We start from the raw sequence: 144,179 nt of genomic DNA, 5'->3' as shown, positions 1-144,179 counted from the left end.
CTGTGCTTTATATACATCAGCAGGCCATGTGTTCCACTGCAGATGGGTTTGCTTTATCCTCGGTCCACATATCAGAAAACAGCTGCCAGTGTTCTTAGAATTTTGAGGTTAGAGTGACGTGATATGAGGAGGATCTTATATTCCAAGAATCAAGAAAGGGAACTTGCTTTCCCATCACTCTTTCTGTTATCCGATATCAAGGAAGGCATCATTTGGCCCATCTTGAGCGAAGGTCCTATATCATCTTGGATGGGAATTCAAAAAGTCTACCATATAGAACCATGGAAATGGGTAGGGGTCAGGGTAAGGGTAAGATCAGCAGTTCTCAAAAAAGATGGAGTGGTAATGCATAAACAAACCAATAGAGATCTACAGCAGTGACTAAATTGTGTAAGACATTGTCCTGGCAGTCAAGGACTACACAGACCAGAGGAAGATACAGGAATACACAAACTTCACATAATGGGATGTGTGTGATCATCACAGTTTGCACAAAGTGCTGGGGGGACTCAGAGTGACCCCCCCACCCCCCACCCCCAGCAGCAGACCTCAGTGAGGCTACAATGTAAGGTAGGCAGGGGGAGAAGCCGGGGACGAAGTGGAACAGAAAGGGTAAGAAACAGATTGGGACAAATCTTCAACAGCAAGCTACGGTGCTTCTTTTGCAATAGGGGACTAGCCCATAGATCCGCCTTGTGTTTTGGAAAGATCACTCCAGTGGTTAAGCAGAGGGCTGACAGTTGTGAGGCAGGGCAAGACTCAGTCCAATGGCACATGTAGGAAGCTGCCACCACAGTCCAGAGGAGAGCCCAACAGTGGGCCAAAGTACGGGGATGGAGACGAGAAAGGACTGAGACACCTTCACAGTGGGATTTCAGGAGGCAGAGGAGAGCAGAGCTGATTAAGGACGGGGGGAAATAAACATAAGCGGTCCCAGGTGGTGATCGTGGAGAGACTCTGGGAGCCTGGCTCCCAAACAGGGACATCCTTCTGACTGGCAAGGAATTAAATCTAAGCTAATTTTTGGTGACTTTCACTCTTTTCCAGGGGTATGCTAGTAAGTGTTTAACTACTGGCTCAGGGAGAGGTCGGATGAGAGGAGCGGGAAGCCCTAATGTGTAGAGCTTACCAATATCTGTGCTGTGAATACTCCTACCGTCGCCAATTTGAAACTACTAACACAAACTCACTAAATGCAGATTTGGGAAACCAGCCAGTCAGTAAAAGCTGGCTCCAGCACACCTCTGGCTTTTTATTCTTCGTGATCCTCTAAAACTGTCGTGTCCCATTCAAGGGAGAAGTAGGTCTCTAGATCACAGCTTCTCCAGCTGGACTTTGAGGGACGTCTCCTGCCCAAATTTCTTCTGGCCTTCTCAGCAACTGAGCATCCAACCACAACACAAAGGAGAGGAGAAAACATGGAAGGATTTGCAAAGGCTTGGCCAAGTACCGACAAGAGCAGCAGGTCAGTGAGTGAACAGTGACTGCAGTGGATAAAGTGAGAGCCAGTGCAGTTCAGCAAGATGGCTAATGACTATGGACTCAGAAGGCAGACCACCTGGGTTTCAATCCAGTTCCACCACTTAGTAGCTGTGTGACTTTGGCCCAGTTCTTTGACCTCTCTGTGCCACTAATTGTGATCATTCTTCAAGTCATCAAGTGCCTGAGTGAGATAAGGTACAAAAGTGCTTGTCCCATAATCAGCACCAGATAATGTACCTGATGATGATGATGAAAACTCCTTCTCACTCATCTAAACTTTATATGCTGCTAGTGAAGTTACGACCAGAAAAATAATGGCTTTCATTCCTTTATTGACTTTGATAAAGAATTAAATGAGATACGGTCAACATTATGTTGGATGCTAAGTCCCATGAAATCTAAGAGTCTGGGGGTTAGTCTCACTCATCCCTATTTCTAGAGCATAGCATAGGGCCTGGCCCACAGAGGAAGCTCAGTGAAAACTTTTACTAACTGGATAGAGTCCTAAGTGCCATGAGGTATACCAGAATGAACAAGATATTCAACTGACCTTAAAGGAGCTTATACTTCTAGAGCACATTTTTCCAAGATGTCAATGACATTTGTGTATGCCACAAGACGGAAGTTTTCCTAAAAGTTCTCAATGAGACAATCAATAACCAGCACATTTATCTCCAAAAAGCAAAAGCAAACTCCTCTCCAAAAACTTAAACAGCAGCTAATGTTTTCTCTACTTTCATAAAAAATAATCAAATGTCAGCCTTGTGAATATTTATGATCTGAAGCAGACAGTTTGTATTTGAACGTCAATTGTTTAAAGACTATTCAAGTGCTTTTTGACAGAAATCTTATATCCTACACATTCCCTGTACACAATACTTAGAAAACATGCCTTTATAATGTTTTCCAGGATAAGGTCAGAAAGGCACCTAAATGTGATTATTTGAGCCCATCCAGAGCTTCATTTATTCTGGCCAGTGCATTTGTAAAGGTTAGAAGCAGAGACGTTTCACTGGCAGGAGGCCACCGTGACTCTTCTCATTTATAATTAAATATTATTTGGGTCATAGTGTTTCCGCTTCTCAGATAAGTTCCTGGTAGAACACAACAAGGAAATGAGAGAAAGGGCAAAGGAGTCATCTCAGCTATAATGTTTGTCATGAGTATAGTTGTTCCAGCAAGGTGGTGGGGGCGTATGCGTCAGTGAAATTGACGGTCTTCTGTTAGTAACTACTTAGGACTTTAAACAAGTCATCTGGGCTTCGGTTTCCTCAATACTAAGAAAAAAATGATGAGAAGGATTATGTCAGTATTAAACATTGTTAATGTACTATTAATGACTCATTTTAAAAATGAAACTATTTCTGAACTTCTGATGTGCCTCCCAGCTCAAAAACACAGTGGGCCTGTGAATTTGATAGTGGGAATATAAGAATCACAGGGAAAATGCACATATTTCACTCAACTACTCAAGCATAAGCCCAGAACTGTCTCTGAGTCTCAAGCATCTCATCACACCAACACTCTGCCCAGAGCAAAAATGTCTGGGCATAATTTAAATTTTAGTTTTTGTCCATTTTTTTCCTACTCCTCTAAAAAAGCAAGAGAAAACTTTCTAAAATATATTACCTACTTCCCTGGCTGCTTATACTGGAAATAATGAGCTCAATTAGATGATTTTGGGGGATTCAGGTGTCGCAGTCTTAAACAGCCATGATTGTTCAAAACTGTGCTTGTTTGTAGCACCTGGTAGTGCTAGGCATTGTTCATGCACTGGGGATACAAAGCGACCAAGAGGGACAGAATCCCGTTCTAATGGAATTTACATTTTGATGGGAAGTAGAGAAAGACAACCCCAATTAAAATAAATGAACAAGATGATGGAGGCAATTATAACAGCCATGCAGAAAGACAACGGTGTGATGGGATGAGAGGAGTAGGGTGGGCAATTGGAGGCAGGGGTGGGGGGAGCAGGACAAATGTTTTAGATCAGGAGTCCAGGGGTGGCCTCTCCATAAGGGGACACTTGAGATGAGACCTAGACAAAAGAAGGAGGCTGCTTTGCAAAGGTCACACAGAGCTTTCCAGGCAGAGGCCACAGCAAGTAGCAATACTGGAAACAGCAGGAAGTTTGGGGCATTTGAGGGATGGGAATGAGACGCCCGTGGATGGCTTCAGAGAATCACAAGAGAGGCCACATAAGGACTTGGTGTTAGTCTAAGGTCACCAGGAAGTCACTAGTGGGTTATTTGAGGTGGCTGCTCTGGTTTAATTTTGGGTCCCCTGAAAGCAACACTATGATTTACATTTCAGATACATCACTCCGGTTGCAGGGTGAATGGCTGCAGGAGGCAGGAGAGGAAGCAGGGGGACCCATTAGGAGGCCCACGGGCACCCAGCAGAGAGGAGGTGGGGGTCAGGACCGGGGTGGTCACACTGGATGGGGAGAAGGGTGAGGATTCCAGATACCTTTTGGAGGAATGAGATTTCTGATGGGTTGTATCATGTCCCTCAGAAAGATACATCTAAATGCTAACCCACAATACCTGTGAATATGATCTTACCTGGAAACAGGGTCTTTGCATATGTAACCAAGTAAAGATGGGGTCATACTGGATCAAGGTGAGTCCTAAATCCAATGACTGGTGTCATCATAAGGAGAGAGAGATATGAGGACACAGAGACGCACAGGGAAGAAGATTGGCATGATGCAGCTGCAAGCTAAGGGAAGCCGGGGGTTGCCGCTGCCACCAGGAGTTAGAAGAGGCAAGGAAGGATCCTCCCGAGAGCCCGCGCGGAGCATGTCCTGCTAACACCCTGACTTCAGACCTCTGGCTTCCAGAACTATGAAAGAATAAATTCCTATTGTTTTAAGCCACCCAGTTTGTTCCAGCAGCCCTCGGACACTAACCCAAGGGTACTTCAAAAAGTTCATGGAGAGATTTATATGATCTTTCAATTCTATTTTTCCATGAACTCTTTGCAATACCCTCACACAAGGTTGTAAGAGAGAATGGCAGGGAGTTTTATAGAGCTCATTATATAAAAGGAGCCTCTATCTTAATGATGGAATGAGCTTTCTAAGGAGGTGGCCATAAATCACCTACTCATCGGCAGATACCCATCAAACTGTTGGGAGTGCTGACAATGCAAATGGAAATTCTTGACTGTGGGGGCACTGACTGCATCACCACACAAGGATTGCATGTGGCCACACCCTCACGCCCTGGCCCCCTTCACCTCCTCTCTGCTCCCTGCCACTGGCCAACGCCACCCTAACAAAGTTCTGCCACTGGAAACAGTGCTAGGAAATCTGTCCTGGACAATGACTGGCAAAACTTTGAAAACATTTTTCTTTTGAGTCAAAAGATCACTAGACACAGTTAAGGAGCAAACTACAAATCAGTGCTTTAAGATAAGCTGACCGCTGTGGCAAGCTCTTCATGGACTTGTTAAACAAACCCGAAGTTTTAGAAGTTTGCCTGGTAGAATTTTTGGAGAGCCACCAACATGAAGTCTTCTCACCGGCGCCTGCTTCTCCTCGTCTCGGACTGTGGGAGCTGTTCATGTGCATCTCTGCTCAGCCAGCGGTAAACATCTTGAGGGCAGGAATCTTATCTAGTTTAAATCTATTTTCCTTTAAGCCCAGTACATTCATTTTCTCAATAAATATTTATGAAAAGCACTCTGCTAAGCCCTGGGCATCCTTAATAGATATTTTCTGAACTGAATTGAATACATGATATTCCCTAGTGGAAATAAAATAATGTAAAACACAGGTAGGAAGGGAGAGAAGCAGGAAGGGAGGGATGGACTTGCTCATATGTTAAAAAATGAGAAAGAAAAAAATAGTAAGAAAAGCTTCTGGGAAAGACTGTACGGTCTCCATGCCTGAAGACCAAGGCGAAAGTAGATAATTGAGAAGTGCACCCCGCAAGATGCACTGGGGAAGCCCGGGGACCTCAAAGTCCCATCCAAGTCTAGGGGATGCAGAGGGAGAAAGGACAGACAGGCAAGGTGCCCAAGAACACAGAACAGAGACAGACTTGAGCTGAGACAAACTCGGGGGCCAGACTGCCATGTGCTAACTGTGACCTCCTCCTGTCCTTCACAGCACCCTGTCCTTTCCCTACTGAACACTTACCCCACTCCAGAATTGTGTGGCTTTTTGTTGTTTATTATCTGTCTGCTCTACTGGAGCACAGGCTCCATGCTTCATGACTATTTGCCCACTGCAGTTCACCCAGTGCTGTATGAGGCACGTGCAGGCAGTCAATACATATTGTTGAATGAATGAATATATGAATTATTTTAAATTACTTCATCTCCCTAAGCCTCAGTTTTCTCATCAGTAAAATAGGAATTATAGTTGTATTTACTTCCCAGGGCTGATAGAAGGATCAAAGGAGATAAAGTATTTCAAATGCTTTACTCATAAGAGATGTCTAGTCGATGATGTCTACTAGGTTACAACTAATATCGTTGACATAATGTTATCATTGACATTATTATGGACATAAAAGCTCATATTTTACTTCAAATATTCAAAGAAAAGAAAAGTTAGAGCACAGTTTAAAAGGTAAACTGCATGTTGGAGACATTTGGAAAAATGATTAATAAAAAGAGAGGCCTGTTGAATTAAAACAAAGGCACAGAGACGTAAATTGGATAAGGGCGGACTTCCCCTCGGGGCAAAAAGAGACTAGGGGTGCTAACCAGGTGTCAGCAGGAAGAGGTGACTAAGACAACATTTCCCATGGAAGCACTTTCCCATGGACTTTCTTTGACAGCATCTCCAAAGAAAGGGACAATGTAAAACAGCAGTGGCTACACTTTGTCATGGAAACCGAGACAGACTCTCCCTGCCAGCCTCAAGTGGGGCTTGTTCCTTAATACTTGAAAGAAAATAAAAATATCAAAATCCTTTTCAGAACCACGCAGTTTGTCATCTAAATGTTGTATTCTCATTATTTCTCAAGCACATGTTTTGTTTTTACTTTTTAGTCAGATTTTAACGTAGAACTATTCAATGGTTCCATCAAGGCTTAAGAGGAAGTTGTTCAGTCTACAGTTCACAGCATCACAGTAACCTACGCCCAGATCCTGGTCACAACTCACACTCCCCAGCTGCTTACTTATTTCTTGTCAAACTGTTTGAACTGTGGCTTGAGCCTGATAACTTTTGATCTAGCAAATCACCTGGAGGGACCCTAGTTTAACACGCTCTTTGAAACAAACCAGATTTCACCACGAGGTTGAGATGTAGGACCTCTAAATGGTTTCCTTACCACAGACTTTTCCAAAGTTTGTCTTCTGGCTCCAGAAACATCTGAGACATCACTCTGTGACTGACGGAGGTAAAAATCGTTCTTGTCTTACCTCTTTGGTCCAGGGGCCAACAAATTTCCTGTCAATAAATAACCAGGTCGTAAATGTTTTAGGCTTTGTGAGCCATAAGATCTCTGTTACAAGTACTCAGCTTTGCCACTGTCACACAAAAGTAGCCACAGACAATATGTAAATCAATATGCATGGCTGTGTTCCAATAAAACTTTATTGACAAAAGAGGCAGCTGCTGGATTTATCCCAAAGGCCACAGTTTACCAACCCCTGCTTTAGTTCATCTGTTTTCCCCCAGATTGAGATAGCCAGAAAATCAATGGATTTTTTTGAATCCTGAGAACTAAAAGAAAACCCATTTTAACGGTAAAGAAGACAATTAGCTCCCTTACCACCAAATAAAGTACAATTATCCAAAATATTGCCCCACAATTTGTAGTTCTTACTGTTTTGCTGTTTATTTTGATCAGTTCTTCTCCATACTGATTGCACGGAAGCACGAAATAGACAGCCGAAGCCCTTTTTCAAATGCCTGTCTTACACAGAACCCTGACATATAAGAGAATTTGAAAAGTGGAGAAGGGTTCTCCAGGTGATCTACATCCTCATGGGTTTGGATAAATTCTTGAGTATTTGGAGATGCCCTGAAGCACCCCTACAGAGCCCAGGGGTCTCACAGGCCCAGTTTAACAAACATTGGTAAATGGTACTGAGAATGGGGCTCAGCGTTGAGAGACCTGAGCTCTAGACAGGGCTATGTCCAGTTTCTTTGGAAACTGCAAAGAGGAGAGTCAGGCAGAGCCGCAGAGATGCAGAAGGTAATTTGGCCCCAACATGCCAGTTCCTGGTTTGGTCCCCTCCCTGCAGATAGATACCCAGCTGGCCCTCTATAGTCTGTGTCCAGTTTTCTTCCAATAAATATCATTTTGCTTTTTGCTTAATTTGGGGTTTTTTCTGTTCTTTAAAACTCAACAATCCTTAAACAAATTAGCAGCAGAATTGGGTTTAATGGCATTTTAATCCTGTTGAGTTTATACTGAAAGAGACATCAAATGGGCCAAGTGAATCCTTATATATTTTCCTACAACTGTTTACAGCTTCAATTTCATCTCTGGAATTAAAAATGAATCAGAGAACATTCAGTGCAAAGTTTAGCTAGTGATTCAAAGTCAGAGTAGTGTGATTCATGAGACAAGATTAAAATAATTAATGCTATATCCAAGCTAAATAAAGATTAAAGGTGTAGAGATAAGTGAGTCTATGTAAAAATTGTGAACAACTGAATGATGAGGTTTGGGGATGGTAGTGAGGTACCTTAGAAAAGACGAGGGCAGCAGGGCTCAGAAAAATGTCCTGAATATTCCTAATTTCATTAGAAAGTAGAATTATCTCTTTCCAGGTATTTGCAGAACTATCTGCAGAATTAATTGTGCGTTTTCTGAGGTTGACCTAAATAAACAGGTACAAGTTGTGTTTTAGAGCATTAGTTATCAGTAGCTGGCAAGGAGCAATGTCAGAGCTGCCCTTCTGGGACTCGGGGCTCCACTGAAGCCTCTGCTGTGACCTGACATGGCTCTGCCTTCACATGGCACACTTCGGGGAACATGCCTTGCACACCAAGGACAGCAGTGCAAAGCTAAGTTGAGAAACCGTGTGGTAAGCAATTCATCCCTAGTGCCTGCTTGTAGCCCTCCAGACAGAGAAGGGCCTAGATACCTCCCCCGCTTGGATTCAAGAACAAAAGACAAAAATGGCTAGGAGAAAAGAGCTCAAATGTTCTCATAACAAAAACTGAGAAATTTTTGTGGTGATGAATTTGCTAACTACCCTGATTTGATCATTACTCATTGTGTACATGTATTAAAATATAACTCTGTACTCCATAAATATGTACAATCAATACATTTCAATTTAAAACTAAATTTAAAAAAAAAAAGAACAAAAGACAGTGTAGCATAGGGCGGTGGAAATGGAATTGACGGGGACTTGGGGGTCTGAGATCTGGACTCAGCTCTGCTAGTTAGTGGCTATGGGGCCAGGTAGATCATTTTGACTTTCAGTTTTCTCACTGATGACATAGGACTAGACCAGGAGTCAGAAAACTAGGGCCCACAGGATAAATCCAGCTGCCACCTGTTTTGTTGTTTGTTTGTTTTGTTTTTATTTATTATTAGCATATTCGTTGTTACAGATTGTGATATTTCTTTATGCCCTTCACCCAACCTATCACTTCCCAAAGCCCTTCCGTCCCTCCCCGCATCTCTAGTATTCTTAGGTTTGTTTATCCTTCCGAAAGTTCAACTTATTGTTGTGGTCTTTTCTCTCTTTCTTTCCTTCATTCCTTCCTTCTTCCCTCTTTTCCTTCCCCCCTCCCTCCCTGCCTCCCTCCCTGCCTCCCTCCCTGCCTCCCTCCCTAGCAGCCAGTTATGAGTGAGAACATGAGGTATTTCTGTCTCTTTGTCTGGCTCACTTCACTTAACATAGTTTTCTCCAGACTCACCCATGTTGCTGCAAATGGCAGAATTTCCTTCTTTTTTATGGCTCAGTAGTATTCCATCGTGGATACGTACCACATTTTCTTTATCCAGTCACCTGTATGCCACCTTTTCTTGTAATTAAAGTTTCACTGGAACACAGCACACCCATTTATTTACATACTGTCTAAAGCTGCTTTTGTGCTTCAACAGCAAAGATGAGTAGTTGCAATAGTCAGTACATCCTGCGAACCCTAAAATAATTACTGTCTATGTACAGAAAAAGGTGACCAACCCCAATAATAAATGCTTTCTGTGACATCTCCTAAGTTCTCTGACTCATCCCCACACTGCTACACGCGAGAGAAAGACCCACTGTTCTCATTCAGGACGAGCATTTGCAGACAATGGACTTGAGCTGAACCCTCAGAGACTTCTCATGGAAGTGATCAGTCAACCAGGGAAAAGACAGAGTTAAGTTCATGGTCTCTGATGAGTCCGAGGGGAGAATGAACCTGTCTTTCCTTCCATAACACACAGCCTTTCCTTCCATAACACACAGCCTTTCCAGTTTTACCTGACAAGGTTCTCTTTTTCTCAAATATCAGAAACCTCAGCCCCTGGTCCCTGCATTTCTACACAGACTCAAAACTGAAACCAAATTATAAACAATTTCTCTCACTGCTTTGCTGGGTAATAGATTTGGCAAATCCTGCACGTATAGGATGATTTCAATTCCAGCCACTCAGAGACTGGAGATTTCTATTTTCTTCCCATCTAACACAATTTGTAAAGCACAGCCAACCGTGGGAAGGGTAGCCAATTTCCATTAAACTTTGCCAATTGTTTAAGAAGATTCCTTCTGTTAGAACTATACATATACACAGGATGTTAGGGGACACTTTTCCACAGAGAAACCTAATTCCTGCAAGAAGAAAAACAGCAGCCACCACGGCCACCACCACCCTTCCCAGGCGCTGACAGTCTCCACTAGCTGGTACTTTTCTGATACGGGTCATTTGTCATTTTGACAGGAAGACTGGAAAGGAATTGAATGACCATTTTAATGCATGTGACAGAAAGCACACTCTTACCAAAAATAAGTGTGTGCAATTATGAAGCTGTTAAAAAAAAATTCTTAACCTCTAAAATCTTCCATCTCTTCATGAAACAGGCCCCATTTGGATATTTAACAAAATTACAAAGACACTTCTGATTCTACTGCCCACAGTTCCCTGGTGGCTTCTCCTTCCCTCAACTGTCTTCAGCTAGCAGGTGCACTTAGTAACCTTCAGTGGAAAGCAGACCTCTCTCCCCCCAGGGTCTACGTGAGTATATCCATTCCGGGAGAGGCTCTGAGTGCACCTATCTGGGTCCAGTGCCCATCCTTCACCTCTCAGTCTTTGCATGAGGAAAAGGATCCCTAATGGGCCCTCCTGGGTCCCACACCCATTCTTATGGCAGTGGTAGGGATATGGGATTCTGATTGACACCACTCTAGGATTATAAGCAGTAGAACAAGGTCCCTGAGGAACAAGAAAGACCCTTGAAGTGACCAAAACTGTAACTACCATGATCTATTGTGCCAGCCTTCAAACGTGGTGTTTCCAAGGGCCTCAGCAGCAATGGGAAGGAGTGTTAATATTCCAGTTAAAAAAAAGAAAAGGAATCAATTCAATTCACCAGACTAGCATCAAAAGGATGCCACACAAGCCACACAAGTGATAACAGTTATGTGTCAATGTTGTCAAGTAGCAAACAAAATATTTGTTGTTTTGTGTCAGTCAAACTTGTATTTTCAGTTCCCACACTAAATGTAGATTTGGGAGTTTCTTTTTTACTATGTTGGCTGGTTTGTCCAGGTTCTCCATTCTTCCTCCTCCTTTCTCCTGCCACCTGGATTACCTGCTTCTCTCCTCATAATAAAGACAGGTATCCAGTAGGTAAAAGTATTCAAATGCTTAAGAAATAACAGGTCATTTTTGCTGAATTTAAGCTTCTGGAAAAGTAACTCTTTTTGTTGATGATCAACATTCACTTTGTAAAGGGCTTGTGTGTAAGGGGGTTTATATTTCTCTGGGGGTCTCTTTCTGGTGCTATCAGTAAAGATCTTGGAGGACGGTCTGCCAATCACTCTGAAACCTAGAGGAAGTCAAGGTGAAAGCATGACCTTGGCCTCTGCCTCCCACCCTCAGAGGAAGCCAGCGCACAGCCGCGGGCTGCTAACTCCCCTGTTCTCCACCATACTAAGTCCTCATCAGAGAGACAGCATTTTTAGGACTAGACCTGCTCCCCCAGAGCAATGAATGCCCAGAGGTTTCTGATAGCCTTTCTCTGACACAAACTTGTTAATATTCTCTGATCTGCGTTCCTTGAACAAGCGTTCGCCATACCAAGTTTAAAGGGATTCCATTTAAGCCCAAATCCTTCAAAGTGTGAATGGTCCATTTCCTCAAGACTGATTTTACTTGAGTGTGCCTTGTGCTTTTTTATTTCCTATTTTACTTTATTATCCTAAATATATTATTTTAGCATTAAGCACACCAGTAACTTGGGGAAACACAATGTTCAAATGTAAAGATCCCAGCTGGATTTAGACTTTGTGGTTTGGAAGAAAAAAATTTCTCATTCCAAAGTGACTCGAAAACTCAAAAGCTTTGTGATAAGCACATGTGGAGATTTGCTTTCTAATATCCTAAAATATTCTCTGCTATTCACAAAGTTTCTAAATGCACATGAATAAAACATTGTGATTTCTCATGGGAATTATGCTCAAATGTTGTCCAAACAAGAACAGCCATTTGGAAGTCCTTGAGGTTATGTAAGTCCACCGATGCCCCAGCCATCAGACTCTGCAGGGCCTTTTGGGAATCTTCTGATGAGTCCCACAGTCTCCAATTCTGATGGTGTTTTGTACCAAATATTTGGGAGGCCCTAGGGGAAATGCAGTCTTTGCCTTAATCTAGCCTTCAATTTGTGTTTTCAGAGGCACACAAAATGCTACAAATTCATAACATATTACTTTGCATGGTGTTTTCATTGTGCAAGCACAGACCTTTGCATTTTATTTTAGGAAACTTTCCTTTCTTAGATTTCAGAGTTTCTCAGATTCATGCCTTCTCCAAGTCCTTATTGCCTCACGTTAATGACTTTGCAGGAGTCGCCCTGTCTCTGTCCTCCTTCCTCAGTCCTTCCACCAAGCACTGCTAGTGTTACCTCTGGACACTCCTGACTGATCACCATTCTCCTGGTTTGATGGATCTGCATTGCCCGAAGAATAACATTCAAACTTTACAGGTTGGAACTTACACTTTTGGCCAAGATGGAGTAACAGAAGGATTTACCCTCCCACTTACACCAACCAAAAATGGAAAGAATACAGGAAAGAATGGTTTTCAAACACTGAACATTAGGCAATGAAGAACAGTGGTCTCTGAGAGACAGGAAACACAAAGGATGTGCCTTACAATTGCTTCAGTGTACTGCCTTAAGAGAATTTTCAGGCTATAGCACAGTTTGGGGATACTGGAGAGAGCCTGACAAACTCCCTGGATTGAGGAAAGAGACCAAAGCAGCTAGAGTTCATAGGACGGAGGACCAGAGAGAAAAGAGCTTCACAGAGAGAGAACTCTGGAGATTTTCAGAGTGTTCCCTTCATGTATTCAGCTGAATATCAGCCAGCCCATGTGTGTGCAGAAACTTCCTGAGGATGGGGAAAGAACCACTTGAGAGGATTAGAGGTAACAGTACCTAGTGCACACACAGGAATGAGAATACGTCTGTTCCTCTTAGTCATTCAAGATTCATGGACATTGAAATAGTACACAGAAGGGCTTACCTTAGTAACGAGAAAGAAATAACCCTAGACTGAGCATAACTCTGGTCTCACCTAAAAATATCTCAAAAGTAAGACCCCAAAGTACCAAACTGTTTCCAAGTAACCTAATTTGATCACAGGACAAAGCTCAATAAAATTTATAGAAATACAAAAAAAAAAAAATCTTGCATCCAACAAGATAAATTTTAAAATGTCTGGCATATGGTGAAAAATTACCAGGCATGCAAAGAAGCAGAAAAATGTAACCCCTAATGAAGAGAAAAAGTAATCAATCAAAACTGACCCACAACTAACGTAGATGTTAGAATTAGTGACAAAGACATTGAAATAGTTGCTACAACAGTAATCCAGATGTTCAAATGTTACATAGAGATATGGAAGATATAAAAAATATCAAATTCAACTTCTAGAGATGAAAACTATATTGTCTGAGATGAAAAAATACACTCCATGGGATTAATAGCAGATGAGACATTGCAGGGAAAAAAAAAGAAAACTTGAAAATATCATAGTAAAAACTATTTTAAATGAAACAGAGAGAACAGAAAATTTAAAAAATTAACAGAGCATCAGTGAACTATGGAAAAAGTTCAAGTGACCTAATATATGTGTAATTGGAGATCACAAAAGAGAGGACAGAGAAGGGGAGACAGAAAAAGTATTTGCACCAGAGGCCACGTGGGGGAGGAGAAGTAGTGGACTAATGGGTACAAAACTATGCTATCTACCCTAAGTGAATCATTTTGCAATATATGCATGTATTAAAACAATACACTGTACTCCATAAAAATAAATATAAATAAAAAATATTTTAAAAAATAAAAAGTATTTGAAGAAATAATGGCTAAAATTTTCCAAATTTCATGAAGACTATAATCTACAGATCCAAGAATCTCAACAAAACCCAAGCACAAAAAACATGGAGAAAACTACACCAAAGTACATCATAATCAAATTGCTCAAAACCAGTGATAAAGATAAAAATCTTAAAAACTGCCAGAGGAAAAAAGATAAAAATTACAGAAGATCTCTCATAGGAAACAATGCAATCATATAGACAGTAGAGCAATATCATTAAAGTACTAAAAGAAAAAAGAAAGATATTTCAAAAAATATCTTTTAAAAGCAAAATTGAAATGCTTTTTAAGATATACAAAAGTAGAAAGAATATAACACCAGCAAAGTCACACTACAAGAAACATTACAGGAAGTCCCGCAGAAAGAAGAGAAATTATACCAGTTGGAAATATGGATCCACACAAAAAAATGAAGAACACCAGAAATGGTTACTTCCTGGGTATATATAGAAAATTTTTTTCTTATTGTTTAAATTTCTCTAAAAGATAAAAGATAGCAAAATGATCAATTTAAACCAAATAATATGAATAATTACATTAAATGTAAAGAGCCTAAATACTCCAATCAAAAGGTACATATTATCAGACTGGATTAAAAAAAAAAAAAAAAACAAGACCCGACTGTCTGCTATGTGCAAGAAACATGCTTTAAATATTCAGATGCCAAAAGGTTAAAAGCAAAAGGATAGGAAAAGTTATACAATGCTAACACTAATCTAAATAAAGCTGAAGTGGCATTATTAACATCCAAGTAAATTTTAGAGCAAAATGTATTACCAGAGATAAAGTCATTTCATAATGATAAAAGGCTCAATTCATCAAGAGGATATAACAATCTTTTTTTTTTTTTTTTTTAATTTTATTTTGTCGATATACATTGTAGCTGATTAATGCTCCCCATCACCAAAACCTCCCTCCCTTCTCCCTCCCCCTCTCCCCCCCAACCATGTCCTTTCTGTTTGTTTGTTGTATCAACTTCAAATAATTGTGGTTGTTATATCTTCTTCCCCCCCCCCCCGGTTTGTGTGTGCATGTGTGTATGTGTGTGTGAATTTATATATTAATTTTTAGCTCCCTCCAATAAGTGAGAACATGTGGTATTTCTCTTTCTGTGCCTGACTTGTTTCACTTAATATAATTCTCTCGAGGTCCATCCATGTTGTTGCAAATGGCAGTATTTCATTCGTTTTTATAGCTGAGTAGTATTCCATTGTGTAGATGTACCACATTTTCCGTATCCACTCATCTGATGATGGGCATTTGGGCTGGTTCCAACTCTTGACTATTGTAAAGAGTGCTGCGATGAACATTGGGGAACAGGTATACCTTCGACTTGATGATTTCCATTCCTCTGGGTACATTCCCAACAGTGGGATGGCTGGGTCATATGGCAGATCTATGTGCAATTGTTTAAGGAACCTCCATACCATTTTCCATAGAGGCTGCACCATTTTGCAGTCCCACCAACAATGTATGAGAGTTCCTTTTTCTCCGCAGCCTCGCCAGCATTTATCGTTCATAGTCTTTTGGATTTTAGCCATCCTAACTGGGGTTAGATGGTATCTCAATGTGGTTTTGATTTGCATTTCCCGGATGCTGAGTGATGTTGAGCATTTTTTCATATGTCTGTTGGCCATTTGGATATCTTCCTTAGAGAAATGCCTACTTAGCTCTTTTGCCCATTTTTTAATTGGGTTGCTTGTTTTCTTCTTGTAAAGTTGTTTGAGTTCCTTATATATTCTGGATATTAATCCTTTGTCAGATGTATATTTTGCAAATATTTTCTCCCACTCTGTTGGTTGTCTTTTAACTCTTTTAATTGTTTCTTTTGCTGTGCAGAAGCTTTTTAGTTTGATATAATCCCATTTGTTTATTTTTCCTTTGGTTGCCCGTGCTTTTGGGGTCATATTCATGAAGTCTGTGCCCAGTCCTATTTCCTGAAGTGTTTCCCCTATGTTTTCTTTAAGAAGTTTTATTGTCTCAGGGTGTATATTTAAATCCTTAATCCATTTTGAGTTGATTTTAGTATACGGTGAGAGGTATGGATCTAGTTTCATTCTCCTGCATATCGATATCCAGTTATCCCAGCACCACTTGCTGAAGAGGCAGTCCCTTCCCCAGTGAATAGGCTTGGTGCCTTTGTCAAAGATCAGATGGCAGTAAGTGTGTGGGTGGATTTCTGGATTCTCTATTCTATTCCATTGGTCAGTGTGTCTGTTTTTATGCCAGTACCATACTGTTTTGGTTATTATAGCTTTGTAGTATAGCTTAAAGTCAGGTAGTGTTATGCCTCCAGCTTTATTTTTTTTGCTGAGCATTGCTTTGGCTATTTGTGGTCTTTTATTGTTCCATATAAATGTCTGAATAGTTTTTTCCATTTCTGAGAAAAATGTCTTTGGAATTTTGATGGGGATTGCATTGAATTTGTATATCACTTTGGGTAGTATGGACATTTTCACTATGTTGATTCTTCCAATCCAAGAGCATGGAATATCTTTCCATCTTCTTGTATCCTCTCTAATTTCTCTCAGCAGTGGTTTGTAGTTCTCATTATAGAGATTTTTCACCTCCTTGGTTAACTCAATTCCTAAGTATTTTATTTTTTTGGTGGCTATTGTAAATGGGCAGGCTTTCTTGATTTCTCGTTCTGCATGTTCACTATTGGAGAAAAGAAATGCTACTGATTTTTGTGTGTTGATTTTGTATCCTGCTACTGTGCTGAAATCATTTATCAATTCCAAGAGTTTTTTTGTAGAGGTTTTAGGCTGTTCGATATATAGGATCATGTCATCTGCAAACAGGGACAGTTTGACTTCATCTTTTCCAATCTGGATGCCCTTTATTTCCTTCTCTTCTCTGATTGCTCTGGCTAGCACTTCCAACACTATGTTGAATAGGAGTGGTGAGAGTGGGCATCCTTATCTAGTGCCTGTTCTTAAAGGAAAAGCTTTCAGCTTTTCCCCATTCAGGATGATATTGGCAGTGGGTTTGTCATATATGGCTTTAATTATGTTGAGATACTTTCCCTCTATACCTAACTTATAGAGGGTCTTTGTCATGAATGAGTGCTGAACTTTATCAAATGCTTTTTCAGCATCTATAGAGATGATCATATGGTCCTTGTGTTTGAGTTTATTAATATGGTGTATCACATTTATTGATCTGCGTATGTTGAACCAACCTTGCATCCCTGGGATGAATCCCGCTTGATGGTGATGAATAATTTTTCATATGTGTTGCTGTATTCTGTTTGCTAGTATTTTAGTGAGGATTTTTGCATCTATATTCATCAAGGATATCGGCCTGTAGTTTTCTTTTTTGGTTATATCTTTACCTGGTTTTGGTATCAGGATGATGTTTGCTTCATAGAATGAGTTTGGGAGATTTGCGTCCGTTTCAATCTTTTGGAATACTTTGTAAAGAATCGGTGTCAATTCCTCTTTGAATGTTTGGTAAAATTCTGCTGTGAATCCATCTGGTCCTGGGCTTTTCTTTGTTGGGAGCCTTCTGATAACAGCTTCAATCTCCTTTATTGTTATTGGTCTGTTCAAATTTTCTGCGTCTTCACGGTTCAGTTTTGGGAGCTTGTGTGTGTCCAGAAATTTATCCATTTCCTCCAGATTTTCAAATTTGTTGGCGTATAGTTGTTTATAGTAGTCTCGAATGATTCCTTGTATTTCAGATGAATCAGTTGTAATATCGCCTTTTTCATTTCTAATTTTTGTTATTTGAGTCTTCTCTCTTCTTTTTTTTGTTAGCCATGCTAATGGTTTGTCAATTTTATTTATCTTTTCAATATAACAACCACAATTATTTGAAGTTGATACAACAAACAAACAGAAAGGACATTGTTGGGGGGGAGGGGGGGAGGGAGAAGGGAGGGAGGTTTTGGTGATGGGGAGCATTAATCAGCTACAATGTATATCAACAAAATAAAATTTAAAAAAAAAAAAAAAAAAAAAAAAAAAAAAAAACCAACTTTTTGATTCGTTGATCTTTTGAATTGTTTTTTGGTTTTCAATTTCATTCAGTTCTGCTCTGATCTTAATGATTTCTTTCCGTCTGCTAACTTTAGGATTGGATTGTTCTTGTTTTTCTAGTTCTTTAAGGTGAAGTGTTAGGTTGTTCACTTGCCATCTTTCCATTCTTCTGAAGTGAGCATTTAATGCAATAAATTTTCCCCTCAATACTGCTTTTGCAGTATCCCACAGGTTTTGGTATGATGGATCATTGTTTTCATTAGTTTCAATAAACTTTTTGATTTCCTGCTTGATTTCTTCTTGGACCCATATGTCATTAAGTAGAATGCTATTTAATTTCCATGTGTTTCTATAGTTTCCAGAGTTTCATTTGTTATTAATTTCTAGTTTTAATCCATTGTGGTCTGAGAAGATACATGGGATAATTCCAATTTTTTTGAATTTATTGAGACTTGATTTGTGACCTAATATGTGATCTATCCTGGAGAATGATCCATGTGCTGATGAGAAGAATGAATATTCTGAGGTTGTTGGGTGGAATGTTCTGTAGATATCTGCCAATTCCAATTGGTCTAGAGTCTTGTTTAGATCTTGTGTTTCTCTACTGATTCTTTGCCTAGATGATCTGTCTAATATTGACAGTGGAGTGTTCAGGTCCCCTGCTATTATGGTATTAGTGTCTATTTCCTTCTTTAGGTCTAATAGAGTTTGTTTTATAAATCTGGCTGCTCCAACATTGGGTGCGTACATATTTATGATTGTTATGTCTTCTTGATGGATCAGTCCTTTTATCATTAAGTAGTGTCCCTCATTGTCTCTTTTTATGGTTTTTAGTTTAAAGTCTATTTTGTCAGATATAAGAATAGCCACTCCAGCTCGTTTTTCTTTTCTGTTTGCAGGGCAAATCTTTTTCCATCCTTTCACTCTTAGTCTGTGTGAATCTTTATGGGTGAGGTGGGTTTCTTGTAGGCAGCATATAGTTGGGTCCTGCTTTTTGATCCAGTCAGCCAGTCTGTGTCTTTTAATTGGGGAATTTAAGCCTTTAACATTAAGAGTTGTTATTGAAAGGTGTTGATTTATTCCTAGCATTTTATTGGTTGTTTGGTTGTCTTAGGTGTCTTTTGTTCCTTGCTTTCTGATTTACTGTTTGGTTTCTTTGTTTGTTGGTTCCTTAGGTTGTAGATAGTGTTTTTGTTAGCTTGTTTTCTCTTCACGAATGCCATTTTTATTGTACTAGCGGGTTTAGATTTTTCTTAGGTTTTTATGGCAGTGGTAGTTATTTTTCAGGAACCAAACCCAGTACTCCCTTGAGGATTTCTTGTAAGGGTGGTCTTGTGGTAGTGAACTCCCGCAGTTTTTGTTTGTCTGAGAAATATACTATTTGCCCCTCATTTCGGAAGGATAGCCTTGCAGGGTTGAGTATTCTTGGCTGGCAATCTTTGTCTTTTAGTATTTTGAAAATATCATCCCATTCCTTTCTAGCTTTTAGGGTTTGTGATGAAAAGTCTGATGTTAACCTGATTGGGGCTCCCTTATAGGTGATTTGACGCTTCTCTCTTGCAGCTTTTAAGATTCTCTCTTTGTCTCTGAGTTTTGCCAATTTGACTATGACATGTCTTGGAGAAGGCCTTTTTGGGTTGAATACGTTTGGAGATCGTTGAGCTTCCTGGATCTGAAGATCTGTGATTTTTCCTATACCTGGGAAGTTTTCTGCCACTATTTTGTTTGAATATGTTTTCAATGGAATCTCCATTTTCCTCCCCTTCTGGAATACCCATGACTCGGATATTTGAGCGCTTGAGGTTGTCTGATATCTCTCTCAGATTTTCTTCCATGTCCTTGATTCTTTTTTCTTTCTTTTTGTCTGCTTGTGTTATTTCAAACAGCCCATCTTCAAGTTCAGAGGTTCTCTCTTCAACTTCGACAAGCCTGCTGGTTAAACTCTCCGTTGTGTTTTTTATTTCGCTGAATAACTTCTTCAGTTCAGCAAGTTCTGCTACATTTTTTTTCAGGACATTGATTTCCTTGTATATTTCCTCTTTCAGATCCTGTATACTTTTCCTCATTTCATCATGATGTCTAGCTGAGTTTTCTTGTATCTCATTCAGTTTCCTTAGAATTATCACTCGAAATTCCTTGTCAGTTATTTCAAGGGCTTCTTGTTCTATAGGATCTAGAGTATGAGATTTATTAACTTTTGGTGGTGTACTTTCTTGATTTTTTGTATTTCTGGTGTCTTTTTTTTGGTGTTTATTCATTGTGGCAGGGGGTTTCACAGTCCACCGGTTTAAGACTAATGACTAACTAGGATGTTGCTGTGGTTGCCAATTTGGTATGGCTCCCGCCGTGACTGCTCAGTTGGCCTCTAGTGTCTTGTGTGTGTGGTTGCCTCGGGTCTTGGGCTTCTCCGGGGATCCACCTTTCTAGTCAGCTTGTACTCTGCTGGGCTGGTGGATCACGTACCACAGGGTGTGTGATCTCTGTTGAGCTTTCACTTTCTGTACAGGACTTCTCCCCGTTCCGTGTGCTCTGGCCCAGGCTGTTAGATCGTGCAGTGGCGACCCCACCGGGTGTGTGGTTTCTGTCCAGTCTCCGCCTCCCTGGCCGCACGTCTCCCCCCTCTGTGCACACTGTGCTGGGCTGGGGCGTGTCTTCTGCACCCCTCGTCTATCAGCTGGGCCTTCAAGACCCTGCTCAGCACCGCCTCGCCCAGGAAGTCTACCAGGTTTCTGCTAGGCACAGACGACCGGTCGCTCTGGGTGCCTTTGTAGCACTGTGTAGATCTTTCTCGGGTCTTGTTCACCTTTGTATCCCCCCGGTATAAACCGAGTCTAGTGCCCGCCTGCAGCCTGCTCTCCGGCAGGTTCAAGCGGACCTGGGAACTCTCCTACCACACTATTCCCAACCAGAAATTCGTTAGGCTTTTTTCCAAACTGGTGGTCGCAGAGATGGTATCTGCCTCCCAGTAACAGGAAGTTTACCGGGGCGGAGTCCAGGGTGTGGTGGAGTGACAGTGGGCCCGCCCGTACTTCCTAGCCCTCCCAAAACTGGTCGGGACGCCCCACACCCCCAGCCCTGCCAGAGAACCTTGGAGGGAGTGGGAGAGGAGGTCGGCCCACAGGCTCCGGAAAGCCCCGCGCCAGGCCAAGCAAATGGGCTCAGTGATGGCCGAGCAGGGCGGAGCTGCCCGCACCTGGGAAAATGGAGGCAGCACCGTGGCAGTGAGTGGCCTGGTGGTGCAGGCGGGAGCCGCGTGGGCATCCACCCCCCGAACAGAGCTGTGCCAGGGATCACTCACAGTGCTGTGCCAGGTCGGGTGCTCGCTCTGTCTCTGGTTTGTTGCCTTCCGTGTTCTCGGCGCTGCCGCCTTGGGCTGTTCAGTCGCGGCGCTGCTCGGGCGCTCCCAGGAATCTTCTTTAATGCCGGCCTGAAACCTCGAATCCTGAATAGGGCAGCTGGCCGCCTTCAGTGCCACCCCAGCCTCCGGGATCCTGGCTGCATCCACAGCAGCCCTGGCGCCGTGTTCCCTGTTTCAAGACTCGCTTTTGCAGCTAAGAATCAGTTCTTTTCCTGCTCCACACTTCAAAGCTGTGGCCTGTAAATGAGGCAGCCTCTCCTGCCGGGGGCAAAGTGGCGTTGAGCCCCTACGACCGGCCAGCAGCAGCAGTCCTCCCTTAAGAGATGGCCAGAGGAAGGTCCACAAGTTTCCCGGCTGCCTGAGGCCCAGTGGCCACCTTTTCCACCTCAGCTACTCCGCGCCAGCCGCCGCAGCCGCCGCCATCTTGAAACTCCTAACAATCTTAAATATGTATGTTCCTAATAACAGATATTAAAAATACAGGAAGCAAAAACTGATAGAGCTGCAAGAAGAAATATACATGTTCACAATTATAGTTGAAGATTTTAATACACCTCTGTCAGCAATTGATTAAACAAGCAGAACATAAAATCAATACAGATAAAGAAGATCTGAACAACACCAGGGGCCAACTTGACCTGACCGGCATTTATAGAACACTCCACTTATATCAACAGCCTACACATTCTTCTCAAATGCACATGGAACATTTTCTAATATCCACAGCCATAACACAAGTCTCAAATTTAAAAGGATTTGAGCCATTCAAATTACATTCTTTAACCAGACTGGAATGAAATTAAAAATCAAAAACTGAATGATATCTGGAAAAATCCCCGATATTCACCAACCCTACAGACTGGTTTTTGACCCCTTCATGATACAGCCTCAACTGCTGTTTACAATACGGCCTCCCACTACTGTAAAAATAGCAAAAATGTATATGGCACTTACCCATGTGCTAGATTTAGTGTTCGTAATGACATATAAAGTCAGTGACCTTATTCCCATTTAATAGGTAAAGAAATTGAGTCACAGAGCAGTAAAAGGTATTGCCTGAGGTCACAAAGCTAGGGAGTGTTAGGGTTGATATTTTTACTGAGGCAGTCTGGGCCCACAGTCTGTGCTCTTAGGTACCCTCCTGACTCTCAATTCCGTGTCTGAGCACTGGCCATTTCAAAGACAGGTCACACTCCTCTCCCTTTGTGTCTTTGCTCAGGCCGTTTGCCCTTCGGGTGTGTGTTTCCCGCCTTCTCCTACTGCCATCTTCATCCAGGCATCTCTCAATACTCAGCTCAAAAGCTACCTCAATTTCATTCAGCAGGAGTTCTCTGCTCTCTGTGGGAATGAGACAATTTTCTGAATTCCTGAAACACTCTGTAATAATAGACAACTTTTTCTTTTTTCTTTTTTTTTTTTTTTTTTTTTGGCATTTTCTATAGTAAAACAAGAGAGTTAGATCCATAAGAGGAAAGGAGTCCATTAGAAGAGATGCAGAGAAGGGGCAGGCCATGGCTTTTCTGAGACAGGAGTAAAAAAGAAGGGTGACAAAGCCAACACTCCTTTCTCACTGCCTTTTCCCACCAGGTGAAGCTGCTTCTCTAGTCTCACCTGCAGTGACTCCCTGGGCAGTTGCACCTACGAAGTCCATGGCTGCACCAGGCACCATTCAGAAGCTGGTTCACTTCCAGCCTTGCTCTTTCTGGTGCTCACCTGCACAACCCAGGCTGGGACTGTCTGTTGTTCCTGGATTCTCTCTTGTCTACCTGCATTCCTGATGTTCTGCAGAGCATGACCCTGGTACCAGCCTGCTGTGGCACTCGCCATGTCACCGTCAAAGTGACCTTTTCAAAATGAAAATCTCATCACATCACTTCCTGTTTAATACCCTTTAATAGGGTAAAGACAAAAACCCTGCACTTGGCCTACAGGGCTCTGCATGGCCGGACACTACCAGCCTCAGCCCCACCTAAAGCACATTCACCACCCTCTGAAACCTAGACATGCAGGACTCTCTTTCCACCCCCACCTGCAAGTCCCTTCTCCTAGTTAATTCCTACTCTTCCTTTGGATTTCAGTTACAGCCTCTCTTCCTCAGGGAAGTCGCCTGACCTCCTCAATGAGTCAATTCCCCCAATGCTAATTTCCAAGAGCATTACATGCCTGTCCTTCCACAACCCCTGTCACGACTGCAGTGTGGCATTCACTGTGTGGTTTTTGGTTACTGTTGATCCGCTCCACTAGACCGTAAACTCCTCGGGGGCAGACACTCTATTTTTGTACCCCCGGCACCTCGCTGACAGTAGGCCCTCCTTAGGCATTCATTCAATGAGTGACTGAATGTGCCTGGTAACCCAGGTGCAAAATGAGTGGTACAGACTATTGAAAGAACATTATTTGCTGTCTCATCTTTCACTGGATGGTTTTCTCTCTCTCCCAAGAAGCCTCCCACCTGGGTCTGAGGAATTGAAGGCCTGAGGGTACATCTTCCAGGCCTAGTTCTCAGAGAGTCCCTAATGTATTTTGATCATGATTTCTTTTAACAATTGTCCATTCCTCCACAATAAATTGGTCAAATACCCCTAGCATGATGTTTGCCACTGTTCCGCTGGTGTAGTTTTACTGTGATGTTGTCATGTCTTCCTCTGCAGATAGATTTATAAAGCACATCCTCCCCAGAGCTAAAGATCTATGTACATGAAATTATACTAATGGACTGATGGAATTACTGATGAGTGACAGAGCACCATTGAACCAAAGTGGTCATTCCAAACTAATGGAAATACATTTAGGATTTGGAAAAAGCTGATGCTAGCTTGATTTATGCCTCTCCTACCTCGGAGACAATGATGGGGACTTTGATTTATTTAATTATATCACTGTCGAGACATAATAGAACTCACTGTAAGTCATGAGCCATATAGATTTCAGGTAAACCTTCTCTGCTTTCACTGACACAGTCAGACTCTGCAGCAGCTTCCCGTCCTATGATCTCTTAACCCTGATTCCTGGTTCTTGTGAGTTCATCTAGTTCCAATAGTTTCCAGAATTTGAGATTGGGTTTTAATCAGCTTCCTTCTGTTGGCATTTTTGGCTTTTTAATTTCACCTCTTTTTATCCCAAGGAATTAGATTAGGAATTGCTCATTTTTCTATAGCACCATTTGTTTACTTTACTCAATAGGAGGAAAGTAGTAGAACAGGGTAGGAGAGTGGTTTTCCAAACAGGAAGCAACAGAATTGCTTCGTGCAGTCTGACCTCCCTGCAGCCCGGTCCTCTGGTCTAATGCAGGGACCTGGGATGGGAAGAGGTAGATGCACGCCTCTCATGCTCCTCACTACTCCTAGACATGTCTTAAAGAGCCTGAAGTCCCTTAAAACTCCATCCAAAACCAAAGCTTCTGACACTGGAATGAGAAAGTCCTGGAGTCCTGCTTTATCATTGTATGGCATTAGCACTGTTTACCACAAGTCCCTGGGTCACAACCATTTCTAACATCTCAAGGCTCCTTTTTGATATTTACCGCTTTCATAGTCATCTCATTTGATCCTCAAAATACCATGAAATAAGCAGGACAGATATTATTGTTCCCACCTTAGAGCTACAGAAACCAGGGCCGTGTAACAGACATCTGCTCTTTCTGCTTGCCCAGCTTCCCTGCCCTCTTTTTGATACTGGTGTCTCCCTTTCCCTTAGGAAATGTCTCCTCCCATGTCACATTTGGTTTTGATGAGGCTGGTAATCACAGGACACTGCTGCTGTTGCTACCTCCTGTATTGTCAACACTGCCACTGCTGCCACCACCACCTCCCTAAGCTAAAAGAGTGTCATGACTAAGAAAAACCAATAAGACTTTCTCTGCCTCCCAGAAATTTGAATCAAGCAGAGAACCCCGAGGCAGAAGGCTGTTAGAACCAAGAGATAGCCCACAATGTCTGCGACTAAGATCCTTGGATGACCTGGTTGCTCAAAACCCCTTTTCTTCTAGAACATACCCAGTCTCCTACCAAATTCTTTTTTTCCTGCTTAAGTTAATCAGAGTTAGTTTCTGTGGCTTGCAACCAAAGAACCCAGCAATAGTTTGCCATTTTTCCAAGCTCTCTAGTGTTCTTTGTGCTGTGCCATGGAGTAGGGTATAAGTAATGTTAATATCTTACCCAGCACAGAGAAGATGGTAGGAATAATACATGGAATACAAAGTTTGTTTGTTATCTAGGGCAGTAATTCCTAACTAGGGGTGATATTTCCTCCCAAGGGACAGGGACAGGGACATGTGGCAATGTCTGGAGACATTTTTAATTGTCATAACTGGTGGGGGAGGGGCATGCTCTTGGTATCTAGTGGTTAGAAACCAGTGATACAGCCAAACATCCTACAATGCACAGAACAGTACCCCTACACACACACACCAAAGAATTGTTTGTGCCAAAATGTCAATGGTACCAAGGGTTAGAAACCTACAAAATGGGGTTATCTGCCACTTTATTCAGGATAACACCAGGCAGTGACCCAAAAAATAAAAATCTAAATCCAAGTTCTCAATGGGGCTTGACACTTCAAATGTTTACAACTTACAATTGCAAAGACTTCTGTGGACTGGTCATTCTCCATTCTGTAGTGACTCAGCAATCATGCGACATTGCTATCTCAGCACATGGTTTCCAGGTGGCTAAAGTGGGGGAGAGGAGAGCTGGAGGATTGCACACCAGCTTTTAAGTGCTCCAGCCCTAAAGTGACACATGTCGTTTCCACTCATGGCCTAACTGTCAGTGAACTGGGAAACATGGGATGGAAAGAGGGGACAAGCGACAGATATCAGAGAACAAATGATTCTGCCGCGCCACACATGTAGTCCTGTGCTGTATATTTCACTGGGTACGTATATCTACCTGCACCATACATTACTAAGTTACATACCTATTTACCCGAATATATGCTGTGCAGCACATTACTAAGTTATCTGCCTGAACCTAGGATTTTTTGTTTTCAATTTTTTAACCTCAGAGAAGTAATTTGCTACGGTAGCCTCTACTGCAGCCAATAATTCTTATCTCTAAGTATCATTAAGGCCTGTTTCACTTTGTCGTGACTGGACTATGAACAGGCCACAGCCAGGCTAAACTCCATTGATTCAAAGGGCATTTCCTTCTAAGAAGGACAGAGTCACGTAAATGAAATTATATCCGTACCTGACGCAGACTGTTTTTAAGCAAAATCAGTATATTTCCATTGCAGATAATTAGCTGGACTCAATTTATGCAGAAATGTCATATTTCAGCTAAGAATCTTTAATTATGCATGAATTAGAGTTCCTTAATCATTTGGGGCCATGTTTCTTAACCTTGATGCAAAGTTGCTCCAGCAGCCTCTTCCAAGTATAAATGTCCCTCCAAATTCCTTGTCCTCCAAGTTTCTAATTTAACAGAGGTATACTCATTAAGATTATTGTAATTGCAAATAGAGAATCTGATTCTGACTAACTTGAGAAACAAAGGGGAAAGGCTTCTCGAAGAATATTAAGGATCTTACTGAATCAAAGTCCAGGGTTTGGGAAAGCAAAAATAGGGGCACTCCAGGATATGCAGCAACCAAGGTTCAAGGACCTCTCAAAGTCCTTCTGAGAGCTTCAGGGTGACTCAGCTCCATCACCCTCACCTATTTATAACTCTTCATACAAGTTTACATTGTCTAGGAGTTGCTGGATTGGCCAGGCTGAGAAGGCATCTCTGCCCCTGCAAGAATCAGCTATGGGAGTGTGTTGTTCATTAAGGTGTGTGACCCTGGGCAAGTCACTTGGCCTCTTTGTGCCTCAACTTACCTGTGAAGTGGAGATGACCATAGTATCTGCACCAAGAAGAATTGTTGTGAGTAGTTCTTGAAGTTCCAGCTGGGTCTAATGTTTGGATCTATAATATGTATAATTTTGAAACTCTCCAGGTGCTTCTAATCAGTAGACTTACCGAGAACTTACAATGGACCAAATGCTATATGAAGACTTTTACCTGCATTATCTCATGTAATCCTCAAAGACATCTCAAAGGCAGGCACCTACAGTGCCTGACACCTTGCATGATGCTCTGTGACAAGTGCTCCATAAATATGAAAGAATGAATGAATGAGCTAACGAATGAATGATGACACCACTGCCAGCCATTTCAGCCAAGAATGCAGGTGGTGATCTGCACAGGTTGTGGCCCCCACCTAGACCAGTGTTCCATTGGAGACCCCAGACCCTGTGCATGCCCAGGGTCATGCTGCTTGTCAAGGGAGTGTAGCTTGCTCTTCTCACGGGGCCACCATTCTAGTTGGTGTCTCCCAAAGGAACCAATGGCTCCTCTCTTTCTAACATTTCTAAATTTTGCCCCATGTTTCAAGATTGTATTCTGTATGAAAGTACAGGACTGCCGGTTTTTCTTTGATTTCTTTCAGAGTTTCTGAGTGTTGCATGGGCTCCAACCATGATCCTGTGTGACTTTGGGCAAATTATCATCTTTCCCTGAGCCTCAGTTTTGCAATGTATGCAAAAGTGGAATAAAGATGATAACTAACTCAGAAGCTGTAGTGTGGTTATGTGAGCAAGTGCGTGAAAAAAACAGCACAATTCTTGATACATAGTAGAGTGTCAATTAATATTGGCTAAAATAATAATATTTAATAATCATTACTATTGATGATGATACCAAAGCTGGTAAAGGAAATAGATGAAAGTAAACTCATCCCAAGCAGTAACTTATTTTTAAAGTATATCTCTGTTTCCGTGATATTTTCTTTCCTGAAGATTTTCTCCCTTCCCTCTTCCATAGAACATGAATTCTGGAACCAGACTGCCTGAGTTTGAGTCCAGATACACCACTTATTAGCTGTGCAACCTTGGAGAAGTTTGTTAACTTCTCCTTACTTCAGTTTACTCATCTGTAAAAGGCAATGATATTACTACTTCTCATAGGGTTGTCATAAGGATCAAATGAACTAGTATTTGTAAAACAGAAAGGTAGCTACACACAGTAAATACTGTTTAAGTTCCTTACATGAATAAAACAGAATGCAGGGGGAATTGCTGGTCAGTTAGTATATCCAGTTAGTTGGCTTCCAGACATTATTTCTTGGTGAAAATGACAGCTAGACAATACTTATTCCATTTTATTTTGGGGCTCACTATTTGATCATTTTTCAAATTTGGATTACAGGAGACTATTACACCCATCCTATATTCATCATCCAGATCCATTCAATTTGTATGAATCAAAATATCTTTAAATGCTTTGATCATTGGGAACTACTGGGGTCCAGCTGTTGTTTCCTGGCCTCAGTACAAAATGACACCTACTTCTCACTGGCTTTGAGGCTGTGAAAGTCTTAGGGCACAGATGGCAAAAAGGCTTTGGGAGCCAGCAGAGGTACCTGGTAAACAGGCCCTTCAAGGTGAGCAACAGCTGGAGAAGGAAGTGAAATGCCCCAGAGCAAGTCACTTTACATATGAATTATTGCATTTCTGATCAAGTTTCCCTGAGGCTTACCAGAGGAGGATTTTGTAAAGCTTTCTCAATAGAATATGTTGTAGAGAAGAAAAATGTCTAACAACACTTTCACCTTCTTTGACTTTTCGTCCTTCAGGTCAGAGATCAGGAGGGCTGCTGGAGCCCCTCCCCCATTCCCCACCCCCAGACCTGAAAAGGCTTAACCAGCCAGGGAAGAGAGAACTTCACACCTCTCTCACTCTGAGCCTCTGTCTCATGGTCATTGCTAGACCTGTGTTTTCAGCCACAGCCCTGACTTTGCTTCCAGTCACTGGAAATTAAACTGTTTTCAGCTCAGCCTTCCAACCAGGAGGAACCACATTTGCTTCATTTTTTTTTTTCAAGATTTCTGAAACAATCCTCCACTCAATCTGCAACCTAGTGAAGTCAGACTTAGCTGACCAGGCTCCATTTTATCCTCTGCGTACTGATTAATCAGAATTAAGATTTTTCCCTTTCCTAATGTGTGGTAGACTCCAGCTGAATATTTGTGATTTTCTTTTCAATGTTTCACTTAATTTGTTCATTTAAATTCTCCTTAGAAAAACTATCTGTAGCAGCTTAATGTTTGATCATTTCATCTAATTCCATCAAAAGGTGACAATTTTAGCTTAAGTAAGCTGACAGAGTATAAAGCCACTACAGTCCACCCCTTGTCAACTTGGCATCCATACATACCTCTTTTAACCATACTTAACTTCCAAATAAGGATGATAGCAAAATCATGCTTCCAGCTCACATGTACAACTGAAAACACACTTCCCCCCAAAAAAGATACAGAATCCCTTTATCAATTTTTGGGTCACATTTATTCCTGTTCTAGCTGAGTCACACTCCCCTTTTGAATATCTGTAACTTAAATACTGAGATATAAAGTTAACTGCTATTAACACATCTTATGTAAGATGAGAGGGGAATGCAGAGGGGAGCAGGAAACAGCTAACACCTGTACAGAAACAGGCCAATCAAAATAAGAAAGAAATGCTTATAATTATTACAGTTTCTGCAACATATTTCTGCAACTGATCACGTGGAAACGCTGCTATAACTTTCTTCTTTTGCTGCCCATTCCATATGCCTTTGCCTCAGCAAGCACATGAGCGAGTCATGATTCCTTGCCTGGTGAAATAATCCACCCTTCAATTCTAAAGGGTCTGGGCCATTAGAAATCCTGGCTGAATTGCATCACCGTGGCTTTCCATTAACTTTTATCACAGGACAAGGGAATACTAAGAATACTAAGAGGTACTCCTCCTTATCCTCACTGCACACAAGCAACCATTGATGGGATCAATCAGCCCAGCCAATAAGAAACTCCCTTCTTTGCCAGCTGATTCACTGGTATAAGGAGCCCAATGTGGCTGGAAGCCTCAACTTCCAGTTTAATTAAACCATTACTGTGTTTCCTGGTGGAATCTGCCCCCTAGGAACTAAGATCTCTAGACCAGCAGATCCAAAGTCTCAGAGATGGGAAGCAAAATTTCACTATTGGGCACTAGGCTTAACAATGAAAAGAGCCACTTCTGTGTTCACTCTCTGATTCCCAGACCCATAATCCTTACGTGGAAAAATAGCATCATGTATTGGTGGCTGATTTAGAGCATGTGACCCTGCCCTGCAAGGTGTTTTCACCCAACTACCACTGCAACCACATCTTCAAAAAGGCAACTCAGCATCTATCAGGTCAGCTACTTTGGGGTGATGGGGATATAGTCAAACCAGTGAATTCCATGAGCTTGAATCTATTGACACACCTTATTTTCTCAGGACCAACCTTATACAAACTACCTACCTATGAAATATATGATATATATCATGGAATGCTTCTATGCACACCCAACCTTAAGGCTTAGTAGGTCAGACTCGATTCATGATAGATGGCTAAGGTCACATGGTCACTTGGTTGCCTGAGGTCAAGCACTCAGTGCTGCCCAGTAGCATGTGTAGACACTTGTAACAAAAAAACCACTTGCACCAAGTTCTTCGGTGCATTTAGAAACAACTAGCCAAAACATTACATTCTTTATTTTCACTAAAATATTCTATGGCAGCAACTACTTAGTCACGTACAAAATTGTGGGAGCAGGTGAAGAAATCTACAGAAGGATATTGACTTTGCATCTGGTGATGGGTCTGAAGTCACTACAGGGTGACAGGCATAAAAGTCAGGAAGAAAAAGCTAGACATAAAAAGGGAGAGATCAAGGACAAGACATAACATGCAAAAGCAACCTGGAACACACAAGGACACACTGGAACCCACAGCAGTCATACATTACTCATCACAATAACCTGAAGATATGGTCACTAGTGGAAGGAGCTGGTATCACTTGCTACAGAGTTGTACATGCACCTGCCCCAGAATCTGGAAAAATTGGTGGAGGAGGTCTGGTGGGAGCTGGAGGAGCTGTGGATTCATCAGCCACCCTGCACCAATAAAGTGAGCCAGAAACCAGGTAGGAAGCACCAGCTACACTCTACCCCGACCTTCAGAGCAAATGGCCACCATTTCACTTCTGCTTCTAAATCTTGTGCAGATTCCCCTGGTGGCCAACTCTGACCCAGAACCAGACATGGCAAGGAATTCTGGGAAACAGTTTCAACTATGCTGACATGATATAAAGCCATCACAAGCTCAGAAATCACTTCTCAGACTACTGGAAATCTCCGGGAACAATTTTTCAGAAATAAGTTTCTTATTCGAGGGCACTTTTTTCTTTGACACTCAAATTCATTTGACTGCAATTATTATGTTTTATTATGATGATCATTATTGTAGCTCATATTTTTGCAGATTTACTATGCGACAGATATTAGGCAACTACTTTTCATCTATAATTCGATTCTCATGGTCATCCTATGCAGTACCTGCTATTATTATCCCATTGTACGGATGAAGAACTTAAAGCTTCAGAAGAGGTTAAATATCTTCCCAAGAAGCTAAATAGGTATCTGGACAGAGTCTGTCTGACTTCAGTGCCCTTTCTTCTAACAACTAAGCTGTAATATCCTTAACTTCAAACAAGATCCAAAATTAATAATGATCTTTATTGTTCAAAATGAAAAGCACAGAATCTCTCTATAAATTGGTTTTGAAGAAGAAGGAACATGTTAAGAATATTTGTAATCATGAAAATCTAAACTTATACATCACTCATAATTTAGGGGCACCATAACTTGCTTCAAATTCCCAGATGAGTATAAGGTTTCAACACTGGTTGTTAAAAAAGCATTAAGACATAAAATAGTTTAGATTCAGGTTATATAGGACACTAGTGCAATGCTAAAGTAAATCAGATGAGCTGTTTTAAAACAAGGTAGGAGCAACGTACATCTGCACATTCTTTCACTCACTCCTTTGGCGAACATTGAAGAGCACTGAGTGGCAGGTGGCTGTGGGGTAACAGAGAGACTGAGGCTCTGCCAGGGCATCGAGCCTATTCAGGCAGATAAGCATCTAGAAAAGGAATGTGGCATTTCCCCTTCTAGAAACCAGAACACGAGGCAGACCAACGCAGAGAAAGAAAGATCAAGTGAACAGAAGTTTAGTAAAGGAAGAGAAATGGCATCTAGGTCTGATTTCCCTTCCCTTCACTTCTGCTGTTCATGGAAATCCACATCTATGGGGGTACCCAACATGATTTTAATTTAGGCCAAAGAGCCTTAAATTCTGTGGAGAAACAATGACCAGGAGAGTCAAGAGATCTAGGTTTCATTTTCCAGTTTTTCCCACGAATTCACTGGGTGATCTTAGGAAAGCTACTTCTGTTCTTCTCTAGGTTCCAATTTTGTTATCTGCAAAATGAGGGGAGGGGCTCCTGCGGTCAGCAGATTTTCTTTCTGATTCTAACAAGCTGGCATTCTATGACACTAGGCTTTTTCCTATAAAGAGGAACAGTCCTAACCTCCCACTCAGGGAGGTACATTCTTGATGGGCAAGTGCGTTGTTGGGGATGTGGCCACCGTTGTGTTCTGGCTGACCTTTATTCTGTCATGTTTTTATCCAGTGTGAGTGATGGGACGCCATTATCTGCCATTCTCCTTTAAGGCCACCAGATGGCTGAAATCACAAGTCCATCTGTGCCCCAGGACAAAACCAAAAGAAAGTGGTCCACGCTTAGAGTAAGCCCCTGACCCTGGGCCTAGAAACAAAGCAACATCCCTATCGTGGACCCCAAGATACAAGCTATGAGTGACGGGACCCTGAATACGTTAAAGAGACAGACTCCTCTTGAGGAGGAAGGTATTGTTGGCAAAGCAGTCTTTAGACCAGATCAAATTCTGCAGAGTGAATAAAATGAGAGGAAACATGATGTTTGACAACCACTTTTAGGACCGGGCTAAAAGCAAATTAGTTGAGGATAATCTGGGTAGAAGAGCATATGGCTTGAACTACACATTGCAAAAATAGTCATTCATACACGTTCTGGGGGGATAGTTTAAGATGGGAAAGCACCCAGGCTCCCTGGCTCCCATGTTAAGATTGAGGCTATGAAATCCTGATCACTAGAACAAGTGTGTTATATGCGTTATTTCATCTAATCCTCACATCAAGCTCGTGACAGCTGCTATTTCTGTCCCATTCCACAGAAGAGGAAACAGGCTTAGACAGGAGAAGAGCTTGTACAAGGTCACATGGTGAAGGGAAGAGTTAGGATTTGAATCCAGGTCTAACTCCAGCCCAGTGTCTATTTACACCAGCCCTTTTTAAGTGGTTTGGACTCTTCCTATAGGGACACAACATATCTGGATGAAAAGTTTCAACTTGGGTGTTCGTGCCATGTACACCTTGGCCTTGGCCAGGTCGAAGGGTGTGTGGACATATATTTTATACCTGTTGAACATGGATGAAGAGGTGCGCTCAGTAACACTTTATTGAATAAATGCCACATGCTGGGCTCTGTGCTAGGAACTGGAAATACAGAAATGCAAATAACATAAACAATGAGGCCGCTGCTGCCACTCACTGGAGATATGTGTGGGAACTTAAGGATGACCCAGGTGACAGCACGTTTAATTGTGCTTGGGTGGATTGCTGACATTTTCTCAGAGAAATTTCTCTTTGAAATGAACCTGAAAGCACAACAGGAGCTCACCAAGGGAGGGGAAAGAAAGGGCCAGGGCAAATGTACTTACGATAAAAGCCTCGGGAAATAAAGGTAGGTTGAGAGCGTCAGAGTCTACTTTCCCTGTTTCCAAAGAGTCTCTACAGCTGCTGCCCCTTCACTGGGCTCACATTAGGGATGCTCCAGTTCTCTTTAATAAGCAAGGCTGGCACCCAATCTGTCCTTGGCAGCGTGATTGGAATTAGCAATACTGAAGTGAGGCACCTGTGGCCTCACTGGGCCGTGAAATGAATCAAGCAGGGCCCGCAGCTCTCCTGTCATCCTGCTGAGAGTCAAAAGGCACTTGGTCCCAGAGCATGTGGGCAGTCATAATTTATTCCTTGAGAGCTGGGAAGAAAAGAGTCAGTGAGCATTTAACATTCTAACAGGAATTATATCACAGCCGCTAAATATCCAGAGCTTATGAGAAGTTTCCTCCTGCAGCTATGGCTACTCACAAAAAAAAAAAAAAGCCAAAGGAAGAATAAAGAAACTTGGAAGTGAACCAGCATAGCACTGAGGAGGTCATTACTCGAACTAGAGAGTCCTGTTGGTTCCCCCTCATCACCTGGCTTTCCTGACATTTATATAAAGCCATACGGAGATGGCTTTGGGAATCTGGAATGACGCTTAAAGATAACAAACTATTAAAAGAACATATGGAAAGAAAACTGAAATTTGTCTTTTTTAGTTCATAACTTAATAGTGCAGTGTGGATCACTGATTTTTTGTAGCAGTTTATCAAGCTGATGTAGTCTCCTGTAAAATTCTCCACCCTCTTCTCCCTTCTCTTTGTTTTCAACGTTCATAACTAATCACATCCCCAAATCATTTGCCAATTTTCCAAGGCCCTTCCTATTCTACCACACAGTTACCTTCAGGCCTTTGACACGCAACAAATTCATAATTACGATTTTCTGTTGACCTCACCTCTTAGATTGCCACTGTGCCCTTTCCTCATCTTTCATACTTAAAGTGAATTAAAAAATCAGGATGCTACCCTCTCTAAATGCTTAATGTTTTGCATGGGCATATGATACACATTTGTTGCCAGGTTGTCATTAACATTAAACCTTAGAAAGAGCTTCATTCCATCACAATCATAGCTCCCTTAGAAACACAGCAAAACAACATCAGCTTTCAAAATTTTATAAGAAATGGAAGGTGTAGACAAGAGATCTCGACCTCAGAGGGGTTCCCTTGCTCCCTGAAATCAGTTGGTGATAGAGTGACTTTTCTAAGGCACTTCTGAAAATTAAGTCAATTAAAATTTTACCTACCTTGAAGGTGATTTTGTGAGGTTGGAACATTTTCAAACGAAGTTCAGTTTCCCAAAGTACGCTCACTACAAAAGTCTAAAGAGAAAAGGCAGCACAAGCAGATGGACTTAATAGACTTGGATTAAGAGGAAAGCTCTGGGCAATGGTGAAACATAGTGTATGTGACAATTATCACTTTAAAAAGAAACTTAAATATCCAGAGACATTACCCAGAAATCCTTTCTGCATAATGTCATAGAGAAAGAAAACTGGACCACATCATTAAGAATGACATGAAGCTTTTGTGGGTTTTTTTGCTGTTGTTAGCTCACCTTTATTTCTCCTTTCCCACACTCTTGGGAGACCAATGACTTCTGTCTCTGCCCAGAATCTCCCATAAATAGCTGTCTAGGCATAACGCTTGTGGGATTGAAATGTCTGGTGACACAGCCTCACCTTGTTCCCCTTCTCATGGACCACCAAAGTATCTCCTTGCACGGCAACCAAAAATGTCTAGAGCAGCATTACCTGGCAGGTGTTCCCTGGACCAGTAGCATCACCCTCACCTAGGAGCGTGCCAGAAATGCAAATTCTTGAGCCCCACCTCAACCCACTGAATCAGGATCAGGGCCCACAACGCTGTTTTAATAAGATCTCCATGTGGTTCTTATGCACATTAAAGTTTGAGGACCACTGACTTAGATAAATCAGCAGAGAGAGAATTTCAGCAGTGGAGGAGACAAGATGAATCAGGTGATCTCCACGACCCCTTTCAACAAAGGATTCCAGTCCAAAGCACTTTTGCCCACTAACTGTAAGCCAATTATTGAAGTATGCAAAGCAAAATGAAAAAACTGGAAAATGGTCCAAAGTCTTATTGGATAATTTCCCTGAACTTTGGACAGGAGGATTTAAAATTAATAACTCAAGGTTTTTGGAAATGAACAGTATTTCTCACTTAATTCTCTGAGTCTCCAGAGAGAAGCTAATTGGGGCCCATAAATTGGAAGAAATTACTTAATGAGTTGATTAATGCTCTGAGAAAGGGGGGCCCAAAGTGGATGCATTCTGTTGATTTCTAAAAGAGGATTTAATTGAGATCAATTCCTTAACCCCACTGTAAACAAGCTAGATCAATCCATGCTGCAGCAGTCATGTCCGTGTGCAAGAAGAAGAAAATCAGGCTGCAGTCAGCAGGATTTCAGAGAAATTTCATATTTTCAAAAGACCATTTGTCACCTTCAGGAATGTGAGAGTATAGTAGGAAAAATCAAACATCAATTTCAGGAAAGAATAGATTTTCCTGTGTGTGGGAAGGGGGAACACCCAGGCCTAGACAAGCAGAGTTAAGTCAGTCATTCTCTTGGGTTGGACTGCTGCTGGCCTGCACTTCATAACCTGAGCCCTTGCTTTGCTTTCTCAGAATTTGCATAAAGGGTGGTGTGCTGGGCTGTGTGAACAGATGGGTAGGCTGGCACTGCTGACTCAGGGCCAGCAGAGTGAGGTCCTCGTTATTCAGCAGTGTGCACTTGGCATCGTAGATTACCCCGGTGGATTGCACAGGCCCGGGTCTGCACCCCACACTGCCACTCCCCTTACCCCCACCTTGGGCCACCTCCCAGACAAGAAGTCTTCGGCAGGCACCCGGTGAGAGAAGCTGCTCCTTCAGCAGGCGCCCAGTAAGAGAGGTCTGCACCTTCAGCAGGCACCCAGTAAGAGAGGTCCGCACCTTCAGTAGGCACCCAGTGAGAAAGGCTGGTGCCTTCAGCAGGTGCCCAGCAAGAGAGGCTGCACCGTCTCTCCTGCCCACTCCAATCACCATAAAGGCCCAGAACTCCCATTCCGAGTTTCTCTGCAGTCCCACCTCACCCCTCCAAACTCCAGGCCCTCTTCAAGTTAGCCATGCTTCCCCAGACTTCAACTAGTGCTCAAACTCTGAAAACGTTCTCCTGCCAGGTATAGAAGCTGACCTACATCTGAGAAGCAAAGAATCAGGGGGCCCAGCACAGCCTGACTGAGCAACATGATGACAGGAACACAAAGCCAAAAGGTGGGCCTGAGTTGCTGTGGTAGGCAGATAACAGCACCCCAAAGATGTCCACATCCTAAAAGCAGAGCCTGTGAATATGTTGTTTTACATAGCGAAGGGGAACTGAGGTTGCAATCAAGGTTGCTGATCAACTGACCTTGAGATGGGGAGATTATCCTGAATTATCCTGGTGGGCTCAATCCAATCACATGAGCCCTTAAAGTGGAAGAAGCGGAGACAGAAGAGAGAAGCAATGGGAAAAGCACTCAGCCCACCCTTTCTGGCTTTGAAGCTGGAAGAAGGATCCCACGAGACATGCAGGCATCCTTTAGAAGTCAGAAAAAGCAAAGAAATGGATTCTCCCCTAGAGCCTCGAGAAAGGAAGCAGTGCTGCCAGCAAATGGTGTTAGCCCAGTGCAACCCATGTGGGACTTCCGATCCAAAGAACTGTAGGATACTAAACGTGCATTGTTTTAAGCCACTCTGTGGTCATTTGTTACAGCAGCAATAGAAAACTCACACATTCAGAGAGGGCTGAAAAGTCCAGCCTCTTTGCAGAGAAGCCCTTGGTGGACTGGGCAGGACCTGCTCTGGCTGGTGGCACAGGCACAGCCACCATCTGGCTGTATGGGAAAAGCGGAGAGAAAGCATGGAGAAAAAAAAATGCCTTGTTTCTAATCATTAATTCATTCCGAAAATTTCACAAACACTTAACCAGTGGAAACTCAAAGAAATAAGGTTATTATCCTTATTATTTATTGTATAAAACAAAGGCACCCAGAGCGACTGGTCGTCTGTGCCTAGCAGAAACCTGGTAGACTTCCTGGGCGAGGCGGTGCTGAGCAGGGTCTTGAAGGCCCAGCTGATAGATGATGGCTGCAGAATACACGTCCCAGCTCAGCCCAATGGGCACAGAGTGGAGAGACATCCGGCTAGGGAGGCGGAGACTCGACAGAAACCACACACCCTGTGGGGTCGCCACTGCGTGATCCAATAGCCCAGGCCAGAGCACACAGAACAGGAAGAAGTCCTACACGGGAAGTGGAAGCTCAGCAGAGACCACACACCCTGCAGTACCACCCCGTGATCCAGCAGCCCAGCAGAGTCCAAGCTGACGAGAGAGTTGGCTCCCCGGAGAGGCCCAAGACCTGAGGCAACCATACACACAAGGCACTAGAGGACAACTGAGCAGTCACGGAGGGAGCCATACCAAATTGGCAACCACAGCAACATCTTAGTTAGTCAATAGTCTCAAACCAGTGGACTGTGAAACCCCCTGCCACAATGAATAAACATCAAAAAAAAGATACCAGAAATACAAAAAATCAAGAAAGTACACCACCAAAAGTTAATAAATCTCAAACTCTAGATCCTATAGAACAAGAAGCCACTGAAATAACTGACAAGGAATTTCGAGTGATAATTCTAAGGAAACTGAATGAGATACAAGAAAACTCAGCTAGACATCATGATGAAACGAGGAAAAGTATACAGGATCTGAAAGAGGAAATGTACAAGGAAATCAATGTCCTGAAAAAAAAATGTAGCAGAACTTCCTGAACTGAAGAAGTTATTCAGTGAAATACAAAACACAACGTAGAGTTTAACCAGCAGGCTTGTCGAAGTTGAAGAGAGAACCTCTGAACTTGAAGATGGGCTGTTTGAAATAACACAAGCAGACAAAAAAAAGAAAAAAGAATCAAGGACATTGAAGAAAATCTGAGAGAGATATCAGACAACCTCAAGCACTCAAATATCCGAGTCATGGGTATCCCAGAAGGGGAGGAAAACGGAGATTGCATTGAAAACATATTCAACAAAATAGTGGCAGAAAACATCCCAAGTATAGGAAAAATCACAGATCTTCAGATCCAGGAAGTTCAACGATCTCCAAACGTATCCAACCCAAAAAGGTCCTCTCCAAGACATGCTATACTCAAATTGACAAAACTCAGAGACAAAGAGAAAATCTTAAAAGCTGCAAGAGACAAGCGTCAAATCACCTATAAGGGAGCCCCAATAAGGCTAACATCAGACTCATCATCACAAACCCTAAAAGCTAGAAAGGAATGGGATGATATATTCAAAATACTAAAAGACAAAGATTGCCAGCCAAGAATACTCTACCCTGCAAGGCTATCCTTCCGAAATGAAGGGCAAATAGTATATTTCTCAGACAAACAAAAACTGCGGGAGTTCACTACCACACGACCACCCTTACAAGAAATCCTCAAGGGAGTACTGGGTTTGGTTCCTGAAAAATAACTACCACTGCCATAAAAGCCCAAGAAAAATCAAAACCCACTAGTATAATAAAAAATGGCATTCATGAAGAGAAAACAAACAAACAAAAAGGCTATCTACAACCTAAGGAACCAACAAACACAGAAACCAAACAGTAAATCAGAAAGCAAGGAACAAAAGACACCTAAGACAACCAAAAACCAATAAAATGCTAGGAATAAATCAACACCTTTCAGTAACAACTCTTAATGTAAAAGGCTTAAATTTCCCAATCAAAAGACACAGACTGGCTGACTGGATTAAAAAGGAGGACCCAACTATATGCTGCCTACAAGAGACCCACCTCACCCATAAAGATTCACATAGACTAAGAGTAAAAGGATGGAAAAAGTTTTACCATGCAAACAGAAAAGAAAAACGAGCTGGAGTAGCTATTCTTATATCAGACAAAATAGACTTTAAACTAAAAACCATAAAAAGAGACAATGAGGGACACTACTTAATGATAAAAGGACTGATCCATCAAGAAGACATAACAATCATAAATATGTACGCACCCAATGTTGGAGCAGCCAGATTTATAGAACAAACTCTATTAGACCTAAAGAAGGAAACAGGCACTAATACCATAATAGCAGGGGACCTGAACACCCCACTGTCAATATTAGACAGATCATCTAAGCAAAGAGTCAGTAGAGAAACACAAGATCTAAACAAGACTCTAGACCAATTGGAATTGGCAGATATCTACAGAACATTCCATCCAACAACCTCAGAATATTCATTCTTCTCATCAGCACATGGATCATTCTCCAGGATAGATCACATATTAGGTCACAAATCAAGTCTCAACAAATTCAAAAAAATGGGAATTATCCCATGTATTTTCTCAGACCACAATGGATTAAAACTAGAAATTAATAACAAACGAAACTCTGGAAACTATACAAACACATGGAAATTAAACAGCATTCTACTTAATGACATATGGGTCCAAGAAGAAATCAAGCAGGAAATCAAAAAATTTATTGAAACTAATGAAAACAATGATGCCTCATACTAAAACCTGTGGGATACTGCAAAAGCAGTATTGAGGGGGAAATTTGTTGCATTAAATGCTCACCTCAGAAGAATGGAAAGATGGCAAGTGAACAACCTAACACTTCACCTTAAAGAACTAGAAAAACAAGAACAATCCAAACCTAAAGTTAGCAGATGGAAAGAAATCATTAAGATCAGAGCAGAACTGAATGAAATTGAAACCCAAAAAACAATACAAAAGATCAATGAATCAAAAAGTTGGTTTTTTGAAAAGATAAATAAAATTGACAAACCATTAGCATGGCTAACAAAAAAAAGAAGAGAGAAGAATCAAATAACCAAAATTAGAAATGAAAAAGGCGATATTACAACTGATTCATCTGAAATACAAGGAATCATTCGAGACTACTTTAAACAACTATACGCCAACAAATTTGAAAATCTGGAGGAAATGGATAAATTTCTGGACACACACAAGCTCCCAAAACTGAAACATGAAGACGTAGAAAATTTGAACAGACCAATAACAATAAAGGAGATTGAAGCTGTTATCCGAAGGCTCCCAACAAAGAAAAGCCCAGGACCAGATGGATTCACAGCAGAATTTTACCAAACATTCAAAGCAGAATTGACACCGATTCTTTACAAACTATTCCAAAAGATTGAAACGGACGCAAATCTCCCAAACTCATTCTATGAAGCAAACATCATCCTGATACCAAAACCAGGTAAAGATATAACCAAAAAAGAAAACTACAGGCCGATATCCTTGATGAATATAGATGCAAAAATCCTCACTAAAATACTAGCAAACAGAATACAGCAACACATACGTAAAATTATTCATCACGATCAAGTGGGATTCATCTCAGGAATGCAAGGTTGGCTCAACATACACAAATCAATAAATGTGATACACCATATTAATAAACTCAAACACAAGGACCATATGATCATCTCTATAGATGCTGAAAAAGCATTTGATAAAATTCAGCACTCATTCATGACAAAGACCCTCTATAAGTTAGGTATAGACGGAAAGTTTCTCAACATAATTAAAGCCATATATGACAAACCCACTGCCAATATCATCCTGAATGGGGAAAAGCTGAAAGCTTTTCCTTTAAGAACAGGAACTAGACAAGGATGCCCACTCTCACCACTCCTATTCAACATAGTGTTGGAAGTACTAGCCAGAGCAATCAGAGAAGAGAAGGAAATAAAGGGCATCCAGATTGGAAAAGATGAAGTCAAACTGTCCCTGTTTGCAGATGACATGATCCTATATATCGAACAGCCTAAAACCTCTACAAAAAAACTGTTGGAATTGATAAATGATTTCAGCACAGTAGCAGGATACAAAGTCAACACACAAAAATCAGTAGCATTTCTTTTCTCCAAGAGTGAACAGGCAGAAAGAGAAATCAAGAAAGCCTGCCCATTTACAATAGCCACCAAAAAAATAAAATACTTAGGAATTGAGTTAACCAAGGAGGTGAAAAATCTCTATAATGAGAACTACAAACCACTGCTGAGAGAAATTAGAGAGGATACAAGAAGATGGAAAAGTATCCCATGCTATTGGATTGGAAGAATCAACATAGTGAAAATGTCCATACTACCCAAAGTGATATACAAATTCTATGCAATCCCCATCAAAATTCCAAAGACATTTTTCTCAGAAATGGAAAGAGCTATCCAGACATTTATATGGAATAATAAAAGACCACGTGTAGCCAATGCAATGCTGAGCAAAAAAAATATAGCTGGAGGCATAACACTACCCGACTTTAAGCTATACTACAAAGCTATAATAACCAAAACAGTATGGTACTGGCATAAAAACAGACACACCAATCAATGGAATAGAATAGAGAATCCAAAAATCAACCCACACACTTACTGCCATCTGATCTTTGACAAAGGCACCAAGCCTATTCACTGGGGAAGGGACTGCCTCTTCAGCAAATGGTGCTGGGATAACTGGATATTCATATGCAGGAGAATGAAACTAGACCCATACCTCTCACCATATACTAAAATCAACTCAAAATGGATTAAGGATTTAAATATACACCCTGAAACAATAAAACTTCTTAAAGAAAACATAGGAGAAACACTTCAGGAAATAGGACTGGACACAGACTTCATGAATACGACTCCAAAAGCACGGACAACCAAAGGAAAAATAAACAAATAGGATTATATCAAACTAAAAAGCTTCTGCACAGCAAAAGAAACAATTAACAGAGTTAAAACACAACCAACAGAGTGGGAGAAAATATTTGCAAAATATACATCTGACAAAGGATTAATATCCAGAATATACAAGGAACTCAAACAACTTTACAAGAAGAAAACAAGCAACCCAATTAAAAAATGGGCAAAAGAGTTAAGTAGGCATTTCTCTAAGGAAGATATACAAATGGCCAACAGACATATGAAAAAATGCTCAACATCACTCAGCATCCGGGAAATGCAAATCAAAACCACATTGAGATACCATCTAACCCCAGTTAGGATGGCTAAAATCCAAAAGACTATGAACGATAAATGCTGGCGAGGCTGCGGAGAAAAAGGAACTCTCATACATTGTTGGTGGGACTGCAAAATGGTGCAGCCTCTATGGAAAATGGTATGGAGGTTCCTCAAACAATTGCAGATAGATCTACCATACGACCCCGCTATCCCACTGTTGGGAATATACCCAGAGGAATGGAAATCATCAAGTCGACAGTATACCTGTTCCCCAATGTTTATCGCAGCACTCTTTACAATAGCCAAGAGTTGGAACCAGCCCAAATGCCCATCATCAGATGAGTGGATACGGAAAATGTGGTACATCTACACAATGGAATACTACTCAGCTATAAAAACGAATGAAATACTGCCATTTGCAACAACATGGATGGACCTTGAGAGAATTATATTAAGTGAAACAAGTCAGGCACAGAAAGAGAAATACCACATGTTCTCACTTATTGGTGGGAGCTAAAAATTAATATATAAATTCACACACACACACACACACACAAAAACCGGGGGGGGGGAAGATATAACAACCACAATTATTTGAAGTTGATACGACAAGCAAACAGAAAGGACATTGTTGGGGGGGAGGTGGGGAGGGAGAAGGGAGGGAGGTTTTGGTGATGGGGAGCAATAATCAGCTACAATGTACATCGACAAAATAAAATTTTTTTTTTTTTTAATTTTTTTAATAAATAAATAAATAAAACAAACTTGACAATACAATTTCAGATAATGTCTCAAAAACACTATGGAGCTAGTGAAATTGCTTTTAATGTACATAAAGGGAAAATAGAAAGTAGCCCTGAATATTTCAAACTCCTTAAAACTCCAGACTTCTCCATCACACTCCATCGCTGTCTGCCCCTAGTGGAGGGGAGACTTTGTTAGGTGGAGTATTTGCCTCCAGGGCAAGGTCAATGCCACACTTACTGGTGACTGAGCAGGATGAGAGGGCTCTTTCTCACTCATCCAAGATGAAGGGCCCTGGTCTGCTCTGTGCACCCAGCAGCTAGGCCATGTCAGCCCTGGGTGTGGGTGGTAATGAAAGTCCCATGGGCTTCCCCTCCCCCAGGGGAATCCCTAAGCCATGTGGCTCCAAGTGCTCGTCACTATAGGATCACCAAATTGCCAATCACACCGCCAGGCAGAACTTAAAAGAAAAGCTGTTTATTTCAGAAGATGTTGACTGGGAGACAGAGTGTAAAGTCCCAACTGCCTCCCTGATCAACGGAGGCCTGGGGTTCATACAGGTAAATGTATCAGGTAGACAGGATGTCTTCAAATGTGATGGACAGCTGCTTTTGATACAATCAATTAATCATTAAAGGCTAGCTCTAAAGGGAAAAGTTAGTTCCACTGTGTGTACATGAGTGCAGGTAGTTTTCTACATTCACATGGGGACAAAACAGGGTTCTCTCTTGCTATTTCATTCTCTCTGATTAGGGTCCCCTTTGGGCTGCTGGGAGTATCAAGCCATTTAGATTTAGGAAACAAAGGTCCTCTGTGTGGTCAAACCCATTTTACCTGGGAGACATGTCCTGGGTCCAAAGGCCAGTTAACAATCAGGTGTTAGCAGGATGTTCTTGGCTGTTGTGCTCCAAGGCCCTCTGAGGGCTTTAGGGGGCTAAGGCTGTACTCAGTTAGGTCCTGAGGCCACAACCAACTTCCCAAAGCCATCCAACCCACTCCTCAAATGGCAGTATCTGAAAAAGAGGGAGACAGGGGAAAGAGGTGGGGAGAGTAAGAGAGGGAAGGGAGGAGAAACAGAATCACTTCTAACTAGTGGTCAGTTAGCCTGCCAGCCATAAGGACTCTTGAGCAGTGTCTGAACCCCCCTCAGGACCGTCAAAGCCAGGGCGTGTGCACATGAGGAGGAGAGCGTGCATGGAGCTGCTTGCTAGCACCTTCTGCTTTTTTAGCCATTTCCACTGAGCTTTTGAAACATTAATGATTCCAATTCCACCACTTCATTTGCAGGCACCAAGTTCAACAGGGCGGAATTGGCACTGCATAGAACCTGTGCATTTTCCCTAAGCTAATGAGTGCTGAGAAACAAGGAGCTTTTCTTCTCTCTTTTGCCCACATGCTAGATACTTCAGCTAGGGTGAGGTCATAGGCCCTCAGCCCAGCCTGTGCTTTTGAATATGAATCTGTTGAAAAACTACAGCTTTCAAAATGGAAATCTTGATTTAAGCAGATAACGGTAAGTACAACTAATATATTTTGAGGTTCTACTATATAATTTAGAGATGTGTCACATCTACGAGATGAAGCATGCTTAAGTACAAGTTAATTTTTCAAAATTTCTAGAAGGGAGATGGTTGGAAGTGAGGAGGGGCAGGAGAGGTATTTTATAATTCATCAAACTAGACTAGGAGCACAACGGCTCAGTTGTGTTAAGCGCTGCTCCTCCCCGTGTCTACAATTCTTACCACAGGCTAGACAGTTTACCTCAATGTTTAACCACAACTTCCCAAAATGTGGAGGCTTTTGCCCCCAGAGAAAACATAACCAAGGTATTTGATCAGTAGAACAGAAATGGTCCATGTCTCCCCAAGCCCATGGCAGACTTCTGCTGCATTTTACAGACGCAGGGATTTATCAGCATTGATGACCCGTCTTCTAATTTGACATTTAATATAGCCCCTGTCTCAGAGGTCTTCAAGACATGCATGTTTCCTTTTCACTCTAAGTGAACATTGTGCCTTTCTTCTGAGACCATCATTCTTAATCTCCTTTAAACACCTCCTCAAAGCAAACAGCCATCTTTAGCCTTTCTGCCTAAAGACTATTTGCAATAATGACCGCAGGCTGCAGTGAGTTTGAACTTCGATACTCAATGATTTCAGCCTTAGTGAGGCCTGCAGTCCTTAGGGCCAGGAACCCATCTTTTTATACATTCTGCAAGGCATCTTGTGAACTTACAGCCTTTGATAAATTACATACTGCAGCAGGGGTGATCACTTTCCATTTCCACCCTTGGGACTATGGTCATCTATATTTTATGGAGATCTCTGTTAACTAGGTCCATTAATTTTGCAAGAAGCATTCTAAGCACAGATCAGCTCCTGTATGACATGATTTGCCAACTGGTCTTTTTCACCAAGGCACCAAAGGGACCTAATTTATAGCATCCTTAAGGGCTGTGATTTGTTTTTTGTGTGGGACCTGGAAGGTGCATTGTGGATCACACTCTATCCAGGAGGGAACTTAACCTGGGTTATGCCCAGCACGGGACCCCTACAGCCCCAGAGTCTGGGAGACAGCACTTGACTTAGGTGAGTTTTATGGGGTTCCAGAAAAATAGGCTCCCTGGAGGACACCTTCCTATGTGCAGCACAGGCTGAGCCCACCCATGTGAACACCTTTACCTCAACCAGAATTTAGCCTGGGCAGACATTGTGGCAGCTAGTCACTGGTGGAGACAGAAGGTGCAAATGGCATGGGTCCCAGCAAAGGGCCCTGGGCCTAGAGTTCAGTCCTCAGACACGGATGAATTGGCCCCAGGTTTGGGGCCAGGGCTCTCCTAGTCTTGGTTCACTTTTCTAGATCCTAAACATTTAGATCAACTCACCAAACCTAAAACTGATCTCAGGCTCCGAGTGAGACAGCTCCTACTCACTAGCCAGGCAGCTTGTAGCCTCTCCCTGAACCTCCATTTGCCATCTGTTGTATGAAGCTAACACCCACCTCACAGGATAGTTGTCAAGGTCTGAGAATAATACACACACAGTGCACAGCATGTAAAGCACTCAGTGCATAAAGTTCTTGGTATTTTATCACCATTCTTACTGCTTTGGAGTCGGACTCTGCCTCCTGCGGCTGCAAGTCTTCAAAGACCCACTCAGATTGTCCAGGTCAATGCTGAGAGTTCATCTTCCTGTGAATGACAAGGAGCTGGGCCCAGCCAGAAAACACAAATAATTCTGAGAGCAGAGATGTCACTTGCTCTGCAATGCCTACCTCAGACGGTGATATGGATGAACGTGTGCCCCCAAATTCATGTGTTGAAGCCCTAACCCACAATGTGATGGTATTTGGAGGCAGGCTTTTAGGAGTAGCGGGTTCAGATGAGGCCATGACGGTGGAGCCCACATAACAGGATTAGTGTCCTTATAAGTGGAGATACCAGAGAGCTCGCTCCTTCACCCCTGGCCATGTAAGGACACGGTGAGATGGCAGCTGTCTATGAGCCAGGAAGAGAGACCTCAGCAGAAACTGACCACGTTAGCACCCTGATCTTGGACTTCCAGCCTCCAGAGCTGTGAGGAAATAAATTTGTTTAAGCCACCCATTCTGTGATATTTTGTTATGGCAGCCCGAGGAGATTAACACAGAGTTGGTGCTCCTGCCCCTTGACACCTGGGAATCCTGTGACAACATCTGCAAGATCAATTTTACAGCTCTCCAGAGACAAGCTGTATTAGTCTATTTCTGTTGCTTATAACACCACTTTTCTTCAATAACCAAGTAATCCTAACCTGAGCTCCCTCCCACAATGCTGCAGAAAGCCCCTCCCTGACTCCCAAAACTACTCAGGAAATGCTTCCATGTACCCCAGCTCCACCCTGGACATCTCACCTGTCGTACTTGGCCACCACTTACCAGCTGTGGTACCCCACACCAGTGCTCTACAATTTACCTTGTCCCCAGTTGCGAAAATAGTCCTCAGAAACTGCAAACGCAGACCTGTCACCAAAGTTGAAGGAGCACATGATAGAATTCGATGGTGGCAGGGATCAGACAGCAGAGCCCCGTGGACCAGTTATTTTCACGGGAGCTCTTCATTGGCCAACCTTCCCTAAGCCCCAAGGCAGCTGCCAGGATGCTGGGGTTTACTCTTAATCCCACACAAAACCTCCACGGTCATGTTCTTACTCCCTGAAGCCAAACCTGTTCACAAGATTAAATCTCTGCAGAATTGTCCATGCCCTCGAAGGGTCGTCACTCTCATGCAGAGGACACCTCATTGTCCATTCTCGACTCAGGCTGTAGTTTCATCTTTTGCTCAGCCAGATGCATCAAAGAGTAATTTCCCTCAAAGTGGGGAGCCCTAAGCCCTAAAGACAATTCAAGCCTCCATCTCTAGCAACACAAGGAATGTGAAATATTTCAAACTTTTTCTTTAAAGGTTACAAGGACCCCAAGTCCAATACATAAGAAAGGTGCCTCCTAGTAGTACGGGGTAGGTCCTTGATCTCCATCAGCATACCAACCCAAGGGGGTCCCCCAGCACAAAGGGGACATCTCCCCTAAAGATTGTTTTGTTTCTGTCATTGAATAAAGTGTTGAGTTTTTCAGAATAGCATCTTCCCTTTGTCCCGGCTGCCCGTGGATCCTGTCATCTCGTCTGCTCTCATGTTCTCCTTCCCTCCCACACCAGGATTTTGGCACATCTTAGAACCCACAATTCCTGCGTGCTTTCCCGTGGAGCCCACCAGCCAAGGTTCTGCAGAACTTCACTTTCTGTCAATTGTGCTAAAAATGGGCATTTGTAAATGTGTTTTTAACCACGTACCCCTCCCCCAGAGATTCATATTGGCATCTGCTCCTTATTGCACCCGAGACTGAGCATCACTCATATTAGAGTATGAGCTCCTTGGAGGTGGGGAACTTTCCCCACTCCTGCAAGCCCCACATTTGATCAATCCCCAAGAGTGGTGGGTGCCACTCCTAAGTATTTGTTCACGTCCTTAATCTTTGCATTTCTTTCCATCCCCCCTGCCCCCGACCTTAGTTGGGTTCACCTTTTTAGCTCAGCTGCTCGCTGCAACAGCCATTTCATCTGTCTCCCTGCCTCTACTCTTGCCCATCCCCAATCCATACCCCAGGAACAGCAAGCTTTCTAAACTGCAAGTCTGACCATGCCACTTCTCAGCTTAAATGCTGCAGTGGTTTTCTGTGCTCTAAAATCGAAGTCCCAAATGGCCTACAGGACCCTGCATGGCCCAGCTGCTGCCTATGCCTCCTGCATTGCCTCTCACCTCAGCTCCCTTCCTACTCTCTGCTTAGCCATGCTGGGCCTTTCTCAGTTCCTCAAACTTGCCAATCTCTCATCTCCATCCTCTGGACCCACAGCAGCTCCTGAATACCTATATGGTAAATAGATGAATCAATCAATATTGGGCTGCTTACTGCCTTTCAAACAGCCTGTAGAGCTTCTCAGTAGACGTCTGGAGGAGAGGAGAGGAGAGATGAGGAGGCAGGGGACAGAGGGAAGGGAATAGAGAACAGGTGGCATGTTGACTAATAAGAGCCACAGACAGAGCTCAAGAACCAAATCAGCAGGTCTGGGGAGGATGAAGCATGTAGGATAAGAAAAGAGCAAAGCCAGAGAGACAAAATTAGGATCTTGAGACCTTGGCCAGTCCTACTGGGTTGGGTTCTAGTGACAGGTCTCAGCCTTTCGGAGTCCCAAATGTTCCAGGATGGTCAGAAGGGCTCCTGCTCCCTTAAGTTAGTGGTTGGACCCCACCTATCTGTGCACCGTCTGTCCAGCAGAGGCCTCTCCTGGAAGGCGTCAGGGCTGGAGCCAGGACTGGGTGAGATTACTGATTGTACTTACAAGCTTGGCTCTCACCCAGAGTCACATCAAGGTCTCAACAACTGGCCCTTTGACCAGGGAGCTCAACAGTCAGTCTGGCTATTCTGACCTCAGAAAGTGATATCAAAACATCTCGGCGGAGAAACCAAAATCCCGATGGAGATCTCAAGCCCAGCACTTTTTCCTAATCAGAAAGCCATTAGACAGTCACGTTATACAGCAAATCAGCATGCCGCCTCCATGTGCAGCTATCAATTTTTTCTTCCTCCTAGAAAATGTTTTTCCCTGCTGAGTAGTAAATGTGATTTCCTTGCATTAGCACAGTTTTAAGAGATTTGGGCTGTGTATTAGGGTTCTTTAGGAAAACAGAACCAATAGGATATGTAGAGACATATAAGAGAAAATGTATTATGGGAATTAGCTTACATGATTATGAAGGCTGAGAAACAGCAAGATCTGCATCTGCAAACTGGAGAACCAGGAAGGCCAGTGGTGTAATTCAGTTTGAGCCCAAAGGTCTGAGAGCCAGGTTGGGGGGTAGGGGGAGCAATGGGGAGGCAGAACTCATGGAAATTTTGAAGGCTGAAGACCAGGAGCTCCTATGTCTGAGGGCAGGAGAAGATACATGTCCCAGCTCAAGAAGAGAGTGAATTCACCCTGCGCCTGCCATTTGTTCTGTCTGAGCCCCAGCAGATCAGACGATGCTCACTGACGCTGGTGAGAGCAGATCTTCTCTGCTCGGTCTACTGACTTAAGTGTTAATCTCTTCCAGAAACACCCTCACAGACACACTCAGAATAATGTTTTACCAGCTATCTGGGCACCCTTAACCCAGTCAAGGTGACACACAAAATTAACCACCACAGTCTACAAAATTTATACTTCACATGGAATTCCTCTACAAAGAGAGGCAGAGACGTGAACAACATATGCCATGCAGTAGGATGGTACATGGCCTAGCTCATAGCAGGCACTCAGTGAATAATTGCTGTGAATGAATGAGTGAATGAATGAATGGTTGCTACAGCAGAGGTGGAACACAAGATCCAGTGGAGCACCAAGATAGGGCATGGTTCCTACTGGAAAGAGAAGTTGAGTTAAATCACAGAAGACGGGCGAGATGCCCTTCACTGTTGTTATTTGGGGAATTCAATAGAAGAGGTTCTAATTATTAATGTCTTATGGGAAAAAACTTGGACAGTATACAAAGCATAAAGAAAAAAACAAAAATCACCAACAATGGAGGTAGACAAATAAAGCTGAAGTAGATGGAGAAAAAGTGGCTTAGTGAGGTTAGAAATTAAGCCCAGTAAGGAAATTGGCCAGCTGGGCTGGGCTGGTGGATAAAGAGAGGGGCATGGGGGTCTTACCTGGGAAGATCGAGAAATTCAGTTGGGCATTCCATGGTGTCTCAACTCAAAGATACATTGTTGAGACTTGAAAAATATCAAGGACCTCATACTCATTTCCAGAAAGATGGGACAAAGGGGATATTTAAGGATGACTGGTACTTCCTTCTAGACCTAGGATGCTGGAGAGTTTATTTGGGCTGGAAGGTCCCCACTGTTATCCATGCAGTGGTCAAAAGCCCCTGCCGGATCACCGATCCTATTTAACCAGAGAGACACAAGACTCAAGCCATCAGCAGAAAGAAAAGAGCATCACTAAACTCTTAGCCAATCAAGTCCAAACTCACTTTTGGCATTTGGAGGATGATATAAGTGGTAGGCATAATAATGCTCCCTCCCCATCACCAAGGGGGATTTCTACATTCTAATCCCTGGAACCTGTGATATGTTATCTTATATGGAAAAGGGGATTTTGTAGGTGTGATTAAATTAAAAATATTAAAATGGGAAGATTAATTTAGATTATCAAGTTGGGCCCAGTGTGATCACAAGGATCCTTATAAGGGAAAGAGAGTGGTAGGGGAGTCAGAGAAGCATATGTAACAATAGAAGCCAAATTCAGAGAGTCAGAGATTTGATGACGCCATGCTGCTGGCTTTGAGGATGGAAGGGGCCCTGAGCCAAGGAATGCAGGTGGCCTGTAGAAACTTGAAAAGACAAGGAAATGAATTCTCCTCTAGAGCCTCCAGAAAGGAATACACCCACCTCCTTAACCCATTATTTAACACAAGAGGGACCGATGCCAGACTTCACAACTGCAAGATAATGCATTTGTGTTATTTTAAACCAGCAAGTTTGTGGTAATTAGTTAGAGCAGTCATAGGAAACTAATGTGGCATGTCCTTGTTTTATAAGACAGTCCCCACATTACAGGACATACTGCATCCATGACTCCAGTCCACTAGGTGCTAGCAGTGCCCCCTAGTCACGTCACAATCGGAAACATCTCCATATATTCAAATGCTCACTGGGGGACAAGGGAAAAAAGCCCATTTGAGCACAGCTGCTCAGAGGACAGTACAAACATTTCTTTCCTGCTCCCAACCCCTGAAAAGCTTCTACCACCCCTGCCATTTCTGCTTGTCAATGACAAATTCATCATATTAAAAGGCTCCTAAATATCCCAGAAGTGAGAGAACAGGGACTTGCTAGCAAAGGTGGAGGCAGCGGGCATGCGGAAAGACATGCATCTATTTGGTTCACTAACACATGTTCACCTGTGTATAGACATGTCTGTTCCTGTGTGTGTTCAGCAAAGTGCAAGGAAACCACAGGAGTGGGGGAGTGTGTGCAGCAGCTGGGGGACGGGGCAGCTAAAACAGGAGCTGCTTTCTGCCCTTTAATCAAGAGAGAGGTGGTTAAGCTCTTGGTTGATGACATGCAACCCTCAACAGCTCTCCTCTAGTGAGCATGCTGCCTAATGGCCTCAGAATCCAGAAGGCAATAGGATTTTCAATCTGGGCATGGAGAAACAGAAACAGCAGAGCAAGCCAGAATTCACACTTGCATGGTCTGCTGGAAGAAATGATGCCTTGCCAGTTTTCAACTCTGTGTTTCTCCCAGATCTGCACACCGGGGTCCAGCACTGCTTCAGGTGGATTGCTGATTTTCCCTGTAAGAGCCTGCTATTTGGATACCCTTCACTTGATAATATTCCAGATACCAGAGCAGTGGTGCAGAGAGGTTCAGGTGGCTAAGCTCTGTCTCAGGCTTCCAAGAAAAGGGCTTTACTGATCATACCATTATCTCCCATCAGCCTATTTTTCCCTTCGAGAGGCTTTATATAGATGGGTGGCTGTTTCCAAAGGCCCATAAAAGGCACAGAAATTCAAAGATATTTCTCCTGTCTTCAGCTAACCCGTGCTGCCTGCTTTTTTGAATTATTCATTATTGAAATTATGCCATCAGCAAAACCAAACCATCTCTGATAAGAAAATTTTACCCCCAGAAGTTTTAGAAAGTGGAATATGGGTAAGGGCCACAACTTCTGCTTTTTCCCTAATTATTTTTCCTTAAAATACAAACATCACCATGGTTAATGCTACAGAAAATCAAAATTGGATTGAATATGTATAGCCACTGATAGATGTTTAAATGCTTAAGGGTCAAAATTTGTTATTAAATGTTAAATACTTTTTCTCAGCTTCCTTAGAACTTTCAGCTGTGTTGTATTTTTAATCTTATTCAGAGGAATGCCATCACCTAGATCACGTGAACGCAATTTTTTAAATGTTGGGAAAGTCTTATTCTTATGTTTCAGAGTCATTGCAATTTCTCACTGAAATTCTGAGGTCGCTGATGATAGGTCTCACTGCCCTTTCTCCATTATGCCCAAGAAAGGCACACACACATACCCTCGTGCACGCAGACTCATGCACACACATGCATGCATTGTACATGCACACATTCATGCACATACGTGCACGCATGTGTACATACACACACTCATGCACACACACATACCCTCGTGCACGCAAACTCATGCACACATATGCATGCGTTGTACATACACACATTCATGCACATACATGCACGCATGTGTACATACACACACTCATGCACACACACATACCCTCGTGCACACAAACTCATGCACACACATGCATGCGTTGTACATACACACATTCATGCACATACATGCACGCATGTGTACATACACACACTCATGCACACACGTGCACACATTGTACATACACACACATTCATGCATACGGACACAGTTGAATTTCTCTGGGCCTTCAATTTTTCTGTCTTCAGCTTGGACTAGAGTCATAAAGTTAGGAAAAGACAAATTCTATTCTACCACAGTTCTTCTCATACTGCAAAGATCTGAACTTAGAGAACAGACTATCTTCATTAAAATAAATGAATAAATGAATGAATGAGGCTGAGACACAGGAAACACCACAAGGTCATGTAAGCTCCACAACTCAGTAGCTGTGTGACCTTAGGCAAATTGCTTAGGGAGTTTCAAGATGGCGGTGGCTGCGGTGGCTGGCGCGGAGTAGCTGAGGTGGAAAAGGCGGCCACTGGGCCTCAGGCAGCCGGGAAACTTGTGGACCTTCCTCTCGCCATCTCTTAAGGGAGGACTACAGCTGCTGGCCGGTCGTGGGGGCTCAACGCCACTTTGCCCCCGGCAGGAGAGGCTGCCTCATTTACAGACAACAGCTTTGAAGTGTGGAGCAGGAAAAGAACTGTTTCTTAGCTGCAAAAGCGAGTCTTGAAACAGGGAACACGGCGCCAGGGCTGCTGTGGATGCAGCCAGGATCCCGGAGGCCGGGGCCGCACTGAAGGCGGCCAGCTGCCCTATTCAGGATTCGAGGTTTCAGGCCGGCATTAAAGAAGATTCCTGGGGGCCGACCTCGTGGTGCACTCGGGAGAGTGCGGAGCTGGGAGCGCAGCAGCGCTCCCGCCACGGGTTCGGATCCTATATAGGGATGGCTGGTGCGCTCACCGGCTGAGGGCGGTGCAGCCAGTCACAAAAAAGACAAAAAAAAAAAAAAGAAGAAGAAGATTCCGTGTGTGTGTGTGTGTGTGTGTGTGTGTGTGTGTGTGAATTTATATATTAATTTTTAGCTCCCACCAATAAGTGAGAACATGTGGTATTTCTCTTTCTGTGCCTGACTTGTTTCACTTAATATAATTCTCTCAAGGTCCATCCATGTTGTTGCAAATGGCAGTATTTCATTCGTTTTTATAGCTGAGTAGTATTCCATTGTGTAGATGTACCACATTTTCCGTATCCACTCATCTGATGATGGGCATTTGGGCTGGGGAAGAAGATGTAACAACCACAATTATTTGAAGTTGATACGACAAGCAAACAGAAAGGACATTGTTGGGGGGCAGGGGGGAGGGAGAAGGGAGGGAGGTTTTGGTGACGGGGAGCAATAATCAGCCACAATGTATATCGACAAAATAAAAATTAAAAAAAAAAAAAAAAAAAAGAATATTAAGCTGAGTAAAACATAACTATACAAGTGTATTACTAAAAGTCATGTTAAGTCAGACATTTAAAAATATGATTATTTTATCTAATAACCATTAATAAAAGAGATACTTGCCCCCCCCCCAAAAAAAAAGAAGATTCCTGGGAGCGCCCGAGCCGCGCCACGACTGAACAGCCCGAGGCAGCAGCGCCGAGAACACGGAAGGCGACAAACCAGAGACAGAGCGAGCGCCCGACCTGGCACAGCACTGTGAGTGATCCCTGGCACAGCTGTGTTTGGGGGGTGGATGCCCACGCGGCTCCCGCCTGCAACACCAGGCCACTCACCGCCCCGGTGCTGCCTCCATTTTCCCAGGTGCGGGCAGCTCCGCCCTGCTCGGCCATCACTGAGCCCTCCCACTTGCTTGGCCTGGCGCGGGGCTTCCCGGAGCCTGCGGGCTGGCCTCCTCTCCCACTCCCTCCGCAGTTCTCTGGCGGGGCTGGGGGCGTGGGGTGTCCCCGGCCAGTGTTGGGAGGGCAAGGAAGTACGGGCAGGCTGACTGTCACTCCACCACACCCTGGACTCCGGCCCTGGTAAACTTCCTGTTACTGGGAGGCAGATACCATCTCTGCGGCCATCAGTTTGGAAAAAAGCCTAACGAATTTCTGGTTGGGAATAGTGTGGTAGGAGAGTTCCCAGGTCCGCTTGAACCTGCTGGAGACCAGGCTGCAGGCGGGCGCTAGACTCGGTTTATACTAGGGGGATACAAAGGTGAACAAGACCCGAGAAAGATCTACACAGTGCTACAAAGGCACCCAGAGCGACCGGTCGTCTGTGCCTAGCAGAAACCTGGTAGACTTCCTGGGCGAGGCGGTGCCGAGCAGGGTCTTGAAGGCCCAGCTGATAGACAGGGGTGCAGAAGAAACGCCCCAGCCCAGCACAGTGCGCACAGAGGGGGGAGACGTGCGGCCAGGGAGGCGGAGACTCGACAGAAACCACACACCCGGTGGGGTCGCCACTGCATGATCTAACAGCCTGGGCCAGAGCACACGGAACGGGGAGAACTCCTGTACAGGAAGTGAAAGCTCAACAGAGATCACACACCCTGTGGTACGTGATCCACCAGCCCAGCAGAGTCCAACCTGACCAGAAAGGTGGATCCCCGGAGAAGCCCAAGACCCGAGGCAACCACACACACAAGACACTAGAGGCCAACTGAGCAGTCACGGAGGGAGCCATACCAAATTGGCAACCACAGCAACATCCTAGTTAGTCATTAGTCTCAAACTGGTGGACTGTGAAACCCCCTGCCACAATGAATAAACACCAAAAAAAAGACACCAGAAATACAAAAAATCAAGAAAGTACACCACCAAAAGTTAATAAATCTCAAACTCTAGATCCTATAGAACAAGAAGCCCTTGAAATGACTGACAAGGAATTTCGAGTGATAATTCTAAGGAAACTGAATGAGATACAAGAAAACTCAGCTAGACATCATGATGAAATGAGGAAAAGTATACAGGATCTGAAAGAGGAAATATACAAGGAAATCAATGTCCTGAAAAAAAATGTAGCAGAACTTGCTGAACTGAAGAAGTTATTCAGTGAAATAAAAAACACAACGGAGAGTTTAACCAGCAGGCTTGTCGAAGTTGAAGAGAGAACCTCTGAACTTGAAGATGGGCTGTTTGAAATAACACAAGCAGACAAAAAGAAAGAAAAAAGAATCAAGGACATGGAAGAAAATCTGAGAGAGATATCAAACAACCTCAAGCGCTCAAATATCCGACTCATGGGTATTCCAGAAGGGGAGGAAAATGGAGATTCCATTGAAAACATATTCAACAAAATAGTGGCAGAAAACTTCCCAGGTATAGGAAAAATCACAGATCTTCAGATCCAGGAAGCTCAACGATCTCTAAACGTATTCAATGCAAAAAGGCCTTCTCCAAGACATGTCATAGTCAAATTGGCAAAACTCAGAGACAAAGAGAGAATCTTAAAAGCTGCAAGAGAGAAGCGTCAAATCACCTATAAGGGAGCCCCAATCAGGTTAACATCAGACTTTTCATCACAAACCCTAAAAGCTAGAAAGGAATGGGATGATATTTTCAAAATACTAAAAGACAAAGATTGCCAGCCAAGAATATTCTACCCTGCAAGGCTATCCTTCCGAAATGAGGGGCAAATAGTATATTTCTCAGACAAACAAAAACTGCGGGAGTTCACTACCACACGACCACCCTTACAAGAAATCCTCAAGGGAGTACTAGGTTTGGTTCCTGAAAAATAACTACCACTGCCATAAAAACCCAAGAAAAATCTAAACCCGCTAGTACAATAAAAATGGCATTCATGAAGAGAAAACAAGCTAACAAAAACACTATCTACAACCTAAGGAACCAACAAACAAAGAAACCAAACAGTAAATCAGAAAGCAAGGAACAAAAGACACCTAAGACAACCAAACAACCAATAAAATGCTAGGAATAAATCAACACCTTTCAATAACAACTCTTAATGTAAAAGGCTTAAATTCCCCAATTAAAAGACACAGACTGGCTGACTGGATCAAACAGGAGGACCCAACTATATGCTGCCTACAAGAGACCCACCTCACCCATAAAGATTCACACAGACTAAGAGTGAAAGGATGGAAAAAGATTTACCATGCAAACAGAAAAGAAAAACGAGCTAGAGTAGCTATTCTTATATCTGACAAAATAGACTTTAAACTAAAAACCATAAAAAGAGACAATGAGGGACACTACTTAATGATAAAAGGACTGATCCATCAAGAAGACATAACAATCATAAATATGTACGCACCCAATGTTGGAGCAGCCAGATTTATAAAACAAACTCTATTAGACCTAAAGAAGGAAATAGACACTAATACCATAATAGCAGGGGACCTGAACACTCCACTGTCAATATTAGACAGATCATCTAGGCAAAGAATCAGTAGAGAAACACAAGATCTAAACAAGACTCTAGACCAATTGGAATTGGCAGATATCTACAGAACATTCCACCCAACAACCTCAGAATATTCATTCTTCTCATCAGCACATGGATCATTCTCCAGGATAGATCACATATTAGGTCACAAATCAAGTCTCAATAAATTCAAAAAAATTGGAATTATCCCATGTATCTTCTCAGACCACAATGGATTAAAACTAGAAATTAATAACCAACAAAACTCTGGAAACTATACAAACACATGGAAATTAAACAGCATTCTACTTAATGACATATGGGTCCTAGAAGAAATCAAGCAGGAAATCAAAAAGTTTATTGAAACTAATGAAAACAATGATACAACATACCAAAACCTGTGGGATACTGCAAAAGCAGTATTGAGGGGAAAATTTATTGCATTAAATGCTCACTTCAGAAGAATGGAAAGATGGCAAGTGAACAACCTCACACTTCACCTTAAAGAACTAGAAAAACAAGAACAATCCAAACCTAAAATTAGCAGACGGAAAGAAATCATTAAGATCAGAGCAGAACTGAATGAAATTGAAAACCAAAAAACAATTCAAAAGATCAACGAATCAAAAAGCTGGTTTTTTGAAAAGATAAATAAAATAGACAAACCATTAGCATGGCTAACAATAAAAAGAAGAGAGAAGACTCAAATAACAAAAATTAGAAATGAAAAAGGAGATATTACAACTGATTCATCTGAAATACAAGGAATCATTCGAGACTACTATAAACAACTATACGCCAACAAATTTGAAAATCTGGAGGAAATGGATAAATTTCTGGACACACACAAGCTCCCAAAACTGAACCGTGAAGACGTAGAAAATTTTAACAGACCAATAACAATAAAGGAGATTGAAGCTGTTATCAGAAGGCTCCCAACAAAGAAAAGCCCAGGACCAGATGGATTCACAGCAGAATTTTACCAAACATTCAAAGCAGAATTGACACCGATTCTTTACAAACTATTCCAAAAGATTGAAACGGACGCAAATCTCCCAAACTCATTCTATGAAGCAAACATCATCCTGATACCAAAACCAGGTAAAGATATAACCAAAAAAGAAAACTACAGGCCAATATCCTTGATGAATATAGATGCAAAAGTCCTCACTAAATTACTAGCAAACAGAATACAGCAACACATACGTAAAATTATTCATCACGATCAAGTGGGATTCATCCCAGGGATGCAAGGTTGGTTCAACATACGCAAATCAATAAATGTGATACACCATATTAATAAACTCAAACACAAGGACCATATGATCATCTCTATAGATGCTGAAAAAGCATTTGATAAAATTCAGCACTCATTCATGACAAAGACCCTCTATAAGTTAGGTATAGAGGGAAAGTATCTCAACACAATTAAAGCCATATATGCCAAACCCACTGCCAATATCATCCTGAATGGGGAAAAGCTGAAAGCTTTTCCTTTAAGAACAGGAACTAGACAAGGATGCCCACTCTCACCACTCCTATTCAACATAGTGTTGGAAGTACTAGCCAGAGCAATCAGAGAAGAGAAGGAAATAAAGGGCATCCAGATTGGAAAAGATGAAGTCAAACTGTCCCTGTTTGCAGATGACATGATCCTATATATCGAACAGCCTAAAACCTCTACAAAAAAACTCTTGGAATTGATAAATGATTTCAGCACAGTAGCAGGATACAAAATCAACACACAAAAATCAGTAGCATTTCTTTTCTCCAATAGTGAACATGCAGAAGGAGAAATCAAGAAAGCCTGCCCATTTACAATAGCCACCAAAAAAATAAAATACTTAGGAATTGAGTTAACCAAGGAGGTGAAAAATCTCTATAATGAGAACTACAAACCACTGCTGAGAGAAATTAGAGAGGATACAAGAAGATTTAAAGTTATTCCATGCTCTTGGTTTAGAAGAATCAACATAGTGAAAATGTCCATACTACCCAAAGTGATATACAAATTCAACGCAATCCCCATCAAAATTCCAAAGACATTTTTCTCAGAAATGGAAAAAACTATTCAGACATTTATATGGAACAATAAAAGACCACGCATAGCCAAAGCAATGCTCAGCAAAAAAAATAAAGCTGGAGGCATAACACTACCTGACTTTAAGCTATACTACAAAGCTATGATAACCAAAACAGTATGGTACTGGCATAAAAACAGACACACTGATCAATGGAATAGAATAGAGAATCCAGAAATCAACCCACACACTTACTGCCATCTGATCTTTGACAAAGGCACCAAGCCTATTCACTGGGGAAGGGACTGCCTCTTCAGCAAGTGGTGCTGGGATAACTGGATATCGATATGCAGGAGAATGAAACTAGATCCATACCTCTCACCGTATACTAAAATCAACTCAAAATGGATTAAGGATTTAAATATACACCCTGAGACAATAAAACTTCTTAAAGAAAACATAGGAGAAACACTTCAGGAAATAGGACTGGGCACAGACTTCATGAATACGACCCCAAAAGCACGGGCAACCAAAGGAAAAATAAACAAATGGGATTATATCAAACTAAAAAGCTTCTGCACAGCAAAAGAAACAATTAACAGAGTTAAAAGACAACCAACAGACTGGGAGAAAATATTTGCAAATATACATCTGACAAAGGATTAATATCCAGAATATATAAGGAACTCAAACAACTTTACAAGAAGAAAACAAGCAACCCAATTAAAAAATGGGCAAAAGAGCTAAGGAGGCATTTCTCTAAGGAAGATATACAAATGGCCAACATACATATGAAAAAATGCTCAACATCACTCTGCATCCGGGAAATGCAAATCAAAACCACATTGAGATACCATCTAACCCCAGTCAGGATGGCTAAAATCCAAAAGACTCTGAACGATAAATGCTGGCGAGGCTGCGGAGAAAAAGGAACTCTCATACATTGTTGGTGGGACTGCAAAATGGTGCAGCCTCTATGGAAAATGGTATGGAGGTTCCTCAAACAATTGCAGATAGATCTACCATACGACCCAGCTATCCCACTGTTGGGAATATACCCAGAGGAATGGAAATCATCAAGTCGAAGGTATACCTGTTCCCCAATGTTTATCGCAGCACTCTTTACAATAGCCAAGAGTTGGAACCAGCCCAAATGCCCATCATCAGATGAGTGGATACGGAAAATGTGGTACATCTACACAATGGAATACTACTCAGCTATAAAAATGAATGAAATACTGCCATTTGCAACAACATGGATGGACCTTGAGAGAATTATATTAAGTGAAACAAGTCAGGCACAGAAAGAGAAATACCACATGTTCTCACTTATTGGTGGGAGCTAAAAATTAATATATAAATTCACACACACACACACACACACACACACACACACACACACACACACACACACACACACAAAAACCGGGGGGGGGAAGAAGATATAACAACCACAATTATTTGAAGTTGATACAACAAGCAAACAGAAAGGACATTGTTGGGGGGAGGGGGGGAGGGAGAAGGGAGGGAGGTTTTGGTGATGGGGAGCAATAATCAGCTTCAATGTATATCGACAAAATAAAATTTAAAAAAAAAAAAAAAATTGCTTAACCTCCCTGTCTCAGTTTCCTTATCTGTAAAGTATGGCTAGTAATAGTCCCCACCTCATAAGGATGTCATTAGAATTAAGTGCATGAATACTGAAAAGCATTTTTAACAGAGGCAGGAATATAATAGATGCATAGATACATAAATAATACATAGACAGTTTTTTTTTAAATAGTTGAAAGAGTAGCACTCTTCAGAGATCAGTCACTCAACCAGTATTGATTCAGCACCTAGGAAGAGGCAGGCTCTGGGCTTGTTGCTGTGAATATGATCAAAAATGGTCAAGCTCAGCTCTTATTCTCACAGGACCCTGCCACCCCAGAAAGCACAGAGTCTCTGTGTAACTGGTGTGGTCAAATCGTTGTCATCCTAATGTGGACTGAGAAGGCTCTCGTATGCTCAATTATCTGTGGAAAAATACCTAGAAAACCAACTGATGGGAACATCACAAAATTCTGCTGACTGATCCTAAAAACACTTCGATTGAAGGCCTTGTAGAATAATTTATAAACAGCATTACAAAGACTCACAGCCCTGTCAGTCATAAAAAACAATAAAGTTTACCTCTCCTCTATAACAGTATTTTTTTCTTGGTACAGGATCAAAATTTGACCACAGTGTACCCAAGTTAAATATTATTAAATGATATATTATTATCGTTCCTACAAATCAAACACCCTGTTCAAATCGCCGTCCCAAACACTGAAATTTCTAAAATGTAAACGTACCGTCACCTTTCATGAGGTCCCTATAAATCAGGCTTAAACTAATTGGCATCTCTCTGTTTAAAATGCTGCCTCTACCAACCCCAAAGCCCGTTCTTATGGGATGTTTCTTCTGGAACAAGGTGGGATTAGTGCAGCAGGAGAATCGTGGTCTCTAATCCCGTCTCTAGAAACTCGCCTCATTTTCAGCTGACTGGAATTAGTCACAGAAAGACAGATGCTTGTTTATAAGTTATTTTCCTGAAATCTTAGAGACAGACACAGAAATGCAGAGACTCCAAAGGGAATGACTCTGGTACAGGAGTAATGTCATATTTTCTGCAAACAAGCCTTCAGGGTACATTTGAGGTCTTGTTTCCGACCAGAAGTAAGCAGGCTTAACTTCAGAATGTGGTGGGATCACTCAGAGAGAGAAACCAACCTCATGGGTCCTTTTGTTTGTGTTTACCCACAACTGCACCAGTCTCCGATTGAACCAAAATCTTATTTCATAAGAATTATCCCTTTGGTTTCCAAACATTCACTAATAATAATAAAAAGGGCTAATTATTGAGTAGTTATTACGATGCATGCTACTGACATATATTAGTACATCTGATCCTCACCACAACCGTGTTGGAGAGGCATTATTATCTCCATTTTGCATGCAGAATATATTATTAATTTGCCATTATTACCTTCTAAAATGAAGTAACAGGGTCTTACAAAAAGAAGTAATTTGTCCAGGGTGCAGAGTTGGGTTCGATCCCAACGATGAGCCTCCAAAACCCATATTCTAGAGCATTGCGTCAGTGGTTAATGTTGGTTTCTCTGGTGCCCGTTTTTTTTTTTTTTCAACATCTTTATTGAGGTGTAACAAACATACAGTAAACCACATACACTTAAAAAATACATTTCAATAAGTTTTGATGTATGTATACCCCATGAAACCAACAACACAATCAAGATAATGAATGTGCTTTCTGTCACTACAGAGTAGTTTGCATTTTCTAGGATTTTACATAAATGAAATCATACTGCTTTAGATTGAATGTCTGTGTCCCCTCCCCTCCATTTATATGTTGAAATCCTAACCCACAAGGTGATGGTGTTAGGAGCTGGGACCTTTGGGAGGTGATGAGGTCATGAAGGCAGAACCCTAATTAATGAGATTAGTGCCCTTATAAAACAGACCCCAGACAGCTAACACATCCCTTCCATTCTGTGAGGTTACAGTGAAAAGTCAGCAGTCTGCAGCCCAGAAGAGGGCCCTCACCAAAACCTGACCATGCTGGCACCCTGATCTCAGACCTCCAGCCTCCTGAACTGTGAGACATAAATTTCTGTTGTTTATAAGCCGTCCAGTTTATGGTATTTTGTTCTGGCAGCCTAAATGGACTAATACACATACAGTATCATATTATGTTTTTGTCGGACTTCCATCACTCAACCTAGTTACTTTGAGATTCACCCACATTGTTGCATGTATCAATAGTTCACTACCTGCACAGCTGTCTTAGTCCATTGTATCGATATACTACGATTTGTTTATCCACTTACCTGCTGGTGATCATTGAGTCATTTCCAACTCTTGGCTGTTACAAATAAAGTTGCTATAAATATTTGTGTACAAGTCTTTTATGGACATTCATTTTCATTTTTCTTGGGCAGTGCCTGGATCACAAGTGTATGATTTACTTTTGAAGAAATTGCTAAACTATTTTCCAAAGTGATTATACCGATTTAGATTCCTGCTAACAGTGTATCAAAGTTCCAGTTGCTCTGTATCTTACCAACATTCGATAAGATCAGTCTTTTTTAATCTTAGGTATTTTCAAAGGTATGTAGCAGTGTCTCACTGTGGTTTTAATTTGTATTTAACTAAATATTAGTAACGTTAAGCATCTATCCATTTGTTTATTTGCCATCCATATATTTTTTTTGGTAAAGTGTCCGTTCAAACCTTGTGCTCATGTTTTATTGGGTCATTTGTTTTCTTGTTATTGAGTTTTACAAGTTTTTAAAATATATTCTGGCATAAATCCTTTATCAGATATATTGAATAGCAAATATTTTCTGTCAGCCAGTAGCTTGTATTTTCACATCTTGAATGTTTATCAAAGAGCAGAAGTTTTTAATTTAGAAAAAGTCTAATTTATCAAATTTTTATGGATTGTGGTTTTGGTATCATTTCTAAGAAACTTTTCCCTAATCCAAGGTCACAAATACTTTCTCCTATATTTTCGTCTAGAATATTTATAATTAACTTTTACATTTAGGTCTATGATACATTTTGAATTAATTTTGTATAGATGAGAGATATGAATCAAAGTTAATTTTTTGTAAATGGGGATATACAATTGTTTCAACACCATTTGTTGAAAGAGATTAGCCTTCCTCCGCTAAATTGCCTTTGCACCTTTGTCAAAAATAAATTAATCATATGCACCTGGGTCATTACTGGACTGTATTGTGTTCCATTGGCTACCTGTCTATCTTAATACCAGTACCATACTGTCTTGATTACTATAGCTTTAAAGTGAGTCTTGAAGTCAAGTAGTGTAAGTCTTCAAAGTTTTTCCTTTAATAAAGCTGCTTTAATAATAGCATATACTTGGCATCTCCATATGAATCTGAGATCCACTCATAAGTTCTACAAAGAAAAAAGCCCTACTGGCCTACTGACATTTTGATTGAAATTATATTGAATCAGCTTATTGAGGTCTACAAAAAAAAAAATGCCTGGTAGAGTTTTAATTGGGATTGCACTAAATCTATAGGTCATTTGGAGAAGAACTGACATCTTAATAATATTCAGACTTTTGACCTATGAACACAGTATAACTTTCCATTTATTGGAGTCTTTTGTAATTTCTCTTAGCATGATTTTTAGTGTACAGATTTTATACATATTTTGTCAAATTTATCAATAGGTATTTTATATTTTTATGCTATGATAAATGCATTGTTTTAGTTCATTTTAATTTCTAATTGTTTGCTGCTAGTTTATAGAAGTATTATTTATTTTTGTATATTGATCTTATATCCTGCAACCCTGCCAACCTCACTTCTTAGTTCTAAAAACATTTTTGTAGAACATATCATCAGTGAATAGAGACAATTTTACTTCTTTCATTCCAGCCTAAATGCCCTTTATCTGGCAGAGTGGGGTTGAGGGCAGTGCCTTATTGTAATGGCTGGATTCCTTGTCCTTCCTGTGTCTAAATCCTTGTTTTTATTTTTGTTTTAATTTTGTTAGCTAATATCTGCCTGCTTGTAAAAGTATCTAGAATTATATTAAGAGTTAACAACTGAATGCAATTTCTTAGTTCTGTGACTGCGGTTTGCCAGCCCGTCAATTCTTCCCTTAAAAGACTGTGCTGAACCTGAGTTGTCAAGATTTCCTGTGTGAATAAGAGACTGTGTTTTGCTCTCTAGCTCTTCACAGAGAGTATCTTAACCACAGTAACCCAGTTTTTGCACCCAGCTCTAATGAAGCCCCTTACTCACCTTTAACTCTGCCTGAATACAGACTGAGCCAATAGAAATGCTTTCTGCTTACCTACCCAAGAAGAGTATTTAAGGCTAGTTCTCCCTACATTTTGTGCTCAGGATTTGGAACACAAGTTCCCCTGAAGCCTGCTGGCAGTAAATTATCTGACTTCTCCTTCTCTCTGAGTGATTACGTCTCGTTGGTGGCTCCTTCCCATAACATTATTACACTGGCTAGAACCTCCAGTTGCATAGAAGAGGTAAAAGCAGTCATACTTGTCTTGTTCCTTATCCTAGGGAGAATGTATTTGATCATTTATGATTAAGTATAACGTCGGCTGTGGGTTTTTTGAAGATGAGCTTTACCAAGTTGAGAAAGATCTCTTCTATTCCTAATTTGCAGACAGTTTTTATTAGCAATGAATGTTACGTTTTTTCCAAATGCTTTTTCTGCATCTACTGAGCTCACATGTTTTTGGGTTTTCTTCTTTTTTTTTTTTTTTTTTTTTGGCTGTTAAGATGGTAAACTACATTAACTAGTTTCCAAATGTTAAGTCAAGCTTGCATTCCCAAACTAAAACCCACTTGGTCATGATGTATTGTCCTTAATGTATATTGTTAAATTCAAACTGCTAACATTTTGTTGAGAATTTTTACATCTATTTTCATGAGAGATATTGGTCTGTAGTTTTCTTTTTTGTAATGTCCATAAGTATTTAGAATCAGAAAAATTCTGGCCTAATAAAACGAGTGTGGAAGTATTTTGCCCTCTTCAATTTTCTGGAAATACATGTGTAGAAATGATATTATTTTTTCCTTAAATGTTTGGGATAATTCACCAGTGAATCTTTCCCTTGTGGGAAGGCTTTTAACTACAAATTCAAATTATTAAATAGATGTAGATCTATTTAAATTATGTTTCTTCTTGAGTGAGTTTTTAGAGTTTTTGTGATTTAAAAAATTTTCCCATTTTATTTAAATTGTCAAATTTATTGGCATAAAGTAGCCCAAAATATCCCCATGTTTATTCTTTTAGTATCTATAAAATCAGGAGTGATGTCACCTCTCTAAATCTGAATACTGACCATTTTAACTTCCTTCTTTTTTTTTTCCTGAACAGCCGGGCTAGAGATTAATCAATTTCATTGATCTTCCCAAAGAACCAGCTTTTTGTTATATTGTTTTTCCTCCTAATTTTTCTTTCCATTTAGCTGACTCCTATTCTAATCTTTATTATTTTATGTCATGTGCTTACTCTGTGTTTAGTTTGCTATTCGTTTTCTAGTTTTTTAAGTTGGATATCTATAGCATTGATTTAAAATCTTCCTTCTTTGTTATTACAGGCATTTTAGGGTTTTACATATTCCTGCAAACACTACTTTATCTTCATCCCACTGGTATGACATGTTGTATTTGCATTTTTATTCAATTCAAAGTACTTTTTTTTTCTTAATATTATTTTGTCGATATACAATGTGGTTGATTACTGTGGCCCATCACCGAAACCTCCCTCCCGCCTCCCTCTTCCCCCTCCCACCCGCCTCCCTCTTCCCCCTCCCACCCAACAATGTCCTTTCGGTTTGCTTGTCGTATCAACTTCAAGGAATTATAGTTGTTAGGTCTTCTTCCCCCCCACCCCGCATTTTTTGTGTGTGTGTGTGAATTTATTTATTTATTTTTAGCTCCCACCAATAAGTGAGAACATGTGGTATTCCTCTTTCTGTGCCTGACTTGTTTCACTTAATATAATTCTCTCAAGGTCCAGCCATGTCATTGCAAATAGCAGTATTTCATTCTTTTTTATAGCTGAGTAGTATTCCGTTGTGTAGATATACCACATTTTCCATATCCACTCATCCGATGAAGGACATCTGGGCTGGTTCCAACTCTTGGCTATTGTAAAGAGTGCTGCAATGAACATTGGGGAACAGATACACCTTTCACTTGATGATTTCCATTCCTCCGGGTATATTCCCAGCAGTGGGATAGCTGGGTCATATGGTAGATCTATCTGCAATTGTTTGAGGAACCTCCATACCATTTTCCATAGAGGCTGCACCATTTTTTTTTTTAAGTTTTAAATTTTATTTTATTTTATTTTATTTTATTTTATTTTATTTTGTCGATATACATTGTGGCTGATTATTGCTCCCCATCACCAAAACCTCCCTCCCTTCTCCCTCCCCTCCTCCCCCCCCAACAATGTCCTTTCTGTTTGCTTGTAGTATCAACTTCAAATAATTGTGGTTGTTATATCTTCTTCCCCCCCCCCCCGGTTTGTGTGTGTGTGTGTGTGTGTGTGAATTTATATATTAATTTTTAGCTCCCACCAATAAGTGAGAACATGTGCTATTTCTCTTTCTGTGCCTGACTTGTTTCACTTAATATAACTCTCTCAAGGTCCATCCATGTTGTTGCAAATGGCAGTATTTCATTCGTTTTTATAGCTGAGTAGTATTCCATTGTGTAGATGTACCACATTTTCCGTATCCACTCATCTGATGATGGGCATTTGGGCTGGTTCCAACTCTTGGCTATTGTAAAGAGTGCTGCGATAAACATGGGGGAACAGGTGTACCTTCGACTTGATGATTTCCATTCCTCTGGGTATATTCCCAACAGTGGGATAGCTGGGTTGTATGGTAGATCTATCTGCAATTGTTTGAGGAATCTCCATACCATTTTCCATAGAGGCTGCACCATTTTGCAGTCCCACCGACAATGTATGAGAGTTCCTTTTTCTCCGCAGCCTCGCCAGCATTTATCGTTCATAGTCTTTTGGATTTTAGCCATCCTGACTGGGGTTAGATTGTATCTCAATGTGGTTTTGATTTGCATTTCCCGGATGCTGAGTGATGTTGAGCATTTTTTCATATGTCTGTTGGCCATTTGGATATCTTCCTTAGAGAAATGCCTACTTAGCTCTTTTGCCCATTTTTTAATTGGGTTGCTTGTTTTCTTCTTGTAAAGTTGTTTGAGTTCCTTATATATTCTGGATATTAATCCTTTGTCAGATGTATATTTTGCAAATATTTTCTCCCACTCTGTTGGTTGTCTTTTAACTCTTTTAATTGTTTCTTTTGCTGTGCAGAAGCTTTTTAGTTTGATATAATCCCATTTGTTTATTTTTCCTTTGGTTGCCCGTGCTTTTGGGGTCGTATTCATGAAGTCTGTGCCCAGTCCTATTTCCTGAAGTGTTTCCCCTATGTTTTCTTTAAGAAGTTTTATTGTCTCAGGGTGTATATTTAAATCCTTAATCCATTTTGAGTTGATTTTAGTATACGGTGAGAGGTATGGATCTAGTTTCATTCTCCTGCATATCGATATCCATTTATCCCAGCACCACTTGCTGAAAAGGCAGTCCCTTCCCCAGTGAATAGGCTTGGTGCCTTTGTCAAAGATCAGATGGAAGTAAGTGTGTGGGTTGATTTCTGGATTCTCTATTCTATTCCATTGGTCAGTGTGTCTGTTTTTATGCCAGTACCATACTGTTTTGGTTATTATAGCTTTGTAGTATAGCTTAAAGTCAGGTAGTGTTATGCCTCCAGCTTTATTTTTTTTGCTGAGCATTGCTTTGGCTATGCGTGGTCTTTTATTGTTCCATATAAATGTCTGAATAGTTTTTTCCATTTCTGAGAAAAATGTCTTTGGAATTTTGATGGGGATTGCATTGAATTTGTATATCACTTTGGGTAGTATGGACATTTTCACTATGTTGATTCTTCCAATCCAAGAGCATGGAATATCTTTCCATCTTCTTGTATCCTCTCTAATTTCTCTCAGCAGTGGTTTGTAGTTCTCATTATAGAGATTTTTCACCTCCTTGGTTAACTCAATTCCTAAGTATTTTATTTTTTTGGTGGCTATTGTAAATGGGCAGGCTTTCTTGATTTCTCCTTCTGCATGTTCACTATTGGAGAAAAGAAATGCTACTGATTTTTGGGTGTTGATTTTGTATCCTGCTACTGTGCTGAAATCATTGATCAATTCCAACAGTTTTTTTGTAGAGGTTTTAGGCTGTTCGATATATAGGATCATGTCATCTGCAAACAGGGACAGTTTGACTTCATCTTTTCCAATCTGGATGCCCTTTATTTCCTTCTCTTCTCTGATTGCTCTGGCTTGTACTTCCAGGTGAGAGTGGGTATGCTTGTCTAGTTCCTGTTCTTAAAGGAAAAGCTTTCAGCTTTTCCCCATTCAGGATGATATTGGCAGTGGGTTTATCAAATATGGCTTTAATTATGTTGAGATACTTTCCCTCTATACCTAACTTATAGAGGGTCTTTGTCATGAATGAGTGCTGAATTTTATCAAATGCTTTTTCAGCATCTATAGAGATGATCATATGGTCCTTGTGTTTGACTTTATTAATATGGTGTATCACATTTATTGATTTGCATATGTTGAACCAACCTTGCATCCCTGGGATGAATTCCACTTGATCGTGGTGAATAATTTTACGTATGTGTTGCTGTATTCTGTTTGCTAGTATTTTAGTGAGGATTTTTGTATCTATATTCATCAAGGATATCAGCCTGTAGTTTTCTTTCTTGGTTATATCTTTACCTGGTTTTGGTATCAGGATGATGTTTGCTTCATAGAATGAGTTTGGGAGATTTGCGTCTGTTTCAATCTTTTGGAATAGTTTGTAAAGAATTGGTGTCAATTCTGCTTTGAATGTTTGGTAAAATTCTGCTGTGAATCCATCTGGTCCTGGGCTTTTCTTTCTTGGGAGCCTTCGGATAACAGCTTCAATCTCCTTTATTGTTATTGGTCTGTTCAGATTTTCTACATCTTCTTGGCTCAGTTTAGGGAGCTTGTGTGTGTCCAGAAATTTATCCATTTCCTCCAGATTTTCAAACGTGTTGGCATATAGTTGTTTATAGTAGTCTCGAATGATTCCTTGTATTTCAGATGAATCAGTTGTAATATCGCCTTTTTCATTTCTAATTTTGGTTATTTGAGTCTTCTCTCTTCTTTTTTTTTGTTAGCCATGCTAATGGTTTGTTGATTTTATTTATCTTTTCAAAAAACCACCTTTTTGTTTCATTGATCTTTTGTATTGTGTTTGGGTTTCAATTTCATTCAGTTCTGCTCTGATCTTAATGATTTCTTTCCATCTGCTAACTTTAGGTTTGGATTGTTCTTGTTTTTCTAGTTCTTTAAGGTGAAGTGTGAGGTTGTTCACTTGCCATCTTTCCATTCTTCTGAAGTGAGCATTTAATGCAACAAATTTCCCCCTCAATACTGCTTTTGCAGTATCCCACAGGTTTTGGTATGATGTATCATTGTTTTCATTAGTTTCAAGAAATTTTTTGATTTCCTGCCTGATTTCTTCTTGGACCCATATGTCATTAAGTAGAATGCTGTTTAAATTCCATGTTTCTGTATAGTTTCCAGAATTTCATTTGTTATTGATTTCTAGTTTTAATCCACTGTGGTCTGAGAAAATACATGGGATAATTCCAATTTTTTTGAATTTATTGAGACTTGATTTGTGACCTAATATGTGATCTATCCTGGAGAATGATCCATGTGCTGATGAGAAGAATGAATATTCTGAGGGTGTTGGATGCAATGTTCTGTAGATATCTGCCAATTCCAATTGGTCTAGAGTATTGTTTAGATCTTGTGTTTCTCTACTGATTCTTTGCCTAGATGATCTGTCTAATATTGACAGTGGGGTGTTCAGGTCCCCTGCTATTATGGTATTAGTGTCTATTTCCTTCTTTAGGTCTAATAGCGTTTGTTTTATAAATCTGACTGCTCCAACATTGGGTGCATACATATTTATGATTGTTATGCCTTCTTGATGGATCAGTCCTTTTATCATTATGTAGTGTCCCTCATTATCTCTTTTTATGGTTTTTAGTTTAAAGTCTACTTTGTCAGATATAAGAATAGCTACTCCAGCTCGTTTTTCTTTTCTGTTTGCATGGTAAATCTTTTTCCATCCTTTCCCTCTTAGTCTGTGTGAATCTTTATGGGTGAGGTGGGTCTCTGGAAGGCAGCATATAGTTGGGTCCTCCTTTTTAATCCAGTCAGCCAGTCTGTGTCTTTTGATTGGGGAATTTAAGCCTTTTACATTAAGAGTTGTTATTGAAAAGTGTTGATTTATTCCTAGCATTTTATTGATTGTTGTTTGGTTGTCTTAGGTGTCTTTTGTTCCTTGCTTTCTGATTTACTGTTTGTTTCCTGTGTTTGTTGGTTCTTTAGGTTGTAGATAGCCTTTTTGTTTGTTTGTTTTCTCTTCATGAATGCCATTTTTATTATACTAGTGGGTTTTGATTTTTCTTGGGTTTTTCTGGCAGTGGTAGTTATTTTTCAGGAACCAAACCCAGTACTCCCTTGAGGATTTCTTGTAAGGGTGGTCGTGTGGTGGTGAACTTCCGAAGTTTTTGTTTGTCTGAGAAATATACTATTTGCCCTTCATTTCGGAAGGATAGCCTTACAAGGTAGAGTATTCTTGGCTGACAATCTCTGTCTCTTAGTATTTTGAACATATCATCCCATTCCTTTCTGGCTTTTAGGGTTTGTGATTAAAAGTCTGATGTTAGGGCCGGCCCTGTGGCACACTCGGGAGAGTGCAGCGCTTGGGTGCACAGCGGTGCTTCCACCACGGGTCGCATCCTATATAGGGATGGCCAGTGCGCTCACTGGCTGAGTGCGGTGCCTGCGACACCAAGCCAAGGGTTGCGATCCCCTTACTGGTCACAAAAAGACAACAACAACAAAAAAAAAGTCTGATGTTAGCCTGATTGGGGCTCCCTTATAGGTGATTTGATGCTTCTCTCTTGCAGCTTTTAAGATTCTCTCTTTGTCTTTGAGTTTTGCCAATTTGACTATAACATGTCTTGGAGAAGACCTTTTTGCATTGAATACGTTTAGAGATCGTTGAGCTTCCTGGATCTGAAGATCTGTGATTTTTCCAATACCTGGGAAGTTTTCTGCCACTATTTTGTTGAATATGTTTTCAATGCAATCTCCTTTTTCCTCCCCTTCTGGAATACCCATGACTCGGATATTTGAGCGCTTAAGGTTGTCTGATATCTCTCTCAGATTTTCTTCAATGTCCTTGATTCTTTTTTCTTTCTTTTTGTCTGCTTGTGTTATTTCAAACAGCTCATCTTCAAGTTCAGAGGTTCTCTCTTCAACTTTGACAAGTCTGCTGGTTAAACTCTCCGTTGTGTTTTTTATTTCGCTGAATAACTTCTTCAGTTCAGCAAGTTCTGCTACATTTTTTTTCAGGACATTGATTTCCTTGTACATTTCCTCTTTCAGATCCTGTATACTTCTCCTCATTTCATCATGATGTCTAGCTGAGTTTTCTTGTATCTCATTCAGTTTCCTTAGAATTATCACTCGAAATTCCTTGTCAGTCATTTCAAGGGCTTCTTGTTCTATAGGATCTAGAGTTTGAGATTTATTAACTTTTGGTGGTGTACTTTCTTGATTTTTTGTATTTCTGGTATCTTTTTTTTTTATGTTTATTCATTGTGGCAGGGGGTTTCACAGTCCACCGGTTTGAGACTAATGAATAACTAGGATGTTGCTGTGGTTGCCAATTTCGTATGGCTACCTCCATGGCTGCTCAGTTGGCCTCTAGTGCCTTGTGTGTGTGGTTGCCTCGGGTCTTGGGCTTCTCCAGGGAGCCACCTTTCTGGTCAGCTTGGACTCTGCTGGGCTGGTGGATCACGTACCACAGGGTGTGTGATCTCTGTTGAGTTTTCACTTCCTGTGCAGGACTTCTCCCTGTTCCGTGTGCTCTGGCCCAGGCTGTTGGATCGTGCAATGGCGACCCCACAGGGTGTGTGGTTTCTGTCAAGTCTCCGCCTCCCTGGCCACACGTCTCCCCACTCTGTGCGCACTGTGCTGGGCTGGGGCGTGTCTTCTGCACCCCTCGTCTATCAGCTGGGCCTTCAAGACCCTGCTCGGCACCGCCTCGCCCAGGAAGTCTACCAGGTTTCTGCTAGGCACAGACGACCGGTCTCTCTGGGTGCCTTTGTAGCACTGTGTAGATCTTTCTCGGGACTTGTTCACCTTTGTATCCCCCCAGTATAAACTGAGTCTAGCGCCCGCCTGCAGCCAGCTCTCCGGCAGGTTCAAGTGGACCTGGGAACTCTCCTACCACACTATTCCCAACCAGAAATTGGTTAGGCTTTTTTCCGAACTGGTGGCCGCAGAGATGGTAACTGCCTCCTAGTAACAGGAACTTTACTGGGGGCCGGAGTCCAGGGTGTGGTGGAGTGACAGTTGGCCCGCCCGTACTTCCTTGCCCTCCCGACACTGGCCGGGGACGCCCCACGCCACCAGCCCGCCAGAGAACCGCGGAGGGAGTGGGAGGAGAGGCCGGCCCGCAGGCTCCAGAAAGCCCCGCGCTGGGCCAAGCAAGTGGGAAGGCTCAGTGAGGGCCGAGCTGGGCGGAGCTGCCAGCACCTGGGAAAATGGAGGCAGCCCCGGGGCGGTGAGTGGCCTGGTGATACAGGCGGGAGCCGGGTGGGCGTCAGCCCCCCAAACAGGGCTGGTCCAGGGGTCACTCACAGGGTTGTGCCAGGTCAGGCGCTCACTCTCTGCCTCTGGTTTGCCGCCTTCCCCGTTCTTGGTCGCTGCTGCCTCAGGCTGTTCAGTCGCAGCGTGGCTCGGGCGCTCCCAGGAATCTTCTTTAATGCCGGCCTGAAACCTCGAATCCTGAATAGGGCAGCTGGCCGCCTTCAGCACGGCCCCAGCCTCCGGGATCCTGTCTGCATCCACAGCAGCCCTGGCGCTGTGTTCCCTGTTTCGAGACTCGCTTTTGCAGCTAAGAAACAGTTCTTTTCCTGCTCCACACTTCAAAGCTGTTGCCTGTAAATGAGGCAGCCTCTCCTGCCAGGGGCAAAGTGGCGGTCACCCCCCACGACCGGCCACCAGCAGCGGTCCTCCCTTAAGAGATGGCAAGAGGAAGGTCCACAAGTTTCCCGGCTGCCTGAGGCCCAGTGGCCGCCTTTTCCACCTCAGCTACTCCGCGCCAGCCGCCACAGCCACCGCCATCTTGAAAAACAATGAGCATACATTTTACGAATCCTTTGAAATTTATTCAGACTTATTTTATAGCTCAGATTATAGTCTAGTTTGATAAGTGTTTTGTATACACTTGACAAGGATGTGTGTTCTGTTTTTGTCAAATGGAGTATTCTGTAAATATCAATTAAGTCTATTTGGTTGATAGTGTTGTTCATGTCATTTATATCCCAGTTGATTTTCTGTCTACTTAGTCTACCAGGTATTGAGAGACGGGTTTTGAAATCACTAATTATAATTGTGGATGTGTTTACTTCACTTAATAGATCTTTCAGTTTTTTTCTTCATATATTTTGAAGCTCTGTTACAAATTGCATAATCATTTAGGATTGTTTTGTTCTCTTAATAAATTCACCCTTTTATCATTATTAAATGGTCCTCTTTATCTCTGGTAATATTCTTTGCTATACAATCTAGTACTTTATGTGATATTAATATTACCAGTCCAGCTTTCGGTACGTGTTAACATTGTACATTTTCCTACACTTTTACTTTTAACACATTTATGTATTTATATTTAAAGTGGCTTTCTTATATAGTTTGATCTTCTATTTTAATTTAATGTAAACATGTATACCTTTTAATTAGTGTGTTCAGGCCAAAAACATCTAATGTAATTATTGATATTATTTGGTTTAAATCTGTCATCTTGCCATTTGTTTTCTGTATAATCTGTTCTTTGCTCCTTTTTTTCTGCCTTCTTTTGGCCTAGTGGAGTATTTTTTTTGGCTTCGTTTTATCTCCTCTGTTTGCTTTTTAGTTGAAACTCTTTGGGCATTATTTTAGAGGTTGTTTTAGGGTTTATAGTATTCATCTTTGACTTATCACAGCCTACATTCAAGTGATGTTATACAACTTCACATATGGTATAAGAATCTTACAACAGTATATTTCTATTTCTTCCTTATGACATTTGTACAATTGTCATATATTTTAATTCTACATACTATAAATCAACAATATACAGTTATTATTTTTTGGTTCAAGTAGCCAATCATCTTCTAAAGAGATTTAAATAATTAATCTTAAAAAGTTTCATACTTATCCATGTAATTATCATTTACTCTTCATTCCTTTGTATAGTTCCAGATTTCCCTCTTCTATCATTTTTCTTCTGCACATGGGACTTTCTGTAGCTTTTCTTGTAGTGAAGCTCTCCTAATGGTGAATTCTTTCAGTTCTCATATGTCTCCAAAAGTCTTTATTTCTCCTCCACTTTTAAAGAATGGTTTTACTGGGTATAGAATTCTAGGTTGATAGTTTTTCTTACACTGTGTTTGAGATGTTGTTCCACTGTCTTCTTGTTTGTATGATTTCTAGCAAGAAATCTACTATCATCCTTATCTTTGCCCCTCTGTATATAATAAGTATATTAAAAGGTTTTTCTCCATAGGAATAATTTTTAAATACAATTTAATACCAGAAATTATTTTTATCCTATTACATTTACAAAGAATTAAACTACTAACAATATCTAGTTGTGAGAACACACACACAATCTGCCAGTATTGGTGGTAGTATAATTTGGCGCATTTTTTGAATGGTAATTTAACATCATCTACTAAAATTAAAAATGTCTGAGCCTTCAAAGGAAGATATACGAATGGCCAACAGACACATGAAAAAATGCTCAACATCACTCAGCATTTGGGAAAGGCAACTCAAAACCACACTGAGATACCATCTCACCCCAGTTAGGATGGTTAATATCCAAAAGACTGTGAATGATAAATGCTGGCGAGGTTACAGAGAAAAAGGAACTCTCATACATTGTTGGTGGGACTGCAAAATGGTGCAGCCTCTATGGAAAATTGTATGGAGTTTCCTCAAACAATTGCAGATAGATCTACCATATGACCCAGCTATCCCACTGTTGAGAATATACCCAGAGGAATGGACATCATCAAGTCAAAGGTATACCTGTTCCCCAATGTTCATCGCAGCACTCTTTACAATAGGCAAGAGTTGGAACCAGCCCAAATGCCCATCATCAGATGAGTGGATATGGAATATGTGGCATATCTAAACAACGGAATACTACTCAGCTATAAACAAGAATGAAACACTGCCATTTGCAATGACATGGATGGACCTAGAGAGAATTATATTAAGTGAAACAAGTCAGGCACAGAAAGAGAAATATCACATGTTCTCATTTATTTGTGGGAGCTAAAAATAAATAAATACACAAGTAAACTGGGAGGGGGAGGGAAGAAGACACAACAATTATAATTCCTTGAACTTGATATGACAAATGAACAGATATGAGGTTGTTGGGAGGGAGGGGGAGAGGGAGGAGGGAGGGACGTTTTGGTGATGGGCCACGGTAAGCGGCCGCGGGTTCGGATCCTATATAGGAATGGCCGGTACACTCACTGGCTGAGTGCCGGTCACGAAAAAGGAAAAAAAAAAAAAAAAAAAAGATATTGACAAAATAAAATAAATTTTTTTTAAAAGTCTGAGCCTTTTCAGTTTTCCTACCAGAATTTTTGTCTAGAGGTACATTCAATAACTCTACTAAGATTTTTCTCTAGAAATATATTTAATAAAATAAAGCTCATTTCATCATTGTATAAAATCAAGATTTCAAATGATTATAAGTAGGAAATTTTTAAAATATATATGATTTCATATGTCAATGAAATATCCACCCAATAAAAAATGAAAAATATTTATGTATTAGCATACAAAGATGTATTAGTAAAGACTCTTTTGAGTAAAGTGGCAAGAAATACAATTCAAACTAAGTTAGGGAGAATAAAAGAAAAGCTATTGGCTTCTACAATTCAAAGAAGAGGAGTATGACTGAAAAACCAAAGTGTAAGAAAATAACAGCCAGATCCAGAACCTAGGACACTACTGGGACACTCCTTTCCCTCACTCCCTATGTGTTTCTGCCTCTCTCTTCAACGTGGTTTTAGACTGACTTCCTCCCTTCTGAGAGCACCTAAGCATATCATCCTATCATCGCCACAGAGAGAGAAATTCATCCCTCTCTCTACAGTAGTTTGAAAAATGCCAATGAAAGACGCTGACTCAAACAGCTCAAATCAGTCAACTCTTTCTGGGCGGAGGTTATATAAACACCTGAGGAGTCATGGTGATTTGAGTTAGGGTGAGGGAAGCATTCAGGGGAGCTTCAGGGGGAAGGGAGGTGGTGTAGGCTCACAGACTGCTACGAAAGTCACGTAAGACATAGTGATTGAAGAACATGAGTTGCAAAGCAATATAATTGAATTATCCCACATAAAGCATAATACAGGCTATCAGTCAAAGGGACAGAAGGAAAAAAAAGCTGGAGGGCTCTACACCGAATTATAGAAAAATTACCTCTGACACATGAGACTGTGGAGAATTCCCACTTCTCTATTATGCATTTCTCTAGGGTTTCAACTTTGACAATGTCAGTCCAAAAAATTCATATATTTCAAAGTAAACAAGACTTCACAGAAATCCAAAATCTTCTCATCATCAGGTTCGGAGTATGTATTTTTCATATTTGCAATGAAACGTTATTCAACTGTTTAATTTTTAATATTCTAATTTGAAGACAAACATAGAAATATTTTCTTTAAGCTTTTTTTTTGGAATCTGGTATTTTCTTTTTTTACCTTCACTTTCTTTTAGGTTGACCATCAATATTCATAACAATTCAAATTAAGTCTAATAATTGTCTTTTCTGAATGTTTCAGAGGTTGGAGTTCAATGGCAAGACTTCCTAAAACCATTAGTCCTCCATGTATCTTTGCTTTAGGCCATGTGATGTTGATGCTATTGGTTGATGCTATTTGTTTTTTGGTTCTGGGTTTTTTTAAATTTTATTTTGTCAACATACAGTGTGGTTGATTATTGTGGCCCATCACCGAAACCTCCCTCCCCCCTCCCTCTCCCCCCTCCCTCCCAACAACCTCATATCTGTTTGCTTGTCATATCAACCTCATGGAATTGTAATTGTTGTGTCTTCTTCCCTCCCCCCCCCGTTTGTGCATTTATTTATTTATTTATTTTTAGCACCCACAAATAAGTGAGGACATGTGATGTTTCTCTTTCTGTGCCTGAGTCGTTTCACTTAATATAATTCTCTCTAGGTCCATCCATGTCATTGTAAATGGCAGTATTTCATTCTTTTTTATAGCAGAGTTGTATTCCATTGTGTAGATGTACCACAGTTTCCGTATCCACTCATCTGATGATGGACATTGGGCTGGTTCCAACTCTCGGCTGTTGTAAATAGAGCGGCAATAAACATTACAGTACAGGTATCACTTCAGCATGATGATTTCCACTCCTCTGGGTATATTCCCAACAGCAGATAGCTGGGTCATATGGTAGATATGTCTGTAATTGTTTGAGGAACCTCCATACCATTTTCCATAAAGGCTGCACCATTTTACAGCCCCACCAACAGTATATGAGGGTTCCTTTTTCTCCTCAACCTCTCCAGCACTTATCATTCTCAATCTTTTGGATATTAGCCATACTGACTGGAGTGAGATGGTATGTCAAAGTGGCCTTGATTTGCATTTCCCGAATGCTGAGTGATGTTGAGCATTTTTTCACGTATCTGTTGGCCAGTCATATATCTTCCTTTAAGAAATGCCTATTCAGCTCCTTTGCCCATTTTTTAATTGTGTTGTTTGTCTTTTTGCTGTAAAGTTGTTTGAGTTCCTTGTATATTCTGGATATTAATCCTTTGTCAGATGTATATTTTGCGAATATTTTCTCCCACTCTGTTGGTTGTCTTTTTACTCTGTTGATTGTTTCTTTTGCTATTCAGAAGCTTTTTAATTTGACATAATCCCATTTGTTTATTTTTCCTTTAGTTGCCTGTGCTTTTTGTGTCCTATTCATGAAGTCTGTACCACTCCTACTTCCTCGAGTGTTTCCCCTATGTTTTCTTTAAGGAGTTTTATTGTTTCAGGGTGTATATTTAATTCTTTAATCCATTTTGAGTTGATTTTAGTATATGGTGAGAGGTATGGGTCTAGTTTCATTCTCCTGCATATGGATATCCAGTTATCCCAGCACTATTTGCTGAAGAGGCAGTCCCTTCCCCAGTGTACAGGCTTGGTGCGTTTGTCAAAGATCGGATGGCTGTAGGTGCGTGGGTTGATTTCTGGATTCTCTATTCTATTCCATTGATCAGTGTATCTGTTTTTATGCCAGTACCATGCTGTGGAATCTGGTATTCTTAAATTTACCAGTTTCACAATTCAAATCTAAAAGCATAGCTCTCTGCCGAAAGGCCTCTGGAGAATTTAAACCAAAGATTCTCCCACTTCCTGCTCTGACTAACTCAGCAACACTGTAGATGAAAGGAGTAACATGTGCAAACCTCCCCCCTACTTCCTGTCCTTACCCCACCTACTCAGAAAATGTTCAGCAGAACTCAACGTGTAACATGATAGGTCCTCCCTGAGGTTCTTCTAGCCACATGGCATGAGAGCAGAGAACACAACCTCCAGCACAGTGGTGTCCACAAATTCCATCATGGCAGAGATGTGACAGAATTTTTAATTTTAAATCATGTCACATGACCCAAGCAGAGGGAAACTGGTACATTTTCTTTAGGCCATTGAACTGAATATGTGAATAGCAGTGTCCAAGCTTTCTGGGGTTTGTTTGTTTGTTTTTGCTTTTTCATTTTATCCATTCTTCAGATGTTCCTAGCCCTCGTCCACCCTAGCAGAGTCCACTACAAAGAGTCTGATGCCAATGGCTAGAGAGTATAGGAGAAAAGGGGAACCTTTTTCCTCCATCTTCATGTTTTCATATGGAGGGACATCAGTTAGAGTAACATTCCTGGCCTCTCTGTGCCCCTCACTTTTTCCTCCCCATGGGAGGAGGAGAGACTTCCCTGATTGGTGGGGATGGAATAAAGACTTAGGCCTCCTGGCTCTTCCCCTTTGCTTTCTCTGGGCACCTGCCTTCCTGCAGAGTGTAAGTGCTTCGGTCTCCAACAGGCAAAGCTGTAAGCTTAGCAGTAGGGGCTCTGCTCATGCAGAGTCTACCCACCGTTTTCCAGAATGGCCTGAATTGGGTGGGTAAGTCTGCCTACTTCAGGGGTTTAGAATAGGAAGTTATCTGAATCACTTTTCCAAATGCTTAAAGAGTAATAAAGCCGGCATTTTCCTCTTCATCTGCCTGACTTCTGTTTCCAATTGACATAATTCAAGTGAGTAACTTTTTACCCCGAAATCCCACTTCTAGAATTAACCCTGAGAAGCCAGCTCTACAAATAAGAAACAACATATGCACAAGTTATTTATTGCTGTGTTTTCTGAAACACAAAACATTAGAAACAGTCCAAATGGCCATCCATAGAAGACAAGTTGCATAAATCAATGGTACATCCACTTAACAAGTAATATGTTGCCATTTAAAAAAAGAATGATCTCTATAAAGTGATATGGAATAATTTCCAGGATATATTGTTATTGAAAAAAGGAAGGTCCAGAAGAATTATTTATCACACTACTTTTTTCATAAAAATAAAGGGGAAGAATACACACATACATACACATATGTATTTACTTCATTTTTCATAAACAAACATAAGGATTACCGAGAATCTAATAAAAAGTTATCTATGGGGAGGGTAGAAATAGGGGTAGAAAGAATAAAGATGGCAGAGAGACTTCTATGAATAACCTTTTGTGTATGCAACTGTTCTTTGCTTTCAAAATTAATATTAAATTAACAGAATGGGAAAAATCCTAAAACTGACATATAACTGTATAACAGTTTGATAACATGCCATACAGAAAAAATACAGAATTAATTCAAGTAACTTTTAGCACAGTCCTCTTATTATGCACACTTTATTGGATATAGTCTAAGAACAAAAAAAAAAAAAACTGCCAAAAAGTAATATTGAACTTTACTCAGTGGTTTTATTGGTAGTAAAATTAGTGTTGTAATTCTGAAACTATTTTGTTTGCACTTAAAGATAGAAAAAATTCATAAATATATTGACTTGAAGGGAACTAGAGCTATCAAAAAGGAGAAGGGAAGATACAAATAAAGGATGAGAGAGAGAGGAAGAACTTTATGGTGTTCTCTTTCCATTGGAAGGATCAATATAAATTCATGAGTTAAAATACACATTTTTTCCTGTTTCGTTTCACTGAAAGACACCCCATTAGAAATAAGGGCATATAGTGTCCAAATCTTGTTCTCCGATAAAAGAAACTACGGTTCCTTGATGAAATGTCTGATTTCATATCTGGGGCAGAGAAAGATGAGCCTGGACCATCTGTTAGGCCAAAAATCAATAAAGTGCTTGAAGAATGAAGGGGACATATCAAAAGAACAAAGGGATGAGCGTAAGGAGGCTCCACTGGCAAAATTTGAAACAAATTTATCATCAAAAAGAATAATGACATATTAATTTTAAAATAAACCCATTGATCCATAATAATACTTAGAAGTAAGTTAAGGGGCTCATTTTGTTTTATTTTATTTTATTTTATTTTTATTTTATTTTATTTTATTTATTTTATTATTTTATTTTATTTTAAATCTAATTTTGTCAGTATACAATGTGGTTGATTATTGTGGCCCATTACCAAAACCTCCCTCCCTCCTGCCTCGCCCCTTTCCTCCCAACAACCTCATATCTGTTCGCTTGTCCTATCAACTTCAAGGAATTGTAATTGTTGTGTCTTCTTCCTCCCCCTCCCAGTTTATTTGTGTATTAATTTACTTATTTTTAGCTCCCACAAATAAGTGAGAACATGTGATATTTCTCTTCTGTGCCTGACTCATTTCACTTAATATAATTTTCTCTAGGTCCATCCATGTTGTTGCAAATGGCAGTATTTCATTCTTTTTTATAGCAGAGTAGTATTCCATTGTGTAAATATGATGCTGGGAATATACCCAGAGGAATGGCAATCATCAAGTCGAAGGTATACCTGTTCCCCAATGTTCATTGCAGCACTATTTACAATAGCTAAGAGTTGGAACCAGCCCAAATGTCCATCATCAGATAAGGGGCTCTTCTTTATAGCAGAATGTCAGATAAGAAATGTGGACAGAAGGACAGAATTAGAAAATCACTGTTTGCCACCATCAATGCAATAATGGATTTAGGCAAGGATCACCTATGATGCTAAAATCATCAGGTAAAAGCTTATTGAGGACAAGATATTCATGGCCCCAAAGCATCACCCCACAGATCATTAATTACACAAGGAAAATGGTATTTTGACAATGGAGAGATCTAGTGAATTACATAGAACTCAGTGATCTAATTTATCATTACTAATAATGCGACAAACTGGGCTGTGTCTCTTGATGTGAGACAACAGAAAGGACACATCACCTGCGTGGTATTCTTCAGAAAAATGTTTAATCCAATCTAATCACAAGAAAGCATACAGACAAATCCAATTGCAGAACATTCTACAAAAGACCCAGTCAGGGCTCTCCAAGTATTAATATCATGACCGACAGGGGAACTGTTTTAAATTAAAGAAAACCGTGGAGACATAATAAATAAATGCAATACATGAAAACAAAAAACGAAACAAAATAAAATGAAAGAACAGCTCTAAAGGACATATTGGGAGAAGGGAAAGGAAAATGAACGATATATTAGATAATATTTTTGTGTCCATTTTAAATTCCTTGGGGGCAATAATTGTGATGATTTAGAAAAGTGTTCCTGCTCTTAGGAGATACATATTAAAGTATTTTTCAAAATGTAAACAGGGGGAAAGGGATGCTACTTATTGTCTTCCTAAAACTCCAACAGAAGAGGTCTTACCTAACAGATAACAGCAATTTATTTCGAACTAGCCAAAAGCTGCATCAATGTCCTGCGCATTTAAATGTTCTTGTCAACATTCCTACTTAGCATCACATCTTATTACTCTAGTTATTTGATTTCTACTTTATCTCCCCTGCCTCCCGGGGCAGGGAATGTGTCTTCTCTTTTGTACCTTCCATGGCCTCAATATTAGTCCATTTTTGTGTTGCTGTAACAGAATACCTGAGACTGAGTAATTTATAAAGAACAGAGGTTTATTGGGGTTAGGATTCTGCAACAGCTGTATCTGGTGTGGGCCTCAGGCTGCTTCTACTTATGGCAGAAAGTGGCAGGCAGCCGGCAGGTATGAGCAGGCCATATGGCAAGAGGAAGCAAGAGAGAGAGAGGGGGGAGGTGACAGGCTCCTTTTAAACAACCAGCTCCCATGGGAACTAATAGAGCGAGAACTCACTCATTACCCCTCCCAGGACAAGCATTAATCCATTCGTGAGGGATCCGCCCCCATGACTCAAACAGCTCCCATCACTGCCACATTGGGGATAAGATTTCCACATGAGTTTTGGGAGGACAATACATCCAGAATCTAGCAGCCTCTAATATCATGCCTTACTAGCTCAAAAACACTCAAATTCTTACTGAATGAAGATTAATGAAATTTGTATATTTTCCCAAGTAATTTGACAGCACTAATCATGCCACCTAACCATGCTATCCCTACAACTTAGGGCCTCAAACCACTTCTCTTTCATGAGGATCTGAGATCAAAGCTTGATGCATCCATTCAAAAATATTCACAAAACACCAACTATGGACCAAGTAAGTACCACACTAGCGTAGTTTGGAAAGAAGGGAAAACAAGATAACAATCCCTATTCTCAAGGGGCTTAATACAGTGGGAGAGACAAATAGATAGGTCATTATAATACAAAGTGATGTGTGCCACAATAAAAATAAGTCCAGGTGCTAAGAGCCAAGTAATCATAGCTGAAGGAGGCTGGTTCAATTTCTGAAGGAATCGTACTTACACTGACCATCATCTGTCAAGTACTATGGGGACCACAGGAAAGACTCTGTCTAACCAACGCTGTCCTGAAGTATCTAAGGCTATGATTATATGTCTCCTGTGAGTAGGCCATATCTCCCTAGAGTTGAAACTTTAAGAGCAAGGTGACCTGAAACTTGGCTTATCCCCCAAAACTTCCAGTTCCTTCCCACTCCTGGTTTGCAAGAGAGTTTCAGTTGAGAGTCTTCAATGCAGATGTAGAAGTTGATCGGTGTTCCCAAAGAGGCTGTGTAGAATGGCTGTGATGAAATCATCCTCACTGCACAGAACAGGCACTGTTTATCATCTCCTCTCTGCTATGAAAATAATTGCACACTGCACAGGCTTGTTATTAAGAACTGGGCACCGCCATGGAAAACATGTTGGAAAACACCTGCATTGGCAAAGCAGAGATGCACTGACCCAATTATTCCCTCCATCTCTAATTCTGGATGGAATATTAAGAGTAACTGAAAAGAACACATAGAAAAACAGAGATAATTTTACAAGGGGAAGAAACTTCCCCACAGAGCTCAAGTGGACAAAACTCTGAAGTATCATCTAATTACACTTTTATACACACCTTCTCTCTCCCATGAAAAATGCCAAGGGTGAAAACATGTCACCCAGAGATTTTCACCCACCAGCAATTTCCCCTGAACATCAATTTGAAATTTTTAAAATTCCAATCTAGAGCTTTTTGATGAATACTGATGGGAATGAGACCCTGCCAAGCACACAGGATGGGTTTCGGGCACAGTGACTAGAACAGATGGCTCGAACAGAAGACACCAATTCAACATGACAGCCCGAGATTAAACTGCTCCCTTGAAGTCTTCAGCAGTTTTGTGGCCCAATTCTTATTCACTTCTTCAAAAATACGAAGAGGCTTGGGTCTACATAAGCTAAGCCACTTTTTAGATATGTATGAACTTGAAAAAAATTCAAACTGGAAGGGGACAAAGGGACATCTACTCCACTGCCAAACCTAGTAACACAAAAGAATCACTCTAGAGATTTGAAATATTACTATAAAATATTTCAGTTTTAATATACTAAATGTAATATGTTAAATAGCCAAGTGCCTGGCACAGATCATTTATAGATTTTGTCATTTTTCCATGTTTTCTCTAGATCTTTTTACATGAAAAACTATCACAGTAGTATCCTTCCCCAGTCTCATTTCCTCTGTTTTCTCCAAAGACAAACATTATCTTAAAGATAGTATGTTCTATTCCCATATGTATTTTTACATTTTCAGTGTGTGTATGTGTGTGTGTATCCATAAACCATATATCATATTGTTTTATATAATTTAAAATATATATGAATGGAGGAGCTATGAGAAGGAGGAGCCAATGGCAGGAATACAGAGACCAAAGGAGCAGAGGGCAATCCCTGCCAATAGCTGGCAAGAGCAAGCAGGATGCCATTGCACGGGTAGCCCACTGCTGCCACAGATATCACCAACATGCAGGTGGTTCACCATAGCCACCACTGCCACAAGGGTGGCCTGCTGCTACTGCTGCTGCAAGGGTGACCCACCACCACAGCAGCAGCTACCACTATCACTGCAGCCTCCCTAGCTGTGCAGGTGGCCTGCCAACCACTCAACTGCATTAAGAAAAGGAGGGTCTCCAGTGGAGCCCAGGGAAGAAGTTAGTGAGTGCAGACCCACAACCCAGTGGCCCAACCCACAAAGGGAAGTGTGCTTCCTCCTAAGGTAGTGTACCTGGGGGTGGGAGGTACATACACAGCCCACACAACTGCCTTGATCTGGGGGTAAACATATATGGAACCCCCAGAGAGTACAGAAACCTAGGATACCCAAATAGAGTAAGGAAGAAAATTCCCAACCATCACCAACCCATCGCCCACTTGGGGATAGCAAGGACCCAGGAAGGAGCCTCTGGACATAGAAAAGAGGAAAGAGAAACTCTACCCGGGGTCACAAATTCAAACTTAGGAGCTCCAGTATACCCCAATGCACCCATCAGGGTTATGGGACACTAACTGGAGTGCCAGCAAGCCCACCCATGGTCACCTACCACAGCCGAAGAGCAACAGGCCCTTCTCCCAAGAATTTGAGAGCTCACCCACATCCTCAATGACCTAACACTGTCACTAACCTCAGCAAGGAATCACAAAGTGCCCTACTGCCTAGGCCATGGAGGTACTCATGTGCAACTCTGACATTAAATAGAGCCAATGTAGCCACATGGAGACTATACTACTGCATCTACCCAGAACCAATATTAAAACACCCTACTCAATGATCAATATAAAATACATCTATAGGAGGACTCTCTCTTCAAAGTCCACTCCAGAGTAATAGAAGAAGCAACTGCTCTACCAAATGACCAGACACCAATGTACACTAGAAATACAAAACAAAACAAGAAAATATGACAGCCCCAAATGAATACAACAATTCTCAAGTACCAGAACCCATAGGGCAGGAAACCCTTGAAATGAAGAAAAGGAATTCCGAGCCACAATCTTAAGGAAACTCCATGAGATACAAGAGGACTCAGTTCAACACAATGAAATGAGAAAAACTATCCAGGACACAAAGGAGAAAATTTACAAAGAGATTTGTACCTTAAAAAAGAATATAGCAGTACTCCTGGAACTGAAGAATACATTCAATAAAACAAAAAACACGAAAGGGAGCTTAAGCAGCAGGCTAGAGCAAACAGAAGGAAGAATTTCTGACCTTGAAGACAGTGTTTTTGAAATAACCCAGGCAGACAAAAAGAAAGAAAAAAGAATCAAAAAAGTGTAAAAAAATCTAAGAGAGCTAGTGGACAACCTTAAGCACACAAACATCTGAATCATGGGTGTTCTGGAAGGGGAAGAGAAATAAAAGGCATTGAAACATATTCAACAAAATAACAGCAGAAGACTTCCCAGGTATAGGGAGAGACACGGACCTTCCAATTCAGGAGACTAAGAGGTTCCCAAATAGATTCAATTCAAAAGGTCCTCTGTAAGACACACTACAATCAAACTGATAAAACACAAAAACAAAGAGAGAATCCTAAAAACAGCAAAAGAAAAGCATCAAGCCACCTATAATAGACTCCCAAACAGACTAATAGCAGACTTCTTAATGGTAACTCTACAGGCCAGAAGAGAATCAGATGGTGTATTCAATGCTAAAAGAAAAAAAATGCCAGCCAAGAATACTTTACCCAGCAAGGTTATCCTTCTGAAATGAAGGACAAATACTATATCACTCAGACAAACAAAAACTGTGGGAGTTCACTACCACACGACTAGCCCAACAAGAAATTCTCAAGGAAGTACTGGGTTTGATACCACAAAAACAACTATCACTGCCATGAATACTCAGATAAGAATAATACCTACCAGCAAAACAAAAATGCTAACAAAAGAGAAAAATAATAGTTTATCTATCAACCCTAGAAACCAACAAATACAGAAGACAAACAGAAAATTAGAAAGAAAGGAACAAAAGGTAGTTAAGACATCTAAACAAAAATCAGTAAAATTCTAGGAGTAAATCAACAGCTTTCAATACTAACTCTAAGTGTAAAGGGATTAAATTCCCCATTCAAAAGACACAGACTGACCGACTGGATTAAAAAGATGGACCCAACAATATGCTATCTTCAAGAGACTCACTTGACCTATAAAGACACACACAGAGTAAGAGTGAAAGGATGGAAAATGATATATCATGCAAATAGAAATGAAAAATGAGTTGGATTAGCTATCTTATATCAGACAAAATAGACTTTAAAGCAAAAACCATAAAAAGAGATAAAGAAGGCCACTATATAATGATAGAAGGATCTATCCATGAAGAAGACATAACAATCATAAATATATACACAGCCAATGTCAGAGCAGCCAGATTTACAAAGCAAACACTATTAGATCTAAAGAAAGAGATAGACTCTAACACCATAATAGCAGGGGACCTGAACACCCCACTCTCATTATTGAACAGATCATCTAGACAAAAAATCAATAGAGAAACACAAGATCTAAACAATACTTTAGACCAATTGGACTTGGCAGATATCTACAGAACACTCCATCCAACAACCTCAGAATATTCATTCTTCTCATCAGCACATGGAACATTCTCCAAGGTAGACCACATATTAGGTCACAAAGAAAGTCTCAACAAAGTCAAAAAATTGGAATTATTCCATGCGTTTTTTCTCATCACAATGGATTAAAATCAGAAATCAATAATAAATTAAACTCTGAAAACTATACAAACACATGGAAATTAAACAACATTCTACTTAATGACAGATGGGTCCAAGAAGAAATTAAATAATAAATCAAAAAAAATTCTTGAAACTAATGAAAATAATGACACATCATGTCAAAACCTGTGGAATACTGCAAAAGCAGTATTAAGGTGGAAATTTATCACATTAAATGCTTACTTCAGAAGAATGGAAAGATGGCAAATAAATAACCTAACACTTCACCTTAAAGATCTTGAAAAACAAGAGCAATCCAAACCTAAAGTTAGTTGGGAAGAAATCATTAAGATCAGAGCAGAACTAAATGAAATAGAAACCCCCCCAAAATGATACAAAACATCAATGAATCAAAAAGTTTGATTTTTTTGGTTTTTTGAAAAGATAAACAAAATTGACAAACTGTTAGCAAGTCTAACTAAAAAAAAAAAGAGAGATAGAGAAGACCCAAATAAAAATTAGAAATGAAAAAGGTGATATTACAACTGATACCTCAGAAATACAAGGAATCATTAGAGACTAGAATAAACAACTATATGCCAACAAATTTGAAAATCTGGAGGAAATGGATAAATTTCTAGACACACAAAAACTACCAAAACTGAGGCAAGAAGATATAGAAAATCTGAACAGACCAATAATGATAAAAGAGATTGAAGCTGTTATCAGAAGCATCCTAACAAAGAAAATCCCAGGACTGGATGGGTTCACTGCAGAATTCTATCAAACCTTCAAAGAGGAAATGATACCAATTCTCTACAAACTGTTCCAAAAGATTGAAACAGAGGCCATTCTCCAAAACTCATGCTATGAGGCAAACATCATCCTGATACCAAAACCAGACAAAGATACATCAAAAATAGAAAACTACAGGCCAATTATGCTTGATGAGCATAGTTGCAAAAATCGTCAATAAAATACTAGCTAATAGAATACAGCAACACATACACAAAATTATACACCATGACCAAGTGGGATTCATCCCAGGGATGCAAGGTTGGTTTAACTAAGTAAATCAATAAATGTGATATACCACGTCAATAAAAGCGAAGACAAAACCCATATGATCATCTCTATAGATGGTGAAAAAGCATTTGACAAAATTGAACATTCTTTCATGATAAAGTCTCTCTACAAGTTAAGCATAGATAGAAAGTATCCCAACATAATTAAAGCCGTATACGATAAGCCCACTGCCAATGTCATCCTGAACAGGGAAAAGCTGAAATATTTTCCGTTAAAAACAGGAACTCGACAAGGATGCCCACTCTCACCACTCCTATTCAACATAGTATTGGAAGTACTAGCCAGAGCAATCAGAAAAGAGAAGGAAATAAAGGGCATCCAGATTGGAAAGGATGAAGTCAAGGTGTCCCCTTTTGCAGATGATATGATCCTATATATCAAACAGCCTAAAGTCTCTATTAAAAAAAACTCCTAGAGTTGATAAATGATTTTAGCAAAGTTTCAGGATACAAAATCAACACACAAAAATCAGTAGCATTTCTATACTCCAACAGTGAACATGCAGAAAAAGAAATCAAGAAACCTAGCCCACTTACAAGAGCCACCAAAAAAATAAAATAATTAGGAATAAAGCTGAACAAGGATGTGAAAAATCTCTACAAAAAGAACTACAAACCACTGTAGAGAGAAATTAAAGAGGACACATAAAGATGGAAAGATATTCCATGCTCTTGGATTGGAAGAATTAACATTGTGAAAATGTCCATATTACCCAAACCGATCTAAAGATTCAATGCAATCCCCGTAAAAATTCCAATGACATTATTCTCTGAGATGTAAATACCTATCCAGACATTTATATGGAGCAACAAAAGACCATGCATAGCAAAAGCAATCCTGAGCAAAAAACATAAAGCTGGAGACATAACATTACCTGACTTTAAACTATATTACAAAGCTAAAATAATCAAAACAGCATGGTACAGGCATAAAAACAGACACACTGATCAATGGAATAGAATACAGAATCCAGAAATCAATCCACACACCTACAGCCATCTGATCTTTGACAAAGGCAGCAAATCTACATACTGGGGAAGAGATTGCCTTTTCAACAAGTGGTGCTGGGAAAACTGGATACTCATATGTAGGAGAATGAAACTAGAACCATACCTCTCACCATATACAAAAACCAACTCAAAATGGATTAAAGAATTAAATATACACCCTGAAACAATAAAACTCCTTGAAGAAAACATAGGAGAAACACTCGAGGAAGTAGGAATGGTACAGACTTCATGAATAGGACACAAAAATCACAGGCAACTAAAAGAAAAATAAACAAATAGGATTATATCAAACTAAAAAGCTTCTGCACAGCAAAAGAAACAATCAACAGAGTAAAAAGACAACCAACAGAGTGGGAGAAAATATTTGCAAAACATACATCTGACAAAGGATTAATATCCAGAATATACAAGGAACTCAAACAACTCTACAGCAAAAAGACAAATAACCCAATTAAAAAATGGGCAAAGGAGCTGAATAGGCAATTCTCAAAGGAAGATATCTGACTGGCCAACAGACACATGAAAAAATGCTCAACATCACTCAGCTTCTGGGAAATGCAAATCAAGACCACTTTGAGATACCATCTCACTCCAGTCAGGATGGCTAATATCCAAAAGATTGAGAATGATAAGTGCTGGAGAAGTTGAGGAGAAAAAGGAACCCTCATACACTGTTGGTGCTGTAAAATGGTGCAGCCTTTATGGAAAATGGTATGGAGGTTCCTCAAACAATTACAGACAGATCTTCCATATGACCCAGCTATTCTGCTGTTGGGAATATACCCAGAGGAATGGAAATCATCATGCTGAAGTGATACCTGTACTCCAATGTTTATTGCAGCTCTATTTACAACAGCCGAGAGTTGGAACCAGCCCAAATGTCCATCATCTGGTGAGTGGACAAGGAAATTGTGTTATATCTCCACAATGGAATACTACTCTGCTATAAAAATAGAATGAAATACTACCATTCGCAACAACATGGATGGACTTAGAGAAAATTATATTGAGTGAAACAAGTCAGGCACAGAGAGAGAAATACCACATTTTCTTGCTTATTTGTGTGAGCTAAAAATAAATAAATAAATAAACACATAAACAAATAAAGGGTAGGGGGTGAAGAAGACAGAATAATCACAAAAATTCCTTGAACTATTTAAGTCAAGTGAACTGATATGATGTGGGAGTGGAGTGAAGGGGTTGGAGAGGAACAGGTAAAGGGTCATGAAAATCAACTACAATGTATATTGAGAAGTAAAACAAAAATTTTTTAAAAAGAAAGAAAGAAAGCTCATTTACAATAGTCACTAAAAAAATTAACCAAGGAGGTGGAAGATTTCTACAATGAGAACTACAAATCACTGCTGAAATACATTAGAGGACAAAAATGATGGAAAGACATTTCATGCTCTTAGATTGGAAGAATTAACATTGTGAAAATACCTATTCTACCCAAAGAGATCTACAGATTCAGTGCAATCCCCTTCAAAATACGACACCCTTCACAGAAACAGAAAAACAATCCTATAACATTCACATGGAACAACAAAAGACCCCAAATAGCCAAAGTAATGCCGACCAAAAAAAACCAAAGCCAGAAGCATTACACTACCTTACTTCAAATTATTCTACAAAGCTATAATAATTAAAACAGTAAGGTAGTGGCATAAAAACAGACCCTCAGGCCAATGGAACAGAATAGAACCCAGAAATCAATCTTCATACTTACAAAAAAAAAAAAAAGACAAGAACCCAATTAAAAAATATTCCTTTCTCAAAGGAAGATATACAAATGGCCAAGAGACACATGAAAAATTGTTCAACATCACTAATCATCAGGGATATGCAAATCAAAACCATACTGAGATATCAATTATTTAGACTAGGTATTATCAAAAAGACAGAGAATAACAAATGCTGGCAAGGATGCAGATTATGTGAGTCAATTACCATAATAAATCCTTTCATATATGTATTAGTTTTGTTTCTCTAGAGAACTCTAATACACCAACATTCTTTTCAATTTTCCTCATCAAACACATCTCGCATGCTTCTTTTTCCTTCTGTATTGGGCTCTTCCATGAGGGAAATATCTCTCAGACATACCCTTAGCAGGGTCTTTGAGTAGCAAACTCTCAGTCTTTGCGTGCCACTATATGTCTTTGTTTAATCACCTCACCTAAATAACAGTTTGTATATAAAATTCTAGGTTGACTATTATTTTCCTTCAGCGTTATGAAGACATCAGCCCATTGTCTTCTGGCATCTATTATTTCTGATATGAATCTTGCTTTTAGTTGATGTCCATTTCTTGTAGACGATCAATATTTTGTCTCTGGCACCTTTTATTATTTCTGTTTTGACATCTACATTCTGCCATTTCACTAATGTTGATGGCTGGGTGTACATATGTTTTATTTTTCCTGTCAGAGACTCAATATGCCCTCGAATCCCTGCTTCAAGTTTCCTAATTTTTTTGTATATATTTTCCTTCTTATCTCTCTGTGCTACATTCTGGATAATTTCCACAGATCTTTCTCCTACTTAAGTAATTCTCTTTTTAGCTGTGCCTAATCTACATTTAGGCTCATTATTTGAGGGATTTTCTCCCATAACGACCACATTTTATTTTCTATAATTTCTATGTAGTTCCTTTTCAAATATTCCTATTCATTTATCATATTGTTCTGTTCTTGTCTTACACTTTTCTAGCCCTTCTTTCCTCTTTTTGGAAATTTTATTGCTATTGTCTCTAATTCTTGTGATATAAATTCTCCAGTGTGATAATTCTCCCTCACGGTGTTTTCTTTTCTTGTGTAAGCTTTTTATTTTTTAAATAAGGAGCTTATCTTTAGTGACATTGTTTTCCACAGGACTCCTAATGCTACAGGCACTGTCCATTTTCTCACAGACTATTCTTTTCCCAAGACCATCCTGAACTAAGGTCCAGCTTTCTTACTGTCACCCAAGGCAGGTGAACAGCCTTTCTTAAACCTCCCTTCATTGCTCCCAGCATTATGAAGACTTCTCCATCTTGCATGAACCTAAGACTTTGTCTCCTGTCCTTCAGTATTCATTAAAGCCTGGTCAGGAGCCTTTAAGAATTAGTTCCTGTGCTCCATTCTATACCGTCTGAACCAGAAATCTGAGCATGAGGCCCAGGAATCTATATTTATCAATCTCTTTGGGTCCAGCCACCCTAGTATTGGCAGTGCCAAGATAAGAATCCATATTTCCTGGGAGAATGTTAGTGGCAGAAAATACTGGGAAGCAAGTGAGCACATTCATGAAACTTATTCTCTCAGTCAACAGATGAAAAGCAAAATATGGCTCAACAGTCCTCCAATTAGAAGTAATAAAGAATAAGTACACTATTGCTGTCTCTTTCCTAGATAATGTCTTTTTATATGAAAGATTTCCACTTAACTTAGACGTCTATAATTCAACTGACCCATTTTGCCCATTTTTCACAGAATAATGCTAGAATCTCCTAAATTATTACCAACAAAGGCCATTTGACACAAGACAGATATTTTTTAAGTCCTTTAGGACAAAACTAACTAAATAGCTTTAATCTTTTCTTTTATTTCAATATCCAGTTTATCTCTCTGGATAGTACCTAAATTTAATTTTTAAATGTTTTATCAACAGCTTTTTTTTTTTAATTTATTTATTTATTTTTTATTTATTTATTTATTTATTTTTAAATTTTATTTTGTCGATATACATTGTGGCTGATTATTGCTCCCCACCACCAAAACCTCCCTCCCTTCTCCCTCCCCCCTCCCCCCCAACAATGTCCTTTCTGTTTGCTTGTCGTATCAACTTCAAATAATTGTGGTTGTTATATCATCTCCCCCCACCCCGTTTGTGTGTGTGTGTGTGTGTGTGTGTGTGTGTGTGTGTGTGAATTTATATATTAATTTTTAGCTCCCACCAATAAGTGAGAACATGTGGTATTTCTCTTTCTGTGCCTGACTTGTTTCACTTAATATAATTCTCTCAAGGTCCATCCATGTTCTTGCAAATGGCAGTATTTCATTCGTTTTTATAGCTGAGTAGTATTCCATTGTGTAGATGTACCACATTTTCCGTATCCACTCATCCGATGATGGGCATTTGGGCTGGTTCCAACTCTTGGCTATTGTAAAGAGTGCTGCGATAAACATTGGGAAACAGGTATACCTTCGACTTGATGATTTCCATTCCTCTGGGTATATTCCCAACAGTGGGATAGCTGGGTCGTATGGTAGATCTATCTGCAATTGTTTGAGGAACCTCCATACCATTTTCCATAGAGGCTGCACCATTTTGCAGTCCCACCAACAATGTATGAGAGTTCCTTTTTCTCCGCAGCCTCGCCAGCATTTATCGTTCATAGTCTTTTGGATTTTAGCCATCCTAACTAGGGTTAGATGGTATCTCAATGTGGTTTTGATTTGCATTTCCCGGATGCAGAGTGATGTTGAGCATTTTTTCATATGTCTGTTGGCCATTTGTATATCTTCCTTAGAGAAATGCCTACTTAGCTCTTTTGCCCATTTTTTAATCGGGTTGCTTGTTTTCTTCTTGTACAGTTGTTTGAGTTCCTTATATATTCTGGATATTAATCCTTTGTCAGATATATATTTTGCAAATATTTTCTCCCACTCTGTTGGTTGTCTTTTAACTCTTTTAATTGTTTCTTTTGCTGTGCAGAAGCTTTTTAGTTTGATATAATCCCATTTGTTTATTTTTCCTTTGGTTGCCCGTGCTTTTGGGGTCGTATTCATGAAGTCTGTGCCCAGTCCTATTTCCTGAAGTGTTTCTCCTATGTTTTCTTTAAGAAGTTTTATTGTCTCAGGGTGTATATTTAAATCCTTAATCCATTTTGAGTTGATTTTAGTATACGGTGAGAGGTATGGATCTAGTTTCATTCTCCTGCATATGGATATCCAGTTATCCCAGCACCATTTGCTGAAGAGGCAGTCCTTTCCCCAGTGAATAGGCTTGGTGCCTTTGTCAAAGATCAGATGGCAGTAAGTGTGTGGGTTGATTTCTGGATTCTCTATTCTATTCCATTGGTCAGTGTGTCTGTTTTTATGCCAGTACCATACTGTTTTGGTTATTATAGCTTTGTAGTAGAGCTTAAAGTCAGGTAGTGTTATGCCTCCAGCTTTATTTTTTTGCTCAGCATTGCTTTGGCTATGTGTGGTCTTTTATTGTTCCATATAAATGTCTGGATAGTTTTTTTCACATCTGAGAAAAATGTCTTTGGAATTTTGATGGGGATTGCATTGAATTTGTATATCACTTTGGGTAGTCAACAGCTTTAATTATAGTCTTGTTTTCTACAATAAATTTTACCTCTGTAGTTTCATGTCAATATCAGAATAAAACTTCAGACTATAATAAATTAGGTTTATTTGATGTTTAGTAAGACAAATCAAGCTACCTTTTCGAAATAATAATAAATTTTCTCATGCTACACACCCTTTTAACCCAATGGTTTTATTCTATTCTCAAAAAAAAAAAAAAAAAAAACTTATATTATGCAACAAAACATTTTAAGGAGTATTTAAAGTCTATCATATTCTGTTCCGTAATCCTCTCTAACTTCATCCCTTCCCACTACCAGATTTTGGCTTCAGCCATATATAATTACCTACAGTTCCCTGACCATGTCACTCTGTTTAATGCTTTTGAGACTTCCTACACAGTGACTCTGGTCAGAGTGCTTTTTGTCCCATCCTATCTTATCCCATTCCTACCTCCGCTACCACCTCTGTGTACACACAAACACTTCATTATCCAGCACCTTCCTCCCATGCTTCAAAAGTCCCCACAAAGACCTGAAATTTACATCTCTCATAGCACTGTTCACACTCTGCTACAATCACTGATTCACTTATTCACAGTAGAGCATAAGGACTATGTTTTGTCTAACTTCCACGTGTTATATGAAAAAATAAAATGTTTATTGAATAGCTACCACATGGCCAAGACTTTCTAAGCACTGAGGATACTATGGTGAGGACCCAGGCATCCTGCCAATATGGCACTTAGAGTCTAGTAGGGGAGAAAGACAAATGAGTAGCCACATAAATACATACGTAAATATACACTGTGAAAAGCCCACAAACAAAAAGAGCAGGACGTACAAAGGGATTTGGTTTAATCAAGAAGGTTCTAGAAGGCTCCCTTAGGAAGCAATACTTGAGCTGAAGGAAGAGTTGAGAGAAACTAGACAAGAGCGTAGAGAAGAGCATTCAATGGAAGGAGTGACCAACTCAAAGTTCTCAAGGCAGGAAGGAGCATTTAAAGGGAAGAGCAGAGGGCAGTGTTGCTGGACTCCCAGGGCAAGGAGCAGAGCGACCACAGGTGAGGCTGCAGAAGGGCAAAGGTGGGTCTAGCAGGAGGTTTTAGGTCTAGAGCAAGTCACGGGGGAGGAGGGATGAAAAGTTGGCATGTATCCCAGCCCTTAGCATGGAGCCTGAGAAATAATGTCTCCATGAAAGAATTCACAATCCATGATCAAACACAAAATCGACCTTGAATTCAAGGCTACATGAGCCTGAGCTATAACCTGTGTGAGGTACTTGCCTCTGTAATCAGGTGTTGTAGGAAAGACATGGAGAAGGTAGGTTCTGCCTTTTAATAGTGGGTTTTTAAATCGCTGCTTTTAGGAGTGGATAAAATTACTTACAAGGACTATCTTAGCTGTTCTGTTTAACTCTGGGATTTGGTCGTCTAACCTGTCTGGTTTTCAAACCTTTGGGTTTCTTTGAAAAAAAATCAGTTCTCAAAAAGAGATACAGAAACATATTCATACCTTCATCCAACAAATATTTGTAAGGTCTCTGCTTTAGACAAAGGCACTGCAGGGCACTACAAAGAATTTTCAGAGTCTAGTCAATAGTACAGAAACACTTTTCTGAAATCTAACAATTTTCATTTTATTTCACTTTTTCTCAGTTAAATTCAAAAGAAATAAAATTGTATAGTTTTGTTAATAAAAAGTAAATATACCATAATCCTATTTTTCCCTAACCATTTTTGTCCAACTATCATTCTTTCTGTTCATATATAAGGAGAGACCTGGAATGATGTCTCTCAAATATTAATTAAAGTTGGTAATTTCTGGATGGTGAGTTTTTTTAGTGATTTGTTACCTTTCACCTTGTATTCTTCTGTATTGTCTGATTTTTTAAATATAATAAGTTCATATAACACAAATAATAATGCCACATTATTTTTAAACTACTGAAGAAAAAGTGATTTATTTTCATCCTATCTAATGTAACCATATAAGTTTATGCCTCTTGTAGAAACTGAGGAAGAAATTTCAGTCCAGACAGGTTAGATGACCAAATCCCAGAGTTAAGCAAAACAGCTAAGATAGTCCTTGTAAGTAATTTTACCCATTCCTAAAAAACGGAGATTTAAAAATCCACTATTAAAAGGCAGAACCTACCTCCTGCTCCGTATCTTTCCCACAATGCCCAATTACAGAGGTACATACCTCATACAGGAACCCAACACCCTTGTGACAAGTGCCAGATTCTCAGGCTCTTTCTGTTTATTCAACAAACACCTGTTATGTGCCTAAAGAATTCAAAACACAAGGGAAAATCAAAGATAAAAAGGGCATTAACCCTGCTTTCGAAAAAGCTTGCAAAGGAGTCAAGTTTTCTATTATTGAAAAGTCATTAAACTGCATGATTGCACTCATATATAGGATATTTTTTAAAAGTTAATATTACAGAGGCAGAGAGTAGAACATTGGTTAACAGGGGTGGGGGGAAGGGAGGACAGGGAAAGGTTGGCCAACGGGTACAAAATTACAATTAGACAGAAGGAATGAACGTATGGTGCTCTATACAGCAGGGTGACTATGGTCAACAGTAAACTTTTGTATATTGCATAATATATGAAAGCTAGAGGAGAGGCTTTTGAACCTTCTCACCAAAAAGAAATGATAAATGCATGAGGAGATGTATACACTAACTACCCTGATCCAATCATTATACAATATATGTAGGTATCAAAACATTAAGTTGTACTTCATATATATACACATTTAAAATGTGTCAATTAAAATAAACTAATTTTTAAAAGTCATTAAACCATTCATTACTATACTACTGATTAAAGATTAGAGAATTCTAGATGGAAATTTAGATGCTATTGCAAACTGTCATCTTAAAAGTAATTTGTATGGAAACACGGTCTAGACTAGGAGTTTGGCCTTTTGTAAAGGGAAGAAGCTTAGTAAGAAAGTTTACCAAAAGAACTACAATAATTTATAATGGGTAGAGATCTAAAAGACTCATTCTGAGACTGTCTTCCCGGCAAACACATTAGTCACTGGGCTGCGGGGAGAGTTGTTCTAGGTTGAAATATACTTTGGGGGTCACTATTTATGGTGTATGGAAGACACATTTGCCAGTAAAACCTGCTCTTCCTCGATTCTCTTTCTTATGTCTTTCAGGGAATTCACGGAACCACTCTGGTTTAGCCATAAAGTTAAATAAAATTGGCCGCAGTCTGCTAGTGATAAGACACTAATTCACCGGAGCTTAAGAGGTATATATTTGGTAGTTACAGCTACCACGTAGGAATCATTGTCAACTCCCCTAAAAGAGATAGAAGAAAAATCAATACAAACTAGGTCATGGAGAATCTTTCAGACCAAATGCATCCACCCAGGCCTAAAACATAGCTGGAAATGGATCCATGAAAAGTTTGGGGAAATTCAGCCTTTTCTACACCTCATAGAGATTTTTAATGACTTTATCTGTAGAGATCCATCAATACAAGTTGTGTGTCTCCCTGCTCTGCAAGCCTCTTCACTGTGCTTTGTGAAATCAAAAGTGTCTTCGTGCAGGGGAAAAAAAAAAATCAATGCCCATAGTAGCACTGGAGAGCTATCACAGCTTTTTAAAATTTGAACTACACAAAATTATTCTTTAAAACCTTTACAGAAAATGGATTTATTTATTTAAAACTTGTCTCAAGCTGCTCTTTCTCAACACCCTTGTTTTATCAGAAAAATTAGAACTTATTAAGGCAGTTGGAATAACCGGCTTTCCACAAACACACAAACACACCCTGAGGATTTGAGAGGATAACCATTCTAACATCCCTGTTCATGTTTATTCATAGTTTATGGTGATTTTATAAAGTGAATATTCAACACAGTAAGAAAATATTCTTTACTGGGTCAAAACCATAATCCCTAATGGTTTCACACACAAAGAGAAAATCAGCTTCTCTTGATGAAAACTTGAACACAATGTAATTTCTCTTGCAGATAATGTAAATAATCATTGTTCTATGTCCCTGTTTCAACTCCTCCTCCTTAAAAAAAAAAATAACAAAATAAAAATAATAAACCTTGCAGTTAAAAGAAAAATATTCTATTAATTTGGGGAAGTTGATTTGGGGTATATGAAATATTTTAACTAGGTCCTCAAAGCAGAGTTGGCACCTTCACTTTGCAAAGGGCTTCCTTGATCGAAAGGCCCCGAAGTCAGCAACCTCCAGAGCTTGAAGAACCGCAGAACACTGCTGACTCCCCAGCGGACGGAGGCCAGGAAGGTAAGTAGCTCTGGAAAGCTCACGCTGAAGTGCCGACACAGTCTCCACTTCTCATGGTTAGAAATCTAGTCTCTCCTTCTCTCAAACCCCTGATCTCTCAGGGACTCTGGAATTCTCAGGAAAGAAGGACATTTAAACTTTTTCTTGAATGATATAAGAAACTGCATTTCTGTCACCCTCCTTCTCTTCAAAGACCCAAAGGAAAGGTGGAGCCTCAGACTCATTTCCTTAAAGCACATTTAAGGACTTGACCTTGACTCAAGTGGAAGGAAATGTATCTGATGTCATCCAAAACAGGCCTTTAAAATTCCTCTTTCCAGGGCCTGCCTGTGGCTCACTTGGGAGAGTGTGGTGTTGACTGACAACACCAAGCCAAGGGTTAAGATCCCCTTACCGGTCATCTTTAAAAAAAAAAAAAAATTCCTCTTTCCAATAGTCCAACAGAGGGAAAAGGGGGAACTAGGTCAGTTCCTTTCAAGGAAAGTGGAGGGGAGGGTATTTAATCACCTAGAGGAAAAAATGGTGGGCTCTGACTCTCAACAGATATCCAGATCCTCCGTGGGAAGAACCTGAATTAAAACCACACATCCATTCATTCACTAAACACTTCTTGATGTCTACTTTATGTCACTCAAGGTACTGAGGCCCAAAGGCCTGGCTTCAAAGAGCTCACAGTCTGGGAGGTGGGCCAGACTAGTAAACTATTACAGTACAATATCACATGTGCCCAAGAGCAAACAGCAGCATCCCAGAATTAGGATGACTATTGTGATCTGGGAAGGAGGTGATGTATGAGCTGGGATTTGAAAAAGGAAAAAAGTTCATTAGGTGAAGAAGTGGAGGAATGGGGTTTTCATGGAGTTGGAGGAAAAAGATCTGAAAAGACATCATAGCCTGAAATAGGCAGTGCAGGAGCAGGACAACCAGTAGCCCAGCAGGAGAGGAATGCAGGCTCTGAGGTCTACCTGCCGCCACCACTCGTTTGTGACCTCTAAGAACTTTGGGTAAATCACCAAGCTCAGTGGCCCATGCTCCAACTGCACATTAGCATCACCCCAGGAGATTAGAAATATATCAGAATCTCTAGGTGTGGGGTCCAGACATCAGTATTTTCAAAAGCATCCCAAGTGATTCCAATGTGGTATAAGCCTCGGGGCTCACTGGAAAGGGGGTTAATGAAAGAACTCAGCTCCACGGGTTGTCATAAGGACTACACGAAATAATAAATACACAGTGCCTGGGGAGTATTAATAAAGATGATGATGGATTATGCAGGAGGGATCAAGGATGGACATGAGATAATTGTCCAGCTGAATCTTATCGCTACAAACCAGGCCCATTCTAAGCTCTTCCCTTCTGTTAACTTAGGCAGTCTAGCTCCATCGAGCAGGCTATTGAACCACTTTATACTGTGAGAGGATAAGAGTCCTTGTTCAGGTGTGAAGGCTTTAGGACTTATTGGGTGGGCATTGGTGGGCCACATTATCAGGGAGTGAAGTGATCAGAATTGTGCTATATAAGTTATTCTGACTTTAGTGTAGATGATTGACTGGAAGGGAAAGAGATGGAGGCAGGGAAATTTTTCTGCTTCACAGATATAAGTCAGAGACTGAATGGGTCCACAGAAGGAGAAAATCAGCTCTTGAAAACCCAGAGCCTGAAAAAAACAAGCAAACAAACAAACAAAAACCAAACCAAAAAAAAAACCCTAGCACAATAGGGCTGGTACACAGTATTTTCTCACACTACCTGTGAGATTTTATTAAGACACAAATGTATTCTGATATACAAATCTGTTCCATTTCAACATCGACCACCTCTTACCTCTTAGGCAACTAATATCATTTGAAATAGTTTTAATCACATCTTGAGAAAAGTCTGTGAATAATACACTTAGCCTGTTTTCATCATCTTTCAGGAACCGAGTTTATTCAAAGGGTTTTTTTTTTAAATGCTCTGTATTGCCATCATCTGTTGAGAGCATTTGGTTTCAGTTACTTCCTCTCCAGCAGAGTTTCTTTAATTGGCAATTCAGATTTAAACTGTATTTTTCCATTAGTGATATATTAATAGTATTACTAGAATGAAGACTATGCTAATCCTCAGAGCTTGAGAAAAGAGATTAAACTCCTGCTTGGTTTCTGGAGGTGGGGAACGAGGCTCAGAAGCTCTGCCGTCCCGGGCACTTTGCTTCTGCTGCTTTCATTTAACACTAACAATAACCCCCTGAGATGAGAACAAGTCTGTTTTCTGTCCACGATCTGGCAGCTGGAGAGCCCTGGTGGCCCCAGAGGCTGTCCTCTGTCACCTATGTCTCCTGCATTCTGTCCCATGACACCCTCAGGAGGCACAAGCCTTTTTTACAAGGTTGTTTGTTTAGTGGGCCAAGCTTATTTTTCAAAAAACCATCCCAATATTTCTGTCTTATTATGGGTCTCAAGTATTCTATATGGGTGTTTACCAATGGCCTTAATTTTCATGAAATAGCAATTGACTCCCAGAATTGACTCCCCACCACTGTCAAACTCTGAACATATATTCAATACTACAAAGCGGATGCTATCTTTCCCACTTTACAGACGGTGACTGAACCAGTTCTCCTCTGGAGAGGTCATGATTACAGAAAGAATAAAGTATTGGGTACCAATTATTAGTATGCATCTCTATTATTATTATTAAACTCCAGAAAATAAATGTGTCAACTCAGTCTTTTCCAGTCATTAAATTCAGTCTCCTATTTACTAGATGTGATATTGTGATTTATACACAATGGAATACTACTCAGCTATAAAAACGAATGAAATACTGCCATTTGCAACAACATGGATGGACCTCGAGAGAATTATATTAAGTGAAACAAGTCAGGCACAGAAAGAAAAATACCACATGTTCTCACTTATTGGTGGGAGCTAAAAATTAATATATAAATTCACACACACACACAAACCGGGGGGGGGGGGAAGAAGATATAACAACCACAAATACTTGATGTTGATACGACAAGCAAACAGAAAGGACATTGTTGGGGGGAGGGGGGGAGGGAGAAGGGAGGGAGGTTTTGGTGATGGGGAGCAATAATCAGCCACAATGTATATCGACAAAATAAAATTTTAAAAAAAAAAAAAAAAAAGGACCATACAAACAAACAAAAAAAAAAAGGAAATGAATGATAATGCATGCAGTATAATAAATACCATGTGTGTAAATGTAAAAAAAAAAAAAAAAAAAAGAAATACATATTTTGGTCTTTGTCCCCAGTTCCTGACACTGAGGTCCCAAAAAGCTTTATAATCTCCTGAGCAATGGGGTAAGACAATCTTTTGTTCTGATATTTGGTCTTTGACCCTGATTCCTGACACAGAGCTCTTAATCTCTTAAAATTTCCTGAGTGACAGGAACATCTTTTGTTCTAATAAGGTAACTCCTGGTGGGCTCCTGGATGGGAGTTGGTCACCTGAAAGACCGAGCCATGATTAGAAGTTTGGAACTTTCAGCCCCACCCTACATGCTCCAGGAAGGGGAAAGAGGCTGGAGATTGAGTGAATGATTAATCATTCCCACACAATGAAGCCTTATAAAAATCACTGAATTACAGGGTTCGGAGAGCTCCTGGATTGCTGAACACGCAGAGGTGCTAGGAGGTGCTGGAAGCTCTGTGCGCCTCTGCCGCATACCTTGCCCTGTGCATCTCTTCCATCTGGCTGTTGCTGAATTGTACCTTTTATGATGAATGGGTAAATGTAAGTAAAGTGTCTCCCTGAATTCTGTAAGCCATTCTAACAAATAATCAAACCCAAGGAGGAGGCCGTGGAAACCTCTGACTCCCAGAGTTGTGCACAAGCAGAGGTGACAACCTGGGACTTGCAACTGGCATGTGAAATGAGGGGGAAGTCTTGTGGGACAGGGCCCTCAACCTGTGGTATCTGAAGCTATCTCCAGATAGAGAGTGTCAGAATAGAGATAAATTACAGGAACCCTAGCTAGTGTCAGAGAAATAGCTGGTGTCGGGAGAAAACACACATTCCGGTGAGTAGAAGTGTTGAGTGTTGAGTGCAAGAACACAGGAGAAAAGCCATTTGTTTTCCCCATTACACTCAGTAACACAGCTAATTTATTTGTTCCTAGGAAAAATAGCTATCCTAGTTTAAGTTGTTTCTTGTATTTACAAATACTACTGTTTCTAAGTATGAATGTTCTTAGAAATATACTAAATATGAAATTTGGCATTTTTGTAGGTCAAAAATAGGCAAATATTGGCAGTTTCCAATGGTTCAATCTAATACATCATTATATTAGTCTGGCACCATTCAAAATGTTCGGTAATTTAGTCTGATGTCTCTTTCACTTCATCCTGCTTGTAACAGGTATTGTTAGGTGGGACACGTTGGATCCTGGCAAGGGCAACTGAGACCATGGTCGCAGGGTTTGGGAAGTGCAGCTCTATAGTAAGAACACGAGAGGTAAGGTCAGCTTGGTTTAACCAGTCCTGGCCTTTGGACTGATTTGACCTCATGTGTTTTTATACCACCCAAGGGCAAGCTGCCTCTTTCCTCAGTTCTGGCCAAACACGACTAGCCGTTGCCCCCTTGATGCTGCCTAGGACCTCTCACTGCTCAATACATCACCCTCCAGCCCTTGGGTGGCAACATGTCCTTCTCACTGGAGACTCCTGCCAGGGGGACGATGGATGACATTGCCACTACAAGTTGGGTAGATAAATGCTTTAAAATAGGAATGCTTTAAGATAGGAATGATAGTAATTCTGCAATAGAACTTTCATTCCTATACCAAGCCTACTTTCCCACCAGCAGGAGAAATATTTTCAACTCCTAAGTCACAAAGTTGTACAAGATGATTAAACAAGAAGAATGGCATGGAAACGTTCAGTAAATAATAAAGAGCTCTACAAATGCTAGAAATGATTTCTATAGTGTCTATTACAACAGAACAGAAAGATTTTGAGCCTTGCTTTCTAAACCATGTTCATTCCATAGTCAAGATTAGGAAAAAATATATATCTATTTACATATACATAAAATATATGTGACATATATTACATATTTATACATAAAATATGAGATATGTCATATATATTTTATAATACGTATTTTACATAATATATGCTGTATATATTTTAAATGTCATATTTCATAGATTTTTTTTTACGTGTGTGTGTATGTCTCTAAGACAGAAAAAGACTTTGGAGAGTAAATAGTAAATACTTGAAAATGCTTCCCTGTAAAGAGAGAAAAGGGGAAAGGGGAATTTTCATGTGTTTCTTCAACAAATAGTTTGCAAGAGGGGGAAATTGTGGATCAAAATTGACAGGAAACATATGAACTTACAGCAATGTGTGAACTTTATTAGATCCTGATTTGAGGACAGTTTTTTTTTTTTTTTTTTTTTTTTTTGTCTTTTTCGTGACTGGCACTCAGCCAGTGAGTGCACCAGTCATTCCTATGTAGGATCCGAACCCGCGGCGGGAGCGTCGCTGCGCTCCCAGCGCAGCACTCTACCGAGTGCGCCACGGGCTCGGCCCTGATGACAGTTTTTTTAAAAGTGTGAGACAATGAGGAATCCTTACACTGCACATTTGCTGGTAAATAATTACAGTTAATTTGGGGAGATACGATAATGGCATTAGGGTTATGTTCTTTAAAGCCTTTATGTTTTAGAGGTGGCACTGAACTATTTACAGAAGAAATGGTATTTGCTTCCAAACTAATTCAGTGGCGGGTATAGATGAAAAAAGATAACCCGATAGTCATTGAAGCTATATATTGGGGTTTGTTACATTATATCCTCTACTTTTCTGTATGTTTGAAACTTTCTATAATAAAATGTTACAAAAGAAAAATTTTTTTTAAATACCTGTGTTCTCAGACAAGTACAGATAGATCTTCCATATGATCCAGCAATCCTTCTTCTGGGTATATATCCAGAGGAATGGAAATAATCATGTCAAAGAGATACCTGCACTCCCATGTTCATCGCAGCTGTTTACAATAGCCAAGACATGGAACCAATCTAAATGTCCATCAGTGGACGACTCTATAAGTAAACTGTGGTATATATACACCATGGAATACTACTCTGCCATAAAAAAAGAATGAAATACTCCCATTTGCAACAGCATGGATGAACCTGGAGAAACTTATGTTGAGTGAAACAAGCAAAGCACAGAGGGATAAATACCTCATGTGCTCACTCATATGTGGGAGCTAAGAGAGAAAGGAAGGCAGGAAAGAAAGACCACAGTAGTCCCATGATCCAACAGAGCGAGGGAACATTCCCAGGGCTACAAATTTGAGTTGAGGGGAAAGGGGGAGGGGGAGGGAGGTTGGGGAATAACTGGGAGGGGACAAAGGGTACAAAATCTATTTCTTGTAATGGGAATGTCCCCAGTATGAATCTGACCACCACATCATGGGCAGGAGGGGGGGACAATCAGCTTTGTATCTCATGAATATTCAAAATAAATAAATAAATAAAATACCTGGGTTTGCCACCTTCATAGTTGAATGATTTGGGGTAAGCTATTTGACCTCTGTGAGCCTCAGCCTCCTTTTCTGAGAAATGGGGATAATGTGACCTGGTACATCAAGAAGCTTTGACTGCCCCGCCCCCGCACACACCAGTGCTTCCTTTTTCAGAGCTAATCTTTTTATGAAAACTGTCAGATGAAAAAATGCTCAACATCACTCAGCATCCGGGAAATGCAAATCAAAACCACACTGAGATACCATCTATCTAACCCCAGTTAGGATGGCTAAAATCCAAAAGACCCTGAACGATAAATGCTGGCAAGGTTGCAGAGGAAAAGGAACTCTCATACATTGTTGGTGGGACTGCAAAATGGTGCAGCCTCTATGGAAAATGGTATGGAGGTTCCTCAAACAATTGCAGATAGATCTACCATACGACCGAGCTATCCCACTGCTGGGAATATACCCAGAAGAACGGAAATCATCAAGTCGAAGGTATACCTGTTCCCCAATGTTCATCACAGCACTCTTTACAATAGCCAAGAGTTGGAACCAGTCCAAATGTCCATCATCGGATGAGTGGATACGGAAAATGTGGTACATCTACACAATGGAATACTACTCAGCTATAAAAACAAATGAAATACTGCCATTTGCAACAACATGGATGGACCTAGAGAGAATTATATTAAGTGAAACGAGTGAGGCACAGAAAGAGAAATATCACATGTTCTCACTTATTGGTGGGAACTAAAAATAAATAAATAAATTCAGGATGGCGGCGGCTGCGGCGGCTGGCGCGGAGTAGCTGAGGTGGAAAAGGTGGCCACTGGGCCTCAGGCAGCCGGGAAACTTGTGGACCTTCCTCTGGCCATCTCTTAAGGGAGGACTGCTGCTGCTGGCCGGTCGTGGGGGCTCAACGCCACTTTGCCCCCGGCAGGAGAGGCTGCCTCATTTACAGGCAACAGCTTTGAAGTGTGGAGCAGGAAAAGAACTGATTCTTAGCTGCAAAAGTGAGTCTTGAAACAGGGAACACGGCGCCAGGGCTGCTGTGGATGCAGCCAGGATCCCGGAGACCGGGGCCGCGCTGAAGAAGGCGGCCAGCTGCCCTATTCAGGATTCGAGGTTTCAGGCCGGCATTAAAGAAGATTCCTGGGAGCGCCCGAGCGGCGCCGCGACTGAACAGCCCGAGGCGGCAGCGCCGAGAACACGGAAGGCAACAAACCAGAGACAGAGCGAGCGCCCGACCTGGCACAGCACTGTGAGTGATCCCTGGCACAGCTCTGTTCGGGGGGGTGGATGCCCACGCGGCTTCCGCCTGCACCACCAGGCCACTCACTGCCACGGTGCTGCCTCCATTTTCCCAGGTGCGGGCAGCTCCGCCCTGCTCGGCCATCACTGAGCCCATTTGCTTGGCCTGGCGCGGGGCTTTCCGGACCCTGCGGGCCGACCTCCTCTCCCACTCCCTCCGCGGTTCTCTGGCAGGGCTGGGGGTGTGGGGCATCCCGACCAGTCTTGGGAGGGCTAGGAAGTACGGGCGGGCCGACTGTCACTCCACCACACCCTGGACTCCGCCCCGGTAAACTTCCTGTTACTGGGAGGCAGATACCATCTCTGCGACCACCAGTTTGGAAAAAAGCCTAACGAATTTCTGGTTGGGAATAGTGTGGTAGGAGAGTTCCCAGGTCCGCTTGAACCTGCCGGAGAGCAGGCTGCAGGCGGGCACTAGACTCGGTTTATACCGGGGGGATACAAAGGTGAACAAGACCCGAGAAAGATCTACACAGTGCTACAAAGGCACCCAGAGAGACCGGTCGTCTGTGCCTAGCAGAAACCTGGTAGACTTCCTGGGTGAGGCGGTGCTGAGCAGGGTCTTGAAGGCCCAGCTGATAGACGAGGGGTGCAGAAGACACGCCCCAGCCCAGCACAGTGTGCACAGAGGGGGGAGACGTGCGGCCAGGGAGGTGGAGACTCGACAGGAACCACACACCCGGTGGGGTCGCCACTGCACGATCTAACAGCCTGGGCCAGAGCACACGGAACGGGGAGAAGTCCTGTACAGAAAGTGAAAGCTCAACAGAGATCACACACCCTGTGGTACGTGATCCACCAGCCCAGCAGAGTACAAGCTGACCAGAAAGGTGGCTCCCCGGAGAAGCCCAAGACCCGAAGCAACCACACACACAAGACACTAGAGGCCAACTGAGCAGTCACGGCGGGAGCCATACCAAATTGTCAACCACAGCAACATCCTAGTTAGTCATTAGTCTTAAACCGGTGGACTGTGAAACCCCCTGCCACAATGAATAAACACCAAAAAAAAGACACCAGAAATACAAAAAATCAAGAAAGTACACCACCAAAAGTTAATAAATCTCATACTCTAGATCCTATAGAACAAGAAGCCCTTGAAATAACTGACAAGGAATTTCGAGTGATAATTCTAAGGAAACTGAATGAGATACAAGAAAACTCAGCTAGACATCATGATGAAATGAGGAAAAGTATACAGGATCTGAAAGAGGAAATATACAAGGAAATCAATTTCCTGAAAAAAAATGTAGCAGAACTTGCTGAACTGAAGAAGTTATTCAGCGAAATAAAAAACACAACGGAGAGTTTAACCAGCAGGCTTGTCGAAGTTGAAGAGAGAACCTCTGAACTTGAAGATGGGCTGTTTGAAATAACACAAGCAGACAAAAAGAAAGAAAAAAGAATCAAGGACATGGAAGAAAATCTGAGAGAGATATCAGACAACCTCAAGCGCTCAAATATCCGAGTCATGGGTATTCCAGAAGGGGAGGAAAATGGAGATTCCATTGAAAACATATTCAACAAAATAGTGGCAGAAAACTTCCCAGGTATAGGAAAAATCACTGATCTTCAGATCCAGGAAGCTCAACGATCTCCAAACGTATTCAACCCAAAAAGGCCTTCTCCAAGACATGTCATAGTCAAATTGGCAAAACTCAGAGACAAAGAGAGAATCTTAAAAGCTGCAAGAGAGAAGCGTCAAATCACCTATAAGGGAGCCCCAATCAGGTTAACATCAGACTTTTCATCACAAACCCTAAAAGCTAGAAAGGAATGGGATGATATTTTCAAAATACTAAAAGACAAAGATTGCCAGCCAAGAATACTCTACCCTGCAAGGCTATCCTTCCGAAATGAGGGGCAAATAGTATATTTCTCAGACAAACAAAAACTGCGGGAGTTCACTACCACAAGACCACCCTTACAAGAAATCCTCAAGGGAGTACTGGGTTTGGTTCCTGAAAAATAACTACCACTGCCATAAAAACCCAAGAAAAATCAAAACCCGCTAGTACAATAAAAATGGCATTCATGAAGAGAAAACAAGCTAACAAAAACACTATCTACAACCTAAGGAACCAACAAACAAAGAAACCAAACAGTAAATCAGAAAGCAAGGAACAAAAGACACCTAAGACAACCAAACAACCAATAAAATGCTAGGAATAAATCAACACCTTTCAATAACAACTCTTAATGTTAAAGGCTTAAATTCCCCAATTAAAAGACACAGACTGGCTGACTGGATCAAAAAGCAGGACCCAACTATATGCTGCCTACAAGAGACCCACCTCACCCATAAAGATTCACACAGACTAAGAGTGAAAGGATGGAAAAAGATTTACCATGCAAACAGAAAAGAAAAACGAGCTGGAGTGGCTATTCTTATATCTGACAAAATAGACTTTAAACTAAAAACCATAAAAAGAGACAATGAGGGACACTACTTAATGATAAAAGGACTGATCCATCAAGAAGACATAACAATCATAAATATGTACGCACCCAATGTTGGAGCAGCCAGATTTATAAAACAAACTCTATTAGACCTAAAGAAGGAAATAGACACTAATACCATAATAGCAGGGGACCTGAACACTCCACTGTCAATATTAGACAGATCATCTAGGCAAAGAATCAGTAGAGAAACACAAGATCTAAACAAGACTCTAGACCAATTGGAATTGGCAGATATCTACAGAACATTCCACCCAACAACCTCAGAATATTCATTCTTCTCATCAGCACATGGATCATTCTCCAGGATAGATCACATATTAGGTCACAAATCAAGTCTCAATAAATTCAAAAAAATTGGAATTATCCCATGTATCTTCTCAGACCACAATGGATTAAAACTAGAAATTAATAACAAACGAAACTCTGGAAACTATACAAACACATGGAAATTAAACAGCATTCTACTTAATGACATATGGGTCCAAGAAGAAATCAAGCAGGAAATCAAAAAGTTTATTGAAACTAATGAAAACAATGATACATCATACCAAAACCTGTGGGATACTGCAAAAGCAGTATTGAGGGGAAAATTTATTGCATTAAATGCTCACTTCAGAAGAATGGAAAGATGGCAAGTGAACAACCTAACACTTCACCTTAAAGAACTAGAAAAACAAGAACAATCCAATCCTAAAGTTAGCAGACGGAAAGAAATCATTAAGATCAGAGCAGAACTGAATGAAATTGAAAACCAAAAAACAATTCAAAAGATCAACGAATCAAAAAGTTGGTTTTTTGAAAAGATAAATAAAATTGACAAACCATTAGCTTGGCTAACAAAAAAAAGAAGAGAGAAGACTCAAATAACCAAAATTAGAAATGAAAAAGGCGATATTACAACTGATTCATCTGAAATACAAGGAATCATTCGAGACTACTATAAACAACTATACGCCAACAAATTTGAAAATCTGGAGGAAATGGATAAATTTCTGGACACACACAAGCTCCCAAAACTGAACCGTGAAGACGTAGAAAATTTGAACAGACCAATAACAATAAAGGAGATTGAAGCTGTTATCAGAAGGCTCCCAACAAAGAAAAGCCCAGGACCAGATGGATTCACAGCAGAATTTTACCAAACATTCAAACAGGAATTGACACCGATTCTTTACAAACTATTCCAAAAGATTGAAACGGACGCAAATCTCCCAAACTCATTCTATGAAGCAAACATCATCCTGATACCAAAACCAGGTAAAGATATAACCAAAAAAGAAAACTACAGGCCGATATCCTTGATGAATATAGATGCAAAAATCCTCACTAAAATACTAGCAAACAGAATACAGCAACACATACGAAAAATTATTCATCACGATCAAGTGGGATTCATCCCAGGGATGCAAGGTTGGTTCAACATACGCAAATCAATAAATGTGATACACCATATTAATAAACTCAAACACAAGGACCATATGATCATCTCTATAGACGCTGAAAAAGCATTTGATAAAGTTCAGCACTCATTCATGACAAAGACCCTCTATAAGTTAGGTATAGAGGGAAAGTATCTCAACATAATTAAAGCCATATATGCCAAACCCACTGCCAATATCATCCTGAATGGGGAAAAGCTGAAAGCTTTTCCTTTAAGAACAGGCACTAGACAAGGATGCCCACTCTCACCACTCCTATTCAACATAGTGTTGGAAGTACTAGCCAGAGCAATCAGAGAAGAGAAGGAAATAAAGGGCATCCAGATTGGAAAAGATGAAGTCAAACTGTCCCTGTTTGCAGATGACATGATCCTATATATCGAACAGCCTAAAACCTCTACAAAAAAACTGTTGGAATTGATAAATGATTTTAGCACAGTAGCAGGATACAAAATCAACACACAAAAATCAGTAGCATTTATTTTCTCCAATAGTGAACATGCAGAAGGAGAAATCAAGAAAGCCTGCCCATTTACAATAGCCACCAAAAAAATAAAATACTTAGGAATTGAGTTAACCAAGGAGGTGAAAAATCTCTATAATGAGAACTACAAACCACTGCTGAGAGAAATTAGAGAGGATACAAGAAGATGGAAAGATATTCCATGCTCTTGGATTGGAAGAATCAACATAGTGAAAATGTCCATACTACCCAAAGTGATATACAAATTCAATGCAATCCCCATCAAAATTCCAAAGACATTTTTCTCAGAAATGGAAAAAACTATTCAGACATTTATATGGAACAATAAAAGACCACGAATAGCCAAAGCAATGCTCAGCAAAAAAAATAAAGCTGGAGGCATAACACTACCTGACTTTAAGCTATACTACAAAGCTATAATAACCAAAACAGTATGGTACTGGCATAAAAACAGACACACTGACCAATGGAATAGAATAGAGAATCCAGAAATCAACCCACACACTTACTGCCATCTGATCTTTGACAAAGGCACCAAGCCTATTCACTGGGGAAGGGACTGCCTCTTCAGCAAGTGGTGCTGGGAAAACTGGATATCGATATGCAGGAGAATGAAACTAGATCCATACCTCTCACCGTATACTAAAATCAACTCAAAATGGATTAAGGATTTAAATATACACCCTGAGACAATAAAACTTCTTAAAGAAAACATAGGGGAAACACTTCAGGAAATAGGACTGGGCACAGACTTCATGAATACGACCCCAAAAGCACGGGCAACCAAAGGAAAAATAAACAAATGGGATTATATCAAACTAAAAAGCTTCTGCACAGCAAAAGAAACAATTAAAAGAGTTAAAAGACAACCAACAGAGTGGGAGAAAATATTTGCAAAATATACATCTGACAAAGGATTAATATCCAGAATATATAAGGAACTCAAACAACTTTACAAGAAGAAAACAAGCAACCCAATTAAAAAATGGGCAAAAGAGCTAAGTAGGCATTTCTCTAAGGAAGATATCCAAATGGCCAACAGACATATGAAAAAATGCTCAACATCACTCAGCATCCGGGAAATGCAAATCAAAACCACATTGAGATACCATCTAACCCCAGTTAGGATGGCTAAAATCCAAAAGACTATGAACGATAAATGCTGGCGAGGCTGCGGAGAAAAAGGAACTCTCATACATTGTTGGTGGGACTGCAAAATGGTGCAGCCTCTATGGAAAATGGTATGGAGGTTCCTTAAACAATTGCAAATAGATCTACCATACGACCCAGCCATCCCACTGTTGGGAATATACCCAGAGGAATGGAAATCATCAAGTCGAAGGTATACCTGTTCCCCAATGTTCATCGCAGCACTCTTTACAATAGCCAAGAGTTGGAACCAGCCCAAATGCCCATCATCAGATGAGTGGATACGGAAAATGTGGTACATCTACACAATGGAATACTACTCAGCTATAAAAACGAATGAAATACTGCCATTTGCAACAACATGGATGGACCTTGAGAGAATTATATTAAGTGAAACAAGTCAGGCACAGAAAGAGAAATACCACATGTTCTCACTTATTGGAGGGAGCTAAAAATTAATATATAAATTCACACACACACACATACACACACACACACACAAACCGGGGGGGGGGGGGAAGAAGATATAACAACAACAATTATTTGAAGTTGATACAACAAGCAAACAGAAAGGACATTGTTGGGGGGGAGGGGGGAGGGAGAAGGGAGGGAGGTTTTGGTGATGGGGAGCATTAATCAGCTACAATGTATATCGACAAAATAAAATTTATAAATAGCAAAAAAAAAAATAAATAAATAAAAATAAAAAAATAAAAAATAAAAAAAATAAATTCACACACACAAAAAAAAAAAAAACGGGGGAGGGGGGAGAAGACATAACAATTGCAATTCCTTGAAGTTGATACGACAAGCGAACAGAAAGGAGGTTGTTGGGAGGGAGGTTTTGGTAATGGGCCACAATAATCAACCACATTGTATATCGACAAAATAAAATAAAATAAAATAAATTTGTTGAGAAAAAAAAAAAAAGAAAACTGTCAGGAACACTCCGACTCTCCGACCTCAGTTGCTCAGAGTTCAGGCTTTAAGGGCAACGTCATCACAAACAATTTTCTCTAGCATCAGCATCCTCATTTCAATGGGCAATCACAGGATCCCCACAACTGCCGGTGCTGCTAACGGGAGCTCTGCAAGACGTACACTCCTCATCATAATCAGTTTTTCTCTGTCTGGGAAGAATTCTATCTTTCTAAACCCTTGGTTACTGGCAAGAAATGAACTTCCAAGTTATATATAATCCCAACAACAAAGAATTCATGTGCTTAATAATGCCTCTGGTATCATTTGATCAATTATACCCATAACCTATGCTTTTATCCTTATCTACTTCATGCCCTCTTCATAAGACCCACATTACGTGTGTGATGACCACATCCAAGACTTTCCTCAGGTCCTTGGGGAAGGTTAACCATTCAGGAGCCATATTATGACCAGATACATAATGAGGAGAAGACAACATGCCAACAGACTGTTTTCTACACAACATCTGAAATCTGAGCAATTTAACGAGAGCCTCGTAAGCACATTGTCTGAAAATGTAGTCTCCTGATGGATTTCATAATAGGAATAATTTCCCCATCTCTGTTCAATAATGGGCACCTTTCCATGTCCTCAGGAATAAATAAAGTACGTCTCATGAGCACAATTTTGAAAATTTGTTTCAGATCCATTAGCTCTTGGGCCAGCGAATACATTTATTTGGACATAGACAGATACACTGTAATTTTGCTGCCCCTTAACTCACCAAGGAACATAAGGACTATGTCTCCACATTTTACCCTTTTGTTATTTTTCCCTGGATGTGTATGAAACAGCCAGTGTCTTACATTTACTCAGCATTCAGCTTCTCGTAGGTGAGGTTTTTATAACTAAGCAAACCATTAGAATTATAGAACCGTCATACCTGAGAGCTAGAAAACACACTAGAAATCTAGTCTATTGCTTTTGTTTGCTCGTGAAAAAAAATGGGGCACAGAGAGCTTGAGCGACTTGCCCAAATCCATAAGGCTGGTCAGTGGTGAAACCAGGGGAGAGTAAAGACTTTAGATTCCTAGTTCAGGTCTCTGTGCCCCACACAATATGAATCAGATGAAAACACATTACTCCCCGGACTTTAGAATGCAGAGATTTTTTTCTGACTATTCAGGTGCCAGATAATAATTTATGGGGATACATTAAGCACACAGTTTTCAAAAGCACACACCGATGCTCCATTTAGTCTTAGGGAACAGCTCATTGTAGGGATAGATCCCTACAACCCCATCTCCCAGAGGATCTTGTCTATCCCTACTGATTTCTTCCAAACAATGTGTGTGAAATCCTGATAACAGCAAGCAAGAAAGTCCCCGAGAGAGACCCAAACCAGAAGATCGTACTGAAGTGCTCATGGACACTTATTCTAAAATTGCAAACATAAGAAAGCTTTGAACATCTCCTTTCTTCATGTGTTTATGATTTCTGCTTCAAGGTGGATATGAGGTGCTTCTTTGGGTGGTTAGTATGTCCATTCCCTTGACTAAAATTAAGCTCTCTGATATTATTTGCAGCCAATAAGAGTGATCAGTTGTTGATCAGGAATCAACACATCTAAAATTAAACACAGAAGCTTTCTTCCCACCTGCTCTCTGAAAAACCTGTTTTTCGCTTCATTGACAATGTCACATCCATCCGCCAGACGCCCATGTTTGAAACTTCAGTTTTCTCTTTCACCTCCCCTGCACCTCCCTCCCATGTAATCTCTCCCCATGCCACACTGAGGCCCTTAGGAAACGTCTCTTGATTCCTACAGTGCAGATGTGTTGGTTGGGACCACTCCTTCCCCACTCTTCTCTCCCTACAAAACCCCTCTGCATGCACTGGGACACAGATCAGTCTTCACTTCTAGTCCACTTCTTGTACTGTGGCTCATGGCACTTTGGTCCTAGTCAGGAGTTGACAGGTTGCATGGAACAAAACCCTCTCAAGATGCTTAGGTAAGGGAACATCAGGCAGTCTCACCAGCATCCAGGGACCGGTAAAGGATAGCTGAGCCACACCACAACCCAACTGCCAAATTCAAAGCTGCTATTTCCCACAAGATCACCCGGGCTCTCCCTGCTCCCTCTCCCCTCCCCCCCTTCCATTCACCTTCTTCTGTCCACAGATTGTCACGTGCAGCATAGCTGTCACTGTCTGCCAACGTTTTACCCACTCCTAGCCTTTGGTCTTCCTGCAGTACCTACTCCAGCTCCCACTCTGGCAGGCCAATGTCCAGGACCACCTCAGTATGACTCTGGTCATTTACTCACCTTTTAAGAGAATCTCGTTTTCCAAACCCACCAATGTTGCTTCTTCCTCAGTCAGGTGCACCCTTGGTCCAGTCAACTGTGGCTACTGGGTGGTGTCCTAAGACAGGCCCGGCTGCCTAGGTCTACCTTTCAACAGCGGGGAGGGCCCTGCCCAGGTCACTCCACTCATCCTTCCTGTGCACACCAATCCAATGGTGTCTTATTCCATTCCCTGTTGCTTATAACAGAACACTTGAAACTGGGTAATTTATAAAGAAATGGAATTTATTTCTCACAGTTCAGAGGCTGGGAAGTCCACAGTCCACAGGGTGCATCTGGGGTGGCTCTACAGTGACACAGGGTGTCACATGGTGAGAATCGGCTGAGCAAGAAAGAGCCAAGCCTCTCACTCACTCTCCTTATAAAGCCATCCTAACCACGCCCATGTCCACCCATTAAACCATCAGTGGACTCACACATTCATGATGGTATAGTCCTTACAATCCAATCACCTGTTAAAGGTCCCACCTTTCTATTACCAAAATAGGATTTCCATCCTCTCAACACTGTTACAAAGGAGATTAAGTTTCTTTTTTTAAGTTACACTTTTGGAAGACACATTTAACCCATAGCAAATGGTGTCTTACTGCCAGCACTGAAACCTCTCCAGAGCGCTTTTTCTAGCTGCCTCATGAGACAGGTCATATGCACTGAGGAATTGAACACCCCCCCACCACCACCAATGGCCTAAATCAATGACTGATGAGAGTTGGTAAATTGCCCACTCTAGAGCTCTGTTGGGATGACAATGTTCTTCACTCTGCCCCCATATTGCCCAACAGAATTGAGCCCCAGTTGCCCGGGGCATTGACCTGCTTAATAACTGTGTTAATCCATTTGTATTGCTGTAACATGATACCTGAGACTGGGTAATTTATAAAGAACAGAGGTTTTTCATTCTGGGAGGTCCAAGTTCAAGGCACTGGCATCTCATGAGGTCCTTCTTGCTGTGTCTTCACATTGTGAAGGACAAGAGAGAGAACTAATTCCCTCCATCAAGCCCCTTTATAAAGGCACCTAATCCCATTCATGGGGAAGGAGCCCTCATGGCCTAATCACCTCTTAAAGGCTCCACATGTTAATACTATCACGTTGGCAACACTTGAATCTCAGAGGGGACACATTTAAACCACAGCGATAACACACCCTTTATCGATTGCCTTCCAAGCTCTTTTCCCACACCCTCACAGGGCTCCCAGAATCACCTTCCAAAATAGACTGTCTACACTCACATCCTGTAACACGATCTGCCTCTGGGGAAATCCTAACTGAAGCAGCAGGGCATATTCTCTCAGAAAGGGGTGCTGGCACCACAGACGAACTGACATCCCTAGGACTCCATTATTACAGCTCTCTGTCCCCTCATACCATCATTAGGTGTTTACATACGTGTCTCCCCAAAGAGAATGTAAGCTCCTGACGGGAAGGTACTGTCTCTTTTTCATCTTCTAGACCCCCAGGTTCCCAACGCAGGGCTTTGTATATAGCAGGCTCTCAACTTTTGGGGGGCCAGGAAATTGGATTGAAACTGCCAAACAAGACATCCCCATATGTAGACTATCGCATACCCAGACAGTCCCTGAACTAGGCTATACTATCACAAGATTCTCCTACGAATCAGTTGCCTTTTTTAAAACACAAATTAGAACACTGATTGTTTCATTTGCTAGTAACATCTAGACACTATTGTGCAGTATGAGGTATTACCAGAATACTACAACCTGTTAAATCTTGTAAACTTTTCATAGAAAACAAGGCTAGAAGTAGTGGAATTCCACTTTAATTTTATCAAGGGAAATGTGACTTTTGCCTGACTCCTGAAATCTCCTCAGCAGCCTGGTTATTAAACAGGCGCCATTAAAATATTTGCAGTCCTTCTCGTAAACTCTGTTAGGTAATTATCTTTCCACTTTCCAGCTCAAAAATGCCATAAGCCAAATTTTCTGAAAAGTTCAGAGGTCAGGGGAAGGCTTCCTTTTACCCGTGTTCTATTAAGCAATGAGACTGGCATGATAATTAAATGCCCATCACCCTAAAGTGTATGTGCAAAAAACAGGGCGGTGGTTGTAAAGGAAAATAGATTGATGGCTGAGAAGAAAAGTCTTGATGGGCTCGCATCACAGTTTAATTCTTTATCTTAAGTAATTGGCAGATACTGAATGAAATACTAAATGAAAATAAACCTACCGTGAATTTTATTTCATCTCCACACAGACACACATAAGGGTGTTGGGGATGGGGGATACAAAGAGAGAAAACCACTGGCATATATACCCTGGATTCTTTTAAGGAATTAGAGTCATGGATTTTTTTTAAGTAGCGTAGAAGGCAATACTGTATACATAAGACTGAAGAGCCAAGTTTGAATCCAGCTCCACCCTGAGCAGTCTCAGGTTTCTGTAAAATGAAGATTACAAAGAGTACTCAAGTCATCAGGTTGTTGTGAAGACTGAACACGGTAATGGCACGTCAAGCCTCTGGCACATGGTAAGTTCTCAGAAGTCATTAGCAGAAGGGACAGAAAGCTCTGTGTGATAAGAAAGAAAAAGGAAAGAGTTCCATTAGTTCTTCTAGCTTGTTGTTCATCTTTACTACCCCACAATTTAGTGTTGCTGAGAATTCTCATTAATGCCTCCATGAACTTTGGGCTCAAGCATCTACTAAAGCTGACCATAGCCACACACGATGGCAGCAAATTCATTCCTAGGTATCCCACCAGAAATGAGTATGGATGTTCACCAAAAGACACGTGCATGAATGTTCATGGTAGCAACTTTTCTAATATCTCCAAACTGAAAACCACCCAAAGAGTAGAATGAATAGTACCTAGTTATCAATAATAAAATAGAGAAATGGACTACTGGAAGCTCTCTCTCAATAGAACAAATAAATAAATTGTGGCATGCTCACCAATGAATTACTACCAGCAGCGAGAATGAAGAAGCCCCAGCCATGGCAACACGGATGAATCTCACAAACATAACACTGACAAGAGAAACCAGACAGCAAAGGGTACGGGAGCATGATTCCATTCACATAACATACAAACACAGGCAAAACTGTTCCAAGCTACACCAACAAAAGCCAGGAGGCAGGTTACTCCTGGGGCATAGTGACTGGAGGGGACCAGCAGGTCTCTGGGGTGAAGACAACATGCTCTTACTAGAGCTGGATGATCAAGAAAGGGTGAGTACACTTAGGGAAAATCTGAGCTGGACATTTAGGATTTGTGTGCTTACCCGCAGGAATGTGATTCTTCACTAAAAAGTCTAAAAGTTTAAAGTACCAAGTAAATGAGTTGGACCCATTGGACTTAGGAATTGTGCCTTCTCAAGGCTTGGCTGACTCCTGTACAGATATGGTAATGCTGGTGGACAGCCTGGTGCTGGAGACCTGGGCTGACTCCTGTACAGATATGGTAATGCTGGTGGACAGCCTGGTGCTGGAGACCTGGGCTGACTCCTGTACAGATATGGTAATGCTGGTGGACAGCCTGGTGCTGGAGACCTGGCTAAACCTAGTAGACTGTCTACCCTTTGCCGAGAGCTGGTCCTCACTGTGCACTTCCTGACAGCTGGAATTATGTGACAGCATGAATATGCAGTCTGCTGCGGCTGGGACATCAGCCCCAAAGCCAAGACCAAGACACTTAGGAACTGTCTCCTGGCCAAGATCCCAAAGCTCTCACTTCCCCATTGTACCTCAGATGAGTGGCCTGAAGGACAACACAGAGATGTTCCAAGTCATTGCTTTGAGGGACACAGTGAGCTACCAAGCACTAGGAGTATGGTGGATATCATGCTATTCACAGAAAAAAGATAGATGCACAGAAAGAAAAGGCAGTGTAGCTTTCAGCTATAGACCTAAATTTGGAATCTTCTGGAACAATGATACATATATATGCACATATACATACATAATTATATATAGTTTATATGTACATGCCTATATATACATATTTGTTATACGTATTTTATAAATAACTATATACACACGTATATAATTATGTTGTGTTTTTTTTTAAAAAAAGATGACCAGTAAGGGGATCTTAACCCTTGACTTGGTGTTGTCAGCACCATGCTCTCCCAAGTGAGCCACGGGCTGGCCCTTAATTATGTATGTTTTATATATATAATTTTACACATAGTTTTAAATAAATGATGTTTTATTTATATATATGGTTTTTATAGAAAACTGTTCATGGCCTCAGGAAAGCAGTGTTTTAAAAATCCAGTGAAGCAAGAAAAATCATTTTTGGCAACAGGCAATTTTAAATATAGAAGCATTTCCTAATATTCTTAATGCTTTTGTACAAAAGTCACTTCTTCAGTGACTACATTTATTCAAATGGTCACACAGACTTTTCTGGAAAGTATGTTGAATCCTGTCATTCTCCTCTTCCAAAATCTGCAATGGCCTCACGATCCTCCCAGGAGCATTGTCAACACCCTGGCATCCCAAAGTTGCCAGCATTTGGTCTCCGTCCACTGAGAATAAAGCAGTGAGTCCCTGATGGGAGAAATCCCTGCAAATCACAGGAACCGGGGGCTGGAAGGAGCCTTAGCGTCATCTCCTCCAGTCTCCACTCTGCTGGAGTCTATCTCATGAGTCACTTTGGTGATGACAGAAAGGATGTGGAGTCAAGCCCTGGCCACCCTCCAGCCCCACTCACAGGTGCCGTCCATCTGCCTTCAGTCTGTCCAGCCACAGACCCCATCCCACAGCCCCAGGCCTCTTTCCTCCACACTCACATCCCACACTTCCAGCATCCTTTCCCAAACAGCCCTTTACCTTCCTGTCTACTCTCCTCGGAGTGGGCTTCAAATTCTCTCCATTCCCCTGCAGATGTGGGGCCCAGAAATGAACAAATATTTCAAGTTGAAGTCTAGCTAGCCATGGGAGAATAGACTACAGCTCTCACCTCCACTATGATCCAGTCCTCCTTTATGCAACCTGCAATAGGCCAATAATGTCTTCCAAAGGTAAGTCTATGTCATACCCCCCAAAATGTTAACTTATTGGGAAAAAGGGTCTTTGCAGATGTGATTAAATTAAGGAATTAAGGATTTTGAGATGAAGAGATTGTCTGGGTGGGCCCTAAATGCCATCACAGATGTCCTTAAAAGAAAGAGGCAAAAGGGAATTAGACACACAGAAGAAGAAACAGTGATGTGAAGACAGAGGCAGAGATTGGAGTGATGTGGCCACAAGCCAAGGAACGCTTGAGCCACCAGAGGCTAGAAGGATTCTCTCCTAGAGTCTTAGAAGGTAGGCAATACCTTGACTTAAGCCCAGTGACACTGATTTCAGACAATGAAACAATGACCACAAAGACCTTTAATTGGGAAGCATTCACAGCCCCAGCAACCTAGTGCCCTCTCCTCCTGTCCATGGTAACATGCTCAAGACACTGATTTCAGACTTCTGGCCTCTCAAACTATGACAGAATAAATTTCTGTTGTTTTAAGCCAACATGTTTGTGGTAATTTGTTACAGCAGCAATAGGAAACTGGTATTCAACCCAAGACAGCATTTGTTTTCTTGTTGTTTTCTATCCATGATGCTGACTTCCTGAATTTAATTGAGTCTTTTCTTTCATGAAGAAATACTTAGTATTAAATATTTAAATACTTAAATTGGGCAGTTGAGAGGAAAATGTCCTATCTGGGGTATTTCTAAGTACAGAATACGCAGAGAAGGGCCTCAGTAGGAGTTGGGGACTGACTGGCTATGTGACCTTAGCTAAATCAGTTTATCTTTCTGAGTCACTTTTCCCATTTGTAAAATGAAGAAATACCCTCTAAAATCTTCCCAGATCATTCTGTAAATCTACATGGCTGTTTAACTCAATATCAACTAATGTCATAGAGTCTCCAGGGAAGCACTGACTCAATGTCACCTCTTTAAGCACCCCTCCTCTGGGATGTCCTCTCAGATCCACCTGTTCTCCACATGCTGGTGGCACTTGCACACACCTCCATTTCAACATTTATTGCATATAAGTGTTGAGATTTTATACATATATTATTTAATTAACATATATATTTATAATGTTATAACACATTTATAACATGTTTATAACATTTGTATATAACATATTTATATATATTATAAATATATATAATATAAATAATATATATAACACATGTTATTATTAGTGATTTGTGTCCACACCCATCTCCCCCACCAGACATGAGCTCCTGGAGGGCAGGAGCCTAACAGTCTTCATCTGCCTCTCAGCGAGGAATAGACAAATGAAGAAACTAATGAGTTGCTATGAAGTAATGACTTTCTCATCCTACACAGTTGACTGATTGGAAATGTGGCAGGACAGTGCTGAAAACCAGAGTCTGGAGCCCAAACCTCTGCTGCAGAGAAGCCATTCATCCGATAGTCCTGGCATCCGTACTGCACTTTATGAGTGATTTATGTGTTTTCATCAATGTAGATTCGACATGTTTTATCTATGTAATAAGCTTAAGTTATAATTCAGAAGCCCACTTTGACTGCTTGTATGCTTGGATTTCATTATCATGGCCGATATATTCATACTTGAAAAATTCAAATGCATACCAGAGATGTCTTCTTCCCCTTGGTCGTCAAAGTTTTAGAAAGACTTTCCAAAAATTGTACCACTTATGTTCAAATTTCCAGTCTCCACAGATATAAAATCCAATGGTAATACATGAAAAGCTGCACATAAAAGAATTGAGCCTGGCCCCTGGCTGTTTTCTCCCTCTACTGCTGGTTTTGGTCTCTCTGTCTGGAGACACTGAGAACTCATCATGGGGACAGATGTTCCGGCTGCTGCTCAGCACCCAGGAGACTTGCCTCAGTCCAGCAGACAAACACAACATGCCCAGCTGTTGACTGGAGCACCCCATTTTTAACTGAACCTCAATATAATTTAAAGACTTTTTTAAAGTTAATTGTCAGCCTCATAGTTGGGACTGAGCATAGAAGCCATTTATAACAGTAATTAGGGAGTCTGATATGGATTTAGAAAATAATCACCCAAATATAGACTTCTCTATGAAAATCTAAAAGCTTCTAATTAAGTTCAATCTTGAATTTATCTGGTGTTATTTTATTAATCAAAACCACCACAGGTACCTGCCTGACTCTGTAGTTCAACATGGTCACTTGGATTAAGAGTAGATTGAAGGGCCAGATAGAGATAGGATTTACCCCAGGACTCATCTGCTCTGAAACAATGACCACGAAGACTTTTAATTGGGAAGCATTCACAGCCCCAGTGACCTAGTGTCCTCTCCTCCTGTCCGTGGTAACATGCTCAAGATGCTAGCCCTTGGAATTTGCTTCTCATATTTATTTACAAATGATAATTTTCACATTTACAAATGGTAACTTTCTACATGTAAACTCGCTTAAATAAATGGATTACAGGGTGCAAATGTAAAACACTCTAGAAGAATTTTCCTAATATCTCTTTAGGAATTTAAGGATCCTACTACCCCAAGCCCAAAATTTCCATTTTATTTCACTTCATAACTTTAAATGTTCTCTGTAATTGTCAACCCTTTATTATTTTTTTGGTCTGTACTTGCACCAGTGACTCTCAGATTTCACCTTTGACAGCCCAGGAGTCTGTGATTCAGACTAAAATGTTTCTAATGTTGCTAACTTTTCTGAAATCACATAAGGGAAACCAAAACAGATTCGATTTTCCCAATTTTACAGTTCCTTCTATTTTCTTCCAAAAATTTCAGCAAGTGCTATTGCTTGAAAGACAAAAGATCAAATCGTTAAATTACTAATAAAGAACTGCTGGGGAAAATAGACTGCTTCAATCATATGGTTAAAGCAATATGATGTAGTGACATTTTTAATTCGATCTAATGTATATTAGTGCCTCATGTATATTAGTACCTAAAATGGATGAGGCACTGTAGAAGACAGACAGACACACACACACACACACACACACACACACACACACACACACACACACCAAGTTGAAAAACTGTTTCTATTGTCAGAGGTCTGCAAATCTTTGCTGAATGCTTAGTGAAACTTGTCAAGAAAATAGGACAGCTGTGAAAAGAAGTATCAATGAAAAGCAGCGTGCTGGATGAACAGTCTTTCTCCTCCATGGGGTCAGGAGAGTGGTGGGCTGCAGTTGAATATGGTAGAATGAAGAGGACAAGAAAAAGACAGGTGCTGGAAGGAGGGGGTGGGGAGAGGACTTTCCAGCCAGGATGGTGAGAAAGAGGAATTAACTTAAGAAAAAGAAAACATAGTGCCTGTGTGGAAAAACAGCAGAACATTTATCTGGTATAGAGGACTTAGGTAGAGAAGTAATTAGAGATACAAGTTGGAATCAGAAAATGAAGGACCTTGCATGCCAAGCTAAAGAGGTTTAGACAACTGGAAGACAATGGAGATGGCTGAGCAAGGAAATGACATGGTTTAGAAAGATCAATGTCTCTGCACTGTGAAAAATGCAGGTGGGTAAGCAGTGTCAGTCTACTAAAATAGATTGGCATAAGCCAGGTGGGTACAGGAGAACATAAAGAGGAAGGAGATGTGTGAGAGACGCTGAAAACAAGACTGCCCTGGCTTGGAGGCTAATGGGATGGGGGGACAGAGAGAGAAAGCAGACATCATATTCTAAGACCCAAATGACTGGGGTCATTAATCAAAACAGTACAAATTCAAGGGGAGCAAATATGAAGATTGCAGATTTTAGATGTGTTGAATAGAAGGTAAAATAAAAATATCCAAGAAAAACATCCGGCAATAATATAGTCACATTTGCTGAGAGCTCACCACTGGGGCAATAGCATTCTAAGTCATTCACGCATATTAGCTCACGTAACCACTGTGGAAGCTCCACGAGGGAGCTCCACCCTAACCCTATATAATATAATATATATATTATCCCCCTTTCATGGATGGGAGAACCGAGCAGGGTCATGTAGGGAGCAAGTGGCAGGACCAAGACTTGAACCCGGACTATGGTTCTGCATTCCATTTTCAAGTTTCCAAGAGGAGGATGGTGATGTGGGGGCTGAGACCTAAGGGAATAATCAGAGCTAAAGACAGAAATTTGGGAGTGACAATAGCAGCCTGGGAGGAGATAAGCAGAGAGCTGAGGGCAGAATCCAGGGACCAATCTTTGGCTGACACTTTCGGTTCCTCTGGCAGATCTGAATTTAATAAAAGTAACTAAAAGCATCCTGTGATAAATGACCTGAATGCAGAACCAGCGACTTTCCTGAGAAATGAAGAGGCTGATTCTCTGTTTTTCTCGCATTACATGCTCTTGTAATTTTTCTCTTCCCTTTTCAAATTCCCCGGGATCCATTTGACAATGATCAGAGATTAACTGTCTAACTGGGAGGATTTCCAAATCAATCTGAGTACAATAAGGAGAAAGTAACCACACAGTCATTTGAAGAGTAAAAGTTTAACATAAGAAGTAGTAACTACAAAAGGGGATCAGATTTGCAAAGGACCAGCTAATAAGAAGGGAAAAGAGCTAGGGGAATAGCAGATACAAGGAGAAGCCACTACAGCTGAGATCCCTGCTTCACCCCAGGGCTAAAACCTGTTACAAAGGTCACAGCTGTGGCTTACTAGACGGAAGAGAAGACATTCGGGGAGTCTCTGAGATGCTGAGGAAATGTGTTCGTGGGGAGGGTCTCACCAGAGGCACTGTCACCTGATGAAGATGTGCTAGGGGAAGCTTCTGGCTGTGGAATGCTCCTAGCCGCCAGCCCTGCAGGAGCCAGAGGCAGTCTGCTCCAAAGCCAGCCACGAGGATGCCAGCAGAGCTGTTGGCCACTGCATACTCCAGAGCTGAGCATGCAGAGGCTGCAGACAGGGCAGGAGCCGGGTGGAGCTGGAGAAAGCCTGCTGAGCAAGAACACCACATCCAGGAGGCAAAACTCTCTCCTCCTGGGATGTCTTGCCAACACTCTCTACTGGCAAAACCATGGTGGGAAAATACTTTAAGGACCCAGATCCATTTTCACAGATCAGGCAGAAAGGGTGAATGTGGAGCTGATAAACCATAAGTCAATAATCTATACAATTTCCCACTCAGGTAGGTTCATTTCTCTGATGATACTTTAAAAGTCATGCCATTTAATTTATTGGTGGTGATGTTGGGGATCAGGGGTGAGGTGTTGCTGTTGGTGTTGTTAAGAGAAAGTCAGAAAAAACCTGAAGCTTTCTCATTTCCTTTCAAACCTAAAAGCCAAGCTTAACCAGGCTGCTATGATGTTCCAAGCACAAAATTAAGAACTCAGCCATGGGAGCAGAACCCTTTAAACCTGATAGTCTTACATGAAAGGAGCTTTGTGTGCACCAGAAATCACTCTGTTCCTTAGGCACAGGAGTTCAAAAATCAGAACAGCTGATTTCCCCACAAGATCTACAATAAAGCATATGATAGAACATTGTTTTATTTTGTGAACAAAGAAAACACACATGCAGTCACTCTTATTACGGGAGGGAAAGGGCAGATTTTAGCAAATACGTCCTGAGGAATCTAAGGCTGGACAAAGTTCACACTCTGGACCCCACGTGAATTTGCTCAAGTGTCAAGTAAAAGAATAGTAACCTCACACCACAAAATGAGATAACTCTTTAATTCCTCACATTCACAATTGATAATCTGCCACTTTAAAAACAATCTAAAATATGAAAACACACATAAAAGGTATAACTATTGAACAGGAAAAATTAAAATTATTTGCAGGAATTGTGGTTGTTTCTTTAGAAAACCCAAGAAGCCACTTGGAAAACTATGGTAATAATACCAAAATTCTAAAAATGACTGGATACAAATTAGACAAAACAATATCTCTCCTATATGAAACATTAAATATATACTGCATAAACTTCCCTTTCTCTATAGCAAGAAAAAATTGTAAAAGACCACATAAAAAGCTGTAAAATAGTTGATTAGGTGGTATTGAGCAGAAATAAAATATCCAGGCAAAAATTTACTTTCAAAATTTCTTAAATTTACATAAATCATATTTTTAAAAGAATATGCCTATAAAAGCAAGGGAGAAAAAGCATAGGAAGGAATCCATCAGAGAACTTGAAAGAGCGATGAATTATTGAAAGACAGAAAGCAAATGGAACTAAATTGACCAAGAATTATGAACAGAGAAAGGAAAAGCCACCCAGAAAGACCAGAGGTGTCCTGACATCTGGGGCAGGAACAGACACATGCAAGGCCAGCCTCACAGGGCACAGGCTCCAGGGACAGGAGATGCCCACTAGCCAATGCCAGGGAAACTTAAGAAATGAATTTGGGTCCCCCTTATGAAGCTGAGTACAGTGGCAGTAATGTTAGGCTTCAGGGCAAAAACTGAGAGCAGCCCTGAAGAAAGGGAATTACCTGCGCCCCAGGTATAGGAGCTGGGGCCTCAGAGCAGAGCTGGCAGAAACTCAGGACCAACACAAAGACACTGATGGGACAGTGAGGGGAGGCAGCTCTGTCCAAGGGAGGAATGCAACAATCCCCCCAGCACCAAATCCCCCAACCCCAGCGCAACTCCCCCACATAACCAAACCCCCACCCCCAGCACAAATGTCTTCATACTTTGGTTATCACGGGGTCCCTGGCCTGCCCATCTACTTCCCAGCCAGGTATCCCAAAGTGCAGCACTCTGGACCACAATTAGCAAACCCTACCAAATTACACAGAACCTACAATCAGGGAGAGGCCCGATAGGGAAAGCGAGCAAGAGAACTGTAAAGACAATGATATCAGCCGTGCACAGAGCTCCAACTGGCAATTCCAGGTGCTTAAGGCAAAGCAACAGCATGAAAGAGAAGGGCCAAGATAAGCAGTAACAACAAAGATAAGCCGAGGACAGAGAGCACGTTAAAAGTAATTCTTATTTACATCCTCAAGAGATGACACTCATCAAGCAGTGATCGCACTCATCTAGTAAGACAAGGATACTATAGGAAAGGAGAGGACAGAGAACAAGAAAACCCAACATACCAGAAATGACAACATCAGTGGGTTGAGTCCCATGGGAAAAAACAGGCTCTCCAGCTTTAAAACAATAAAATCCGACTTTCTATTGTTTATAAGACAGTATACTATTTTTTAATGACCCAGAGAGACTGAAACACAGTGAGTACAAACACACACCTGGCAAACAGTAACAAAAAACAGGTATAGCAATATTAATATCATGCAAAATATAATTCAAAGCAAAAGCATTAAGTCAAAGAATAAAATGTTGTATAGCTAAAGGTATAACCTACCTATAAATGTAATTATTTAGAATCTTTAGGCTTCTGGGGAAATGATTGCCAGTTTCCTGCTCCGTATCTGTTCCCCTTTTCTATCTTAGAAATAAAGCCCCAATTTTATTTAGGGCAGCCATATGTCCAGCTATTAGAATCCACTTCCTGACCTCCATGTGGCAAAAGTGGTCATGTTCTGGGCGGTGACATTTAAATTAAAGTTGCTAGATGAGGTTGGTGCTATGGATTGAATTGTGTCCCCCCAAAGTTTAATGTATTAGAAACTTAATCCCCAATGTGACAGTGTTAAGAGGGTGGGAAATTCTATTATGGCAATTGAAAGGTGGGGCTTTCAAGAGGTGATAGACTGAGAGGACCATGTCCTAGTGAATGGATTAATCCATTGATGGTGTAATGGTGGTCATGGGCATGGTTCTGATGGCTTATTTAAAAAGAGATCGCATGAGAAGCTCTCTCTCTGCTCAAGCCATCTGCCGTGTGACATCCTGCATCACTGAATAGCATCACTACCCACAAGGCCCTCAGCAGGTGTGTTCCCTGGACATTGGACTTCCCAGCCTCTGAAACTGTAAGCAATAAATAGTGTTTCTTTATAAATTACCCAGTTTCGGGTATTTCTGTTATAAGCAACAGAAATGAACTAATACAGTTAGTGTGCATTATTTTACCCCTCGCCCTTTCTCTTCTTCCAGTATGATAATTGGATATAATGGGCAGAGCTCTGGCAACCGTCTCACATTCGTGAGGATGAGAGTCACATCCTGGCGCTGGTAGAACAGAAAGCTGGAAGGAACCAACCTAGGTGCCTGGTGACTTCGTGGGGCAACCATAACAGGCCTGGCAGCCAGCTTCATACTTCTTTTATGTAAAGAAAAAATAAACCCCTTACCCTATTTTAAGCTTCTCCTTAGATCTCTGTTACCTGGAGCCAAATGCAGTTTCTAACTCATAAAGCACATCACTACTTAGTTTTGAAATATGTAAAGCAAAATCTGTTACAGAAAAAAATAATAATAAATTGATAGGTCAACAGTCACTGTGGGAGATTTTAATACATCTGTCTCTAAAATCAACTAATCTTAAACATCACAAATAAAAGGCAGAGATTATCAGACTGGATTTTAAAAAGTAAGACACAACTTTATGCTGTTACAGATAAAATTTAAATTTTAAAAAAGCAGACAAAAAATAGGATGGAAAAAGATAAGCTATGCAAACACTAAGCATAAAAATCAGCCAAAATAGACAAGAAATATTACAGAGAAAATGAGAATCATTCCATAACGATAAGGTGACCAATTCATCAAGACATAATTCTAAATGTGACACACCTAATAACAGAGCTTCAAAACACATGCAACAAAAACTGACAGAGCTAAAGGGAGAAATAGAGTAATCCACAATCATGGTTAGAGATTTTGCCATTCCTCTCGGTAATTAATGGAAAATGCGGACAGAAAATCAGTAAGGATATAGAAGACTTGAATAACCCTAGCTAACACTCTACCTGACATTTATAGACCATCCACCCAACAGCTGTAGAACGCATATTCATTTCAAGTGCACATGAAACAAGCATCAGGATGGACTTTATCCAAGGCCAAAATCAACTGATGAAGCAAGCAGAAATGAGAGAGAATTTTGAGGACTTACTGCCATTGACAAGTTAGCTTGAATAGCTCTCCATGGAACACATCCCAACAAACAGAGACAAAACATTCTTTTCAAACTAAAGGAACAAGTACCAAAAATTAACCATGTACCTGGCTGTGATCAGCAGCCTCCAAGATGACCCCTGGTCACCCTGTTTCCCAGTAATCATGCCATTGTGTAGTCTCTCCCATTGAGTATGAGCTGGGCTTAGTGTATCCCTCTGATAAATAGAATTAGATGGATGTTATGGTGCGACTCAAAAACTAGGTCATGAAAGGCTGCATGACACCACTCTTACTCACCCTCTGATCACTGCTTCTAGGGGAAGCCAGCGGCCATATGGTAAAGCCCACGTGGTGAGGAACTGAGGCCTCCTGCCAACAGCCATGGGAGTGAATCATCATGCCAGCCCCAGTCTAATCATCATATGCCTGGAGTTCTACTGGCCGCTTGTTGCAATCTCAGGAGAGATCCTGAGCCAGAACCACCCAGCTAAGCTGTTTCTAGATTTCTGACCCTCAGAAACTCTGAGAAATAATAAATGTTTGTTGTTTTAAGCTACTAAGTTTTGGGGTAATTTGTTACACAATAGATAATACATAAGCCTTTAAAAAGAAAAAAAAATAAAAAACAATTCCTCAAACTCATATTTATACAATCTACTTTGCCTGACCACAAAGCAATGCAATTGGATATTAATGACCAAAAAATAAATAAATAACGGAAAGAAGTCTTTCTTAGGATTTTTCAATTTAAAAACTAAAATTACAAACTATCTGTAAATGAATAAAAAGGAAAACACTACATAACAAAACCTATGGGATGCAGCCAAATTTTAAAAAGTTTTAGCTTAAAAATCAAGTATTTATAAGAATCAAGGACGCTAAGCACTTAAGCAACTAGATAAAAACCACTGCAAAATAAACTCCAAAAAAGTAGAAAGGAGTTGGTAATAAACTCCTTCATAACAAAATATTAATTAATTAAATGTTTTAAATAATAGACTTACTAAAACTAAAACATTCTTCAAGAAGACCAGTAAAAGAGAAGAACTTTCGGTATTTCTAATTTCTAACCAGCAAAAAGAAAGAGGAAGAGAGAGAGATGTACAGAAACAACGCTAGGAATGCAAAAATGAACATATCTCCAGAAAAATAACTCCAAGCTACTTTTTTAAAGACTGTGTGTAATTATAGAACAAAAAATGGAAAATCTGTTAAAATGATAATTTTCCAATACTGCCCAATGGAACTTTCTATGACGATGGAAATGTTCTGTGTCTGCGTTGTCCAATATGTCAGCCTCTAGCAATATACAACTATTGAGCAATGGAAATATGGCTAATGCAACTGAGGAACTGAATTTATAGAATCCAAAGCACAGAGAGGTAGACTAACATGACTGAGGTTACAACAACATTTTGGGAGGGCCAGGACTGGAACCCAAATGGACTGTGTTCCTAAACACCATGCTCTGAGCTATACCAAGTAATCATTAAAAAGTAATCTTGCAAGACAATAAGAAAGATGTGAACCAAGAGCTTGAAGTGCACATAGGAGTTGGGGCCTAAGAGAACAAGAAAAATCTTCTTAGGAGAAGTGATGCACTGTCCTGAAAGATGAGGAATGAATACTGTATCTCTACTTTGCAGATATCACATGTCTGTCTCCCTTCTAGACTGTGAACTCCTAGGAGAGGGGTGCTGTCTAATTTACCTTCCTTCCAAGCAGTGAATATGCTCAATTGAAAGCATATGCTAATGGACTGATATCAGCATTGGCAGTACCAATCTGTGTGGAAAGACATTTTTTAAAGGTGAAATATGCAAAATCTCATTATAGATCAGCATTAATAAACATTGCAATTGATTTTTTTGATCATATAGAACACTAACTTTGAACTCCAATTATGTGAAAAGTTATCCCCAGCCAGAAAACAAAAAAAAATTTCCATTCTTCTCATTAAGAAACCTGTATTATAAAAAATTATAATCTATTATCATGATATTTTTAATTTTGTCAATAAAAAATTTGTTAAAATTTATTTTCTCTTTTATTACCTAAGTGCCTATATAATATCCTTGATTTCACTCCTTGGCCTACTAAGTCTAAAATATTTACTACCTGGTCCCTTACAGATAGTTTGCCAACCCTTCATTTAAATGACTATGGTTTATTTCTCGCTCATGCTGCATGTCCATCGCTGGTTGGCAAGAGTCTGGGCTCATTAAAGTTACTCAAGGGCCCAGGAGGGCCTTAAATGTTGCTGGTCACTGAGTCAAAAGGACGAAAAAGTAGCCCTAGACATCTTCCACCAGCAACAAAATGCTTGGCCTGGAAGTGTGACATTACTTCCACTTCCAACTCATTGGCCAAAACTACTAACATGGCTTGATCCAGCCCCAAGGGGGTCCAAGAAATGCAATCCCCCCATGTGCTCAGAAGGCAGAGTGCTGCACTAGTGACACACCCGTAGTGGGTTGAATGGTGGCCCCAAAACGATAGGTCCATGTCTTAATGCCCTGAACCTGTGAATGTGACCTTATTCAGAAAAAGGGTCATTTGTTACAGTTGCCCTTAGAAACTAACACACCACCCTACAGGGCTATCTCAAAAATGGATACAAGTGAAACAATCCTAAACTCAATTCTGGCAAATCAAATTCAAAAGTGTATGAAATAATACTTTGAAATCGATATGAAGGGTTTATTCTAGGAATAAGAGAATGGTTCAACATTAAATTGATGTTGAACTAATGTAATTACCGCATCAACAAGCTTAAAAAGAAAAAACCAACAAATCATGAAAACATTTAATGAGATTTAACATATGTTCCTAAAAAAACTTTTAACAAACTTAGAATAAGAGGAAGGTTTTTTTAACATTATTAAGATTATCTACCTACCACTAACATCATATTTAGTGGAAAACATCAAAGAATTAAATCAGGAATAAGATAAAGATGCCAACACTGGCCCTCATAGTCAAAATTGCACTGGAAATCTTTGCCAATGTAATTTGCAAAAAAAAAAAATTTATTATTTTTAAACAGGAAAAGAAACAGAGGTCTTAATATTGGGCAAAGAGAGACACAACGTCATTATTTTAAGACGATATGTTTATCAACTTAGAAAATCCTATAGAATCAACTACTATTAGTACTTATTAGAATCATTGGAACAAAAGGAGACTTCAGTAAGGTAGCCATATCCAAGATCAACCACAAGAAAAATAATTAGAAAATGTCATGGGAAAAGATTCCATTCCCAGAAGAAGCCTAAATAGCCAGATACCCAGGAATAAATTTATCAGGAAATACATAAGACAAAAAATGAAGAAAACTAGAAATTTTTACTAAAGGAGAGAATTACAATGATCCTGAATGAAAAGATTTAATACTTTTAAGATTTAGTTCTTCACAAATTTACCTATAAAGTCAATGCAATTTCAATCAAACCCCCCCAATTTTTTAATTAATTATGTCAAGCTAATACTAAAACTCATGTAGAAAATGCCTAAGAATTTCTAAGAAAATAGTTTTTAATACAATAGGGGCAATTTTCTTATCTAATTTGCTAATAAAGTTATAGCACATAACAGTATGACTCTAGAACATCAATAAACAAATAGATAATGGAACTAAACTGAGAGATTAGGAACAGACCCACATGCAATAGGAATTTCATGTAGGATATAGGTGGCTCTTCATATCACTGGGGATAAAACAAGTGTTATAAGAGAAATCAGATATCCATTTGCGAAGAGAATAAAAATATAACTACCTCATACTACCCAAGAACAAAATCCAGGTGGATTACAAAAAAAAGTAGCATAAAAAAGTGAAAAAGCATGATATTAAATTATATAATAGCAACCATAGTAATAGTACAAGAAGTATTAATGTTAACATTTGTTGAACACTTACTATGGGCCAAAGACTGTTCTAAGACCTTTCTGTGTATTAACTTAATTTATACAATCTCATTACCAAGTAACTACTACTTTTATGCCCATTTTAAAGATAAACTGTTGCACTGAGAGTTGAATAGATTCATCTATGCTAAAGGACAACATTTATGTATATGAAGTAACTAAGTGGTACCTACCGTAACTGCACAAACTTTATGTGCTCTGAGGTTGGTTAATGGTTTTCAGGTTGAGACTGTAATACTGTCATCTCACTCACCACCACCCACAACTGGGGGAAATTAAAGAAGGATCAGAGTTCCACACTCCTTCCCATAGGGCAATGAGGCCTCTTGTCTGGTGACCTGGGGAGTTACAGGTGGACACTGACGGCTCACCTTCCGCTCCCTGGACTTCTAGATGACAGGACAGTGAGAGACACAAAATTCATCTCAAGGCTACAGTGGATGCTTGATCTTCCTGGGTGGGTTGGCACAAATACGGTATCTGAGTTCTTACCTCCTAAAAACAACACCAGCCCGCTATGATTTCACAGCTGGGCTGACCCTAGCTAGGCAAAGCTGTAAAGCAGCCCCCACCCCTTCCAATTCTCCCTCCCTGATCTCCCAACCACAGTCCTTAAGGAACCCCAACACTCAGTTCTGCTTTCGCCTGCCCAAATCAGTCAAGGGGAAGCTTAGAATTTTGGAACTTTATTATGACTTCAAAAAACATTTGCAGAAGATAAAAAAGTATGGCCCTAAAGCAGACAGTGCATGATGCAAGGGAATTATTAACCAATGGTAGGCTTCGAGGCATCAGTAGAGGAATACTTGAGGACATGCCAGCCTCCGCCCCGTCATAGCAACTGGATAGTTGCTGATAGAGCTGGTCCTGATGGCAAACAGCTCAATTAGCAATCAACTCTGTCTTTCACCTCATGCAAAGGTAACCTCATTTCCCTGCAAGTGTAATATGTTAACTAAAAACCCTCTGGAAGCCCCCGTGGAATAATTAAAGAGTATGAGAATAGAAACATGAAACTATCATGATAGATGGCAGCAGACCAGCCTGTAAACCACAGCTGCAGGAAGGGCACTGATGTATTTGATACAAATTTTAGACACTTTACAACTTGCCAGCAACATGGGTCAAAGGCCAACGCTATCTTTGGGCTTTTAAAAGGGCGATTTAAAGCTCATATCAGAGTTTCATTACAGTACAGTGTGGTCTGCGGCTCCTACCAGTTTACACCTTGGCCAGTTTGACGTTGTGACCTCCGAGACATTCCAGACAGTTCAACTCAGGTACCGATCTGGGAGATGAACAGCTGAAGAACACTGAGCTTATTAACTACAGCTACAAAGCAGCTTTCATTTAGAAAGCAAAAATGGCACTTGATGTTAAAGCCCAAGATGCCCTAGCGAAAGAGCATTAATGAGGCGGATAGAGTAGAATGAGGATGGAGTGAAATGCCACTTCCAACACTATGGGGCTCTGCCTGTGCTGGAGTGAGGGTTTACTGCTGGTCAGGGAAGCAAGGACAGAGCCCACATTCTTTCATACCTGGATGAGGAATACTGGCCTGATACACAATTCAACTTTTACCGTCTCAACCTGTGTACCTATGATGGCCAGGCAGTGTGCCAAGAAATGCAGACACAGATGAACAAAACAGATGTGATCTCAACCCTCATGGAGCTTACAGTCTAGAGCAAACTTTCTGTAGAAGGCCAGAGAATAAATAATTCTGGCTTTGCAGGCCATATGGTCATAACTACTCTGCCATGATAGCAGGAAAGTGCCTGAGATGATATGTCAATGAATAGGCACGACTGTGTTCCCATAAAACTGTATTTACAAAAACAGATAGTGGCTGGATTTGACCCAGTTTGCTGATCCCAGGTCTAGAAATCCACTCAACAAATGCATAGTTAGTAACTTCAACTATTGGAACCTGCTTTATGTCAAATACTGTTCTACGTGCCTATAGATATTTGCTCACTCCATCCTCACAACAACCTGCTGAGCTGGTGTTATAACCACTTCAAAGATGTGAAACTAAGGCATAGAAAGGTTAATAACTCAGCCAACATCACATAAGTAGCAAATAGGATGAGCTAGGTTTTGAATCCTTCAGATCCAGCATATGTGAGTGTTGCACCAGCCCTCCTGTACCATACTGCCTCTCAAAAAGTGTATAAAGCCAAGTGTGGTTAATGCTAGAAAGGAAGAGGATAGCCTGAGAAAGAATAGCCGGTGGGCCTACTTTAGACGGACTAATCAGGGAATGGTTGAGTCTGAGCAGGAGAATGGGCCATCCAGGAAAATAGTGCTACAAGGGCCACTCAGCTCCCAGCTGAGGCTCCGCAAAATTTGATATCAAACACACAGGTCTGGCTGCCGGCCCCCAGACAAAAAATAACCCAAAAGTCAAATGTTGGTGAAAATGGAAATCAGCTTTTATTCAGGAATATCAGTGGCCTGAGGAGAGATGTAAGCTCACCCATCTCTCCGGTAAACCTGAAGGAAAATGGCCAGACTAAAGCCATCTTAAAGACTCAGGTTCACTGAGGGGTTTTAAAGAGGGGGTTGAGGGAATAGAACGTGGGAAATGAAAAGCAGGAGGGAGGGGCTCGTGAGCAGCGAGGGCTTCATGCAAGGTTTCAGGTGCAAAGTCTCACCAGGACTCTGGTTTCTGCTCCCATCTTTCCTGTTATCTTAGGGTCTCAGTAGTATGTGCAAGTCTGCAGCTTCAGGCTGGCTGGAAAACAACTTTACATTCATGTAAATAATGTCATCCTGCCCCATAACCAAGGTTCAAAATATCAAATAACTATGGGAAAAGAGGGAACTCAGAGTATTGCATGCCAAGAAAAAACTGTCTTTTTAAAATTTGCCTACAGCCCATGTGGTTTTAGGTCCCAACATGGCTTCAGTCCTGCTCACTCCAATAATCGCAGTTGGAAGAGGAGGGCATTCCAGTCCAAATTCCTTTCCTATTGCTGCCATTCAACTTAGCAGCTCAAAACAACACGAATGTATTATCTCACAGTTCTGTAGGCTGGAATCCAGGTTAGCTCTGCTGGTTTTTCTGCTCTAGATCTTACAAGGCCATAATTAAGGTGTCAGCCGGCCAGTCTCTTCTCTGTAGCCTCTGGGGAGAAAAGGCTTCTAAGCTCATCCAGGACTTCAGCAGAATTTAATTCCTTGTGATTGCAGGGCTGACTTCCAGGTTTATCACTGGTTGTCAGCCAGGAGCTTCTCAGCTCCTGAGGCTACCTGCATTCCTCATCATGTTGTCTCCTCCATCTTAAACTAGCACTGCTGCTCAATCCCTTCTCATGCTTTAATCTCTCTGACCTCCAGCTGCAGAAAGTTCTCTGCTATTGAGGGCTCATGTGATTAAATAGGACCCTTGGACCCACCAGGATAGTAAAGGATACTCTCCCTATTTTAAGGTCTGTATCATTAATGACATCTGCAAACTTCCTTTTGCCATGCAACATGTCACAAGTTATGGGGATTAGGGCATGGACGTCTCTGGGGGACCTGAGAGAACAGCATGTGCTAAGGCCTTGGCATCGGAACTGAAATAGGCCAGTGTGGCTAGAGGACAGCAAAATGGGCAAGTGAGGAAAGAGGTGGGCAGGGCCAGGCTGGAGAGGCAGTGAGAGGCTGGATGCTGCAAGGCCTTGCAGGCTGGGAAAAAAACAGAGAAGTTGTTCTAAGTGCAATGGGAAGCTGGGGAAAGCCTGTGAAGAAGAGAAATGTGATCTGATTCACTTTTTTTAAAATGATTAGCTGCTGGGCAGAGAATGGATGGGGGAGGGGCAAGAGCATAGTGGGGAGACCAATTAGGCGGCCACTGCAGTTGTCCAACGCAAGATGGTGCTGGCCCAAGATGATGGTAGCAGTGGAGCTGAAGGGAAGGAGGAGATTCAAAACTTGCTTTTAGAGGAGATTTGTTGATCGGTCGAATGCAGGTGGTGAAGAGGGAGAAGTGTTAAATCTAAGAAGGAAAGACTGTAGGAAGAACAGGTTTGGGGATGAAGATCAAGAGTCTGGCCTTGGACATGCAGTGCTGAGATGGCTATTCGTTATCCAAGCAGTGCTATAAAGTAGGCGGATATATGATTTGGGAGGCAGGTAAATGCCACAAAGTTTTGCCCACTCCAACAGATTTTTCCAGCAATCACTGTGGTTTCAAATTATCATCACTGGCCTCGTTTCATGGAGTTAAGGTTCTGATCTCCAGGAGGGGGCTACTGAATGGCCTGCAATGTGTCACACACTCACACAACACAGCTCCGTTGATTAGATCTGCAAGCTCTCTCTTTAGGAGAATGCGAGCCAGGATGGAGGGAGGGGGGAGGGAGACACAGGAAGGGACATTTTTGATAATGAGAGACAAGCCTGGGGCAGGCTCTGGGAGGTGGGCCTGAGTGGGAGGAATCTCAGGAGGAGACTGTCAGTTAGGGCCTGCATGAAAGATCTGAACTCAATCACCTTCATTCAGCCCAAATCCCTTTCGGCAGAAACAAAGACCTCAATTAAAGAGATTTCTGGGAGGGTGACTGTTATCCAGCAGAGGGACAAATACTGGCTTAGGCGGAATTCATTTCTGCTGCCTGACAAAAAGGTAGGGCACAGGCTCCCTTGAAGATACCTTAGGTACTCAAAGAAAGTCAGCATGATGCGGCACAAGTCTCAGCATGCAGAAGTGTCAGGTGGGCATCAAAGTTTTTATTATGGTTCCAAAGAATTACTTGCTCTGGATCCTCTCCTCCACCTGAAAATGTGTCTGTGCCAACTCCTGCAAATCATCTCTCCTTTTGGCCCAGTGCAAACTCAGGAGTCAGACTGCATGGTTTTGTATCACAGCTTTGCCTCTTACTGTGTAACTTTAGGCAAGTCACTAAACCTCTCTGTGCCTCAGATTTCTCATCGATAAACACGGAGGTGGTAGGACTAGTACTGGGGAGTTCCACTTCCTGGATGGCAATGTGAGGAGTTCTGCAGACCCATTCCACAGTGAAATGGGAAAACTACTTGGTGAAAACTACTAAACAAACAACCATTTAAAGTCTGAAAATTGTCCTAAAGTCAAGGAAGAAACATTCATTCAAGGAAATCTACTAAAACTCAGTAAGAACTGCAAGTGTCTGTGGCACTCGAGTCACAACCCACTCCCTCCCTCCTATGCAGCTCAGCTCCCATGCTAGCTACCACCCCAGTTCCCACGCCCTCCCATCCACTCTGGACAGCTGTGTCCAAGATGATGGAGCTCCCACTTCTCGCAGGTCCTAAACAAGGGGTGTGGCTCACTAGGAGGGGCAGGCTGCCAACTCCAATTGAAGAGGTCAAATTCCTGGCAAGTGCAGTCAAGAATTCAGGGGCTCCTTTCCCCTATCCACCCCTCACTCAGGGGATGGAGGCTCTACTCCACGCTCATCAGGCTGAGAATACTGAAAGCCCAGTTGACCACTTAACAGGGCAGCCAACATAAGGTAGTAATTAAGAGCTTAAATTCTGGGGTGAGACATGTGATTCAAAGCCCCAAGTCACCACTTCCTGACTTTGGGGGTTACCTAACTTCTCTAAGACTCAGTAACCTTATCTGTAATATATGTCGTGTATATCTCAGAGAAAATATTTGCAAAGTTCTAACACATTTCTTGGTACCCAAACAATGGTAGTCAGTGATAGTTGTAGCAAAGCGTAATATTCAACCAAGTTGCTGCACAGCAGAATTTACTGGGACCCCAAAACCAAATCTGAAAATAGAAAATTGATACTAATCATTAACTTGTTGGAAGCAAATTAGATGTAAGGAAAGATGCATCTGACGCTTTTAGAAAATTCAGTCACTGATGTTAGATGTTGCTGGTACATTTCCGTATTCCCAAGAAAGTTTCACTTTGTAAAGGTAGTTCTAGGGTGCATCCGAAGGGCTTTTGCTGGTGGTGTACAGTGATGTACATTGTAGTGCTTTTGACTGACATTGGAAAGACTTTTCAACAGTTGCTCAAAGGCACTACAGGATTATTCTTTTGTCCTTCAATTTCTCTTTAATAGAGATCATGTGAACATTATTTAGCTGGAGCTGGGTTGCTTCTAGCAGAAATACTGGGTGCTCTTTTTGAGTTTATACCTTAGGTTGGTCTCTGTCTGGTCACTTTGTTCTCTAGATGAAAAGATGACTCAATTTCCATTCAAGAAATGGTTTTATGATTTCAGCCAATTCAATAGGAAAGCAACACAGTTTTGTTATAGTAATAATCTTTTTTAAGCAAACCGCCCTAGGAGTTTTCTTTAATTGCAACCTCTAAAATGGATTTAATGTCTAAGTGTTGATCTTTACTAGGTATCTCATAGATAATAAATCATCTCCAAACACCTGTACTTACTGAGATATACATACCACATACTGGGTATGCATTAATTCTTCAAGCCACAAACTTTCTTAAATTTACCTACTGAAAATATCCCTGGTAAAATAATGCTTCATTCTTTTTCGTATCCCCAAGTCAGTACAAAATGTACAGATGAATTTTTTATGCTGCAGATGAAGGGTGGGGTGGATCTGACCTTTGTCATGAAACAGTGTTTTCAGTTCTTGTTAAGTAGATTTTCCCAAGAAATGTGTTAAATTTATTAGAATGTAGAGTACAATCATTCCCTCATCGTTTTTTTTTTTTTTTTTTTAAGCATGTAGATCACTGGCCTATTCTATTCTAGCTAAAAGTTATGTCCTTGGGTCGTTGCTCTGGCTCAAGCCTGCCACTGAGCACGTCTCTCCCACCTCCACTCAAGTTCAGGCCTCTGTCATCTCTCCTGGACTGACGCAGCAGCCTCCTCACTGGTCTCCCTGACTCCAGCCTCAACCCCCTCTAAGCTGAAGAAAGCTTCGAGGGTGGGGCAAAAGATGGGTGCAAAGTATTATTACTCCTTCCCCATAAGTGCAAAACAAGCCAGATTCTGCAAACAATGAAAAAAGGATTAGAAGGCACAAGTTCCTTACTCCTTCCTCCTCAAGTGAATTTTTGTGAGTGAAAACACATGTCAACAAGCAACTTGTCATTCTGATAAAGTGGGCACCAGCAAGAGGAGATGTTTCTTCTTAATTCAAACTCTGTGACATGAATTTAAGACTGAAGTAATGTTTTCTTTCTCTGCTGAGAAAATTTATAGTAAACTGCACCTTTATGCCCAAAGGCTCTATTCCCACATCTGAGCTCTACTTGACAATGAACTGTTCAAAAGCAAGTGACTATGGGTCAAGGTGTCTGTAAGGACCTAGTGTCAAGCTATTAGTACCCATCACCCCTGAGCCTAGAGTTGCTGGAGATCTTTATGTGGAGGGAGCATGTCAGAAACCAATGAAGAGGGAACAAGAGAAGAGAGGAAGAGAGAATATTTGTGACATCATTTGAGCACCTTGATCCAGCCATACCTGAAACTAGAGCCAATTCCTGGAGTTTTCAGATACATAAGTGAAGAAATTATTTCAGGGCTTGAGAAATTTTAAGTCATGGCTTCTGTCCTTTGTAACTGAGAAAGTTCTGACCTATATATCTTTCTTAGTAAGATTTAAGTAGACCCTCAGGCTCTGGTTTAAGTTTTGTTCTTACCAAAAAATAAAAATTGTCAGCTGCCTTTCAGGAAGGAACGGGAAGAAACAGAGCAGACAGCAAAGCTGGCCTTCTGCCAGCAGAGTGCACCCTGACAGCACACCTATTAATGAAAAAGGCTCTGAGGATGCCTTAAGGGAGCCCCCATTTTCAATATCCAGGCACACAAAGCACAAAAAGGCAAACACACACTGAGCACTAAGACCTCTGGATCCTAATTTCACCCCACAGGTTCGGATTAAGTAGGTCTGGGATGCTGCAGTGCATTGAATGTCCCGCCAAAGTCACTGAAGCTTAATCCCCACTGTAACTGTCTACGGTAGGAAATCCTATTACGGTAACTGAAAGGTGGGGCCTTGAAGAGGTGATTCAATTGTGAGGACTGTGCCCTAATGAATGGTTTAACCCATCAATGATTTAATGGTGGTCATGGGCATGGTTCTGAGGGCTTTAAAAGGAGAAGTGAGGAGTTAGCTCTCTCTCTGCTCTGCCATTCTCACCAGGTGACACACTGCATTGCAGTAGAGTCACCTCACCAGATGTGTTCCCTGGACTTTGGACTTCCCAGCCTCTGAAGCTGTAAGCAATAAATATTGTTTTTCTACATATCACCCAGTTTCAGGTATTTTGTTACAAGCAACAGAAACGGACTAACATGGATAGGGCAGATGCATTTGTATTCCTGCCAAGTTCCCAGGTGATGCTGATGCAGCTGGTCCGGGGACCACACTTCGAGAACCAGTATTTGTACATCAGAAATGTAAACATACGCAGCGTTCCTAATTCAAAGGTAAGTTATTCACTGAATTGAAGCAGCTAAAAGTACCATTTTTATCTACCTGCTGAAAGTTTGCTTTTAAATGCATATATGAAAACTCACTGAAAACTAGCATTGCATAGTTATTCAAAAACATCAGTATAAAATGTATGTAAATGGCCATGATACATTGTTCCTAAATAGAATTGTGTTTAATCTATTGAAATGAAGCTGCTGAAAGTGCATCTTTTATCTACTTTGCTGAAATAGTGCTTTTAAATGTGTATATAAAATCTAATTTAATACTGCATTAAATAACTAAGAATTATCAGTGTAAAACTTAAAGACTGATAGATCTTTCTCTATTATTTAAGTTTAATTCACTAAAATAAATCATCTCACACTACAAAAAAAAAAAGAAAAAGAGATGTAAACATAGAGGTAGAAGACAAAATCTGGGGGTGGGGGCAGGGAGACACTCCCAGCAGATCCTACTCTCCCTCCCCCAGCAATGATGCTGATACCCCAGGACCCATCCTTGTGTGACTTGACTCTACCCCTTTTTCAGAGATGATCAAAGTTGAGCCAGCTCAATGGTTTTTCCCAAGAATTTGAAATTTAGAAGGGAGAGAAACAGAGACTGGAGGTCACCATAGCTAAGTCTCAAAGGTAGCAACCTGGAAAACTGATCCAGAGCTCCTTCTCCTGAGTCATCAATATGTGTTAGGAATAGAGGCTCTGTCGGTGGACACTTATGTTGGTCCCAACTCTTGGATAAGGAAAAGGGGGTGTGTATACACAATGGAATACTACTCGGCCATAAAAAAGGATGAAATTCTGCCATTTGCAGCAACATGGATGAGCTTGGGAGAAAATTATATTAAGTAAAATAAGCCAGGCACAGAAAGAGAAATA

The sequence above is a fragment of the Cynocephalus volans genome, chromosome 7 (assembly GCF_027409185.1).
Source record: "Cynocephalus volans isolate mCynVol1 chromosome 7, mCynVol1.pri, whole genome shotgun sequence".
NCBI classification, from domain to species: Eukaryota; Metazoa; Chordata; class Mammalia; order Dermoptera; family Cynocephalidae; genus Cynocephalus; species Cynocephalus volans.
This window is presented reverse-complemented; position numbering follows the sequence as displayed.